Source organism: Pseudophryne corroboree, chromosome 8 (assembly GCF_028390025.1).
Source record: "Pseudophryne corroboree isolate aPseCor3 chromosome 8, aPseCor3.hap2, whole genome shotgun sequence".
NCBI classification, from domain to species: domain Eukaryota; kingdom Metazoa; phylum Chordata; class Amphibia; order Anura; family Myobatrachidae; genus Pseudophryne; species Pseudophryne corroboree.
The window spans coordinates 68,083,451-68,227,629 of record NC_086451.1 but is presented as its reverse complement, the minus strand read 5'-3'; the positions used below and the strand labels follow the sequence as shown (position 1 = coordinate 68,227,629).

The 144,179-nt window shown below is 48.8% G+C and overlaps 1 protein-coding gene across 1 annotated transcript; it reads right to left on the bottom strand.

The window, feature by feature from the left end:
- Positions 1 to 23,059: 23,059 nt before the first annotated feature.
- On the bottom strand, positions 23,060 to 141,275 carry HSD17B10 (hydroxysteroid 17-beta dehydrogenase 10). The gene is made up of 6 exons (XM_063936586.1): positions 141,167 to 141,275; positions 88,719 to 88,883; positions 86,461 to 86,625; positions 86,122 to 86,250; positions 37,270 to 37,378; positions 23,060 to 23,553 (listed from the first exon to the last, which is right to left on the bottom strand). Exons 1-6 carry the CDS (start codon positions 141,188 to 141,190, stop codon positions 23,363 to 23,365), a joined length of 783 nt encoding a protein of 260 aa, XP_063792656.1. The 5' UTR covers positions 141,191 to 141,275; the 3' UTR covers positions 23,060 to 23,362.
- Between the last annotated feature and the right edge of the window lie 2,904 nt (positions 141,276 to 144,179).

Here is a 144,179-nt window from a genome sequence, read left to right as displayed (position 1 = left end):
TACCCCTGCGATACTACCTGTAGAATCCAGGGGTCCACTTGCGAGTGAGCCCACTGCGCGTTGAAATTCTTGAGATGGGCCCCCACCATGTCTGAGTCTGCTTGTAAAGCCCCAGCGTCATGCTGAAGACTTGGCAGAAGCAGGGGAAGGCTTCTGCTCCTGGGAAGCGGCTGCATGGTGCAGTCTTTTTCCCCTTCCTCTGCCCCGGGGCAGTAAGGAATGGCCTTTAGCTCGCTTGTACTTATGGGAACGAAAGGACTGATTTTGAAAAGACGGTGTCTTTTTCTGCTGATGTGAAGTGACCTGGGGTAAAAAGGTGGATTTTCCAGCCGTTGCCGTGGCCACCAGGTCCGATAGACCAGCCCCAAATAACTCCTCCCCTTTATACGGCAATACTTCCATATGTCGTTTGGAATCCGCATCGCCTGACCACTGTCGCGTCCATAACGCTCTTCTGGCAGAAATGGACATAGCACTTACTCTTGATGCCAGGGTGCAGATATCCCTCTGTGCATCACGCATATATAGTAATGCATCCTTCAAATGCTCTATAGTTAGCAGTATATTGTCCCTATCCAGGGTATCAATATTTTCAGTCAGGGAATCCGACCACGCGACTCCAGCACTGCACATCCAGGCTGAAGCGATTGCTGGTCGCAGTATAACACCAGTATGTGTGTATATACTTTTAAGAATATTTTCCAGCCTTCTATCTGCTGGTTCCTTGAGGGTGGCCGTATCAGGAGATGGTAACGCTACTTGTTTAGATAAACGTGTGAGCGCCTTATCTACCCTAGGGGGTGTTTCCCAACGCGTCCTAACCTCTGACGGGAAAGGATATAGTGGCAGTAATTTTTTAGAAATTAGCAGTTTTTTTGTCGGGGGAAACCCACGCTTTATCACACACCTCATTTAACTCATCTGACTCAGGGAAAACTATTGGTAGTTTTTTCACACCCCACATAATACCCTTCTTTGTGGTACTTGTAGTGTCAGAAATGTTCAATGCCTCCTTCATTGCCGTGATCATGTAACGTGTGGCCCTACTGGACATTACGTTTGTCTCCTCACCGTCGACACTAGACTCAGTATCTGTGTCTGGGTCTGTGTCGACCCACTGAGGTAACGGGCGTTTTAGGGCCCCTGACGGTGTCTGAGACGCCTGGACAGGCACTAATTGATTTGCCGGCTGTCTCATGTCATCAACCGTTTTTTGCAAAGTGCTGACATTATCACTTAATTCTTTAAATACGATCATCCAGTCAGGTGTCGACACCCTAGGGGGTGACATCACTAACCCAGGCAATTGCTCCGCCTCCACATCATTTTCCTTCTCATACATGTCGACACACACGTACCGACACACAGCACACACACCGGGAATGCTCTGATAGAGGACAGGACCCCACAAGCCCTTTGGAGAGACAGAGGGAGAGTCTGCCAGCACACACCAAGCGCTATATATATATACAGGGACAACCTTATATAAGTGTTATTCCCTTATAGCTGCTGTTTATATAATTTTTAGCTGCCAATAGTGCCCCCCCTTCTCTTTTTTACCCTGATTCTGTAGCAAGTCTGCAGGGGAGAGTCAGGGAGCCGTCCTTCCAGCGGAGCTGTGAGGGAAAATGGCGCTTGTGTGCTGAGGAGATAGGCTCCGCCCCTTCACGACGTCCTTATCTCCCGCTCTTTTCTGTAATAATGGCAGGGGTTAAAATACATCCATATAGCCCAAGAGCTATATGTGATGTATTCTTTTGCCAACCTAAGGTATCATCTGTTATATTGCGTCTCAGGGCGCTCCCCCCCAGCGCCCTGCACCCTCAGTGACCGGAGTGTGAAGTGTGCTGAGAGCAATGGCGCACAGCTGCGGTGCTGTGCGCTACCTTAGTCTGAAGACAGGATCGTCTTCTGCCGCCGATTTCACCGGACCTCTTCGCTCTTCTGGCTCTGTAAGGGGGCCGGCGGCGCGGCTCCGGGACCCATCCAGGCTGAACCTGTGATCGTCCCTCTGGAGCTAATGTCCAGTAGCCTAAGAGACCCGATCCACTCTGCACGCAGGTGAGTCCGTTTCTTCTCCCCTTAGTCCCACGATGCAGTGAGCCTGTTGCCAGCAGGACTCACTGAAAATAAAAAACCTAAAATAAACTTTTATTCTAAGCAGCTCAGGAGAGCCACCTAGCCTGCACCCTTCTCGTTCGGGCACAAAAATCTAACTGAGGCTTGGAGGAGGGTCATAGGGGGAGGAGCCAAAGCACACCACCTGATCCTAAAGCTTTTATTCTTGTGCCCTGTCTCCAGCGGAGCCGCTATCCCCCATGGTCCTTACGGAGTCCCAGCATCCACTAGGACGTCAGAGAAATAGCTATTATTTACATAATCTGATCAAATAAATTTTTCAAAAATAAACATTTACTGGACATATTTGCAAAAAAAATTAGCCAAGTGCCTCATTAAAGTTTTTTTTTTAAATTTAAATAATTAGATTGTAGCATTGGCATCAATGGGTGGGTGGGGCAGAAATAAATATTTGGAACCATGATTGCAGAGGCAAAAAAAAAGTACAGGACTCACTACCTTAAACATGCAGCCCTTATGCACATCCTCCATTGTAATAAGTTAGACACTTATCTGTGTACTGGCGGTCCACCTGATATCTGTTTCAGACCAGTGAGGCTCCCTCTCCTCCTTCACTAGATGGTAATTTGAATTGTACAAAGTGGATATCAATTTACCATATAAAAATTAAAAATCAATTCTAAAAAAAAATATATTTACTACTTTAAAAATAAGAATTTACTTACCGATAATTCTATTTCTCGTAGTCCGTAGTGGATGCTGGGGACTCCGTAAGGACCATGGGGAATAGCGGCTCCGCAGGAGACTGGGCACATCTAAAGAAAGCTTTAGGACTATCTGGTGTGCACTGGCTCCTCCCCCTATGACCCTCCTCCAAACCTCAGTTAGGATACTGTGCCCGGACGAGCGTACACAATAAGGAAGGATCTTGAATCCCGGGTAAGACTCATACCAGCCACACCGTACAACTTGTGATCTGAACCCAGTTAACAGCATGATAACAGAGGAGCCTCTAGAAAAGATGGCTCACTACAGCAATAACCCGATTTTTTGGTAACAATAACTATGTACCAGTATTGCAGACAATCCGCACTTGGGATGGGCGCCCAGCATCCACTACGGACTACGAGAAATAGAATTATCGGTAAGTAAATTCTTATTTTCTCTAACGTCCTAAGTGGATGCTGGGGACTCCGTAAGGACCATGGGGATTATACCAAAGCTCCCAAACGGGCGGGAGAGTGCGGATTACTCTGCAGCACCGAATGAGAGAACTCCAGGTCCTCCTCAGCCAGGGTATCAATTTTGTAGAATTTTACAAACGTATTTGCTCCTGACCAAGTAGCTGCTCGGCAAAGTTGTAAAGCCGAGACCCCTCGGGCAGCCGCCCAAGATGAGCCCACCTTCCTTGTGGAGTGGGCATTTACAGATTTTTGGCTGTGGCAGGCCTGCCACAGAATGTGCAAGCTGAATTGTACTACAAATCCAACGAGCAATAGTCTGCTTAGAAGCAGGAGCACCCAGCTTGTTGGGTGCATACAGGATAAACAGAGAGTCAGTTTTCCTGACTCCAGCCGTCCTGGAAACATATATTTTCAGGGCCCTGACAACGTCTAGCAACTTGGAGTCCTCCAAGTCCCTAGTAGCCGCAGGCACCACAATAGGTTGGTTCAGGTGAAAACGCTGAAACCACCTTAGGGGGAAACTGAGGACGAGTCCTCAATTCCGCCCTGTCCGAATGGAAAATCAGATAAGGGCTTTTACAGGATAAAGCCGCCAATTCTGACGCGCGCCTGGCCCAGGCCAGGGCCAACAGCATGACCACTTTCCATGTGAGATATTTTAACTCCACAGATTTAAGTGGTTCAAACCAATGTGACTTTTGGAACCCAAAAACTACATTGAGATCCCAAAGTGCCACTGGAGGCACAAAAGGAGGCTGTATATGCAGTACCCCTTTTACAAACGTCTGAACTTCAGGGACTGAAGCTAGTTCTTTTTGGAAGAAAATTGACAGGGCCGAAATTTGAACCTTAATGGACCCCAATTTCAGGCCCATAGACACTCCTGTTTGCAGGAAATGTAGGAATCGACCCAGTTGAATTTCCTCCGTCGGGCCTTACTGGCCTCGCACCACGCAACATATTTTCGCCAAATGCGGTGATAATGTTTTGCGGTTACATCCTTCCTGGCTTTGATCAGGATAGGGATGACTTCATCCGGAATGCCTTTTTTCCTTCAGGATCCGGCGTTCAACCGCCATGCCGTCAAACGCAGCCGCGGTAAGTCTTGGAACAGACAGGGTCCTTGCTGGAGCAGGTCCCTTCTTAGAGGTAGAGGCCACGGATCCTCCGTGAGCATCTCTTGAAGTTCCGGTTACCAAGTCCTTCTTGGCCAATCCGGAGCCACGAATATAGTGCTTACTCCTCTCCATCTTATCAATCTCAGTACCTTGGGTATGAGAGGCAGAGGAGGGAACACATACACTGACTGGTACACCCACGGTGTTACCAGAGCGTCTACAGCTATTGCCTGAGGGTCCCTTGACCTGGCGCAATACCTGTCGAGTTTTTCCCAACGGTTTATAATCATGTGGAAGACTTCTGGGTGAAGTCCCCACTCTCCCGGGTGGAGGTCGTGCTGAGGAAGTCTGCTTCCCAGTTGTCCACTCCCGGAATGAATACTGCTGACAGTGCTATCACATGATTTTCCGCCCAGCGAAGAATCCTTGCAGCTTCTGCCATTGCCCTCCTGCTTCTTGTGCCACCCTGTCTGTTTACGTGGGTGACTGCCGTGATGTTGTCCGACTGGATCAACACCGGCTGACCTTGAAGCAGAGGTCTTGCTAAGCTTAGAGCATTGTAAATGGCCCTTAGCTTCAGGATATTTATGTGAAGTGATGTCTCCAGGCTTGACCATAAGCCCTGGATATTCCTTCCCTGTGTGACTGCTCCCCAGCCTCGCAGGCTGGCATCCGTGGTCACCAGGACCCAGTCCTGAATGCCGAATCTGCGGCCCTCTAGAAGATGAGCACTCTGCAACCACCACAGGAGGGACACCCTTGTCCTTGGTGACAGGGTTATCCGCTGATGCATCTGAAGATGCGACCCGGACCATTTGTCCAGCAGGTCCCACTGGAAAGTTCTTGCGTGGAATCTGCAGAATGGGATTGCTTCGTAGGAAGCCACCATTTTACCCAGAACCCTTGTGCATTGATGCACTGAGACTTGGCTCGGTTTTAGGAGGTTCCTGACTAGCTCGGATAACTCCCTGGCTTTCTCCTCCGGGAGAAACACCTTTTTCTGGACTGTGTCCAGGATCATCCCTAGGAACAGAAGACAAGTCGTCGGAACCAGCTGCGATTTTGGAATATTGAGAATCCAATCGTGCTGCCGCAACACTACCTGAGATAGTGCTACACCGACCTCCAACTGTTCCCTGGATCTTACCCTTATCAGGGAATCGTCCAAGTAAGGGATAACTAAAATTCCCTTCCTTCGAAGGAATATCATCATTTCGGCCATTACCTTGGTAAAGACCCGGGGTGCCGTGGACCATCCATACGGCAGCGTCTGAACTGATAGTGACAGTTCTGTACCATAAACCTGAGGTACCCTTGATGAGAAGGGTAAATTTTGACATGAAGGTAAGCATCCTTGATGTCCCGAGACATCATGTAGTCCCCTTCTTCCAGGTTCGCAATCACTGCTCTGAGTGACTCAATCTTGAATTTGAACCTCTGTATGTAAGTGTTCAAAGATTTTAGATTAAGAATCGGTCTCACCGAGCCGTCCGGCTTTGGTACCACAACAGTGTGGAATAATACCCCGTTCCCTGTTGCAGGAGGGGTACCTTGATTATCACCTGCTGGGAATACAGCTTGTGAATGGCTTCCAAAACTGTCTCCCTGTCAGAAGGAGACATCGGTAAAGCCGACTTTAGGAAACGGCGAGGGGGAGACGTCTCGAATTCTAATTTGTACCCCTGAGATATCACCTGAAGGATCCAGGGGTCTACTTGCGAGTGAGCCCACTGCGCGCTGAAATTCATTGAGACGGGCCCTCCACCGTGCCTGATTCTGCTTGTAAAGCCCCAGCGTCATACTGAGGGCTTGGCAGAGGCGGGAGAGGGTTTCTGTTCCTGGGAACTGGCTGATTTCTGCAGCCTTTTTCCTCTCCCTCTGTCACGGGGCAGAAATGAGGAACCTTTTGCCCGCTTGTCCACGAAAAGACTGCGCCTGATAATACGGCGTCTTCTCATGTTGAGGCGACCTGGGGTACAAACGTGGATTTCCCAGCTGTTGCCGTGGCCACCAGGTCTGAAAGACCGACCCCAAATAACTCCTCCCTTTAATAAGGCAATACTTCCAAATGCAGTTTGGAATACGCATCACCTGACCCTGACGTGTCCATAACCTTCTACTGGTAGAAATGGACAATGCACTTAGACTTGATGCCAGTCGGCAAATATTCCGCTGTGCATCACGCATATATAGAAATGCATCTTTTAAATGCTCTATAGGCAAAAATATACTGTCCCTATCTAGGGTATCAATATTTTCAGTCAGGGAATCCGACCACGCCAACCCAGCACTGCATATCCAGGCTGAGGCGATTGCTGGTCGCAGTATAACACCAGTATGTGTGTAAATACATTTTAGGATACCCTCCTGCTTTCTATCAGCAGGATCCTTAAGGACGGCCATCTCAGGAGAGGGTAGAGCCCTTCCAAGCGTGTGAGCGCTTTATCCACCCTAGGGGGTGTTTCCCAACGCACCCTAACCTCTGGCGGGAAAGGATATAATGCCAATAACATTTTAGAAATTATCAGTTGTTATCGGGGGAAAACCACGCATCATCACACACCTCATTTAATTTCTCAGATTCAGGAAAACTACAGGTAGTTTTACCTCACCGAACATAATACCCCTTTTTGGTGGTTCTCGTATTATCAGAAATGTGTAAAACATTTTTCATTGCCTCAATCATGTAACGTGTGGCCCTACTGGAAGTCACATTTGTCTCTTCACCGTCGACACTGGAGTCAGTATCCGTGTCGGCGTCTATATCTGCCATCTGAGGTAACGGGCGCTTTAGAGCCCCTGACGGCCTATGAGACGTCTGGACAGGCCCAAGCTGAGTAGCCGGCTGTCTCATGTCAACCACTGTCACGTAATTCCTTCCAACAGTTCATCCACTCAGGTGTCGACCCCCTAGGGGGTGACATCACTATTACAGGCAATCTGCTCCGTCTCCACATCAATTTTCTCCTCATACATGTCGACACAAACGTACCGACATACAGCACACACACAGGGAATGCTCTGATAGAGGACAGGACCCCACTAGCCCTTTGGGGAGACAGAGGGAGAGTTTGCCAGCACACACCAAAGCGCTATATATATACAGGGATAACCTTATATAAGTGTTTTTCCCCTTATAGCTGCTGTATCTTTAATACTGCGCGTAATTAGTGCCCCCCTCTCTTTTTTAACCCTTTCTGTAGTGTAGTGACTGCAGGGGAGAGACAGGGAGCTTCCCTCCAACGGAGCTGTGAGGGAAAATGGCGCCAGTGTGCTGAGGAGATAGGCTCCGCCCCCTTATCGGCAGCCTTATCTACCGTTTTTCTATGTATTCTGGCAGGGGTTAAATGCATCCATATAGCCCAGGAGCTATATGTGGTGCATTTTTTGCCATCCAAGGTGTTTTTTTTTATTGCGTCTCAGGGCGCCCCCCCCCCCAGCGCCCTGCACCCTCAGTGACCGGAGTGTGAAGTGTGCTGAGAGCAATGGCGCACAGCTGCAGTGCTGTGCGCTACCTTGTTGAAGACAGGACGTCTTCTGCCGCCGATTTTCCGGACATCTTCTGCCTTCTGGCTCTGTAAGGGGGCCGGCGGCGCGGCTCTGGGACCCATCCAGGCTGGGCCTGTGATCGTCCCTCTGGAGCTAATGTCCAGTAGCCTAAGAAGCCCAATCCACTCTGCACGCAGGTGAGTTCGCTTCTTCTCCCCTTAGTCCCTCGATGCAGTGAGCCTGTTGCCAGCAGGTCTCACTGAAAATAAAAAACCTAAACTAAAACTTTCACTAAGAAGCTCAGGAGAGCCCCTAGTGTGCACCCTTCTTGTTCGGGCACAGAGATCTAACTGAGGCTTGGAGGAGGGTCATAGGGGGAGGAGCCAGTGCACACCAGATAGTCCTAAAGCTTTCTTTAGATGTGCCCAGTCTCCTGCGGAGCCGCTATTCCCCATGGTCCTTACGGACTCCCCAGCATCCACTTAGGACGTTAGAGAAAATAAGATTTTACTCACCGGTAAATCTATTTCTCGTAGTCCGTAGTGGATGCTGGGAACTCCGTAAGGACCATGGGGAATAGCGGCTCCGCAGGAGACTGGGCACAACTAAAAGAAAGCTTTTAGACTACCTGGTGTGCACTGGCTCCTCCCACCATGACCCTCCTCCAAGCCTCAGTTAGGATACTGTGCCCGGAAGAGCTGACACAATAAGGAAGGATTTTGAATCCCGGGTAAGACTCATACCAGCCACACCAATCACACCGTACAACTCGTGATAATAAACCCAGTTAACAGTATGATAACGATGTAGCCTCTGAACAGATGGCTCTCAACAATAACCCGATTTGTTAACAATAACTATTTACAAGTATTGAAGACAATCCGCACTTGGGATTGGCGCCCAGCATCCACTACGGACTACGAGAAATAGATTTATCGGTGACTAAAATCCTATTTTCTCTGACGTCCTAGTGGATGCTGGGAACTCCGTAAGGACCATGGGGATTATACCAAAGCTCCCAAACGGGCGGGAGAGTGCGGATGACTCTGCAGCACCGAATGAGAGAACTCAAGGTCCTCCTCAGCCAGGGTATCAAATTTGTAGAATTTTGCAAACGTGTTTGACCCTGACCAAGTAGCAGCTCGGCAAAGTTGTAAAGCCGAGACCCCTCGGGCAGCCGCCCAAGAAGAGCCCACCTTCCTTGTGGAATGGGCTTTTACAGATTTAGGATGCGGCAGTCCCGCCGCAGAATGCGCAAACTGAATTGTGCTACAAATCCAGTGAGCAATAGTCTGCTTAGAAGCAGGAGCACCCAGCTTGTTGGGTGCATACAGGATAAATAGCGAATCAGTTTTCCTGACTCCAGCCGTCCTGGAAACATAAATTTTCAAGGCCCTGACTACGTCCAGTGACTTGGAATCTTCCAAGTCCCTAGTAGCCGCAGGCACTACAATAGGTTGGTTCAAGTGAAAAGCTGATACCACCTTAGGGAGAAACTGGGGACGAGTCCTCAATTCCGCCCTATCCATATGGAAAATCAGATAAGGGCTTTTACATGACAAAGCCGCCAATTCTGACACACGCCTGGCCGAAGCCAAGGCTAATAACATGACCACTTTCCACGTGAGATATTTCAGATCCACGGTTTTAAGTGGTTCAAACCAATGTGATTTTAGGAAACTCAACAACACGTTGAGATCCCAAGGTGCCACTGGAGGCACAAAAGGGGGCTGAATATGCAGCACTCCCTTTACAAAAGTCTGAACTTCAGGCAGAGAAGCCAGTTCTTTCTGAAAGAAAATCGACAGAGCCGAAATCTGGACCTTAATGGAACCCAATTTTAGGCTCATAGTCACTCCTGGCTGTAGGAAGTGCAGAAATCGACCCAGCTGAAATTCCTCTGTTGGGGCCTTCCTGGCCTCACACCACGCAACATATTTTCGCCAAATACGGTGATAATGGTTTGCGGTTACTTCTTTCCTAGCTTTAATCAGCGTAGGAATGACTTCCTCCGGAATTCCCTTTCCCTTTAGGATCCGGTGTTCAACCGCCATGCCGTCAAACGCAGCCGCGGTAAGTCTTGGAACAGACAGGGCCCCTGCTGCAGCAGGTCCTGTCTGAGCGGCAGAGGCCATGGGTCCTCTGATACCATTTCTTGAAGTTCTGGGTACCAAGCTCTTCTTGGCCAATTCGGAACCACGAGTATTGTCCTTACTCCTCGTCTTCTTATTATTCTCAGTACCTTTGGTACGAGAGGCAGAGGAGGGAACACATAAACCGACTGGTACACCCACGGTGTCACTAGAGCGTCCACAGCTATTGCCTGAGGGTCCCTTGACCTGGCGCAATATCTCTCTAGCTTTTTGTTTAAGCGGGATGCCATCATGTCCACCTGTGGCCTTTCCCAACGGTTTACGAGCAGTTGGAATACTTCTGGATGAAGTCCCCACTCTCCCGGGTGTAGGTCGTGTCTGCTGAGGAAGTCTGCTTCCCAGTTGTCCACTCCCGGAATGAACACTGCTGACAGTGCTAACACGTGATTTTCCACCCATCGGAGAATCCTTGTGGCTTCTGCCATCGCCATCCTGCTTCTTGTGCCGCCCTGTCGGTTTACATGGGCGACTGCCGTGATGTTGTCTGATTGGATCAGCACCGGCCGGTTTTGAAGCAGGGGCCTTGCCTGACTTAGGGCATTGTAAATGGCCCTCAGTTCCAGGATATTTATGTGTAGGGAAGTCTCTTGATTTGACCAAAGTCCTTGGAAGTTTCTTCCCTGTGTGATTGCCCCCCAGCCTCGAAGGCTGGCATCCGTGGTCACCAGGACCCAGTCCTGTATGCCGAACCTGCGGCCCTCTTGAAGATGAGCACTCTGCAGCCACCACAGCAGAGATACCCTGGTCCTTGGAGACAGGGTTATCAGCCGATGCATCTGAAGATGCGAGCCGGACCACTTGTCCAACAGGTCCCACTGAAAAGTTCTTGCATGGAACCTGCCGAATGGGATTGCTTCGTAGGAAGCCACCATTTTTCCCAGGACTCGCGTGCAGTGGTGCACCGATACCCGTTTTGGCTTCAGGAGGTCTCTGACTAGAGATGACAGCTCCTTGGCTTTCTCCTCCGGGAGAAACACTTTTTTCTGGTCTGTGTCCAGAACCATCCCCAGGAACAGTAGACGTGTGGTAGGAACCAGCTGTGACTTTGGAATGTTTAGAATCCATCCGTGCTGTTGTAGCACTTCCCGAGATAATGCTACCCCGACCGACAACTGCTCCTTGGACCTCGCCTTTATAAGGAGATCGTCCAAGTACGGGATAATTAAAACTCCCTTTTTTCGAAGGAGTATCATCATTTCTGCCATTACCTTCGTAAACACCCTTGGTGCGGTGGACAGTCCAAACGGCAGTGTCCGGAATTGGTAATGGCAATCCTGTACCACAAATCTGAGGTACTCCTGGTGAGGATGGTAAATGGGGACATGCAGGTAAGCATCCTTGATGTCCAGGGATACCATGTAATCCCCCTCGTCCAGGCTTGCAATAACCGCCCTGAGCGATTCCATCTTGAACTTGAATTTCTTTATGTATGTGTTCAAGGATTTCAAATTTAAAATGGGTCTGACCGAACCGTCCGGTTTCGGCACCACAAACAGTGTGGAATAGTAACCCCGTCCCTGTTGAAGTAGGGGCACCTTGACTATCACCTGCTGGGAATACAGCTTGTGAATTGCCTCTAGCACAGCCTCCCTGCCTGAGGGAGTTGTCGGCAAGGCAGATTTGAGGAAACGGCGTGGGGGAGACGTCTCGAATTCCAGCCTGTACCCCTGAGATACTACTTGAAGGATCCAGGGATCCACCTGTGAGCGAGCCCACTGATCGCTGACATTTTTGAGGCGGCCCCCCACTGTACCTGGCTCCGCCTGTGGAGCCCCACCGTCATGCGGTGGACTTGGAAGAAGCGGGGGAGGACTTTTGTTCCTGGGAACCTGCTGCTTGTGGCAGTCTTTTCCCTCTACCTCTGCCCTTGGGCAGAAAGGACCCGCCTTTCCCCCGCCTGCTTTTCTGGGGTCGAAAGGACTGTACCTGATAATACGGCGCTTTCTTAGGTTGTGAGGGAACATGGGGCAAAAAAGCTGACTTCCCAGCTGTTGCTGTGGAAACTAGGTCTGAGAGACCATCCCCGAACAACTCCTCACCCTTATAAGGCATAACTTCCATGTGCCTTTTAGAATCTGCATCCCCTGTCCACTGCCGAGTCCATAAGCCTCTCCTAGCAGAAATGGACATTGCACTTATTTTAGATGCCAGCCGGCAGATCTCCCTCTGTGCATCTCTCATGTATAAGACAGAGTCTTTTATATGCTCTATGGTTAGCAGAATAGTGTCCCTGTCTAGGGTGTCAATATTTTCCGACAGGGAGTCTGACCACGCAGCAGCAGCAGCACTGCACATCCATGCTGACGCAATAGCTGGTCTCAATATAATGCCTGAGTGTGTATATACAGACTTCAGGATGGCCTCCTGTTTCCTATCAGCAGGCTCCTTGAGGGCGGCCGTATCCGGGGACGGTAGTGCCACCTTCTTTGACAAACGTGTGAGCGCTTTATCCACCCTAGGTGGTGTTTCCCAACGTGACCTATCCTCTGGCGGGAAAGGGTACGCCATTAGTAACTTTTTAGAGATTACCAATTTCTTATCAGGAAAAGCCCACGCTTCTTCACACACTTCATTTAATTCTTCAGATGGGGGAAAAACTACTGGAAGTTTTTTCTCTCCAAACATAATACCCTTTTTTGTGGTACCTGGGGTAATATCAGAAATGTGTAATACCTCTTTCATAGCCTCAATCATGTAACGAATGGCCCTACTGGACATTAAATTAGTCTCTTCGTCGTCGACACTGGTATCTGAATCCGTGTCGACATCCGTGTCTGCCATCTGAGGTAGCGGGCGTTTTAGAGCCCCTGATGGCTTTTGAGGCGTCTGGGCAGGCACGAGCTGAGAAGCCGGCTGTCCCGCATTTGGCATGTCGTCAAATTTCTTATGTAAGGAGTCGACACTAGCTCGTAATTCCTTCCATAAATCCATCCATTCAGGTGTCTGCCCCGCAGGGGGTGACATCACATTTACAGGCATTTGCTCTGCCTCCACATAACTCTCCTCATCAAACATGTCGACACAGCCGTACCGACACACCGCACACACACAGGGAATGCTCTGATTGAGGACAGGACCCCACAAAAAGCCCTTTGGGGAGCCAGAGAGAGAGTATGCCAGCACACACCAGAGCGCTATATAACACAGGGACTAACCGAATTATATCCCCTTACAGCTGCTATAATATTATACTGCGCCTTAATTTAGTGCCCCCCCCTCTCTTTTTTACCCTTTTGTAGTGTCAGACTGCAGGGGAGAGCCAGGGAGCTTCCTTCCAGCGGAGCTGTGAGGGAGAAATGGCGCCAGTGTGCTGAGGGAGATAGCTCCGCCCCTTTTTCGGCAGACATTTCTCCCGCTTTTTTATGGAATCTGGCAGGGGTATTTATCACATATATAGCCCCTGGGGCTATATATTGTGATTGTATTGCCAGCCAAGGTGTTTATATTGCCCTCAGGGCGCCCCCCCCAGCGCCCTGCACCCATCAGTGACCGCAGTGTGAGGTGTACATGAGGAGCAATGGCGCACAGCTACAGTGCTGTGCGCTACCTTGGTGAAGACTGAAGTCTTCTGCCGCCGATTTTCCGGACCTCTTCTTGCTTCTGGCTCTGTAAGGGGGACGGCGACGCGGCTCCGGGAACGAACACCAAGGACGGGTCCTGTGGTCGATCCCTCTGGAGCTAATGGTGTCCAGTAGCCTAAGACGCCCAAGCTAGCTGCAAGGAGGTAGGTTTGCTTCTTCTCCCCTTAGTCCCTCGTTGCAGTGAGCCTGTTGCCAGCAGGTCTCACTGTAAAATAAAAAACATAAAATAAACTTTCTTTCTAGGAGCTCAGGAGAGCCCCTAGTGTGCATCCAGCTCGGCCGGGCACAAAAATCTAACTGAGGCTTGGAGGAGGGTCATAGTGGGAGGAGCCAGTGCACACCAGGTAGTCTAAAAGCTTTCTTTTAGTTGTGCCCAGTCTCCTGCGGAGCCACTATTCCCCATAGTCCTGACGGAGTTCCCAGCATCCACTAGGACGTCAGAGAAAACAACTATACATCCTATACTAAATACAGTATCTTCCTGTATCACGGTTTGTATTATCTCGTACTAATGCTACAGTACCTTTGTGAATTTAGCCACGTTTAATGCAAAGTGCTAGGCAATAGCGGCATCTAGTGGTCAACTGCAGACTTACAATTTATTAATACTTAAAAAGAACGTGTTTCTACACTAAAATGGCCATCATAGAGAAATAATTTTTGGTGTTATGCCTTATGCGCTCTAATGAGCTAGTTTCCTCATTAGTGCACAGCAGGAGAGCTTTGATGTATAGGGGAAGTCATCCCAGGAAAAAGTATCATCTATGCAGACAGTCCAGCTCAGCATTCAATTTCGATCAATTCTAGAGGATGGTCAACTACAGGGGTTCTCAACTCCATTCCTTAAGTACCACTAACAGTGCATGTTTTCAGGATTTCTGTCTGTGTAAACATCCCAACCACAGACTGCTGCCCAAGGCTATTACCACTCTTGGGTGTCCACAACATGGGAATAGAACCTGTGGAAAGTGCAGCGAGCCGAGCCCGCAACGGGCTTTCTAGTGCTCGACCCGCTGACGGCACTCTGGCGGCCAAGATCCCAGGGTCTGTATTCTAACCTCCGGGATCCCGACTGCCGGCATTCCACTCCCAACCCGTTGGAGGCATTGCAGGATTGGCTTTCAAACCCCTGGTCTAACACATCCAATGTGGAAGTTGGTGGAACCCTTTCTGTTAGCTTGCTTGCTACAAGTAGTGCAGCAAGTGGAATCAATCTATTCTGCATAAATAAAAAAAATAGGATTTTAAATACCTACCAGTAAATGCTTTTCTCTAGCATCCATAAGGAATATTGGGGACAGATTAGTACAATGCGGTATAGACGGGTCCAAAGGAGCCAATGTACTTTAAATTTCTTCAACTGGGTTTGTTGGCTCCTCTCCTCTATGCCTCCTCCTACAGGTCAGTTATAGGTAAAACAGTGCCCGAAGGAGAAATTACATATTTGAGAGAAGGAACATAACATCAATAAGTGTGGTGAGATTTACACACCAAAACATAACCGGGCCAGCAACAGCTGAACAGGTAACACTAACAGAAAACCTGCAGAAAGTCACCGCACAGAGGCGGGCGCCCAATATCCCTTATGGACTACGAGAAAAGGATTTACCGGTAGGTATTTAAAATCCTATTTTCTCTAGCATCCATAAGGGATATTGGGGACAGATGAGTACGATGGGGATGTCCACCCCTTCCAGAACGGGTGGGAACGTGCAGAGACGTCTGCATTACCGCCTGTCCAAACTGGCGAGGGTGTCAAATTTGTAGAACTTCATAAAGGTGTTCTTCCCCGACCAGGTAGCAGCTTGGCACAGTTGGAGAGCAGAGACTCCACGGGCAGCCGCTCAGGAAGATTCCACCGATCAGGTAACGTGGGCCTTCAGAGACTGTGGAACAGGTAAGGCTGTCGACACACAGGCCTGTTGGATAGTAAGCAGAATCCAATGAGCAATTGACTGCTTCGAAAGCAGGGCAACCCTTCTTCTGCGCATCATACTGCACAAACAAGGAACCCGTCTATCTGATCTGAGCCGTCCTCTTGACAGATTTTCAAGGCTCGCACAGCATCCAATGCCTCCGGAGGGGCAGAAGTGTCAGAAGTGGACGGGATCAAAATAGGTTGATTCAATCAAACGCGGAGATAACCTTCAGCAGGAACTGCTGTCTAGTCCTGAGCTCCGCTCTGTTCTCGTAAAAGACCAAGTAGGGACTTCTACACAAGAAGGCCCCTAATTCTGAGACAGGTCTAGCAGAAGCCAGGTCCAGTAACATCACCATGTTCCACGTGAGGTACTTGTCTTCTACCGCCATCAGAGGTTCAAACCAAGAGGACTGTAGAAAGCGTAACACCACATCCAAATCCCAAGGTGCCGTAGGCGCTACAAACTAATGTTGTATGCGAAGCACCCCTTGCAAGAAGGTCTGAACTTCTGGCAGGAGAGCCAACTTCTTCTGGAAGAAGACAGAAAGAGCTGAGATCTGGACCTTAATGGATCCAAGACCTAAACCTTTATCCACTCCCGTCTGCAGGAAACGAAGGAATCTCCCCAAGTGGAATTCCGCAGATGGATAGGTGCATTCCTCGCACCAAGAGACGTATCTCCGCCCGATATGATGATAGTGTTTTGACGTCACAGGTTTTCTGGCTTGCACCATAGTGGCAATGACCTTTTTGGAAAGCCCTTTGTGAGCTAGGATGTTCCGCTCAACTTCCATGCCGTCAAACGAAGCCGCCATAAGTCCGGGTAGATGAACGGCCCTTACTGAAGATCTCTTCTTAGCGGCAGAGGCCAAGGTTCCTCTACGGACATATCCAGAAGAGCCGCGCGCCATGCTCTTCGGGGCCAATCCTGGGCAATCAAGATTGCCTGGCTCCTTGATCCCCAGGGTACTCAAGAGGATCAGGCATCAACAGAATTGGAGGAAATAGGTAGACCAACTGGTAAGGCCAAGGCGTTGTCAGTGCATCCACTGCGCTCGCCTGAGAATCTCTGGTTCGCGAGCAATAGCAATGAAGCTTCTTGTTGAGGCGAGAGGCCATCATGTCAATCTGTGGGCAGCCCCATCTGTGGATGATCTATTGAAACACCTGAGGGTGTAGTCCCAACTCCCCTTGGTGGAGATTGCGGCGACTGAGGAAGTCCGCTTCCCAGTTGTCCACCCCCGGAATGAAGATTACGGACAGTGCTCTTGCATTTCTTTCTGTCCAGAAGAGTATTCTGGACACTTCTCGCATGCAGGCTCTACTTTTTGTCCCTCCTTGTCGATTGATGTACGCCACAGCCATGGCGTTGTTCGACTGTACCTGGATCGCCCGATCCCCGAGTAGAGGGGAGGCCTAAATTAGAGCATTGTAGATGGCCCGAAGTTCCAGGATGTTGATCGGAAGGGCATCTTGGGCAGACCACCTGCCCTGGAACTGCGCCACCTGGGTTACAGCTCCACCATCCTCTCAGACTCGCACCCATCGTGAGGAGGATCCAATCCTGAATCCCAAAGCATCAACCTTCCTGCAGATTGGAAGACTGTAGCCACCACAGGAGTGAAATCCTGGCCTGGGGTGACAGCCGAATCATCCGGTGCATCTGAAGATGGGAGCCGGACCACTTGTTCAGGATATCCAATTGGAACGGTCTGGCATGAAACTATCTGAATTGTACCGCCTCGTACGAGGCCACCATCTATCCCAACAATTTTACGCAAAGATGAATGGATACTCAAGCAGGTCACAGCACCATGCAAACAATTTTTTTTAACTGTTCTCACTTTTTCCTCTGGGAGGAACACTTTTTGTGCTACCGTATCCAAGAGCATCCCCAGAAATAGGAGCTGCTGAGACGGGGGACTTCTACAGATTGAGGATCCACCCGTGGTGAGACAGAAGTCGGATGGTGCGATCTTTATGGAGCAACAGAAGCTCCCTGGAACTCGCTTTTATCAGGAGATCGTCCAGGTATGGAAGTTGACCCCCTGGACCCCGAGTTGAAAATAGGATTTTGGTTACCTACCGGTAAAACCTTTTCTCATAGTCCGTAGAGGATGCTGGGGTCCATATTAATACCATGGGGTATAGACAGGTCCACCAGGAGGCATTGGCACTTTAAGAGTTTAATAGTGTGGGCTGGCTCCTCCCTCTATGCCTCTCCTACCAGACACAGTCTAGAAACTGTGCCCGAGGAGACGACATACTTTGAGAGAAGGAATTACACAGATAGTGGCAAGATTCATACCAGCTCACACAAACATGAGAATCCGACCAACATGCCGGAACAAATCAGCAACAGCTGAAACAGTAAAAAAACAAAAAAAAACAAAAAAAAACACAGAACTTACCTAGGAACCAGGTAACACTAAACCATAAAACCAATGCAGGAAATCGAAGCGCTGGGCGGGCGCCCAGCATCCTCTACGGACTACGAGAAAAGGATTCACCGGTAGGTAACCAAAATCCTATTTTCTCTTACGTCCTAGAGGATGCTGGGGCCCATATTAGTACCATGGGGATGTACCAAAGCTCCCAGTACGGGAGGGAGAGCGCGGAGGCTCCTGCAACACTGCTTGACCAAACTTGAGGTCATCAGAGGCCAAAGTATCGAACTTGTAAAACTTGGCAAACACCCAGCCGAGACACCCTAGGCAGCCGCCCACTTTACGAGTAGAGTGGGCCTTTACAGATTACGCACACGGCAATCCTGCCGTGGAATAAGCATGCTGGATAGTGAACCTGATCAGCGGGAAATCGACTACTTAGAAGCAGGACATCCAATTTTCTTTGGATCATAGAGGACAAACAGTCACTTTTCCTATGACGAGCCGTCCTCTTCACGTAAATTTTCAAAGTCCTCACTACATCCAAGGCCTTTGAAGTAATTGAGGAGTCAGTAGCCACTGGCACCATAATAGGTTGGTTGATGTGGAAAGCCGACACAACCTTAGGTAGGAACTATGGACGAGACCTAAGTTCCACCCTGTCTTCATGGAAGATCAGATAGGGGCTTTTACAAGATAAAGCCCACAATTCCGACACGCGTCGTGCAGAAGCCAAGGCCAACAAGGTGACCGCCTTCCACGTGAGAAACTTGAGATCAGCTTCCTGCAGCTGATCAAACTGCACCACCACATCAAGATCCCATGGAGCCATAGGCGCCGCAAAGGGAGGCTGGATGTGCAGAACCCCTTTCAAAATGGTCTGAACCTCAGGAAGAACAGCCAATTGTCTTTGGAAGAAGATGGACAAAGCAGAGATCTGGACCTTGATAGAGCCCAGTCTCAGACCCATATCCACCCCTGCTTGCAGGAAAAGGAGAAAATGTCCAATTTAAAACTCCACAGATGGAAACTTATTGGCCTCACACCAAGAAACATATTTCTTCCAAATGCGATGGTAATGCTTAGACGTTACCCCCTTCCTGGCCTGTATCAGGGTAGGAATGACCTCACTCGGGATACCTTTCAGAGCTAAGATCTGGCGTTCAACCGTCAAACGTAGCACGGTAAGTCCTGATAAGCGAACGGCCCCTGAAGAAGCAGATCCTCCCGAAGAGGTAAAGGCCGTGGATCTTCCAGCAGAAGATCCAGCAAATCCGCGTACCAAGCCTTCCTTGGCCAGTCCGGAGCAATGAGGATTGCCAGAACCTTTGTTCTTCTCACGAGCTGAAGAACCCTTGGTATCAGGAGGAAGTGGAGGGAACACATACACCGACTTGAACACCCACGGTGTTACCAGTGTGTCCACCGCCACTGCCTGTGGGTCTCTCGACCTGGAACAGTACCTCCGTAGCTTCTTGTTGAGGCGCGAGGCCATCATGTCTATGTGGGGAACCACCCACAAACCGGTTACCTCCTCGAACACCTCTGGATGGAGGCCCCACTCCCCTGGATGGAGATAGTGTCTGCTGAGGAAGTCTGCTTTCCAGTTGTCTACGCCCGGAATGAATACTGCCGACATCGCCACCACATGCCTTTCTACCCAGATGAGGATTTTTGACCCCCCTGCCATGGCAGCACTGCTCTTCGTTACGCCTTGTCGGTTTATGTAGGCCACTGTGGTCACATTGTCCGACTGCACCTAAACAGCCCGATCCTGTAGAAGGTGTGCTGCTTGCAGAAGGGCGTTGTAAACGGCCCTGAGTTCCAGAATGTTTATTGGGAGAAGTGACTCTTGATCCGACCATCGTCCCTGAAAGGTTTCCCCCAGAGCGACTGCTCCCCAACCTCTTAGACTTGCATCTGTGGTTAAAAGGATCCAGTCTTGAATTCCGAACCCTCTCCCTTCCAGAAGGTGTGGAAGTTGCAGCCACCAGAGGAGTGAAATCCTGGCTTTCGGAGACAGGCGTATCCTCTTGTGCATGTGTAGGTGAGAGCCCGACCACTGGTCCAATAGGTCCAGCTGAAAGGGCAGAGCATGAAACCTGCCGTACTGCAGAGCCTCGTAGGCAGCAAGCATCTTCCCCAGAAGGCGTATGCATTGATGAACCGATACCCGGGCAGGCTTTAAGACCTCCCGGACCATTGCTTGAATCACCAATGCTTTCTCCACCGGGTGAAATACACTCTGCACTTCTGTGTCGAGGATCATTCCCAGGAAAGACAGCCGCCTTGTCGGCTCCGGATGAGACTTTGGAAGGTTTAGGATCCAACCGTGCCGCCTGAGCAGCCGCGTCGTGAGTGCAATGGAATGCAACAACCTCTCCCTGGACAACGCCTTGATCAGGAGATCGTCCAGATATGGAATTATGTTCACCACCGTTTGCGGAGGAGAACCATTATCTCCGCCACCACCTTGGTGAAGAACCTCGGTGCTGTGGAGAGGCCAAACGGCACTGCCTGGAACGGATAGTGATCGTCCATCAGCGCAAACCTGAGATATGCTTGATGCGGCGACCAAATGGAAATGTGGAGGTAAGCATCTTTGATGTCCAGGGACACCAGGAACTCCCCCTCCAACAGTCCTGAGATCACAGCTCTCAGAGATTCCATCTTGAATTTGAACTCCCTGAGGTAAGGATTCAAAGACTTTAAATTTAGAATAGGCTGTACCGAACCATCCGGTTTCGGTACTGCGAAAAGGTTTGAATAATAACCCTTGTTCCGCTGCTGAAGTGGGACCGGAACAATGACCTCTGACACCACCAATTTTCTGATGGCCTCCAGAAAAATTGTCCTGTCCGCCAGCAGGGCAGGCAAGCCTGACTTGAAGAAACGGTGAGGCGGGGGATCTTGAAACTCCAGTCTGTACCCTCTGGATACTATATCCAGAACCCAGGGTCCAGACCCGACGACACCCAGACATGACTGAACTGCCGGAGTCTTGCCCCCACCTGACCCTCCTCCAGGCCTAGCTGTCCACCATCATGCGGAGGACTTAGGGATATCAGAAGCGTGCTTCTGGGTCTGTGAACCTGCAGGAGCAGGTTTCTTTCCTTTGGCACGACAACCTCTGAAGGAGGTGTTCGAAGGCTTATTCTTTCTAGGCCTCGCGGGCCGAAAGGACTGTGACGTGGCAGATGAAAAAGGTTTCTTCGTAGCCGGTACAGCTGAGGGGAGAAAAGGAGACTTACCCGCAGTAGCTGTGGAAATCCACGCATCCAGCGCCTCCCCAAAGAGAGCCTGACCCTGTATGGCAGACCAGTTGCGCAGCCAGAGACCCCTGCAAGCCGAGAGACATGGAAGAGATCCCCGCCGCCATGGAACCCAGGTCTTTCATGGAATCCACCAGGAACCCTGCAGAATCCTGAATATTCCGTAAAAATAAATCAACGTCACCTTTGTCCAATGTAGAGTAATTGACCACCTGGCAATAGCTTTAGCAATCCAAGCACAGGCTATAGTAGGCCGCAATATAGCCCCTGAAGCCGTATAAATGGATTTCAGCGTAGCATCCACTTTTGCGATCTGCCGGGTCCTTTAACGTTGTAGACCCCGGGACCGGTAATACCACTTGTTTGGACAGCCTGGAGACAGAGGCGTCTACGATCGGCGGGGACTCCCATCTTTTCCCATCTTCCTCTGGGAAGGGAAAAGCCACCAAGACTCTCTTGGGAATCTGGAATTTCTTTTCCGGAGTTTCTCATGCCTTTTCAAAAATAGCATTTCATTTTTTGGACGCTGGGAAAGTAAGGGGGCGCTTCTTATTATCTGTAAAGAAGGCCTCCTCCACCTGTTCCAGAGCTGTGTCCAAAATGTGTAAAACATCCCTAACAGCCTCAATCATCAACTGCACCCCCTTGGCAAGTGATGCCGTCCCCTTCAACACATCCCGTCACCGTCTGCAGCATCAGATTCGGTGTCATCCTGCATAATTACAAGTGCGCGTTTGTGAGAATGCACCGCAGGGAACCCCGAGGAGGCAGTATCAGACCATACAACCATAGAGGACTGGAGAACCTGAGTGGCATGCTCAGTCCTAGAAACTCCTATTAGAAATCTGAGAAATAGTCCCCCTCAGAGAGACTAACCATTCTGGCTCTCTAGCTGGGATCTGTGCTAAAACAGTGCAATTCTGATTACATGGAATGGAGTCTTCCTGGGAAGACAAATCCTCTGCAGCATATGAAAGTGTCCCTAGACACTAGAGGCTGCTGTTGCTTATGCAGAGGAAGTCGCCAAAATGCCGCTGAGCCTGCTCTAATGTAGCTCCGCCCCCCGTACTGGCGCCGGAGCTACTGTGTGATATGTATACATGTCTCCCTATGTGTTTGTAGAATCACATAAATGCTTGGTACAAGGTATTTAGCCAGTCTCTCGCTGGGGCTACAGGAGGGACCCGAATGACTCACTCGCACTTCTACCGCACAGTGAACCAGGGACCCTACTAGCGGGGTCCCCGGCGTGTACTCCCCACCGATGATCACCTTCAGGCAGTATTAGGGGTGTGCAGCATGCTGCGGCTTTAATAGCCAATGCACCATGCCCCGCTGAACAAACAGCCCCTCAGGACGGTGGTCCTGCAGCGGGGAAGCGGCTCTGCACCTCAAGAGGCCGGTGACTGCCCCCCCCCCCCCCCCCCAACTCCCACAGCGCAGGTATGGGGGTCGTGGGGGAGGGAAGAGGGGCGAGAGATGGGATGACGTCAAGGATGGTGAGTGCAGCAAGCCCCTTGTGGGCTTGCTGCACTCGCCACGTGTAGGCTCGGTGGCGACACTCTTTGGGTGTCACGGACACCCGTGAGTGGTAAAAGTCCCTGTTGGTCGGCATGCCGACCGTCGGGGAGGTTATGTGGCCATAGGTCTCCTTTCCGCCGGTCACATGACTACATCCTGCCTCCAACAGTACTATTGTGCCCACAGGCTGAAATCATTTGGGCAATTAATAGTTCACTTCCTTCTCTTTGCCGCGTAAAATATTATAGATAAAAAAAAGCCTGAAGACATGGCACAGGGGGCATTTCCTACCACATCAAATGAACGCTGTTTTGTTCAATGTAAAAGAATGAAATCAAGTAAAGACCAGAAGCATAAGATAATCAGATTTATTTCTTCACAGAAAAGCAAACTTATTTTATCCTACAAACCGCATAATCTAATAGATTTAGGTCACAATCACAGTTTATGATGTTCTCCCATAAATCCTGGCTGGCCTTCCACGCCTTCTATCACAATCTATTCATAGATTTCTGGGTACATTCCTGGCACGTGCAACATAACAATGCCATCACGGCCGTTACAAGCAAATAGGACACTCTAGCTCAGCTCACCCAGCAACGATGCCTTAAGACATGGACGGAAGGCTTGGTGGTTCCCCATAGGATGCTAACTTTATTAGGGCTGCATACGAAGGGCACCGTCCAGACGAATTACTTCTGCATTCAACATGGGGTTTTCTATAATGGTTTGTACCAGGTGGGCATACTCTTCAGGGTGGCCCAGTCTGCTGGGGAAAGGAACTTGCTTGGCCAGGAATTCTCTTGCCTTCTCAGGGAGCCCAAGGAGGAGAGGGGTTGCGAATAAGCCTGAAGAGAGAGAATATCTGGTTACATTTTGTAGTGTACAGTTCAGGAGCACAGAAAAGTCTTTCTTAAGAAAGTCCAGCAAAAAGGTAGAAGATGGCATTATCTAAAATACTAAAGTTTAACGAAGGAAAAAACAAACAAACCACCATATAGCACATTGGGGCAGATGTATTAACCTGGAGAAGGCATAAGGAAGTGATAAACCAGTGATATGTGCAAGGTGATAAACCCACCAGCCAATCAGATCATAACTGTTAATTTACATATTGGAGCTGATTGGCTGGTGCCTTTATTACCTTGCACATATCACTGGTTTATCACTTCCTTATGCCTTCTCCAGGTTAATACATCTGCCCCAGTGTTTCCCAATGTTGACCCTCAAGGCACCATAGATAGCAGTCCAGGTTTTAGTGATATTTATGCTTGAGAACAGATGATTAAAAGAGGATTTTGGTACTTACCTATAAATCCATTTCTCTGAATCCTCTAGGGGACACTGGAGTCCTATACAGTAGGGGTGTGAAGCCTTGAACCGGAGGTGTGGCACAATCTTAAATTAGCATTGTCTGCACAGCCGGCTCCTCCCCCTTCACATCACTCATCCCTCAGTTTGAAAAATTTGACTGAGAGAATAGGACATGACACTAGCCCATGGCGAGGAACCGAACCGTACAACATATCAACATATCAAACAGCGGCCAAGAACCGAATAACCAACGCTGTTTGCACGAACTGTTTAAAACAAGAACTTTGAATACAGCAGGTTGACACCACCGAGGCGGGCGTCCAGTGTCCCCTAGAAAATTCAGAGAAATGGATTTATTGGTAAGTACCAAAATCCTCTTTTCTCTTTCATCCACTAGGGGACACTGGAGTCCTATACAGTAGGGGACGTCCCAAAGTTTTCCCCCAGGGAGGGAGTGCTGTCGGTGGCCTGCAAAACTAAACGTCCGAACTTAGATTCTCCGGCCGCAAAAGTATCAAACTTGTAAAATTTTGCGAATGTGTGGGTTGAAGACCACGTTGCCGCTCTGCAAAGTTGAGTAGTGGAAGCACCCCTGGCAGCCGCCCACGAGGCACCCACTGATCGGGTAGTATGAGCACCCGTCTGAACCAGAACCTGTTTGCCACAGGAAATATAAGCTTGCCGAATGGCAAGTCTGATCCATCTGGACAAAGTCTGCTTAGATGCCGGCCAACCCTTCCTTGGCCCATCATACAGAACAAACAAATGGTCCGACTTTCTGAAAGACGACGTAACCTGTACGTATACTCTTAAAGCTCGGACAACATCCAATGACACGTCCTCATCTGTGAGACCCTGGAAAGATGGGACCATTATTGGCTGGTTTATGTGAAACCCCGAAACCACCTTCGGAAGGAAATCTGCTCTTGTACGGAGTTCCGCCCTATCCTCATGAAAAACTGAGAAAGGACTCTTACAGGATAAGGCTCCCAACTCAGAAACCCGCCTAGCCGAAGCCAAGGCAAGTAATAACGTGACCTTCCAAGAGAGATATTTCAGGTCTGTACTTGTCACCGGCTCAAAAGTCGGTGACTTCAAATATTCTAACACCAAACCTAAGTCCCATGGTGCCGTGGGAGGACGAAAAGGGGGTTGAATCCTCAGAACCACCTGTAAAAAGGTTTGAATCTCTGGCAAGGATGCTAGCCGCTGTTGAAAAAAGGATGGAGAGAGCCGAAATCTGAACCTTCAAAGAGCCCAATCTGAGTCCTCCCTCTAGACCGGCCTGAAGGAACAGTAGAAGTCGCGATAAATGGAAGTTTGATGAATTCCATCCCCGTTCCTGACACCAAGCCATGTACCGTCTCCAAATCCTGTAGTAGTGCCTGGCTGTGACCGGCTTCCTAGCGGCAATCATTGTAGGAATGGCCGTTCGTGGGATCCCTCTGTCTCTTAAGATCCGGGTTTCAATAGCCACGCCGTCAAACGCAGCCTGTTTAGGTCGGGGTGCAGGAACGGTCCCTGAGATAGCAGATCCTCTCTCTGAGGTAACCTCCAAGGATCCTCCGCCAGTAACCCTCGAAGGTCGGTGTACCAACTCCTGCGGGGCCAATCTGGTGCGATTAGAATAACCCACACTCGTTCCCGCTTTACTCTTTTCAGAACCCTGGGTATGAGTGGGAATGGTGGAAATATGTAAACCTTTCTGTAACACCATGGAAGTGTCAATGCGTCCACTCCTTCTGCTGCTGGATCTCGAGTTCTTGACACATATCTGGGCAGTTGATTGTTTTGTCGGGATGCCATTAGGTCCACCTGAGGTAGACCCCATCTTCTCACAATCATGTTGAAAATCCGTGGATGAAGGCACCACTCCCCCGGATGCATGTCCTGGCGACTGAGGTAATCTGCTTCCCAGTTCTCCACACCTGGAATGAACACTGCGGAGAGAATGATGTCTCGTCTTTCTGCCCACAACAAGATCTTTGTGGCCTCCTTTAACGCCATCCTGCTCTTTGTTCCTCCATGACGGTTTATGTAAGCCGTCGTCGTGACATTGTCTGACTGAATCCTGATGTTTTGATTCATGACTAGGTCTTCTGCTAAGAGAATGGCATTGTAGACTGCTCTTAGTTCGAGGATATTTATGGGTAATTTGCTTTCCTGTAGCGTCCATCGTCCCTGAAACTGATGGTCATCTAGGACGGCTCCCCAACCTCTGAGACTGGCGTCCGTCGTCAAGATCTTCCAATCCCAAATGCCGCATTTCTTGCCGGCTGTAAGGTTCTTGTGTAAAGACCACCATATCAAGGAGACCCTTACTTGTGGTTGAAGTCGAATTCTCCGATGGAGAAGCCAGTGTGAGCCTGCTCCCTGAGCAATGAGGTTCATTTGGAATGGTCATGAATGAAGTCTGCCGTACTGGAGAGCTTCGAACGACGCCACCATCTTCCCGAGAAGTTGCACACAGAGGTGCAGAGAAACGGTCTGCGTCCTCAGTACCTGAGCCACTAATCTCTGTAGGTCCTGTACCTTGGTCTCTGGTAGGAACACACTTAATAGGACCATGTCCAAGATGAGACCGAGGTATTGAATCCGTTGAGTCGGTATGAGGTTGGACTTTTTGAAATTGACAATCCATCCATGTTGAATTAGAAATTGATGGGATGTCTGAACATCCTTGAGCAGTCGATTCTGAGATGGAGCTTTGATCAGTAAATCGTGCAGATAAGGTATAAATTGTGACCCCCAACAGTCTTAGTCCTGCCACCATGATAGTCATGATCTTTGTGAAAATTCTTGGGGCTGACGCTAGACCGAACGGCAAGGCCCGGAATTGGTAGTGCTCCGCTACCAGTGCGAACCGTAAAGTAAGCCTGGTGAGGAGTCCAGATTGGGATATGCAGATATGCATTCTTTATGTCCATGGATACCATGAACTCGCTTGGTTCTAAGCCTGCAATAACTGATTGGATTGATTCCATCTTGAATCTGTAGACTCTTAAAAACTGGTTGAAAACTTTTAAATTGAGAATTGGTCTGACCGTCCCGTCTGGTTTTGGCACGACAAAAAGATTGGAATAGAACCCCGTTCCTCTCTTAGAAGCGGGAACCGGAATAATGACCTCTGCTTGTAGTAATTTTTGAATTGCTGCCCGTAGTGCCCTTGCTTTTTGAGGGCACTGAGGCAATCCTGTTGTAAAAAACTGACTGAGGCCTCTGTTGAAATTCCAGTTTGTATCCCTGAGAGATTAAGTTGTTCACCCAAAGCTCTGGTGAGGTTTTGGCCCAGATGTCCTGAAAACCTTCCAGTCGGCCGCCCACCAAGGGGGACCCCAGGTGAGCTGGGAGGCCGTCATGCCACGGTCTTGTCAGCAGGTTTATCCTGCTTTCTGGTTGCTGCTTGCGAGCGGCCTCTACCTCTGCCCCCGTGTGCTTGTGTACCGAAACCCCTACCTCGGGCTCGAAAGGACTGTGATCTAAATGAAGTAAACGATGGTCCCGAATAACCTCTCCTAGTTTGTGGAGCGGTTCTCGTATAAGGAGTAGGCAGAAAAGTGGACTTCCACGCTGTAGCCTGCGAATCCACTTGTCCAACTCTGGTCTGAACAGCACTTCACCCCCAAAGGGGATGGATTCTACCGCCTTCTTGGTGTCAGAGTCTCCTTGCCATTCTCTGAGCCATAAAATCCTCCTAGCCGATATGGCCGATGCAGATATGCGCGATGCTATTCTGCTAATATCCTTAAAAGCTTGACACAAGTATGTAGTAGATTCTCGAATGTGTTCCGCCAACTGTGTAATCTCTTCTAAGCTATTTTCCTCCTCAAAACCTTGTACTATACGGCCGGACCATGCACCCATGGCCTTGTTGACCCAAGCACAGACGATCGCAGGTCTCTGCGCTGCACCTGCTGCTACAAATATTGATTTTAACGCAGTCTCAACTTTACGGTCGGACGCATCCTTTAAAGTAGTTACGTTAGGAATTGGCAAGATTGTCTTTGACAACCTTCCTAGGGAAGCATCCACTACCGGCGGAGACTCCCACTTGTCCATTACACCCCTAGGCAGGGGGTAAGTTACCTGAAACCGTTTCGGAAATTGAAAACGTTTGTCAGGTTGTTTCCAAGCCTCTTCTATCTGAGATTGGAGGGATTTAGGAATGGGGAACTCTGCTGAACGCGGCTTCTGGGATTCGAACAAATCGAATTCTTCCGGCTCCCGGATTTCCGCTTCCTTAAAGCTTAGGATGTCCTTCACCGCATCAATTAAGGAATCCAGCCCCGAGATCGCTGAGTCTTCTTCGGGAAAATCGGCGTCTAGGTTAGGTTCAATTAACTCACCTTCTTCCGTATCCAGAAGAAACCCCTCTTCCTCCTCAGATTCTGGTATAAGAGGAAGAGTTCTTTTAACAGCCTTGCGCACACTTGTATCTGCGTGTGCGGGCGGCGTTAACTTGATGAGAAATTCCTCCATCGTCTTTGAAAATCCCGCAGCCCATTTCGACTGCTGTTTTCGGGATTCTGCCATCTCCTTGGAGATTCTATTAGCAAGGTTGTCTTCCCATGCCTTAGCCAGAGCACTGCTCCCAGGTGGAGCGTCCTTGTCTAAGCAGGAGTCGCACACCCCGGAGCTGCCAACCCGCGTGCTCTTCTTGTTACATTTTGTACAAACATAGCAGGTCTTTGAGGTCTTGGTAGCCTTAGACATGTTTTTAAAAAAAAAAACCTGTACTAGGGTATCCCGCAGCGCTTTCACCCTTTAAACTAGGAAGAGAAAGACTGGGAGATGACGGAAGCAAAGGTATTGGATTCGGCTGGAATTACCTGTCCCTTTTTCTCTATAAAAGGACCAGGCCAAAAAATAAAAAATAAAACACCAGCCGATTCGCAACTCTACACCCCAACTGTAAATCAGCTACGATGTTAGAGTTGGCTTGCTTCCGTGTATTTTCTTCGGGATCTTTGAAACAGACGTCCCTTGAAAACATAAATTGTAAATTTTGATTACTTTTCAGGAGATCCTCATATGTTGTATATATACACACACATTACACCAGCAGAGGGAGCTGTTACCTAACGATCCCTCTACTATATTATTGCCTGCACTATCCAGGCAATGCAGCAGGGGGAGCTAATTTTTTTATAAAAAAAACCTTCCCCTATGTACACTACTGGGGGAGGGGGGAGGACCCATCCTCTACACAGCCTGGCGCCAAAATGAAGAAAACATGGCCACCACTAAATGTAAGTTTATATTAGTGGGATCCCTTCATCGTGTGGGCTTTGCGCATACCTTCTCTATGCGCTGATTTTGTCCTGATTGCTTGTACTGACCCCCACACGCTGGTCGCTGGTGCGCGCCGAGTCCTCTATTCGTCGCGCTCCGGACCCGCTGGCCGGCACGCGCCGGGACGTCTCCCATAGCACTACCTGTGCTCGGCTCCGTCTGTGGGTCTCCTCGTTCGCTGTGCAGCGCGCCGCTCTGCCGTCCCTCCCTGCTCACAGGGAAGACAGGCCGAGTCCCGCGCCGCACTAAGGCTCCCACACGCCGGGCACCGTCGCTCTGCCGTCCCTCCCTGTTAGCTACTTCCCCGCTGTTTATATCAAGGAAGCTTTTGACTGCAATAGATGGACTGACTCTATAAAGATAGAGAGATTTATAGAGAGAGAGAGAGAGAGAGAGAGAGAGAGAAAAACAACAACAACCTTTTACTAACTGGAACACCCTAGCCTAAGCTTGTACCAGTACTCACTATTAGTTGAGTCTTTGAGGATCTCCTGTGGAGAGATGCAGGTCCCTTCAATAGGGATCTTTGTCTCTCTGATATCAGGCAGCCTTGTCCCCTTAGGGTTACGCAGCCCATTTTAGATTTTTTTGTCAGGAGCTCAGTTGCTCCACGTGTTGTGCCTCCAGCACAATTTTTCAAACTGAGGGATGAGGGATGTGAAGGGGGAGGAGCCGGCTGTGCAGACAATGCTAATTTAAGATTGTGCCACACCTCCGGTTCAAGGCTTCACACCCCTACTGTATAGGACTCCAGTGTCCCCTAGTGGATGAAAGAGAAATCAAAATAACTGAGGTACTAATTAAGTATGGCTATCCTTAAAACCTGGACTATTGGTGTACATTGAAGACCGTGGTTGGAAACCTCTGCAGCGGGACTCGGAAAATGTAAAATACATGTTTACTGCAGGAGTAATGGGGCATAGTCCTAATATATCTTCCACAGTTAATATTTAACTGTTGACCTCAACTTCTACAGTATATCCATTTCCTACTGCAGTCTATAGACCTATTAATGAAGCAATGCCTGGCTGCATTTATAGAACAAGGGTTTCTACAGACTTAGCGGGGGACCAGACTCCATAATGTCCAGCTGCCTACCTCACTGGGAACACTACAACCAAAAAGGGATATCATTAATCATGTACAGCTTTCACACAGTAAGAATAGCACAACAACAAAAATACTTCAGCAATCAGAAAAGTTGTACTTATATCTACAGTAGTATTTACTAAGAGGAACAATTTTATAAGTGTAAGCCCATGAGATTTTTCAAACCAGCAAAGAACGCCCAGTCCTCTGGAAAAAATGTTCTCTGCAGTACTGTTCTTAGGAGACATCCATGGGCTTGATTCAACTTTAATGGTGTCGCAACTGAGCAATTATCGGCAGACCGCGCACGTGCCAAGGTACCTTTTGTGATGCTGCGCGCAGTGAGTAATCAGTTGGAGGGTGATTGACAGGAGGAGAACGCATAGGGGAGGTAGCGGGGAGCGTCTGAAAAAAATGCAGGCGCCATGACCATTTTTTTGGGGGGGGGGGGTGTGACTGCTATCTCGTACATATAAAACATGGCACTGTCGTAACTACCGCAGGTATTCTGCGCAGCCGTGGAGGCAGCAGGGAGTCGATGTTCCCCGCATCTGAGTCTCAGTTGCTGTACATGTTGTGATGGCTTATGTGGATGTCTCTGTTCACTTGTGGTCAGCTGCTATACATGCGAAGCCTTGTAGTTCCATCACTAAAAAAAGATCGCTGCTGCGTTGGCACTGCAACCGGAAAGGCCCCCTGAGCTAGAACAGTCTCTCAGACAGCATCAGTCGCTTCTACACAGCGGAGGCAGCCATTTTGCGTTATGATCCATTCGGTCATTAACTCTAATCAGATTTTTCTGGAAAATAAGAATTTACTTACCGATAATTCTATTTCTCGGAGTCCGTAGTGGATGCTGGGGTTCCTGAAAGGACCATGGGGAATAGCGGCTCCGCAGGAGACAGGGCACAAAAAGTAAAGCTTTACGATCAGGTGGTGTGTACTGGCTCCTCCCCCTATGACCCTCCTCCAAGCCTCAGTTAGGTACTGTGCCCGGACGAGCGTACGCAATAAGGAAGGATTTTGAATCCCGGGTAAGACTCATACCAGCCACACCAATCACACTGTACAACCTGTGATCTGAACCCAGTTAACAGTATGATAACAGCGGAGCCTCTGAAAAGATGGCTCACAACAATAATAACCCGATTTTTGTAACTATGTACAAGTATTGCAGACAATCCGCACTTGGGATGGGCGCCCAGCATCCACTACGGACTCCGAGAAATAGAATTATCGGTAAGTAAATTCTTATTTTCTCTATCGTCCTAGTGGATGCTGGGGTTCCTGAAAGGACCATGGGGATAATACCAAAGCTCCCAAACGGGCGGGAGAGTGCGGATGACTCTGCAGCACCGAATGAGAGAACTCCAGGTCCTCCTTAGCCAGGGTATCAAATTTGTAGGATTTTACAAACGTGTTTGCCCCTGACTAAATAACCGCTCGGCAAAGTTGTAAAGCCGAGACCCCTCGGGCAGCCGCCCAAGATGAGCCCACCTTCCTTGTGGAATGGGCATTTACATATTTTGGCTGTGGCAGGCCTGCCACAGAATGTGCAAGCTGAATTGTATTACACATCCAACTAGCAATAGTCTGCTTAGAAGCAAGAGCACCCAGTTTGTTGGGTGCATACAGGATAACAGCAAGTCAGTTTTCCTGACTCCAGCCGTCCTGGAACATATTTTCAGGGCCCTGACAACATCTAGCAACTTGGAGTCCTCCAAGTCCCTAGTAGGTGCAAGGCACCACAATAAGCTGGTTCAGGTGAAACACTGACACCACCTTAGGGAGAGAACTGGGGACGAGTCCGCAGCTCTGCCCTGTCCGAATGGACAAACAGATATGGGCTCTTTTGAGAAAAAACCACCAATTTGACACTCGCCTGGTCCAGGCCAGGGCCAAGAGCATGGTCACTTTTCATGTGAGATGCTTCAAATCCACAGATTTGACTGGTTTTAGACCAATGTGATTTGAGGAATCCCAGAACTACGTTGAGATCCCACAGTGCCACTGGAGGCACAAAAGGGGGTTGTATATGCAATACTCCCTTGACAAACTTCTGGACTTCAGGAACTGAAGCCAATTCTTTCTGGAAGAAAATCGACAGGGCCGAAATTTGAACCTTAATGGACCCCAATTTGAGGCCCATAGACACTCCTGTTTGCAGGAAATGCAGGAAACGACCGAGTTGAAATTTCTTTGTGGGGCCTTCCTGGCCTCACACCACGCAACATATTTTCGCCACATGTGGTGATAATGTTGTGCGGTCACCTCCTTTCTGGCTTTGACCAGGGTAGGAATGACCTCTTCCGGAATGCCTTTTTCCCTTAGGATCCGGCGTTCCACCGCCATGCCGACAAACGCAGCTGCGGTAAGTCTTGGAACAGACATGGTACTTGCTGAAGCAAGTCCCTTCTTAGCGGCAGAGGCCATAAGACCTCTGTAAGCATCTCTTGAAGTTCCGGGTACCAAGTCCTTCTTGGCCAATCCGGAGCCATGAGTATAGTTCTTACTCCTCTACGTCTTATAATTCTCAGCACCTTAGGTATGAGAAGCAGAGGAGGGAACACATACACCGACTGGTACACCCACGGTGTTACCAGAACGTCCACAGCTATTGCCTGAGGGTCTCTTGACCTGGCGCAATACCTGTCCCGTTTTTTGTTCAGACGGGACGCCATCATGTCCACCTTTGGTATTTCCCAACGGTTTACAATCATGTGGAAAAAACTTCCCGATGAAGTTTCCACTCTCCCGGGTGGAGGTCGTGCCTGCTGAGGAAGTCTGCTTCCCAGTTTCCATTCCCGGGATGAAACACTGCTGACAGTGCTATCACATGATTTTCCGCCCAGCGAAAAGTCCTTGCAGTTTTTGCCATTGCCCTCCTGCTTCTTGTGTCGCCCTGTCTGTTTACGTGGGCGACTGCCGTGATGTTTTTCCCACTGGATCAATACCGGCTGACCTTGAAGCAGAGGTCTTGCTAAGCTTAGAGCATTATAAATTTACCCTTAGCTCCAGTATATTTATGTGGAGAAAAGTCTCCAGACTTGATCACACTCCCTGGAAATTTTTTCCTTGTGTGACTGCTCCCCAGCCTCTCGGGCTGGGCTCCGTGGTCACCAGCATCCAATCCTGAATGCCGAATCTGCGGCCCTCTAGAAGATGAGCACTCTATAACCACCACAGGAGAGACACCCTTGTCCTTGGATATAGGGTTATCCGCTGATGCATCTGAAGATGCGATCCGGACCATTTGTCCAGCAGATCCCACTGAAAAGTTCTTGCGTGAAATCTGCCGAATGGAATTGCTTCGTAGGAAGCCACCATTTTTACCAGGACCCTTGTGCAATGATGCACTGTTTTTAGGAGGTTCCTGACTAGCTCGGATAACTCCCTGGCTTTCTCTTCCGGGAGAAACACCTTTTTCTGGACTGTGTCCAGAATCATCCCTAGGCACAGCAGACGTGTCGTCGGGATCAGCTGCGATTTTGGAATATTTAGAATCCACCCGTGCTGTTGTAGCAGTATCCGAGATAGTGCTACTCCGACCTCCAACTGTTCCCTGGACTATGCCCTTATCAGGAGATCGTCCAAGTAAGGGATAATTAAGACGCCTTTTCTTCGAAGAAGAATCATCATTTCGGCCATTACCTTGGTAAAGACCCGGGGTGCCGTGGACAATCCAAACGGCAGCGTCTGAAACTGATAGTGACAGTTCTGCACCACGAACCTGAGGTACCCTTAGTGAGAAGGGCAAATTTGGGACATAGAGGTAAGCATCCCTGATGTCCCGGGACACTATATAGTCCCCTTCTTCCTGGTTCGTTATCACTGCTCTGAGTGACTCCATCTTGATTTGAACCTTTGTAAGTGTTCAAAAATTTTTTTAGAATAAGTCTCACCTAGCCTTCTGGCTTCAGTACCACAATATAGTGTGGAATAATACCCCTTTTCTTGTAGTAGGAGGGGTAATTTAATTATCACCTGCTGGGAATACAGCTTGTGAATTTTTTCCCATACTGCCTCCTTGTCGGAGGGAGACCTTGGTAAAGCAGACTTCAGGAGCCTGCGAAGGGGAAACGTCTCGACATTCCAATCTGTACCCCTGGGATACTACTTGTAGGATCCAGGGGTCCTGTACAGTCTCAGCGCCATGCTGAGAACTTGTCAGAAGCGGTGGAACGCTTCTGTTCCTGGGAATGGGCTGCCTGCTGCAGTCTTCTTCCCTTTCCTCTATCCCTGGGCAGATATGATCTTATAGGGACGAAAGGACTGAGGCTGAAAAGACGGTGTCTTTTTCTGCAGAGATGTGACTTAGGGTAAAAACGGTGGATTTTCCAGCAGTTGCCGTGGCCACCAGGTCCGATGGACCGACCCCAAATAACTCCTCTTCCTTTATACGGCAATACACCTTTGTGCCGTTTGGAATCTGCATCACCTGACCACTGTCGTGTCCATAACATCTTCTGGCAGATATGGACATCGCATTTACTCTTGATGCCAGAGTGCAAATATCCCTCTGTGCATCTCGCATATATAGAAATGCATCCTTTAAATGCTCTATAGTCAATAAAATACTGTCCCTGTCAAGGGTATCAATATTTTTAGTCAGGGAATCCGACCAAGCCACCCCAGCTCTGCACATCCAGGCTGAGGTGATCGCTGGTCGCAGTATAACACCAGTATGTGTGTATATACTTTTTATGATATTTTCCAGCCTCCTGTCAGCTGGTCCTTGAGGACGGCCCTATCTATAGACGGTACCGCCACTTGTTTTGATAAGCGTGTGAGCGCCTTATCCACCCTAAGGGGTGTTTCCCAACGCGCCCTAACTTCTGGCGGGAAAGGGTATACCGCCCATAATTTTCTATCGGGGGGAACCCACGCATCATCACACACTTTATTTAATTTATCTGATTCAGGAAAAACTACGGTAGTTTTTTCACATCCCACATAATGCCCTCTTTTGTGGTACTTGTAGTATCAGAAATATGTAACACCTCCTTCATTGCCTTTAACGTGTGGCCCTAATAAGGAATACATTTGTTTATTCACCGTCGACACTGGATTCAGTGTCCCTGTCTGTGTCTGTGTCGACCGACTAAAGTAAACGGGCGTTTTAAAACCCCTGACGGTGTTTTTGAGACGTCTGGACCGGTACTAATTGTTTGTCGGCCGTCTCATGTCGTCAACCGACCTTGCAGCGTGTTGACATTATCACGTAATTCCCTAAATAAGCAATCCATTCCGGTGTCGACTCCCTAGAGAGTGACATCACCATTACAGGCAATTGCTCCGCCTCCTCACCAACATCGTCCTCATACATGTCGACACACACGTACCGACACACAGCACACACACAGGGAATGCTCTGATAGAGGACAGGACCCACTAGCCCTTTGGAGAGACAGAGGGAGAGTTTGCCAGCACACACCAAAAACGCTATAATTATATAGGGACAACCTTATATAAGTGTTTTCCCTTATAGCATCTTTTTTATATATTTCTAACGCCAAATTAGTGCCCCCCCTCTCTGTTTTTAACCCTGTTTCTGTAGTGCAGTGCAGGGGAGAGCCTGGGAGCCTTCCCTCCAGCCTTTCTGTGAGGGAAAATGGCGCTGTGTGCTGAGGAGATAGGCCCCGCCCCTTTTTCGGCGGCCTCGTCTCCCGCTCTTAACGGATTCTGGCAGGGGTTAAATATCTCCATATAGCCTCCGGAGGCTATATGTGAGGTATTTTTAGCCAAAATAGGTTTTCATTTTGCCTCCCAGGGCGCCCCCCTCCCAGCGCCCTGCACCCTCAGTGACTGCCGTGTGAAGTGTGCTGAGAGGAAAATGGCGCACAGCTGCAGTGCTGTGCGCTACCTTTAGAAGACTGAGGAGTCTTCTGCCGCCGATTCTGGACCTCTTCTTACTTCAGCATCTGCAAGGGGGCCGGCGGCAAGGCTCCGGTGACCATCCAGGCTGTACCTGTGATCGTCCCTCTGGAGCTGATGTCCAGTAGCCAAGAAGCCAATCCATCCTGCACGCAGGTGAGTTCACTTCTTCTCCCCTAAGTCCCTCGTTGCAGTGATCCTGTTGCCAGCAGGACTCACTGTAAAATAAAAAACCTAAGCTAAACTTTTCTAAGCAGCTCTTTAGGAGAGCCACCTAGATTGCACCCTTCTCGGCCGGGCACAAAAATCTAACTGAGGCTTGGAGGAGGGTCATAGGGGGAGGAGCCAGTACACACCACCTGATCGTAAAGCTTTACTTTTTGTGCCCTGTCTCCTGCGGAGCCGCTATTCCCCATGGTCCTTTCAGGAACCCCAGCATCCACTAGGACGATAGAGAAATCAGTGACATCACATGGTTTGCTAATAGTCACTATCGTCAATCAGGCAGTCATGGGTCACTGGTTCATAATAAATTTCCTGGCTGCATTTGCATGGATAGAGGCTGAGGGCATAAAATGGCTGCCTACACTATATGTACACTGGTGATATAAGATAGATAATTGGGACACTTTCTTTAATACAGGTTTTCCATATGAATAAGTCGGGTGGATCCTATATAAAAGAGCTCACAGGGACGCCTGGCAAACAACTTTATTATTGTGCACAAACTCACGGCAGCCATTTTGTGGATGGACCCTCAGCGCAGCCTATCAATTTGCTAACAATCAGTTACCTCACTAAAAAATTCCCTAACTACTATCCATACAGCACTGGTCCCAGATGTATTGATAGGCAGCATTCTCAAGAACATTAGTGCTGCATACAAAATGGCTGCCTCCACTATGTGTAGGCGTCAGGTTCACTTTAAGTATAAACAAATACGATTCCTAGCGGATCAGTTTTATACAAGTAAAACAGATATAAAAGGAAAGTACCAGGAGCTATTGTCACGACTCTGATCCCAAGTGGAGCCAGATCCCGAGCGATAGGAAGAGTCATTCCTACAATTCCCCCTTTGGAGGCAGAGTAGGCCGCCTGCCCAACCTGCAACAGAACAGAGACATTAAGTGAACCAATACAAGGCTCATGTGTCACACTATAAATAACCAAACTCGCTTCAGTAGCATAAATTATTAATTGAAATAATTTTTATTTTTGAGGGGTTTTGTTAATATTATACACTTTAGTGTTTCGGAAGAAAGAGAAACATACTAACTTGCAGACAGGGGGGATAAAATAATAATAAAAAAATAAAAAATAAGATTTTACTCACCGGTAAATCTATTTCTCATAGTCCGTAGTGGATGCTGGGACTCCGTAAGGACCATGGGGAATAGCAGCTCCGCAGGAGACTGGGCACAACTAAAGAAAGCTTTAGGACTACCTGGTGTGCACTGGCTCCTCCCTCTATGACCCTCCTCCAGACCTCAGTTAGGATACTGTGCCCGGAAGAGCCGACACAATAAGGAAGGATTTTGAATCCCTGTTAAGACTCATACCAGCCACACCAATCACACCGTATAACTCGTGATACTATACCCAGTTAACAGTATGAAATATAACTGAGCCTCTCAACAGATGGCTCAACAATAACCCTTTAGTTAACAATAACTATATACAAGTATTGCAGACAATCCGCACTTGGGATGGGCGCCCAGCATCCACTACGGACTACGAGAAATAGATTTACCGGTGAGTAAAATCTTATTTTCTCTGACGTCCTAAGTGGATGCTGGGACTCCGTAAGGACCATGGGGATTATACCAAAGCTCCCAAACGGGCGGGAGAGTGCGGATGACTCTGCAGCACCGAATGAGCAAACTCAAGGTCCTCCTCAGCCAGGGTATCAAATTTGTAGAATTTTGCAAAAGTGTTAGACCCTGACCAAGTAGCAGCTCGGCAAAGTTGTAAGGCCGAGACCCCTCGGGCAGCCGCCCAAGAAGAGCCCACCTTCCTCGTGGAATGGGCTTTTACAGATTTAGGATGCGGCAGTCCAGCCGCAGAATGCGCAAGCTGAATTGTGCTATAGATCCAGCGAGCAATAGTCTGCTTCGAAGCAGGAGCACCCAGCTTGTTGGGTGCATACAGGATAAATAGCGAGTCAGTTTTCCTGACTCCACCCGTCCTGGAAACATATATTTTCAAGGCCCTGACTACATCCAGTAACTTGGAATCCTCCAAGTCCCTAGTAGCCGCAGGCACCACAATAGGTTGGTTCAAATGAAAAGCTGATTCCACCTTAGGGAGAAACTGGGGACGAGTCCTCAATTCTGCCCTATCCATATGGAAAATCAGATAAGGGCTTTTACATGACAAAGCCGCCAATTCTGACACACGCCTGGCCGAAGCCAAAGCCAACAGCATGACCACTTTCCACGTGAGATATTTCAAATCCACGGTTTTAAGTGGCTCAAACCAATGTGACTTTAGGAAACCCAACACCACGTTGAGATCCAAAGGTGCCACTGGAGGCACAAAAGGGGGCTGAATATGCAGCACTCCCTTAACAAATGTCTGAACTTCAGGCAGTGAAGCCAGTTCTTTCTGGAATAAAATCGACAGAGCCGAAATCTGGACCTTAATGGAACCCAATTTTAGGCCCATAGTCACCCCTGACTGTAGAAAGTGCAGAAATCGACCCAGCTGAAATTCCTCCGTTGGGGCCTTCCTGGCCTCACACCACGCAACATATTTCCGCCATATGCGGTGATAATGTTTTGCGGTTACATCTTTCCTGGCTTTAATCAGCGTAGGAATGACATCCTCCGGAATGCCCTTTTCTTTTAGGATCCGGTGTTCAACCGCCATGCCGTCAAACGCAGCCGCGGTAAGTCTTGGAACAGACAGGGCCCCTGCTGTAGCAGATCCTGTCTGAGCGGTAGAGGCCATGGGTCCTCTGATAGCATTTCTTGAAGTTCTGGGTACCAAGCTCTTCTTGGCCAATCCGGAACCACGAGTACCGTTCGTACTCCTCGTCTTCTTCTTATTCTCAGTACCTTTGGTATGAGAGGCAGAGGAGGGAGCACATAAACCGACTGGTACACCCACGGTGTCACTAGAGCATCCACAGCTATCGCCCGAGGGTCCCTTGACCTGGCGCAATACCTCTCTAGTTTTTTGTTTAGGCGGGACGCCATCATGTCCACCTGTGGCCTTTCCCAACGGTTTACAATCATTTGGAAGACTTCTGGATGAAGTCCCCACCAGGGTCGGATCTAGACTTTTCTTTTAGGGGGGGCGGTTTACGGTCTAATCTTGACCCCTCCCTTCTCTAGTCCCAACTCCTCCCCTCTCTAGTCTTGACTCCTCCCCTCTCCCATCTTGACCCCTCTCCAGTCCAAATTCCTCCATCACACAAATAGGTATAATTGCAGGTAAAGGATTTGTTAGTGGATGTTTGGTATAATAATCACTTCTACAACACATCAAAGCAAAGTTCCCCAATATGACATCTATCCAAATCCCTCCTTATGTTCACCATACGTACAGTTGATACCTACAGTATAAAAAGTTATAATCCCCTAATATTGGGGTATAGCAAAAGAAATAAAATTAAAATAATTAAATAAAAACAAAATGTCTGGAGTAATTATTTGCATCTATTTCTCATCTTGGGTGGTCTTCAGTATGCCGGCTGTCGGGATCCCGGCGCCGGAATCCCGACAGCTGGCATACCGACACTTATTCTCCCAATAAAAGAGAGTGGCGAGCGTAGCCTGCCACCGTGCCCGCAGCACGGCGAACGTAGCGAGCCCGCAAGGGGCTCATTTGCACTCGCCACACTGTCGGTATGCCGGCGGTCGGGCTCCCGTCACCAGTATGCTGGTCGTCGGGAGCCCGACCGCCGGCATACCATACTACACCCCTCATCTTAATATGAGGTACTGATATAGACAGTCAATCATCAAGGTTTATATGTCAACGTCGTTATGAAATACAGTATTATCATAAACCTTGATGATTGACTGACTCTATATAAGCGCATTATATTAAAATGAGAAACAGTAACAATGTGATAATACCTATAATTCCTTTTTTTGGGATACTAGCAACTTTTATGGATACAAATGGTAACAACTGGCATACTATATGTGTTACTGAACCAGGAAGGGAAGACATATTATAATACCCTGTTATATTATTATAATAAAGGGAACTGCTGAATAGTACCAAGGGGATTTTAGGCACAGAGTCTTGGGGGGTTAGACCAATTATTTGATAATCCCACACAGTACTCAACACTTGCCATCCCTAACAGATGAATTCCACATTTGTAATTGTCCAATAATGGAGTTTGAGACTAACCAGGATTAAGTGAGAGTACGTAATACTCGCAGGAGTTCACCCGTCGATTAAAATCCCTTTTGCATCTATGTGCCACATAGGTTTGGGAAGTCCCCCCCACCACCCTTTTTTTCCCCCAGAAAATTGTTGCTAGTATACCAAAGATCTCTGATTGATACAATTAATTTAAGGAATTATAGGTATTATCACATTGTTGAATAGAATTTAGCCAGTGCTACTGCATATGTAGGTTGTTCATAAATATACCACTTCAGATACAGCAGATGACATACTTATTAGGCTCATTCAGCTATGCCCAAAATGAAAGGGATAAGCAAATATAGTGAAGTACTGTTTAATAATTGTCAATTTCAGCCAAACCTGAGCCTGCACCAGTGGGAGAACCCAGGACTTGCACTGTTTTAAGTGCATTCTGAACTGCTTAAAAACAGTTCATGTCTAGCTGGTAATTGTCAAAATTTGGCCACTTGGAAATACCTGTAATCTGTGTGGAGTTTATATGTTTTTGTTTTTCTCATATTAAATCTTACAATTATTAAAACAGTATTTCACAATAATTGCTTATCTCTTACATTTTGGGTATATCTAAATGAGCCTGATAAGAAGTATACTGTGAGGTATGACATCTGCTGTATCTGAAGTGGTATATTTATGAATGACCTACATACTGTATGCAGTAGCGCTGGATAACTTCTATTCAACCTTTTTTGGCACATATTTGGTGAAGATGTGAGGATACCTTTAAGTAAAATATTGAGCTCACCGAGAAGCTTTTTTCTGCTTGTGCGCACTGCTAGGATTGTCTATTTTATATATCTATTATTAGATTGTTATTGTTTCTCATGTTAATATGAGGTGCTGATATAGAATAAGTCAATCATAATTAATCCAGGCATTCTGCTTTAATTTTATATTTTTTTGCTATACCCCAATATTAGGGAATTACAACTTTGTATACTGTAGGTATCACAACTGTACATGACGTGTCATAAATAATGATGAACATATGGATGGTATAATAGAGGGCCATCAAAATAGGCATTTGTGGCAACAACAGCGACAAGACATTGGGCATAATTCAAACTTGATTGTAGCCGTGCAAAATTTTGCACGGCTACGATCAGTTACTCAGACATGCGGGGGGGGGGGGGGGGGGGGGGACGGGACCCAGCACAGGGCTAGTCCGCCCCGTATGTCTGGCTTTGCCCCACCGTACAAGTTCAAAAGCATCGCATAGCGGCAATGCTTTTGTACTTGATGAGTAGCTCCATACCAGCGCAGCTCCTGCGCACAGGCAGGGAGCTACTAGTCACTGACCGGGTCACAGCCGCTGTGACGTCACGCAGCAGCCTGCCCCCCGCACCTTCCGGGCACACCTGTGTTGCCCGGGCCGCACACCTAAAAAGGCGGCCAAAAGCCACCGGCCCGCACCCTCCTGCCCAGCGACAGCCTCTGCCTGTCAATCAGACAGAGGCGATCGCAGGACTGAGATGGCCGTCGGCTGTCTGGCATGTGCCAGCGCATGCGCAGTTCAGACCTTATCAGCTGCTGTGTGAAAATGCACAACAGTGATCAGGTCTGAATTAGGCCCCTTGTCTGTAATGACATCAGTTATAAGAGAGTGAGGTTCCCGAGGACGCACCATATCAAGGAATTTAAATATTTTTAGGGATTTGGATAGATGTCATATTGGGGGACTTTGATTTGATGTGTTGTAGAAGTGATTATTATACCAAACACCCACTAACAAATCCTTCATCTGTTTATCTTGCAATATATCCCTACAAGCTATTAGGGTGCCATTTATAATCAAGGGATCTCTCCCACTGATATATAAACTGATGCACATTATAGGACCAATGCTATACAGGAACATGAAGACAGTTGTAACTAATACTCATTTGTGAGGCTACTGTGAGGCCACCTCGTAGGTGAATTATACGGTGAGGACAATTCCAAGTTGATACCTCATAGAAGGAGTATGGTGTTATTTATGAGAAATTAACCAAATAGAGGACAGATTAGCATACACCGTATTATTTGTGTAGCATTTTTATGCACACTTTCCTTCTGTAGTTTTACACGCATCTCTCTATAATTTTAGTATTTCACCGACAGGACGTGCTATGTAATGTTTAATATTATGAAATACAAGAATGTTTTAAAACCTATACACTACTACAGACATCCTCTGTTCTACTGTGTTGCACATATGGGAGATTCAACCTGTAATACCCTGCCTAGGGAATATAGCAAGAAGATCTCTTACTGGCTGGTTCCTCTGCAACAGGCTGGTAAGATGGTCCCTTTTCCACAGGCTGGTCAATGGTACAGGTTGGCAGGAAAGTCCCTCTGGCAGCTGGCTGGTCTCTGGGTGCAGGAATCCAGCATGCTCTCAGAAAAGTCAACACACTATACTGTTTCTATTAGCCCACTAGCCTGTCATGTAATTGAAGCCACGCCCCCAACACACAGCCACTTCCTGGATCTGTTATCAGCACAGAGACGCTGGGGAGATCTCAAACAACAAACTATGTTGATTGATTAACTGCCGTGCAGGCCAAAAGGGTGAGTGGGGAGGAAGGGGCACCTGCTGTGAGCTGCTGCAACTCACACCACTGACTATAGAGGACAGCCAGCTGAGATAGGAAGGGGTTAAGGAGCAGGACTTCATAGACAGTTTGTCCGTAGGCAGGATTGTGCTAGGGGGGGCGACAGCCCCCACCGACCCCCCTCTGTATCCGTGCCTGGTCCCCACTCTCCCGGGTGGAGGTCGTGCCTGCTGAGGAAGTCTGCTTCCCAGTTGTCCACTCCCGGAATGAACACTGCTGACAGTGCTAACACGTGATTTTCCGCACAACGGAGAATCCTTGTGGCTTCTGCCATCGCCATCCTGCTTCTTGTGGCGCCCTGTCGGTTTACATGGGCGACCGCCGTGATGTTGTCTGACTGAATCAGTACCGGCTGGTTTTGAAGCAGGGGCCTTGCCTGACTTAGGGCATTGTAAATGGCCCTCAGTTCCAGAATATTTATGTGTAGGGAAGTCTCCTGGCTTGACCATAGTCCTTGGAAGTTTCTTCCCTGTTTGACTGCCCCCCAGCCTCGAAGGCTGGCGTCCGTGGTCACCAGGACCCAGTCCTGTATGCCGAATCTGCGGCCCTCTTGAAGATGAGCACTCTGCAGCCACCACAGCAGAGACCTCCTGGTCCTTGTAGACAGGGTTATCAGCCGATGCATCTGAAGATGCGATCCGGACCAATTTCTCCAACAGGTCCCACTGAAAAGTTCTTGCATGGAACCTGCCGAATGGAATTGCTTCGTAGGAAGCTACCATCTTTCCCAGGACTCGCGTGCAGTGATGCACCGACACCTGTTTTGGTTTCAGGAGGCCTCTGACTAGAGATGACAGCTCCTTGGCTTCCTCCTCCGGGAGAAACACTTTTTTCTGGTCTGTGTCCAGAAACATCCCCAGGAACAGTAGACGTGTCGTAGGGACCAGCTGTGACTTTGGAATATTTAGAATCCAACCGTGCTGTTGTAGCACCTCCTGAGATAGTGCTACCCCGACCAACAACTGCTCCCTGGACCTCGCCTTTATCAGGAGATCGTCCAAGTACGGGATAATTAAAACTCCCTTTTTTCGAAGGAGTATCATCATTTTGGCCATTACCTTGGTAAATACCCTCGGTGCCGTGGACAGACCGAACGGCAACGTCTGGAATTGGTAATAACAATCCTGTACCAAGAATCTGAGGTACTCCTGGTGAGGATGGTAAATGGGGACATGCAGGTAAGCATCCTTGATGTCCAGTGATACCATGTAATCCCCCTCGTCCAGGCTTGCAATAACCGCCCTGAGCGATTCCATCTTGAACTTGAATTTTTTTATATATGTGTTCAAGGATTTCAAATTTAAAATGGGTCTCACCGAACCGTCCGGTTTCGGTACCACAAACATTGTGGAATAGTAACCCCATCCTTGTTGAAGGAGGGGCACCTTGACTATCACCTGCTGGGAATACAGCTTGTGTATTCACTCTAGCACTGCCTCCCTGCCTGAGGGAGTTGTTGGCAAGGCAGATTTGAGGAAACAGCGGGGGGGAGACGTCTCGAATTCCAGCTTGTACCCCTGAGATACTACTTGAAGGATCCAGGGATCCACCCGTGAGCGAGCCCACTGATTGCTGAAGTTTTTGAGACGGGCCCCCACCGTACCTGGCTCCGCCTGTGGAGCCCCAGCGTCATGCGGCGGACTTGGAGGAAGCGGGGAAGGACTTTTGCTCCTGGGAACTGGCTGTATGCTGCAGCTTTTTCCCTCTACCTCTGGGCAGAAAGGACGCGCCTTTAACTCGCTTGCCCTTATGGGGCCGAAAGAACTGTACCTGATAATACGGTGCTTTCTTTGGCTGTGAGGGAACATGGGGTAAAAATGCTGACTTCCCAGCTGTTGCTGTGGAAACGAGGTCCGAGACACCATCCCCGAACAACTCCTCACCCTTATAAGGCAAAACTTCCATGTGCCTTTTAGAATCTGCATCACCTGTCCACTGCTGAGTCCATAACCCTCTCCTGGCAGAAATGGACATTGCACTTATTTTAGATGCCAGCCGGCAAATATCCCTCTGTGCATCTCTCATGTATAAGACTACGTCTTTTATATGCTCTATGGTTAGCAATATAGTGTCCCTGTCTAGGGTATCAATATTTTCCGACAGGGAATCTGACCACGCAGCTGCAGCACTGCACATCCATGCTGAAGCAACAGCCGGTTCAGTATAATGCCTGAGTGTGTATAAACAGACTTCAGGATTGCCTCCTGCTTTCTATCAGCAGGCTCCTTTAGGGCGGCCGTATCCGGAGACGGTAGTGCCACCTTCTTTGACAAGCGTGTGAGCGCTTTATCCACCCTAGGGGATGTTTCCCAACGTATCCTGTCCTCTGGCGGGAAGGGGTACGTCATTAGTAACCTTTTAGAAATTACCAGTTTCTTATCGGGGGAAGCCCACGCTTCTTCACACACTTCATTTAATTCCTCAGATGGGGGAAAAACCACTGGTAGTTTTTTCTCCCCAAACATAATACCCTTTTTTGTGGTACCTCGGGTAAGATCAGAAATGTGCAACACATTTTTCATGGCCTCAATCATGTAACGTGTGGCCCTATTGGAAGTTACATTAGTCTCATCGTCGTCGACACTGGAGTCAGTATCCGTGTCGACATCTGTGTCTGCCATCTGAGGTAGCGGGCGTTTTAGAGCCCCTGATGGCTTTTGAGACGCCTGGGCAGGCACGGTCTGAGAAGCCGGCTGTCCCATGTCGTCAAACCTTTTATGTAAGGAGTTGACACTTTCACGTAATTCCTTCCACAAGTCCATCCACTCAGGTGTCTGCCCCGCAGGGGGTGACATCACATTTATCGGCATCTGCTCCGCCTCCACATAAGCCTCCTCATCAAACATGTCGACACAGCCGTACCGACACACCGCACACACACAGGGAATGCTCTGACAGAGGACAGGACCCCACAAAGCCCTTTGGGGAGACAGAGAGAGAGTGTGCCAGCACACACCAGAGCGCTATATAACACAGGGATGAACACTATAACTGAGTGATTTTCCCTTATAGCTGCTTATATATATATATATACTACTGTGCCTAAATTTAGTGCCCCCCCACTCTCTTTTTTACCCTTTGTAGTCTTCAAACTGCAGGGGAGAGCCTGGGAGCGATCCTTCCAGCGGAGCTGTGAGGGAAAAATGGCGCCAGTGTGCTGAGGGAGATAGCCCCGCCCCTTTTTCGGCGGACTTCTCCCGCTTTTTTATGGATCTCTGGCAGGGGTTATTTTTCACATATATAGCCTCTAGGACTATATATTGTGATTTTTATGCCAGCCAAGGTGTTAATATTGCTGCTCAGGGCGCGCCCCCCCCCCCCCCCCCCCCCCCCCCAGCACCCATCAGTGACCGGAGTGTGGGGTGTGCATGAGGAGCAATGGCGCACAGCTGCAGTGCTGTGTGCTGCCTTGTTGCAGACCGAAGTCTTCTGCCGCCGATTTCCAGGACAGTCTTCTTGCTTCTGGCTCTGTAAGGGGGACGGTGGCGCGGCTCCGGGACCGGACGATCGAGGTCGGGCCCTGTGTTCGATCCCTCTGGAGCTAATGGTGTCCAGTAGCCTAAGAAGCCCAAGCTAGCTGCAAGCAGGTAGGTTCGCTTCTTCTCCCCTTAGTCCCTCGTAGCAGTGAGTCTGTTGCCAGCAGATCTCACTGAAAATAAAAAACCTAAAATTATACTTTCTTTTCTAGGAGCTCAGGAGAGCCCCTAGTGTGCATCCAGCTCAGCAGGGCACAAGATTCTAACTGAGGTCTGGAGGAGGGTCATAGAGGGAGGAGCCAGTGCACACCAGGTAGTCCTAAAGCTTTCTTTAGTTGTGCCCAGTCTCCTGCGGAGCCGCTATTCCCCATGGTCCTTACGGAGTCCCAGCATCCACTTAGGACGTCAGAGAAAAAACTAACATGGGCCCTTATTATAAAAAAACAGTACTCACTGAGGATTAGAGGATCTCCTGCAGAGAGATGCAGTTCCCTTCAAAAGGGATCTCTGTCTCTCCAATGTTGTTCAGCCTTGTCCCCCTTTTCATTAGGTTGACGCAGCCATTAATATATATCTCCTAACTAGGTGATTCATCGCGCCCTACAGGCGCTCTTCACACCGTCGTAAGGGGCTATGCCCCCTTAACCCTTGCACACCCTTGTGGCGTGCAATATTTTTATTATATGGAGTATTACATCCAATCATAATTGTGTGAGTGGTTCAATATTGCACAGACAAAGGGTATGCAATGGTTAAGGGGTCGAAGCCCTTTGCAATGGCGTGAACAGCGCATGCAGGGCCTGGTGAATCACCTAGTAGGTGCTGTGGTTGGGGGAGTGGCAGGTGCGGGGAAGATGTGGATGGGACCGGAAGGTGGCATGGCTGTGTGTTGTATGTTTTTGGAACTTTGTATATGGTATTGTAGTGTGTGGAAGTTGGGGGGGGGGGGGTGGACATGAGTTGGCATGTTATTGCATGTGTGGGGGGGGGGGGCTCAATTGTGGGCATATGGTTGTGTTATTGTGTTGTCAGAATGCATTGGCTGTATAAAGAGGGTGGCGGGTGTGTAGTAGGGGTTGTGTGGTGGTGTGCAGAATTGTGGAGGGTCTGGAAGGTTATGTAGGTGTTGCAGTATAATTGCAGAGGGGTAAGTGGTTGTGTGTGTGTGTGTGTGTGTGTGTGTAAGTAAAATGTGTTGGGTAGTGATGTATGTTGTTAGCGTAGTACACCCAGCTTCCCCATCACGTCGGCGCAGACAGGGGCAACATAGAGGTCTGCAAAGCCCCCCAACATGTGTTGGTTTACAGGTGTGCTGGGGTCACACAGTGATGGAAACAGGGGGGCTACAAAGAAGGTTCCAGGCCTCCCCACTACCCCAGCAGAAAGTGTATAATACAGGGGATTCCGTCCCACACTCTTTCAGGAGTGGGCATCACCACAACGTCCGGACCCTGCGCACGTCCACAGTAGCATCAGCAGCAGCTGCCTGGGTGGGGATGACAGGGCTGATGGCCTCTCCCATCATAGCACCTCCACCATGGCAAGAGGGAAAAAGGCACACAAGAATAGATGGGCACCCCCCCCCCCCCCATAACATGAGCCATCCCCCTCCCCCAATATCAGTCATCTTCTCCCCTTTATAAGGCATGCCCCTCCCTCCCTTTGCCCATAATATCAGGCATTCCGTTATGTCGTCGTCGTCCCCATAACAGCCTTCCTTCCCAGGTGGGGAAGGGGGGAGGGGTGCGCTGCTGCTGCCTTGTATATAAACCACATAGATTATTGTGTGGATGATGGTGTTGGGGGCTGCGGGTGGATGGGGAGGGTGTTGGGTGAAGGTTGCAGTGGGTGTTGCTGGAGTGGCAACAGGAGTGTCTTGCACAGGCAGACAGGTGCGGGTGACGGGCCTGGTGAAGGGCAGAGGGAGCTGGCGTGTTAGTGAGGGAGGCTGGTGAGAGAGTGTGTGCAGCGGTAGTGGGGAGGGGGGGAGCGGTGTGTGCAGGCCTGTCGGGCGGTGGAAAACCGGTGCAGGTGAGGGGGCTGGTGAAGGGCAGAGGTAGCTGGGCTGGTAGTGAGGGAGGATGGCGGCCAGGTGTCGGGCAGCTCCGTGCGAGAGTGTGTGCAGCGGTAGTGGGGAGGGGGGAAGCGGTGCGTGCGGCCCTATTGCGCACAGGAAGACAGGTGCGGGTGACGTGGCTGGGAGTGAGGGAGGCTGGCGGTGTGTTGTCGGGCGCCTCCGTGAGAGTGTGTGCAGCGGTAGTGGGGAGCGGTGTGTGATTAGCCGTAAGTGTGTGGCTCCTATATACAGCAGATAGGCTGATGGTGAATTGAACTCTCTCCCCCCCCCCCCCCCCCCCCAACAATATAAGCCTTACTCCCAAGGTGTGGTAAGGGGGTCCGCTACAGGTGGTTGGGGGTGGGGGTGCAGGGGTGGATTAGTGCTGGGTGATGGTGGAGTGTCAGATGGTGGGCGCAGGCACAGCGATGCGGGAGGCGCAGGTAGCAGGCAGAGCGCTGCGGGTGACGGAGGTGCCGCTGGCTTGGTAGTGAGGGAGGGTTACGCTGCGGCGTGTGGCGCCTCCGTCAGGCAGTGTGAGCGTTCTGTGCGGTGTTGTACGGCACCTCCATGAGCGTGGGTGAGGGGGCTGCTGAAGGGCGGTGGAAGTGAGGGAGCCTGGCTGTCACTGTGCGGAGTGCTCGGGCTCCCTAAGTGCAGTGTGTGCAGTTGTGCGGCCGTGAGTGTATTTTGCGGTGGCGGGTCCTGTACGGCACCTCCGTGAGGTGTGGGTTACGGGGCTGCTGAAGGGAGGTGGAAGTGAAGGAGGCTGGCTGTGCGGTGTGGTCCGTAAGTCCAGTGTGTGCAGCCGTGACTGTATATCAACGGCGCGGCTGCAGTGTAACAGATGGTAGGGGGGGGGGCTAGCACCGGACTTGTTAGCGGGTGTGTGTGTTGCCGTGGTGGGTGTTTGCAGGGGAGGGGTAGAGTGGGGTGAGGGTGTGTGGGTCTCCTTGCTTACCTGGCAGTGTGGGCCATCAGTGAGAATGGTGTGTCTGCCTGGTGGTCCCTTCTGCTATGGTGTGTCATGTGGTGTGCTGACACAGACAGGGCAGGGTCTGTGACTCCGCCCAGCGTTAGAAGTGCAGCCACAGAGTCACAGGGCTAATATATAGGAGATGCTTTTAGTCAGGAGCTCAGTGCTCCCAAGTGCTGTACCTCCAGCACAATTTTTCAAACTGAGGGCTGAGGGGCATGAAGAGGGAGGAGCCAGCTGTGCAGACAATGCTAATTTTTAGATTGTGCCACACCTCCGGTTGCAAGCTTCACACCTCTGCTGTATATGATGTTCCAGTGTCCCCTAGTGGATGAAATAGAAATAACAAGACCGTGCATTTTCGACACCTATTATGAGCATGGACCCCTCACCACCAAAACGGACGTGGGCCAGAATGTTTGTGCAGTGTGTGGTATTACTTTAGTGATGAGCAACAAGCGGCCCTCCAGCCTTCATCCCTGGCTCATCTTTGTGTTATACACGGTCGCCTCCAGCTGCTGTTCTCTGCTCCCCTAAACATGAAGCCTCAGCTATTATAAAGTAAGACGAGCAGATGTGGAAGAAGCTCAGCATATCATAAAATAGAGAAATTAACGGCTTATTAATCTTTGCCTGTAGTAAACAACTTTCATATATAAATGCTGGGAGATCACACTGCACCAGGTTAGAGCAAGAGGGACGGTGTCGTTTGCGCCTCATGATCTCAATACTCTTTCGCCTGATTCCAGATTACATATTTATCTTTCATGAAAAGGCCTGAGGATGTGTTATTACATATTTGTGTCTTTCTTTAAGTCAAAGGGGTAAATTTACTAAGGTGGGATTATTATTTTTAGAACTGGTGATGTTGCCCATAGCAACCATTCAGATTCTACTTAACATTAAATCTAGCTGCTTCTAGAAGTTAATAGATGCAACCAATCGGATTGTAACATCACCAGCTCTAAAAAAAACCCCTCCCTCCTAAGTAAGTTTACCCCAATGCGTCCCTGAGAGCTGCACCACACCAATTATGTAATACTGTACACTGGAGTTAATGATTGTATTTCTTCTCGCTTATTACCGATAGTGAGGGGATTGTGCAGCTCTTTTGAAGACTTGAGGGATGCACGTGTGACCCATAGAAGCGAATCAGCTTGCCCTTCACCACCTTATATAAACCAGGATCCAATTAAAAAAAAAAAAAGACTAACCATACAGTATGTTATCTCTCGCGGTTTCTGTAGCGTTAATATTACGGAATAAGAAGGTACATTATTCTTTGTATAGGACTTCGTTTCTGTGATTGGTGCACCATCCGGTACAGTTCCATGATTATTATTTTTTTTTTAGTTCTCAGCTAAACACAAGAATGATAGGAGGGAGGGGGACATACAGACTACTGTGCTACCTGGTGGTGTAGGAATAAGTAACGTGTGAAGGTGCAGAACAAGTGCGGGAAAGTAATTATGATCGTGCAGAATTGCAGCCCTGAAGGACAAGTGACGTCCTGCGAGGTCATGCACGTGTTCGGGTTCCCATTTGTATGCACAGTACACAGGGCCTCTTTCATGTTGATATGGAATTGTACAACCACAAGGAAGAGTCTGTGAAAGTCTGTAATTAAAATTCAAATGCAGCAGGAGGCGCCTGTAGGATAGAGACACTACCTGCAAACATTTGCGAAATCAGAATGCTGCGTCTAAGAACGCAGCCTCGGATCACCATCACGACCAACGGTCCCAGTTTGCGCTGTTTTTAAGCACCGGTCAGACTTTGTAAACTGAGGCTTACTCAGGCTGGCTATCAGATCCGGACACCCAGGTCTGGTAAGCCTGCATCTGACGACACAGACCCTAGACTCGTCTCTCCTTCAAAACTGGGATGACACCTTCCTGTTCTGAAGAACAGTACCGCCCTCGCTCCGACCCCCCAAACAACAGAGCATGTCCTCGTCAGCTGCCAACGTTATCACAGGACATGCTCTGCACATATGCAGTATGGGCCTTTCGCCTGCTCAGACCCCACACTATTGGATTTGCATGTAAACCATCGGGTTTGGGTACAAATCTGAATTAGGCTTAGTTTGGCGAGCCAAGATAGAGGCGGTATTCAGCGGAAAACAAAATGTAACAACTTGTGAGGGGAAGAGGTCATCAATAAGGACGTACCTTTCTGAATATGGGATCATCACACTGGTGTGCCTTGCATTATGCCCAAATTCAAACCATTATTTTTTTCTGCAGGATGAGACATTTAATCGAGATCCCACGAGTGGAAGGGGGAAATTACAGAGGATCTCCCTGTAAGCAGGTGGATTTTCCTTTTGCAAATGGTCTGGATTTTAATAGATGCCCTGGAGAAGCCAGAAATCAGAAGTTGTCCTATACTTTATATAGATCACCTCTGCAGGACTCAGCTCTGGCTAGAAAACAGGAATAGTTTCATTCCAGCCAATGCTCCTTAATAGCGCTCTTTTGTAGGATTTGGGAGGATTTAGTCCTCTGCCCAAACGTCCAACTCATGGCTGCAGATATCAGCTCCAAGGGCACCCCCCAGAACCCTGTGTACACATTTGCAACATCAACTTTTCGAGTAAGTCTCTGGTCACAACTGAGACACCAGAGACGTGATTCCTGTATGCAGGATTGCAGCTGGTTGCTGATACACGCCCAAAAACAGTCCCAACACGTTTTTACCGCGACTCCCCATTTCCTCTCACAAAACGTCCGCTTCCTGTCAATCATGTGCAACTGAATCTTCATCGCTAGCATAATCGCAATTCAATCTGAGAGTACGCATTGCAGCATCGTCATAGCAACAGCGGCATAGTATACAACTTATGAGTCAAGAAGGAGGGATCACAGCACATATCTCAAATACCTGTTGCAATCCTTCCCTTATCGCCAGCAGCCGCATTCCCAATAGGTTTCTATAGGGGTGCGATACTGCTGGATGTATCAATATCGGGAATGCAAAGCATTCCTGATATTGGCCCCCGCATCTATCACAATCTTCTGATTGCGGTAGCCCATTGTAGCCTACGGGCTCCACTTTGCGGGACGTAGTTCCGTCAGGGTTCCCCAGGAACCCTCCTCTGGAAAGGCCTCCTGTGCGTGGTGGTCACAATGACTGCGCATGCGCTGCGGCCCCGAGAGCAGGCTCAGCGCATCGCAGGGACTGTCTGTGTCAGGTGATACATGCACCCGATATGACCGCATTACATAATGCGATCTGGGCGCGATAATAGCGCCCAGGATTGAATTGCATATGCGATCATTGGTAAATGGGCCCCTACATGTGCTGCAAGTACATTTGTGTTTAAACCTGGTTTAGTGAGCGAGTTGTTTCCTTAAGAGTGCAAGGAGGAAGAAAAAAAAAAAAAAAGGCTGTACACACAGTACTCACATTTGTACGCAACGCAGATGAGGACACAGTTGAGCAGTTAACAGCAGACAGCGCATGCGCCAAGGTACCTTCGCGATGCTGCTCCTACAGAGAATTTAACCGCAGAGTGATTGACTGGAAGGTGCCGTTTGCGGGAAGGGGGGGTCGCCATTGCCACCCTGCTTCTTGTGCCTCCCTGGCGGTTTACATGGGCGACTGCCGTGATGTTGTCTAACTGAATCAGCACTGGTTGGTCTCGAAGCAGAGGTTCCGCTTGACTCAGGGCGTTGTATATGGCCCGTAGCTCCAAGATATTTATGTGTAGACAAGTCTCCTGACTTGACCACAGCCCTTGGAAGTTTCTTCCTTGAGTGACTGCCCCCAACCCTTGGAGGCTTGCATCCGTGGTCACCAGGACCCAGTCCTGTATGCCGAACCTGCGGCCCTCGAGGAGGCGAGCACGTTGCAGCCACCACAGAAGAGACACCCTGGCCCTGGGGGACAGGGTGATCAGCCGATGCATCTGAAGATGCGATCCGGCCCACATGTCCAACAGATCCCACTGAAAGATCCTCGCATGGAACCTGCCGAAGGGAATGGCTTCGTATAACACCACCATCTTTCCCAGGACTCGCGTGCAGTGATGCACCGACACCTGTTTTGGTTTTAGGAGATCTCTGACCAGAGTCACGAGCTCCTGAGCCTTCTCCTCCGGGAGAAACACCTTCTTCTGGTCTGTGTCCAGAATCATGCCCAGGAAGGGCAGACGCGTCGCAGGGATCAGCTGCGACTTTGGAATATTCAGAATCCAGCCGTGCTGCTGCAACACTTCCTGAGAGTGTGCTACGCTGATCACCAACTGCTCTCTGGTCCTCGCCTTTATGAGGAGATCGTCCAAGTATGGGATAATTGTAACCCCTTGCTTCCGAATGAGCACCATCATTTCCGCCATTACCTTGGTAAATATTCTCGGTGCCGTGGACAGGCCAAACGGCAACGTCTGGAATTGGTAATGACAGTCCTATACCACAAACCTGAGGTACTCCTGATGAGGCGGATAAATGGGGACATGCAAGTAAGCATCCTTGATGTCCAGAGACACCATAAAATCCCCCTCTTCCAGGCTTGCAATGACCGCTCTGAGCGATTCCATTTTTAACTTGAATTTCTTCAGTTAAATGTTCAGGGATTTTAAATTCAAAATGGGTCTGACCGAACCATCCGGTTTCGGTACCACAAACATAGTGGAATAGTAGCCCCTTCCCTGTTGAAGGGGGGGGAACCTCTACCACCACCTGCTGGAGAACAAATTTGTGAATTGCCGCCAACACTACCTCCCTTTCCACGGGGGAAGCTGGCAAGGCCGATTTTAGGTAACGGTGAGGGGGCGTCACCTCGAATTCCAGCTTGTATCCCTGAGACACAATTTGTATAGCCCAAGGATCCACCTGTGAGCGAACCCACTGGTGGCTGAAATGTCTGAGACGCGCCCCCACGGCTCCTGGCTCCGCCTGTGGAGCCCCAGAGTCATGCGGTGGATTTAGTGGAAGCCGGGGAGGACTTTTGTTCCTGGGAACTAGCTGCATGGTGCAGCCTTCTTCCTTTACCCCTGCCTCTGGCAAGAAAGGATGCACCTCTGACTTTCTTGCTCTTCTGAGAACGAAAGGACTGCATTTGGTAATACGGTGCTTTCTTAGGCTGTGGGGGGACATAAGGCAAGAAATTTGACTTCCCAGCCGTAGCTGTGGGAACTAGGTCTGAGAGACCGTCCCCAAACAATTCCTCACCCTTATAAGGTAAAACCTCCATGTGTTTTTTAGAGTCGGTATCCCCTGTCCATTGCAGAGTCCATAAGACCCTTCTGGAAGAAATGGACATTGCGTTTACTCTAGAGCCCAGCAGGCAAATGTCCCTCTGGGCATCCCGCATATGTAGGTCCGCGTCCTTGATATGTGCCAGGGTCAGTAGAACAGTGTCCCTGTCTAGGGTATCTATCTCCTCAGACAGAGTATCCGTCCATGCTGCTACCGCACTACACATCCAGGCCGAAGCAATTGCTGGCCTCAGCAAACAGACTTCAGGATAGCTTCCTGCTTTCTATCCGCAGGATCCTTTAGGGCGGCCGTATCCTGAGACGGCAGGGCCACCTTCTTAGACAAGCGTTTCAACGCCTTGTCTACCCTAGGGGAGGATTCCCAGCGTAACCTGTCCGTTGGCGGGAAAGGATACGCCATAAGTAATCTCTTGGAAATGATCACCTTCCTATCAGGGGAATACCACGCTTTTTCACATAATTTATTCAATTCATGTGACGGGGGAAAAGTCACTTCTTGCTTTTTCTCCCCAAACATAGAAATCCTCTTGTCAGGGAGAGGATTTTCCTCAGAAATGTGTAATACATCCTTCATTGCTATAATCATGTAGCGGATGGCTTTAGTCATTTTAGGCTGCAACTTTGCCTCATCGTCACTGGAGTCAGATTCCGTGTCGACATCTGTGTCAACTAACTGGGATAGTGGGCGCTTTTGAGACCCTGATGACCTCTGTGCTGTAGGGTCAGGCATGGGTTGAGACCCTGACTGTCCCAAGGCTACAGCTTTATCCAATCTGTTATGCAATGAGCTTACATTATCATTTAACACCTTCCACATATCCATCCAATCAGGTGTCGGCACCGTTGGCGGAGACACCACATTTATCTGCACTTGATCTGCCTTCACGTATCCTTCCTCAAATATGTCGACACAGGCATACCGACACACCGCACACACACAGGGAACGCTCTGAGGACAGGACCCCACAAAGGATTTTGGGGAGACAGAGAGAGTATGCCAGCACACACCCCAGCGCTATATAACCCCGGGATTACACTGTACCTTAGTGTTTACCCAGTAGCTGCTGTTTTATATACCTCTGCGCCTACATTTATGTGCCCCCCCCTCTCTTTTTCACCCTCTAGTGCACCTGTATACTGCAGGGGAGAGTCTGGGGAGCGTCCTTGCAGTGGAGCTATGAAGAGAAAATGGCGCTGGTGTGCTGAGGAAGAAGGCCCCGCCCCCTCAGCGGCGGGCTTCTGTACCGCTTCTTATGTGTAAAAATGGCGGGGGCTCGTACATATATACAGTGCCTGACTGTATATTAGAGATGTGCACTTGAAATTTTTCGGGTTTTGTGTTTTGGTTTTGGGTTCGGTTCCGCGGCCGTGTTTTGGGTTCGAACGCGTTTTGGCAAAACCTCACCGAATTTTTTTTGTCGGATTCGGGTCTGTTTTGGATTCGGGTGTTTTTTTCAAAAAACACTAAAAAACAGCTTAAATCATAGAATTTGGGGGTCATTTTGATCCCAAAGTATTATTAACCTCAAAAACCATAATTTCCACTCATTTTCAGTCTATTCTGAACACCTCACAATATTATTTTTAGTCCTAAAATTTGCACCGAGGTCGCTGGATGACTAAGCTAAGCGACCCTAGTGGCCGACACAAACACCTGGCCCATCTAGGAGTGGCACTGCAGTGTCACGCAGGATGGCCCTTCCAAAAAACACTCCCCAAACAGCACATGACGCAAAGAAAAATTAAAGAAAAAAGAGGTGCAAGATGGAATTGTCCTTGGGCCCTCCCACCCACCCTTATGTTGTATAAACAGGACATGCACACTTTAACCAACCCATCATTTCAGTGACAGGGTCTGCCACACGACTGTGACTGAAATGACGGGTTGGTTTGGACCCCCACCAAAAAAGAAGCAATTAATCTCTCCTTGCACAAACTGGCTCTACAGAGGCAAGATGTCCACCTCATCATCATCCTCCGATATATCACCGTGTACATCCTCCTCCTCACAGATTATCAATTCGTCCCCACTGGAATCCACCATCTCAGCTCCCTGTGTACTTTGTGGAGGCAATTGCTGCTGGTCAATGTCTCCACGGAGGAATTGATCATTAAAATGAATTATAAACATCATCTTCTCCACATTTTCTGGAAGTAACCTCGTACGCCGATTGCTGACAAGGTGAGCGGCGGCACTAAACACTCTTTCGGAGTACACACTTGTGGGAGGGCAACTTAGGTAGAATAAAGCCAGTTTGTGCAAGGGCCTCCAAATTGCCTCTTTTTCCTGCCAGTATAAGTACGGACTGTGTGACGTGCCTACTTGGATGCGGTCACTCATATAATCCTCCACCATTCTTTCAATGGGGAGAGAATCATATGCAGTGACAATAGACGACATGTCCGTAATCGTTGGCAGGTCCTTCAGTCCGGACCAGATGTCAGCATCAGCAGTCGCTCCAGACTGCCCTGCATCACCGCCAGCAGGTGGGCTCGGAATTCTGAGCCTTTTCCTCGCACCCCCAGTTGCGGGAGAATGTGAAGGAGGAGATGTTGACAGGTCGCGTTCCGCTTGACTTGACAATTTTCTCACCAGCAGGTCTTTGAACCCCAGCAGACTTGTGTCTGCCGGAAAGAGAGATACAAGGTAGGTTTTAAATCTAGGATCGAGCACGGTGGCCAAAATGTAGTGATCTGATTTCAACAGATTGACCACCCGTGAATCCTTGTTAAGCGAATTAAGGGCTCCATCCACAAGTCCCACATGCCTAGCGGAATCGCTCCGTGTTAGCTCCTCCTTCAATGTCTCCAGCTTCTTCTGCAAAAGCCTGATGAGGGGAATGACCTGACTCAGGCTGGCAGTGTCTGAACTGACTTCACGTGTGGCAAGTTCAAAGGGCAGCAGAACCTTGCACAACGTTGAAATCATTCTCCACTGCGCTTGAGACAGGTGCATTCCACCTCCTATATCGTGCTCAATTGTATAGGCTTGAATGGCCTTTTGCTGCTCCTCCAACCTCTGAAGCATATAGAGGGTTGAATTCCACCTCGTTACCACTTCTTGCTTCAGATGATGGCAGGGCAGGTTCAGGCGTTTTTGGTGGTGCTCCAGTCTTCTGTACGTGATGCCTGTACGCCGAAAGTGTCCCGCAATTCTTCTGGCCACCGACAGCATCTCTTGCACGCCCCTCTCGTTTTTAAAAAAATTCTGCACCACCAAATTCAAGGTATGTGCAAAACATGGGACGTGCTGGAATTTGCCCATATTTAATGCACACACAATATTGCTGGCGTTGTCCGATGCCACAAATCCACAGGAGAGTCCAACTGGGGTAAGTCATTCCGCAATGATCTTCCTCAGTTGCCGTAAGAGGTTTTCAGCTGTGTGCGTATTCTGGAAACCGGTGATACAAAGCGTAGCCTGCCTAGGAAAGAGTTGGCGTTTGCAAGATGCTGCTACTGGTGCCGCCGCTGCTGTTCTTGCGGCTGGAGTCCATACATCTACCCAGTGGGCTGTCACAGTCATATAGTCCTGACCCTGCCCTGCTCCACTTGTCCACATGTCCGTGGTTAAGTGGACATTGGGTACAACTGCATTTTTAGGACACTGGTGTGAGTCTTTTTCTGACGTCCGTGTACATTCTCGGTATCGCCTGCCTCGAGAAGTGGAACCTAGATGGTATTTGGTAACGGGGGCACACTACCTCAAGAAATTGTCTAGTTCCCTGTGAACTAACGGCGGATACCGGACGCACGTCTAACACTAACATAGTTGTCAAGGCCTCAGTTATCCGCTTTGCAACAGGATGACTGCTGTGATATTTCATCTTCCTCGCAAAGGACTGTTGGACAGTCAATTGCTTACTGGAAGTAGTACAAGTGGGCTTACGACTTCCCCTCTGGGATGACCATCGACTCCCAGCAGCAACAACAGCAGCGCCAGCAGCAGTAGGCGTTACACGCAAGGATGCATCGGAGGAATCCCAGGCAGGAGAGGACTCGTCAGAATTGCCAGTGACATGGCCTGCAGGACTATTGGCATTCCTGGGGAAGGAGGAAATTGACACTGAGGGAGTTGGTGGGGTGGTTTGCGTGAGCTTGGTTACAAGAGGAAGGGATTTACTGGTCAGTGGACTGCTTCCGCTGTCGCCCAAAGTTTTTGAACTTGTCACTGACTTATTATGAATGCGCTGCAGGTGACGTATAAGGGAGGATGTTCCGAGGTGGTTAACGTCCTTACCCCTACTTATTACAGCTTGACAAAGGCAACACACGGCTTGACAAATGTTGTCCGCATTTCTGTTGAAATACTTCCACACCGAAGAGCTGATTTTTTTGGTATTTTGACCAGGCATGTCAACGGCCATATTCCTCCCACGGACAACAGGTGTCTCCCCGGGTGCCTGACTTAAACAAACCACCTCACCATCAGAATCCTCCTGGTCAATTTCCTCCCCAGCGCCAGCAACACCCATATCCTCCTCATCCTGGTGTACTTCAACACTGACATCTTCAATCTGACTATCAGGAACTGGACTGCGGGTGCTCCTTCCAGCACTTGCAGGGGGCGTGCAAATGGTGGAAGGCGCATGCTCTTCACGTCCAGTGTTGGGAAGGTCAGGCATCGCAACCGACACAATTGGACTCTCCTTGTGGATTTGGGATTTCGAAGAACGCACAGTTCTTTGCTGTGCTTTTGCCAGCTTGAGTCTTTTCATTTTTCTAGCGAGAGGCTGAGTGCTTCCATCCTCATGTGAAGCTGAACCACTAGCCATGAACATAGGCCAGGGCCTCAGCCGTTCCTTGCCACTCCGTGTGGTAAATGGCATACTGGCAAGTTTACGCTTCTCCTCCGACGATTTTATTTTAGATTTTTGAGTCCTTTTTTTACTGATATTTGGTGTTTTGGATTTTACATGCTCTGTACTATGACATTGGGTATCGGCCTTGGCAGACGACGTTGCTGGCATTTCATCGTCTCGGCCATGACTAGTGGCAGCAGCTTCAGCACGAGGTGGAAGTGGATCTTGATCTTTCCCTATTTTTGGAACCTAAACATTTTTGTTCTCCATATTTTAATAGGCACAACTAAAAGGCACCTCAGGTAAACAATGGAGATGGATGGATACTAGAGATGAGCGCCGGAAATTTTTCGGGTTTTGTGTTTTGGTTTTGGGTTCGGTTCCGCGGCCGTGTTTTGGGTTCGACCGCGTTTTGGCAAAACCTCACCGAATTTTTTTTGTCGGATTCGGGTGTGTTTTGGATTCGGGTGTTTTTTTCAAAAAACCCTAAAAAACAGCTTAAATCATAGAATTTGGGGGTCATTTTGATCCCAAAGTATTATTAACCTCAAAAACCATAATTTACACTCATTTTCAGTCTATTCTGAATACCTCACACCTCACAATATTATTTTTAGTCCTAAAATTTGCACCGAGGTCGCTGTGTGAGTAAGATAAGCGACCCTAGTGGCCGACACAAACACCGGGCCCATCTAGGAGTGGCACTGCAGTGTCACGCAGGATGGCCCTTCCAAAAAACCCTCCCCAAACAGCACATGACGCAAAGAAAAAAAGAGGCGCAATGAGGTAGCTGACTGTGTGAGTAAGATAAGCGACCCTAGTGGCCGACACAAACACCGGGCCCATCTAGGAGTGGCACTGCAGTGTCACGCAGGATGGCCCTTCCAAAAAACCCTCCCCAAACAGCACATGACGCAAAGAAAAAAAGAGGCGCAATGAGGTAGCTGACTGTGTGAGTAAGATAAGCGACCCTAGTGGCCGACAAACACCGGGCCCATCTAGGAGTGGCACTGCAGTGTCACGCAGGATGTCCCTTCCAAAAAACCCTCCCCAAACAGCACATGACGCAAAGAAAAAAAAGAGGCGCAATGAGGTAGCTGACTGTGTGAGTAAGATAAGCGACCCTAGTGGCCGACACAAACACCGGGCCCATCTAGGAGTGGCACTGCAGTGTCACGCAGGATGTCCCTTCCAAAAAACCCTCCCCAAACAGCACATGACGCAAAGAAAAAAAGAGGCGCAATGAGGTAGCTGACTGTGTGAGTAAGATAAGCGACCCTAGTGGCCGACACAAACACCGGGCCCATCTAGGAGTGGCACTGCAGTGTCACGCAGGATGGCCCTTCCAAAAAACCCTCCCCAAACAGCACATGACGCAAAGAAAAATAAAAGAAAAAAGAGGTGCAAGATGGAATTGTCCTTGGGCCCTCCCACCCACCCTTATGTTGTATAAACAAGACATGCACACTTTAACCAACCCATCATTTCAGTGACAGGGTCTGCCACACGACTGTGACTGATATGACGGGTTGGTTTGGACCCCCCCCCCAAAAAAGAAGCAATTAATCTCTCCTTGCACAAACTGGCTCTACAGAGGCAAGATGTCCACCTCATCATCATCCTCCGATATATCACCGTGTACATCCCCCTCCTCACAGATTATCAATTCGTCCCCACTGGAATCCACCATCTCAGCTCCCTGTGTACTTTGTGGAGGCAATTGCTGCTGGTCAATGTCTCCGCGGAGGAATTGATTATAATTCATTTTAATGAACATCATCTTCTCCACATTTTCTGGATGTAACCTCGTACGCCGATTGCTGACAAGGTGAGCGGCGGCACTAAACACTCTTTCGGAGTACACACTTGTGAGAGGGCAACTTAGGTAGAATAAAGCCAGTTTGTGCAAGGGCCTCCAAATTGCCTCTTTTTCCTGCCAGTATAAGTACGGACTGTGTGACGTGCCTACTTGGATGCGGTCACTCATATAATCCTCCACCATTCTTTCAATGTTGAGAGAATCATATGCAGTGACAGTAGACGACATGTCCGTAATCGTTGTCAGGTCCTTCAGTCCGGACCAGATGTCAGCATCAGCAGTCGCTCCAGACTGCCCTGCATCACCGCCAGCGGGTGGGCTCGGAATTCTGAGCCTTTTCCTCGCACCCCCAGTTGCGGGAGAATGTGAAGGAGGAGATGTTGACAGGTCGCGTTCCGCTTGACTTGACAATTTTCTCACCAGCAGGTCTTTCAACCCCAGCAGACTTGTGTCTGCCGGAAAGAGAGATCCAAGGTAGGTTTTAAATCTAGGATCGAGCACGGTGGCCAAAATGTAGTGCTCTGATTTCAACAGATTGACCACCCGTGAATCCTTGTTAAGCGAATTAAGGGCTCCATCCACAAGTCCCACATGCCTAGCGGAATCGCTCCGTGTTAGCTCCTCCTTCAATGTCTCCAGCTTCTTCTGCAAAAGCCTGATGAGGGGAATGACCTGACTCAGGCTGGCAGTGTCTGAACTGACTTCACGTGTGGCAAGTTCAAAGGGCATCAGAACCTTGCACAACGTTGAAATCATTCTCCACTGCACTTGAGACAGGTGCATTCCACCTCCTATATCGTGCTAAATTGTATAGGCTTGAATGGCCTTTTGCTGCTCCTCCAACCTCTGAAGCATATAGAGGGTTGAATTCCACCTCGTTACCACTTCTTGCTTCAGATAATGGCAGGGCAGGTTCAGTAGTTTTTGGTGGTGCTCCAGTCTTCTGTACGTGGTGCCTGTACGCCGAAAGTGTCCCGCAATTCTTCTGGCCACCGACAGCATCTCTTGCACGCCCCTGTCGTTTTTAAAAAAATTCTGCACCACCAAATTCAAGGTATGTGCAAAACATGGGACGTGCTGGAATTTGCCCATATTTAATGCACACACAATATTGCTGGCGTTGTCCGATGCCACAAATCCACAGGAGAGTCCAATTGGGGTAAGCCATTCCGCGATGATCTTCCTCAGTTGCCGTAAGAGGTTTTCAGCTGTGTGCGTATTCTGGAAAGCGGTGATACAAAGCGTAGCCTGCCTAGGAAAGAGTTGGCGTTTGCGAGATGCTGCTACTGGTGCCGCCGCTGCTGTTCTTGCGGCGGGAGTCCATACATCTACCCAGTGGGCTGTCACAGTCATATAGTCCTGACCCTGCCCTGCTCCACTTGTCCACATGTCCGTGGTTAAGTGGACATTGGGTACAACTGCATTTTTTAGGACACTGGTGAGTCTTTTTCTGACGTCCGTGTACATTCTCGGTATCGCCTGCCTAGAGAAGTGGAACCTAGATGGTATTTGGTAACGGGGGCACACTGCCTCAATAAATTGTCTAGTTCCCTGTGAACTAACGGCGGATACCGGACGCACGTCTAACACCAACATAGTTGTCAAGGCCTCAGTTATCCGCTTTGCAGCAGGATGACTGCTGTGATATTTCATCTTCCTCGCAAAGGACTGTTGGACAGTCAATTGCTTACTGGAAGTAGTACAAGTGGGCTTACGACTTCCCCTCTGGGATGACCATCGACTCCCAGCAGCAACAACAGCAGCGCCAGCAGCAGTAGGCGTTACACGCAAGGATGCATCGGAGGAATCCCAGGCAGGAGAGGACTCGTCAGAATTGCCAGTGACATGGCCTGCAGGACTATTGGCATTCCTGGGGAAGGAGGAAATTGACACTGAGGGAGTTGGTGGGGTGGTTTGCGTGAGCTTGGTTACAAGAGGAAGGGATTTACTGGTCAGTGGACTGCTTCCGCTGTCGGCCAAAGTTTTTGAACTTGTCACTGACTTATTATGAATGCGCTGCAGGTGACGTATAAGGGAGGATGTTCCGAGGTGGTTAACGTCCTTACCCCTACTTATTACAGCTTGACAAAGGGAACACACGGCTTGACAAATGTTGTCCGCATTTCTGGTGAAATACCTCCACACCGAAGAGCTGATTTTTTTGGTATTTTGACCAGGCATGTCAACGGCCATATTCCTCCCACGGACAACAGGTGTCTCCCCGGGTGCCTGACTTAAACAAACCACCTCACCATCAGAATCCTCCTGGTCAATTTCCTCCCCAGCAACACCCATATCCTCCTCATCCTGGTGTACTTCAACACTGACATCTTCAATCTGACTATCAGGAACTGGACTGCGGGTGCTCCTTCCAGCACTTGCAGGGGGCGTGCAAATGGTGGAAGGCGCACGCTCTTCACGTCCAGTGTTGGGAAGGTCAGGCATCGCAACCGACACAATTGGACTCTCCTTGTGGATTTGGGATTTCGAAGAACGCACAGTTCTTTGCGGTGCTACTGCTTTTGCCAGCTTGAGTCTTTTCATTTTTCTAGCGAGAGGCTGAGTGCCTCCATCCTCATGTGAAGCTGAACCACTAGCCATGAACATAGGCCAGGGCCTCAGCCGTTCCTTGCCACTCCGTGTGGTAAATGGCATATTGGCAAGTTTACGCTTCTCCTCCGACAATTTTATTTTAGGTTTTGGAGTCCTTTTTTTACTGATATTTGGTGTTTTGGATTTGACATGCTCTGTACTATGCCATTGGGCATCGGCCTTGGCAGACGACGTTGCTGGCATTTCATCGTCTCGGCCATGACTAGTGGCAGCAGCTTCAGCACGAGGTGGAAGTGGATCTTGATCTTTCCCTAATTTTGGAACCTCAACATTTTTGTTCTCCATATTTTAATAGGCACAACTAAAAGACACCTCAGGTAAACAATGGAGATGGATGGATACTAGTATACAATTATGGATGGACTGCCGAGTGCCGACACAGAGGTAGCTACAGCCGTGGACTACCGTACTGTACTGTGTCTGCTGCTAATATAGACTGGATGATAATGAGATGTAGTATGTATAAAGAAGAAAGAAAAAAAAACCACGGGTAGGTGGTATACAATTATGGACGGACTGCCGAGTGCCGACACAGAGGTAGCTACAGCCGTGGACTACCGTACTGTGTCTGCTGCTAATATAGACTGGTTGATAAAGAGATGTAGTATGTATGTATAAAGAAGAAAGAAAAAAAAACCACGGGTAGGTGGTATACAATTATGGATGGACTGCCGAGTGCCGACACAGAGGTAGCTACAGCCGTGGACTACCGTACTGTGTCTGCTGCTAATATAGACTGGTTGATAATGAGATGTAGTATGTATAAAGAAGAAAGAAAAAAAAAAACACGGGTAGGTGGTATACAATTATGGACGGACTGCCGAGTGCCGACACAGAGGTAGCTACAGCCGTGGACTACCGTACTGTACGGTGTCTGCTGCTAATTTAGACTGGATGATAATGAGATGTAGTATGTATAAAGAAGAAAGAAAAAAAAACCACGGGTAGGTGGTATACAATTATGGATGGACTGCCGAGTGCCGACACAGAGGTAGCTACAGCCGTGAACTACCGTACTGTGTCTGCTGCGACTGGATGATAAATAATGATATAAAAAATATATATATATCACTACTGCAGCCGGACAGGTATATATTATATAATGACGGACCTGCTGGACACTGTCTGTCAGCAGAATGAGTTTTTTATTTTATAGAATAAAAAAACACCACACAAGTCACACGACGTGTGTTTAACTTTTACAGGCAGACATTCACAATACAATATAGTATACTATATACTGGTGGTCAGGTCACTGGTCAGTCACACTGGCAGTGGCACTCCTGCAGAAAAAAAGTGTGCACTGTTTAATTTTAATATGTACTCCTGGCTCCTGCTATAACCTAACTGCTCCCCAGTCTCCCCCACAATTAAGCTGTGTGAGCACAGTCAGATATTATACATAGATGATGCAGCAGCACACTGGGCTGAGCACAGATATGGTATGTGACTGAGTCACTGTGTATCGTTTTTTCAGGCAGAGAACGGATTATATTAAATAATATAAAACTGCACTGGTGGTCACTGGTCAGTCACTAGTATAACTAACTAATACTATCAGCAAAATTCTGCACTCTCTGTCTGAGTACTCCTCCTAAGCTCCAGTAAATGAAGTGTCACTGTCTCACTCTGTCACTAGTATAACTAACTAATACTATCAGCAAAATTCTGCACTCTCTGTCTGAGTACTCCTCCTAAGCTCCAGTAAATGAAGTGTCACTGTCTCACTCTCACTCTCCTATCTATTTCTTCTCTAAACTGAGAGGACGCCAGCCACGTCCTCTCACTATCAATCTCAATGCACGTGTAAAATGGCGGCGACGCGCGGCTCCTTATATAGAATCCGAGTCTCGCGATAGAATCCGAGCCTCGCGAGAATCCGACAGCGTCATGATGACGTTCGGGCGCGCTCGGGTTAACCGAGCAAGGCGGGAAGATCCGAGTCGCTCGGATCCGTGTAAAAAAAGCTGAAGTTCGGGCGGGTTCGGATTCCGAGGAACCGAACCCGCTCATCTCTAATGGATACTAGTATACTTATGGATGACGAGCGACTGCCGACACAGAGGTAGCTACAGCCGTGGACTACTGTACTGTGTCTGCTGCTAATATAGACTGGATGATAATGAGATAAAATTAAAATATATATATATATATATCACACTAGTACTGCAGCCGGACAGGTATATATTATGTAATGACGGACCTGCTGGACACAGTCTGTCAGCACTGCAGACTCCTAAAGTAAGCTACTAGTATCAAGAAGATAGAAAAAAAAAAAAAAAAACCACGGGTAGGTGGTATACAATTATGGATGGACGAGCGACTGCCGACACAGAGGTAGCTACAGCCGTGGACTACCGTACTGTGTCTGCTGCTAATATAGACTGGATGATAATGAGATAAAATTAAAATATATATATATATATCACACTAGTACTGCAGCCGGACAGGTATATATTATGTAATGACGGACCTGCTGGACACTGTCTGCAGAATGCGTTTATAAAAACACCACACGACGAGTGTTTAACTTTTTCAGGCAGACAATCACAATATACTGGTGGTCAGCAGACAATCACAATACTGGTGGTCAGTGGTCACTGGTCAGTCACACTGGCAGTGGCACTCTGGCAGCAAAAGTGTGCACTGTGCTTAAATGTACTCCTGCTATAACTGCTCCCCAGTCTCCCCCACAATTAAGCTGTGTGAGCAGTGAGCACTCAGCAGTCAGATAATGATATACAGTATATGATGCAGCACACTGGGCTGAGCACAGATATGGTATGTGTGACTGTGTCACACTGTGTATCGTTTTTTTTCAGGCAGAGAACGGATTAATTAAACTGGTGGCACTGGTCACTGGTCACACTATCAGCAGCAAGTAGTACTCCTCCTATATGCTCCCCAAAATTTGTGTCTCTCTCTAGTACTCTAGTCACTCTAAACGGAGAGGACGCCAGCCACGTCCTCTCCCTATCAATCTCAATGCACGTGTGAAAATGGCGGCGACGCGCGGCTCCTTATATAGAATCCGAGTCTCGCGATAGAATCCGAGCCTCGCGAGAATCCGACAGCGGGATGATGACGTTCGGGCGCGCTCGGGTTAACCGATCAAGGCGGGAAGATCCGAGTCGCTCGGACCCGTGTAAAAAAACCTGAAGTTCGGGCGGGTTCGGATTCCGAGGAACCGAACCCGCTCATCTCTACTGTATATATGCATCTTTTTGCCATCAGGTATCTTAATTGCTGCCCAGGGCGCCCCCCCCTGCGCCCTACAGTGACCGGAGGGAGGAGCCAGTGCACACCAGATAGTACTACATCTTTCTTTTAGAGTGCCCAGTCTCCTGCGGAGCCTGTCTATTCCCCATGGTCCTTACGGAGTCCCCAGCATCCACTAGGAGGTTAGAGAAATTAGATTTTAAATCCTACCGGTAAATCTTTTTCTCCTAGTCCGTAGAGGATGCTGGGGACTCCGTAAGGACCATGGGGTATAGATGGGCTCCGCAGGAGACATGGGCACTATAAAGAACTATAGAATGGGTGTGCACTGGCTCCTCCCTCTATGCCCCTCCTCCAGACCTCAGTTATAGAACTGTGCCCAGAGGAGACGGACAGTACGAGGAAAGGATTTTGTTAACCTAAGGGCAAGATTCATACCAGCCCACACCGTATAACCTGGAATATATGAACCAGTCAACAGTATGAACTAAACAGCATCAGTCAAAGACCGATCCAAATTGTAACATAACCCTTATGCAAGCAATAACTATATACAAGTCTTGCAGAATGTTGTCCGCACTGGGACGGGCGCCCAGCATCCTCTACCGACTAGGAGAAATTGATTTACCGGTAGGTTTAAAATCTTATTTTCTCTTACGTCCTAGAGGATGCTGGGGACTTCTGTAAGAACCATGGGGATTATACCAAAGCTCCAAAACGGGCGGGAGAGTGCAGATGACTCTGCAGCACTGACTGAGCAAACATGAGGTCCTCATCAGCCAGGGTATCAAACTTGTAGAATTTTGCAAAAGTGTTTGAACCCGACCAAGTCGCCGCTCAACAAAGTTGTAATGCGAGACGTCTCGGGCAGCCGCCCAAGAAGAGCACACCTTTGTAGTAGAATGAGCCTTTACCGAATAAGGTAACGGCAATCCAGCCGTAGAATGAGCCTGCTGAATTGTGTTACAGATCCAGCGAGCAATAGTCTGCTTAGAAGCAGGAGCGCCAACCTTGTTGGCCGCATACAGGACAAACAGTGCTTCTGTTTTCCTAACCCGAGCTGTCCTGGCTACATAGATTTTTAAGGCCCCGACTACATCCAGGGACTTGGAATCCTCCAGGTCATCTGTAGCCACAGGCACCACAATAGGTTGGTTCATATGAAATGAAGAAACCACTTTAGGCAAAAATTGAGGACGAGTCCTCAACTCTGCTCTATCCACATGGAAAATCAAATAGAGGCTCTTGTGAGACAAGGCCGCCAATTCAGACACCCGCCTTGCAGATGCCATGGCCAAAAGCATGACCACCTTCCAAGTGAGAAATTTTAATTCAACCGGTTGAAGAGGTTCAAACCAGTGAGACTTCAGGAACCGTAACACCACGTTAAGGTCCCATGGTGCCACTGGGGGCACAAACGGAGGCTGGATATGCAGCACTCCCTTCACAAAAGTCTGGACTTCTGGGAGAAAAGCCAATTCCCTCTGAAAGAAAATGGACAGGGTCGAAATCTGTACTTTAATGGAGCCTAATTTTAGGCCCAAATTCACTCCAGACTGTAGGAAGTGGAGAAAACGGCCCAGATGGAAATCTTCCGGAGGAGCATTCTTGGTTTCACACCAAGAGACATACTTCCTCCAGATACGGTGATAATGTTTTGCTGCCACCTCCTTCCTAGCCTTTATGAGAGTAGGGATGACCTCGTCCGGAATGCCCTTCCCAGCTAGGATCTGGCGTTCAACCGCCATGCCGTCAAACGCAGCCGCGGTAAGTCTTGGAACAGACAGGGCCCCTGTTGCAACAGGTCCTCTCTGAGAGGAAGCGGCCACGGATCTTCTGTGAGCATTTCCTGCAGATCCGGATACCAGGCCTTTCGAGGCCAATCTGGAACAATGAGAATTGTCTGTACTCCATTTCGTCTTATAATTCTCAAGATTTTTGAGATGAGAGGAAGAGGAGGGAACACACAGACCGACTGAAACACCCACGGTATCACCAGGACGTCCAGTGCTACTGCCTGGGGTCCCTTGACCTGGTACAATACATCGGAAGCTTATTGTTGAGGCGTGACGCCATCATGTCTATTTGAGGAAGTCCCCAAAGACTTGCAATTTCTGCAAAGACTTCTTGATGAAGACCCCACTCTCCTGGATGGAGATCGTGTCTGCTGAGGAAGTCTGCTTCCCAGTTGTCCACTCCCGGAATGAATACCGCTGACAGAGCGCTTACGTGATTTTCCGCCCAGCGCAGAATCCTGGTGGCTTCCGCCATTGCCACTCTGCTCCTTGTCCCGCCTTGGCGGTTTACATGAGCCACGGCTGTGACGTTGTCTGATTAAATCAGAACCGGTAGGTCGCGAAGAAGATTCTCTGCTTGACGGAGGCCGTTGTATATGGCCCTCAATTCCAGTACGTTGATGTGTAGACAAGCCTCCTGGCTTGACCACAGTCCCTGGAAGTTTCTTCCCAGTGTGACTGCTCCCCATCCTCGGAGGTTCGCGTCCGTGGTCACCAGAACCCAGTCTTGAATGCCGAACCTGCGACCCTTTAGAAGGTGAGTACTCTGCCGCCACCACAAGAGATACCCTGGCCATGGGGGACAGGCTGATCTTCTGATGAATAAGTAGATGGGACCCGGACCACTTGTCCAGAAGGTCCCACTGAAAAGTCCTCGCATGGAACCTGCCGAAGGGAATGGCCTCGTAAGAAGCCACCATCTTTCCCAGAATTTGAGAGAGTGCATTGATGGACAGACACCCTTTTCGGCTTCAACAGGTCCCTGACCAAGCTCTGGAGTTCCTGGGCCTTTTCCATCGGGAGTTAAACCCTTTTTTGTTCCGTGTCCAGAATCATGCCTAAGAAAGGCAATCGGGTCGTTGGAACAAACTGCGACTTTGGTAGATTGAGAATCCAGCCGTGCTGCTGCAACACCCTCAGGGAGAGTGACACGTTGTTCAGCAACTGTTCTCTCGATCTTGCTTTTAATCAGGAGATCGTCCAAGTACGGGATAATTGTGACTCCCTTGCCGTGGAAAGTCCAAACGGCAACGTCTGAAATTGGTAATGACAATCCTGTATAGCAAACCTCAGGAACGCCTGATGAGGAGGATATATGGGGACATGAAGGTATGCATCCTTTATGTCCAGAGACACCATATAATCCCCCCCTTCCAGGCTGGCGATGACCGCTCTGAGCAATTCCATCTTGAATTTGAACCTGTTCAAGTATAGGTTTAAGGATTTTAAATTCAGAATAGGTCTGACCGAACCGTCCGGTTTCGGGACCACAAACAGGGTTGAGTAGTACCCCGTCCCCTGTTGAAGCAGGGGAACTTTGACCACCACTCGTTGAAGACAGTTTTTGAATTGCACTTAAAACTACCTCCCTCTCCGGGGAAGAAGCTGGTAGGGGCGATTTGAAAAAAACGGCGAGGAGGCACCTCTTCGAATTCCAGCTTGTAACCCTGGGAAACAATTTCTATTGCCCAGGGATCCACCTGTGATTGAACCCAGACGTGGCTGAAAAGTCGAAGACGTGCCCCCACTGGGGCGGACTCCCTCAGCGGAGCCCCAGCGTCATTCGGTGGATTTAGTAGAAGCCGGGGAGGACTTCTGCTCCTGGAAACTAGTTGTAGCTGGCAGCTTTTTCCCTCTGCCCTTGCCTCTGGCGAGAAAGGAAGATCCCCGCCCTCTTTTGGATTTATGCAACCGAAAGGACTGCATCTGATAATGTGGCGTTTTCTTTGGCTGTGAGGAAACATAAGGTAAAAAAGCAGATTTACCTGCGGTAGCTGTGGAAACCAGGTCCGTGAGACCTTCCCCAAATAAGTCCTCACCTTTGTAAGGCAAAACCTCCATATGCCTCTGAGTCGGCATCACCCGTCCATTGGCAGGTCCACAGGGCTCGCCTAGCAGAAATCGCCATTGCGTTGGCTCTGGAACCCAGTAGGCCAACGTCTCTCCGAGCACCTCTCATATATAGGACAGCATCCTTTATATGACCCAAAGTCAGTAAAATGGTATCCTTATCCAGGGTATCAATGTCAGCAGACAAGGTATCTGTCCACGCTGCTACTGCGCTACAAACCCAAGCTGACGCTATCGCCGGTTTGAGCAAGGTACCAGTAGGAGTATAAACTGACCTCAAGGTAGTCTCCTGCCTGCGATCAGCAGGATCCTTGAGGGCTGCGGTATCTTGCGACGGCAGCGCCACCTTTTTTGGATAAGCGCGTTAACACCTTGTCCACCCTGGGGGAGGATTCCCACCATATCCTGTCCTTAGCCAGGAAAGGATACGCCATAAGAATCCTTTTGGGAATCTGCAGTTTCTTGTCTGGAGTTTGCCAAGCCCTTTCAAACAACTCATTTAACTCATGGGAAGGGGGGAAAGTAACCTCCGGTTTCTTTTCTTTAAACATGTGGAGTGGACCCTCGTGTCAGGTACAGAGGGGTCATCCGTGATATGCAACACATCTTTTATTGCAATAATCATATAATTAATACTTTTGGCCAACTTTGGCTGCAACCTCGCATCATCGTAGTCGACACTGTAGTCAGAATCCGTGTCGGTATCAGTGTCTGCTATTTGGGATAGTGGGCGCTTGTGAGACCCAGAAGGGCTCTGTGACATAGTAAAAGGCAAGGATGAACTCCCTGCATTTTCCCTGGACTCCGCTTTGTCCAACCTTTTATGTAATATATTCACATTTGCATTTAAAACATTCCACATATCCAACCAATCAGGTGTCGGCGTTGCCGACGGAGACACCACACTCATTTGCTCCACCTCCTCCCTAGAAGAGCCTTCCGCTTCAGACAAGCCGACACACGCGTACCGACACCCCCACACACTCAGGGAAATATCCAATCTGGAGGCAGTCCCCCAATAAGGCCCTTTGAAGAGACAGAGAGAGAGTATGCCAGCACACACCCAGCGCCAATGACCCTGGAAAACAATTTCCCAGACACACAGCGCTTTATTATTATTCAACATACATTCACTGCCACATTAAGTGCCCCCCCCCCTCCCCCTCTTTTTAAGCCCTCTGTCACCGTGTTCAGCAGGGGAGAGTCCGGGGAGCCAGCTCTGCAGTGTGCTGTGGAGAAAATTGCGCAGGTCAGTGCTGTGGAATCAAGCTCCGCCCCCTAAGTGGCTGGCTTCGGTCCCGCTTAAAAAATACAATACTGGCAGGGGATTTGTATATATATTGCCTCTGCAGCCCATATATACTAAAATGCCAGCCTAGAGGTTTTATATTGCTGCCCAGGGCGCCCCCCCCTGCGCCCTGTACCCACCCGTGCCTCAGTGTGTGTTGTGTGTGGGAGCAATGGCGCTGCACGTTACCGCTGCGCGTTACCTCAGTGAAGATCAGAAGTCTTCTGCCGCCTGTGATGTCTTCTTTCTTCTAATACTCATCCGGCTTCTATCTTCCGACTCTGCAAGGAGGACGGCGGCGCGGCTCTGGGACGAACGGCTAGGGTGAGACCTGCGTTCCGAACCCTCTGGAGCTAATGGTGTCCAGTAGCCTAAGAAGCAGAGCCTATCACTTAAGTAGGTCTGCTTCTCTCTCCTCAGTCCCACGATGCATGGAGCCTGTTGCCAGCAGTGCTACCTGAAAATAAAAAACCTAACTAAATTCTTTTAAAACAGAGAAACTCAGGAGAGCTTCCCTGTAATGCACCCAGTCTCCTCTGGGCACAGGATCTGAGGTCTGGAGGAGGGGCATAGAGGGAGGAGCCAGTGCACACCCATTCTAAAGTTCTTTATAGTGCCCATGTCTCCTGCGGAGCCCGTCTATACCCCATGGTCCTTACTGAGTCCCCAGCATCCTCTAGGACGTAAGAGAAACAGGTGTGTTCAGGCTGTATTTGTGGAGTGTATCTGCATTCAGCTGCGACCATGTACATAAAGAGACATGGCGCCAGCGTCGCTACTGACACAGCCAGTCTCCGTGACTAGAGACATTCATTCAGGGAGCCAATGTCTCTGCGCTGATGCGGTGTATATGTATGCTGTGGCTCAGGAGGATGTCTCTGTTCTTCTCTGGTTGGCTGCTTCACTCGCCATGATTAGCAAGTGCTGTGTAGGCATGTGCACACAAATCTGAATTAAGCCTGCAGTACTCACTAATTAAACGCTGTTTCCCCGATTACAGGGAAATCTGGTTCCCAACAGGACGATATTTACCTTGAAATCGGGTACATTTAGCTTTTCAGCTCGTTTTTTTTCCTTTCTGCACTTTGTTTTGTTATCCTTCAAGTTGTGCATTTATGTCAGTAGATTTGGAAAGACAGAGACCAGCAAATTTGAGAATTCAAAAGTGAAAACACTGGGGCGCCTGTCAGCATCCACAATCTGCTCATGGGATAAGGCTAGATACTTGTAGAGTCAGCGCCTGCGTACGCAACCTAAAGCACTTCCAAGTAACTAATCAAAAGCATCCCGGTTGCTTCTCATTTAACCCCTTCAATGAGAAGTTTGGAATTGAAAAACAAATCCTGGTTGTGTGTTTTTAAAAATAAGAATTTACTTACCGATAATTCTATTTCTCGGAGTCCGTAGTGGATGCTGGGGTTCCTGAAAGGACCATGGGGAATAGCGGCTCCGCAGGAGACTGGGCACAAAGTAAAAGCTTTAGGACTAGCTGGTGTGCACTGGCTCCTCCCCCTATGACCCTCCTCCAAGCCTCAGTTAGGATACTGTGCCCGGACGAGCGTACACAATAAGGAAGGATTTATGAATCCCGGGTAAGACTCATACCAGCCACACCAATCACACCGTACAACCTGTGATCTAAACCCAGTTAACAGTATGATAACAGAGGAGCCTCTGAAAGATGGCTCCCTACAACAATAACCCGATTTAGGTAACAATAACTATGTACAATTATTGCAGATAATCCGCACTTGGGATGGGCGCCCAGCATCCACTACGGACTCCGAGAAATAGAATTATCGGTAAGTAAATTCTTATTTTCTCTATCGTCCTAGTGGATGCTGGGGTTCCTGAAAGGACCATGGGGATTATACCAAAGCTCCCAAACGGGCGGGAGAGTGCGGATGACTCTGCAGCACCGAATGAGAGAACTCCAGGTCCTCCTTAGCCAGGGTATCAAATTTGTAGAATTTTACAAACGTGTTCTCCCCCGACCACGTAGCCGCTCGGCAGAGTTGTAATGCCGAGACCCCTCGGGCAGCCGCCCAAGAAGAACCCACCTTCCTTGTGGAGTGGGCATTTACCGATTTTGGCTGTGGCAGGCCTGCCACAGAATGTGCAAGCTGAATCGTACTACAAATTCAGCGCGCAATAGTCTGCTTAGACGCAGGAGCGCCCAACTTGTTGGGAGCATATAGTATAAACAGTGAGTCAGATTTCCTGACTCCAGCTGTCCTTGAAATGTATATTTTTAAAGCTCTGACAACGTCCAACAACTTGGAGTCCTCCAAGTCGCTTGTAGCCGCAGGCACTACAATAGGCTGGTTCAGATGAAATGCTGACACCACCTTAGGGAGAAAATGCGGACGAGTCCGCAGTTCTGCCCTGTCCGAATGGAAAATCAGATATGGGCTTTTGTAAGATAAAGCTGCCAGTTCTGACACTCTCCTGGCCGAAGCCAGGGCTAGTAGCATGGTCACTTTCCATGTGAGATATTTCTTCTGGAAGAAAATCGACAGGGCCGAAATTTGAACCTTAATAGATCCCAATTTGAGACCCATAGACAATCCTGATTGCAGGAAATGTAGGAATCGACCCAGTTGAAATTCCTCCGTCGGAGCACGCCGATCCTCGCACCACGCAACATATTTTCGCCAAATGCGGTGATAATGTTGCGCGGTTACTTCCTTCCTTGCTTTAATCAAGGTAGGAATGACTTCTTCCGGAATGCCTTTTCCCTTTAGGATCCGGCGTTCAACCGCCATGCCGTCAAACGCAGCCGCGGTAAGTCTTGAAACAGACAGGGACCCTGCTGAAGCAGGTCCCTTCTCAGAGGTAGAGGCCACGGATCCTCCGTGATCATCTCTTGAAGTTCCGGGTACCAAGTCCTTCTTGGCCAATCCGGAGCCACTAGTATCGTTCTTACGCCTCTTTGCCGTATAATTCTCAATACTTTTGGTATGAGAGGCAGAGGAGGAAACACATACACCGACTGGTACACCCAAGGCGTTACCAGCGCGTCCACAGCTATTGCCTGCGGATCTCTTGACCTGGCGCAATACCTGTCCAGTTTTTTGTTGAGGCGAGACGCCATCATGTCCACCATTGGTCTTTCCCAACGGGTTACAAGCATGTGGAAAACTTCTGGTTGAAGTCCCCACTCTCCCGGGTGAAGGTCGTGTCTGCTGAGGAAGTCTGCTTCCCAGTTGTCCACTCCCGGGATGAACACTGCTGACAGTGCTATCACATGATTCTCCGCCCAGCGAAGAATCCTTGCAGCTTCTGCCATTGCACTCCTGCTTCTTGTGCCGCCCTGTCTGTTTACATGGGCGACTGCCGTGATGTTGTCCGACTGGATCAACACCGGTTTTCCTTGAAGCAGAGGTTCTGCCTGGCTTAGAGCATTGTAGATTGCTCTTAGTTCCAGAATGTTTATGTGAAGAGACGTTTCCAGGCTCGACCACACGCCCTGGAAGTTTCTTCCTTGTGTGACTGCTCCCCAGCCTCTCAGGCTGGCGTCCGTGGTCACCAGGATCCAATCCTGTATGCCGAATCTGCGGCCCTCCAATAGATGAGCACTCTGCTACCACCACAGAAGAGATACCCTTGTCCTTGGAGACAGGGTTATCCGCTGGTGCATCTGAAGATGCGACCCTGACCATTTGTCCAGCAGATCCCTCTGGAAAACTCTTGCGTGGAATCTGCCGAATGGAATTGCTTCGTAAGAAGCCACCATTTTTCCCAGGACTCTTGTGCATTGATGTACAGACACCTTTCCTGGTTTTAGGAGGTTCCTGACAAGTTCGGATAACTCCTTGGCTTTTTCCTCCGGGAGAAAAACCTTTTTCTGAACCGTGTCCAGAATCATCCCCAAGAACAGCAGACGTGTTGTCGGAATTAACTGGGATTTTGGAATATTCAGAATCCACCCGTGCTGCTTTAGCACTTCTGAGACAGTGCTAGTCCCATCTCTAGCTGTTCTCTGGACCTTGCCCTTATTAGGAGATCGTCCAAGTATGGGATAATTAATACGCCTTTTCTTCGAAGAAGAATCATCATCTCGGCCATTACCTTGGTAAAGACCCGAGGTGCCGTGGACAATCCAAACGGCAGCGTCTGAAACTGATAGTGACAGTTCTGTACGACGAACCTGAGGTACCCCTGGTGTGAGGGGTAAATTGGAACGTGGAGATACGCATCCTTGATGTCCAAGGATACCATAAAGTCCCCTTCTTCCAGGTTCGCTATCACCGCTCTGAGTGACTCCATCTTGAACTTGAACTTTTTTATGTACAGGTTCAAGGATTTCAGATTTAGAATAGGTCTTACCGAGCCATCCGGCTTCGGTACCACAAATAGAGTGGAATAATACCCCTTTCCTTGTTGTAAAAGGGGTACCTTGACTATCACCTGCTGAGAGTACAGCTTGTGAATGGCTTCCAAGACCGTCACCCTGTCGGAGGGGGACGTTGGTAAAGCAGACTTCAGGAAACGGCGAGGTGGAGACGTCTCTAGTTCCAACCTGTAACCCTGAGATATTATCTGCAGGATCCAGGGATCCACCTGCGAGTGAGCCCACTGCGCGCTGAAATTCTTGAGACGACCCCCCACCGCCCCCGAGTCCGCTTGAGAAGCCCCAGCGTCATGCTGAGGCTTTTGTAGAAGCGGGGGAGGGCTTCTGTTCCTGGGAAGGAGCTGCCTGTTGCAGTCTCTTCCCCTTTCCTCTGCCTCGTGGCAGATATGAATATCCCTTTGCTCTCTTGTTTTTAAAGGAACGAAAGGGCTGCGGCTGAAAAGTCGGTGTCTTTTTCTGTTGGGGAGTGACTTGAGGTAAAAAGGTGGATTTCCCGGCTGTAGCCGTGGCCACCAAATCCGATAGACCAACACCAAATAACTCCTCCCCTTTATACGGCAAAACTTCCATATGCCGTTTTGAGTCCGCATCACCTGACCACTGTCTCGTCCATAAACTTCTTCTGGCCGAAATGGACATAGCACTTACCCGTGATGCCAGTGTGCAAATATCCCTCTGTGCATCACGCATATAAAGAAACGCATCCTTTATTTGCTCTAAAGACAGTAAAACATTGTCCCTATCCAGGGTATCAATATTTTCAATCAGGGACTCTGACCAAGCTACCCCAGCACTGCACATCCAGGCTGTCGCTATAGCTGGTCGTAGTATAACACCTGTATGTGTGTATATACTTTTTTGGATATTTTCCATCCTCCTATCTGCTGGATCTTTAAGTGCGGCCGTCTCAGGAGAGGGTAACGCCACTTGTTTTGATAAGCGTGTGAGCGCCTTGTCCACCCTAGGAGGTGTTTCCCAGCGCGCCCTAACCTCTGGCGGGAAAGGGTATAAAGCCAATAACTTCTTTGAAATTAGCAGTTTTTTTATCGGGGGCAACCCACGCTTCATCACACACCTCATTTAATTCATCTGATTCAGGAAAAACTATAGGTAGTTTTTTCACACCCCACATAATACCCTGTTTTGTGGTACCTGTAGTATCAGCAAAATGTAACGCCTCCTTCATTGCCAAAATCATATAACGTGTGGCCCTACTGGAAAATACGGTTGATTCGTCACCGTCGCCACTGGAATCAGTGCCTGTGTCTGGGTCCGTGTCGACCGACTGAGGTAACGGGCGTTTTACAGCCCCTGACGGTGTTTGAGGCGCCTGGACAGGTGCTGATTGATTGTCCGGCCGTCTCATGTCGTCAAACGACTGCTTTAGCGTGTTGACACTATCCCGTAATTCCATAAATAAAGCCATCCATTCTGGTGTCGACTCCCTAGGGGGTGACATCCCCATATTTGGCAATTGCTCCGCCTCCACACCAATATCGTCCTCATACATGTCGACACACACGTACCGACACACAGCAGACACACAGGGAATGCTCTTAAAGAAGACAGGACCCCACTAGCCCTTTGGGGAGACAGAGGGAGAGTTTGCCAGCACACACCAAAAGCGCTATATATGACAGGGATAGCCTTATAATAAGTGCTCCCTATATAGCTGCTTTAATATATATAATTTTGCCACAATTTTGCCCCCCTCTCTTGTTTTACCCTGTTTCTGTAGTGCAGTGCAGGGGAGAGCCTGGGAGCCTTCCTGACCAGCGGAGCTGTGTGAGGAAAATGGCGCTGTGTGCTGAGGAGATAGGCCCCGCCCCTTTTTCGGCGGGCTCGTCTCCCGCTCTTTAACGGATTCTGGCAGGGGTTAAATATCTCCATATAGCCCCCAGAGGCTATATGCGAGGTATTTTATGCCAAAAAATAGGTTTACATTGCTTCCCAGGGCGCCCCCCCCCAGCGCCCTGCACCCTCAGTGACTGCCGTGTGAAGTGTGCTGAGAGCAATGGCGCACAGCTGCAGTGCTGTGCGCTACCTTAAGAAGACTGAGGAGTCTTCTGCCGCCGATTCTGGACCTTCTTCTCTTTTCAGCATCTGCAAGGGGGCCGGCGGCGAGGCTCCGGTGACCATCCAGGCTGTACCTGTGATCGTCCCTCTGGAGCTAATGTCCAGTAGCCAAAGAAGCCAATCCATCCTGCACGCAGGTGAGTTCACTTCTTCTCCCCTAAGTCCCTCGTTGCAGTGATCCTGTTGCCAGCAGGACTCACTGTAAAAATAAGATTTTACTTACCGATAAATCTATTTCTCGGAGTCCGTAGTGGATGCTGGGGTTCCTGAAAGGACCATGGGGAATAGCGGCTCCGCAGGAGACAGGGCACAAAAAGTAAAGCTTTTTCCGATCAGGTGGTGTGCACTGGCTCCTCCCCCTATGACCCTCCTCCAGACTCCAGTTAGGTACTGTGCCCGGACGAGCGTACACAATAAGGGAGGATTTTGAATCCCGGGTAAGACTCATACCAGCCACACCAATCACACCGTACAACTTGTGATCTAAACCCAGTTAACAGTATGATAACAGCGGAGCCTCTGAAAGATGGCTTCCTTCAACAATAACCCGAATTAGTTAACAATAACTATGTACAATTTATGCAGATAATCCGCACTTGGGATGGGCGCCCAGCATCCACTACGGACTCCGAGAAATAGATTTATCGGTAAGTAAATTCTTATTTTCTCTATCGTCCTAGTGGATGCTGGGGTTCCTGAAAGGACCATGGGGATTATACCAAAGCTCCCAAACGGGCGGGAGAGTGCGGATGACTCTGCAGCACCGAATGAGAGAACTCCAGGTCCTCCTTAGCCAGAGTATCAAATTTGTAAAATTTTACAAACGTGTTCTCCCCTGACCACGTAGCTGCTCGGCAAAGTTGTAATGCCGAGACCCCTCGGGCAGCCGCCCAAGATGAGCCCACCTTCCTTGTGGAGTGGGCCTTTACAGATTTAGGCTGTGGCAGGCCTGCCACAGAATGTGCAAGTTGGATTGTGCTACAGATCCAACGAGCAATCGTCTGCTTAGACGCAGGAGCACCCATCTTGTTGGGTGCATACAATATAAACAACGAGTCAGATTTTCTGACTCCAGCTGTCCTTGCAATATATATTTTTAATGCTCTGACAACGTCCAGTAACTTGGAGTCCTCCAAGTCACTTGTAGCCGCAGGCACTACAATAGGCTGGTTCAGATGAAATGCTGACACCACCTTAGGGAGAAAATGCGGACGAGTCCGCAGTTCTGCCCTGTCCGAATGGAAAATCAGATATGGGCTTTTGTAAGATAAAGCTGCCAATTCTGACACTCTCCTGGCAGAAGCCAGGGCTAGAAGCATGGTCACTTTCCATGTGAGATATTTCAAATCCACCTTTTTTAGTGGTTCAAACCAATGAGATTTTAGGAAGTCCAAAACCACATTGAGATCCCACGGTGCCACTGGAGGCACCACAGGAGGCTGTATATGCAGCACTCCCTTAACAAAAGTCTGGACTTCAGGGACTGAAGCCAATTCTTTTTGAAAGAAAATCGACAGGGCCGAAATTTGAACCTTAATAGATCCCAATTTGAGACCCATAGACAATCCTGATTGCAGGAAATGTAGGAATCGACCCAGTTGAAATTCCTCCGTCGGAGCACTCCGATCTTCGCACCACGCAACATATTTTCGCCAAATTCGGTGATAATGTTGCACGGTTACTTCCTTCCTTGCTTTAATCAAAGTAGGAATGACTTCTTCCGGCATGCCTTTTTCCTTTAGGATCCAGCGTTCAACCGCCATGCCGTCAAACGCAGCCGCGGTAAGTCTTGAAACAGACAGGGACCCTGCTGAAGCAAGTCCCTCCTTAGAGGTAGAGGCCACGGATCTTCCGTGATCATCTCTTGAAGTTCCGGGTACCAAGTCCTTCTTGGCCAATCCGGAACCACTAGTATCGTTCTTACGCCTCTTTGCCGTATAATTCTCAATACTTTTGGTATGAGAGGCAGAGGAGGAAACACATACACCGACTGGTACACCCAAGGCGTTACCAGCGCGTCCACAGCTATTGCCTGCGGATCTCTTGACCTGGCGCAATACCTGTCCAGTTTTTTGTTGAGGCGAGACGCCATCATGTCCACCATTGGTCTTTCCCAACGGGTTACCAGCATGTGGAAGACTTCTGGATGAAGTCCCCACTCTCCCGGGTGAAGATCGTGTCTGCTGAGGAAGTCTGCTTCCCAGTTGTCCACTCCCGGGATGAACACTGCTGACAGTGCTATCACACGATTCTCTGCCCAGCGAAGAATCCTTGCAGCTTCTGCCATTGCACTCCTGCTTCTTGTGCCGCCCTGTCTGTTCACATGGGCGACTGCCGTGATGTTGTCCGACTGGATCAACACCGGTTTTCCCTGAAGCAGAGGTTCTGCCTGGCTTAGAGCATTGTATATTGCTCTTAGTTCCAGAATGTTTATGTGAAGAGACGTTTCCAGGCTCGTCCATACTCCCTGGAAGTTTCTTCCTTGTGTGACTGCTCCCCAGCCTCTCAGGCTGGCGTCCGTGGTCACCAGGATCCAATCCTGTATGCCGAATCTGCGGCCCTCCAATAGATGAGCACTCTGCAACCACCACAGAAGAGACACCCTTGTCCTTGGAGACAGGGTTATCCGCAGGTGCATCTGAAGATGCGACCCTGACCATTTGTCCAACAGATCCCTTTGGAAAATTCTTGCGTGGAATCTGCCGAATGGAATTGCTTCGTAAGAAGCCACCATTTTTCCCAGGACTCTTGTGCATTGAAGTACAGACACCTTTCCTGGTTTTAGGAGGTTCCTGACAAGCTCGGATAACTCCTTGGCTTTTTCCTCCGGGAGAAAAACCTTTTTCTGAACCGTGTCCAGAATCATCCCTAGGAACAGCAGACGAGTTGTCGGCATTAACTGGGATTTTGGAATATTCAGAATCCACCCGTGCTGTTTTAGCACTTCTTGAGACAGTGCTAATCCCATCTCTAGCTGTTCTCTGGACCTCGCCCTTATTAGGAGATCGTCCAAGTATGGGATAATTAATACGCCTTTTCTTCGAAGAAGAATCATCATCTCAGCCATTACCTTTGTAAAGATCCGAGGTGCCGTGGACAATCCGAACGGCAGCGTCTGAAACTGATAGTGACAGTTTTGTACAACGAACCTGAGGTACCCCTGGTGTGAGGGGTAAATTGGAACGTGGAGATACGCATCCTTGATGTCCAAGGATACCATAAAGTCCCCCTCTTCCAGGTTCGCTATCACTGCTCTGAGTGACTCCATTTTGAACTTGAACTTCTTTATGTACAGGTTCAAGGACTTCAGATTTAGAATAGGTCTTACCGAGCCATCCGGCTTCGGTACCACAAAAAGAGTGGAATAATACCCCTTCCCTTGTTGCAGAAGAGGGACCTTGACTATCACCTGCTGAGAGTACAGCTTGTGAATGGCTTCCAAAACCGTCTCCCTTTCGGAGGGGGACGTTGGTAAAGCAGACTTCAGGAAACGGCGAGGTGGATCTGTCTCTAATTCCAACCTGTATCCCTGAGATATTATCTGCAGGATCCAGGGATCTACTTGCGAGTGAGCCCACTGCGCGCTGTAATTTTTGAGACGACCCCCCACCGTCCCCGAGTCTGCTTGAGAAGCCCCAGCGTCATGCTGAGGCTTTTGTAGAAGCCGGGGAGGGCTTCTGATCCTGGGAAGGAGCTGCGTGTTGCTGTCTCTTCCCTCGACCTTTGCCTCGTGGCAGATATGAATAGCCCTTTGCTCTCTTATTTTTAAAGGAACGAAAGGGCTGCGGTTGAAAAGTCGGTGCCTTTTTCTGTTGGGGAGTGACTTGAGGTAGAAAGGTGGATTTCCCGGCTGTAGCCGTGGCCACCAAATCTGATAGACCGACTCCAAATAACTCCTCCCCTTTATACGGCAAAACTTCCATATGCCGTTTTGAATCCGCATCGCCTGTCCACTGTCGCGTCCATAAAGCTCTTCTGGCCGAAATGGACATAGCACTTACCCGTGATGCCAGTGTGCATATATCCCTCTGTGCATCACGCATATAAAGAAATGCATCCTTTATTTGTTCTAACGACAGTAAAATATTGTCCCTGTCCAGGGTATCAATATTTTCAATCAGGGACTCTGACCAAACTACCCCCGCACTGCCCATCCAGGCAGTCGCTACAGCTGGTCGTAGTATAACACCTGCATGTGTGTATATACTTTTTTGGATATTTTCCATCCTCCTATCTGATGGATCTTTAAGTGCGGCCGTCTCAGGAGAGGGTAACGCCACTTGTTTAGATAAGCGTGTTAGCGCCTTGTCCACCCTAGGAGGTGTTTCCCAGCGCTCCCTAACCTCTGGCGGGAAAGGGTATAATGCCAATAATTTCTTTGAAATTATCAGCTTTTTATCAGGGGCAACCCACGCTTCATTACACACGTCATTTAGTTCTTCTGATTCAGGAAAAACTATAGGTAGTTTTTTTATACCCCACATAATACCCTGTTTAGTGGTACCTGTAGTATCAGCTAAATGTAACGCCTCCTTCATTGCCAAAATCATATAACGTGTGGCCCTACTGGAAAATACGGTTGCTTCGTCACCGTCACCACTGGAGTCATCGCCTGTGTCTGGGTCTGTGTCGACCGACTGAGGCAAAGGGCGTTTCACAGCCCCTGACGGTGTTTGAGTCGCCTGGACAGGCACTAATTGATTGTCCGGCCGTCTCATGTCGTCAAACGACTGCTTTAGCGTGTTGACACTATCCCGTAGTTCCATAAATAAAGGCATCCATTCTGGTGTCGACTCCCTAGGGGGTGACATCCTCATATTTGGCAATTGCTCCGCCTCCACACCAATATCGTCCTCATACATGTCGACACACACGTACCGACACACAGCAGACACACCGGGAATGCTCCTAACGAAGACAGGACCCACTAGCCCTTTGGGGAGACAGAGGGAGAGTTTGCCAGCACACACCAAAAGCGCTATATATATATCAGGGATAGCCTTATAATAAGTGCTCCCTTATAGCTGCTTTGTTATATCAAAATATCGCCATAAATGTGCCCCCCCCTCTCTGTTTTACCCTGTTTCTGTAGTGCAGTGCAGGGGAGAGACTTGGGAGCCGTCCTGACCAGCGGAGCTGTGAGAGGAAATGGCGCCGTGTGCTGAGGAGATAGGCCCCGCCCCTTTTCCGGCGGGCTCGTCTCCCGCTATTTAGAAAAATTAGGCAGGGGTTAAATATCTCCATATAGCCTCTAGGGCTATATGTGAGGTATTTTTAGCCTTTATAGGTACTCATTTTGCCTCCCAGGGCGCCCCCCTCCCAGCGCCCTGCACCCTCAGTGACTGCCGTGTGAAGTGTGCTGAGAGGAAAATGGCGCACAGCTGCAGTGCTGTGCGCTACCTTTAGAAGACTGCAGGAGTCTTCAGCCGCCGATTCTGGACCTCTTCTGATTTCAGCATCTGCAAGGGGGCCGGCGGTGTGGCTCCGGTGACCATCCAGGCTGTACCTGTGATCGTCCCTCTGGAGCTTGATGTCCAGTAGCCAAGAAACCAATCCATCCTGCACGCAGGTGAGTTGATTCCTTCTCCCCTCAGTCCCTCGCTGCAGTGATCCTGTTGCCAGCAGGAATCACTGTAAAATAAAAAACCTAGCTAAACTTTTTCTAAGCAGCTCTTTAGGAGAGCCACCTAGATTGCACCCTTCTCGGCCGGGCACAAAAATCTAACTGGAGTCTGGAGGAGGGTCATAGGGGGAGGAGCCAGTGCACACCACCTGATCGGAAAAAGCTTTACTTTTTGTGCCCTGTCTCCTGCGGAGCCGCTATTCCCCATGGTCCTTTCAGGAACCCCAGCATCCACTAGGACGATAGAGAAATAAAAAACCTAAGCTAAACTTTTCTAAGCAGCTCTTTAGGAGAGCCACCTAGATTGCACCCTTCTCGGACGGGCACAAAAACCTAACTGAGGCTTGGAGGAGGGTCATAGGGGGAGGAGCCAGTACACACCACCTGATCATAAAGATTTACTTTTTGTGCCCTGTCTCCTGCGGAGCCGCTATTCCCCATGGTCCTTTCAGGAACCCCAGCATCCACTAGGACGATAGAGAAATTACAGTGGGAGAGGAGGGGTGGTCTTCAGGTTGCCGAATGTCTGGATCCCGGCGCACAGTATACCGGCGCCGGAATCCCGACACCCGGCATACCGACAGATATTCTCCCTTGTGGGGGTCCACGACCCCCCTGGAGGGAGAATGAACACCGTGGTGCGCATAGCATGCCACCAGCGTGGCGAGCCCGCAAGGGGCTCATTTGCACTCGCCATGCTGTCGGTATGCCGGCGGTCGGGCTCCCAGCGCCGGTATGCTGGTCGCCGGGAGCCTGGCCGCCGGCATACCATACTACACCCGGAGAGGAATTTGGGGACGGTACAGTGGGAGAGACTGATGGGGAAGGGCAAGATAATCGCCTGACGATCGCCCACGGGTATTGCCAGCCCTAGCGTTGATTCCCAGCCGCCAATCAGCATAAGCATTTTACTGCTAAGCCCGCCCCCCTGTCAATAGGAGTCCGGGGGGGGGCTAAACTCCATAACGGAGTATACCAATTCCCAGGTGTTGTGCACGCTGCACGGCTGTCCCTTGGATATCAGTAGTATGCCTGGAAATCTCTGCCGAGGTTGCCAGCGCCGTCAAGCCCGGAAGATTTCTGGGCATGCACTGAAGAGGTTAAGACTGAATGGGCATCACTGGGTGGGAGTGGGGCTGTTGCATGTAGGATAAGCTGCAAGCTATTTAGAGGGGAGCGTACACATAGTGTGGCCTGATTTCAGTCGGATCTCCCGTAACAAGGATAGGTTTGGGGCAAATGCAGAGGAGCATTATGACAGCTGCTGTCACAGGCAGAGTTGTAGCTGCCTCTGAATACAGGTGGATAGTCGCATGGATTTCCAATCACTGGAATTGCCACTGCTTCACGTCAACTCAATCAGACCCTCAATTTACTGCATGTGGAATGTATCCAAAGCACAGTGTAAATAATAAGCGCAGATTGCACAATATATCTTTTCCATGCTACACAAGTTTAGGTCATTCCATGAAAAACCTGACCTGTCCGTCATAGGCAGCGATGCTGGCCGTGTTTATTATAACTCCTTTCTGTCCATCAACGTCTGGCTCATTCTTCACCATCTCTGCTGAAGCTAGACGAATAACATTAAACGTACCGGCAATGTTCACCTAAGAGACAAGCAAAATAGTATAATCAAATTTATCCGACCTTCAAAAACAAGAAGTTTTTTGGCAACTTATATAATCTGTGCACCACTCACATGATTGAAAACTGTATAAATTCTTCAAAAATATAGATTTTAATACTAGCATTTATAACAACCAAGAGAAAAAAATAAAATAATCAAGTTCCCGTTCTATGTGATCATCTAAACCTACATTTATGACCCTCTGGAAATCCTCCAAACTGTGCGGCCTCTGTTTGCTTTTGTTGTAGGTTTTTATAGCCACGGCAATGCCAGCGCAGTTGACCACAATATTCACTCCTCCAAACTTGGAACGGGCCACTTCCAACGCATTTGTCACATCAGACTCTGAGGTCACCTAGGTTCAATCACAAGCAGAAAGCAAAGTACACAACAGATTAACATTTATGCAAGAATAAAAAAAATTAAAAAAACAATTTTTTTTTACATTTATTTAAAAGTGGAAGCATGCAAACTTTTTTGGTTAAGGTCAAAGGTGGCCCTTCAATGATTTAATATGGCCACCAGCTTCACAAGTACACCTCAGGGAGCTATATTTATATTAGAGGTGAGTGGGTTCAGTTTTCTGGAAACGGAACCCACCCAAACTTAGGGGTTCTGAGCAGATCTGAGTCCAGGCTCAGGTTTTCCTACTGGGCTCGTATCCGAAAAGGAGGCAAAATTTCCTCTTAACGGCATCGGATCTCTGTGTTTTGGTCCATAAATCAGTCTCCTGTCGGATCCAATCAGCAGCCGCTACCATGGTAAGGTCGCTGATTGTCTGAGTGTGGCTGTCTCACAGGCAACCGGTGGATCAGACAGAGAGGAGTGCAGAGCCAAATAATGTGCAGTACAGCATATGGGAAGCAGGGTAATCACTGCTAACACAATGAAAGGTAGAGGCCATAAAGCTCTTTATGGTATTATGGGCGGGATCTATTAAGATACATCGCCGCCCCTCGCAGCGATGTTGATCGCATATGTACTAACATATGCGGTCAATATCGCAATGCGGTGACGGAGGCCCCCCGCGATACCTGTAAGGTGGTCTGCCGGGAGTCTCCATCATCTTCCAGGGATCTTCACACTGCCCGCACGCCGGGAAGCAGCAGCAGGCTGTCCCCGGCGCCTCCTACTCCCCCCTGCAGCCAGAAAGACTGCCGGCTGCATTGCTAGGGGGAGGAGGAGATTACCTTCCGATACCAGGGCTGCCTGGAGGAAGGTATGCCTGGGGGGGGGGTGACATCTGCGGTGGGGGCGGCGTTCGGCGATAAGAAGCCCATAGGCTTCTATAAGGTATCGCCATACCCTGGACTGCGAAAAACCGGCGGTAGGGTCTTAGTACATTTGAAAATGCAGTAAAACCCCCGTTTTCGGGGGGTTTACCGCATTTTTCCTTTAGTACATCCCGCCTTATATGGGTCTTTTCCTTTACATTATTATTATTAATCTGTTAAAGCTAATCAAATTTGAATTCTCTCCTATGCACCAACACATCCGCTCAATTACTGGTGCTATGTAACTTGTCAGATTTTACCAGGTGGATTATATAGGATTTATATTATACAGGGATGTTTTAGGCAGATACAGAGGGCTCAGATTTGCCCCTTTCAAACTCACTGGTACAATTGTTTAGCTATAGTAATATGCTTCAGGGTCTGGGATGCAATACATTCCGGAGATTGGACCTGGTATGCAACGCCATCTGTAAGTGGTGTTTCCCAATAGATCTGCCCTGAGAAGGATCCAATCCAACACATGCACAGAAGGACTCCGGGATCATAAACCCGGAAGTCCTTGTATCGCACATGACCGCTCTTACAGAGACAGTTGTCCTTTTTAAGATTTTTTTGAAGCATATGTCTTTACTAAACGCCTCCATGCAAAATGCGATGATTAATAGCATCCAGCCTTTATGGAGCCAATCATCATTCATTGCATTCGTAATGCGATCTTGGCACAAAGATCGCATTGCAGGATGGCTTTTTCTTTGGGAAGATGTTTGAAGCTGTGGATGCAGGGACAGGGGCTACAAAAGGAGCCGGTCCCTGCGATGTGCTCGCTGCAGTGCCGGTACCGCGTGCAGGATCTGATAACCACACATATGCGGCAGCCATTGCTATATCCTTTTAAACTGTTGTGTGTCTGTGCCGCTGCTCTGTCACTTCGTTCAATCAGATAGCTGGCTGCAGCCTTTGGCCAATATTACTGAAAACAATATTGTGAGCCGTGAGTGGTCAAAATTCACTGACAATGACTGGAAATCAATGTTACTGAGGTTAATAATACTGTAGGAACAAATAACAGGACCAAATTACATGATTTTAGCTGTTTTTCGCATTTTTCTTGTGAGGGTGGTTTTAGAAAACCAGAACCAAAACACAAAAATTAATCCAGATCCAAAACCAAAACACGGAGCTCAGTGCACGTCTCTAATTTATATATACCTACATCAGTCGGAGCAAATGCACACTTCTCTCCAAGAGACTGCGCTACACTGTTCCCGTCAGTGCTCGGTAAATCTAGGATGACGGCGCTGGCTCCCTGTCGCACTAACCGTTCCGCTGTGGCCCGACCAAGACCAGAGGCTCCCCCAGTGACAATCCCAACCAGGCCCTGGAACAGAAGGACTTTAATTGTAGAAAGAAATACATGAACACGATAGAAACATTAAAACAAAGAAAATAAGATTTTAAACCTACCGGTAAATCTTTTTCTCCTAGTCCGTAGAGGATGCTGGGGACTCCGTAAGGACCATTGGGTATAGACGGCTCCGCAGGAGACATGGGTACTGTAAAGACTTTAGAATGGGTGTGCACTGGCTCCTCCCTCTATGCCCCTCCTCCAGACCTCAGTTAGGACTGTGCCCAGAGGAGACTGACAGTACGAGGAAAGGATTTTTGTTAATCGAAGGGCGAGATACATACCAGCCCACACCATACACACCGTACAACATGGTATATACTAAACCAGTTAACAGCATGAACAAAACAGCATCAGCCAGAGACTGATCTCAACTGTAACATAACCCTTATGTAAGCAACAACTATATACAAGCCTTGCAGAATTTGTCCGCACTGGGACGGGCGCCCAGCATCCTCTATGGACTAGGAGAAAAAGATTTACCGGTAGGTTTAAAATCTTATTTTCTCTTACGTCCTAGAGGATGCTGGGGACTCCGTAAGGACCATGGGGTTTATACCAAAGCTCCAGACCGGGCGGGAGAGTGCGGATGACTCTGCAGCACCGATTGAGCAAACATGAGGTCCTCATCAGCCAGGGTATCAAACTTGTAGAATTTTGCAAAAGTGTTTGAACCCGACCAAGTCGCCGCTCGGCAAAGCTGTAATGCCAAGACGCCTCGGGCAGCCGCCCAAGAAGAGCCCACCTTCCTAGTGGAATGGGCCTTTACCGAATTTTGGAACTGGCAATCCAGCCGTAGAATGAGCCTGCTGAATCGTGTTACAGATCCAGCGAGCAATAGTCTGCTTAGACGCAGGAGCGCAAACCTTGTTGGCTGCATACAGGACAAACAGTGCTTCTGTTTTCCTAACCCTAGCCGTTCTGGCTATATAAATCTTTAAGGCCCTGACTATATCAAGGGACTTGGAATCCTCCAAAGCACCCGTCGCCACAGGCACCACAATAGGTTGGTTCATATGAAATGACGAAACCACCTTAGGCAGAAAATGAGAACGAGTCCTCAACTCTGCACGATCCGCATGGAAAATCAGATAGGGGCTCTTGTAAGACAAAGCCGCCAATTCGGACACCCGCCTTGCAGATGCCAAGGCCAATACCATGACCACTTTCCAAGTGAGAAACTTCAATTCAACTGTTTGAAGAGGCTCAAATCAGTGTGATTTAAGGAACTGTAACACCACGTTAAGGTCCCACGGTGCCACTGGGGGCACAAAGGGGGGCTGGATGTGCAACACTCCCTTTACAAAAGTCTGGACTTCTGGGAGAGAAGCCAATTCCTTCTGAAAGAATATAGATAAGGCCGAAATCTGCACCTTAATGGAGCCTAACTTCAGGTTCATATCCACACCTGACTGCAGAAAATGGAGAAAACTACCCAGTTGAAAATCATCCGTAGGGCATTCTTGGCTTCACACCAAGACACATATTTTCTCCAGATACCGTGATAGTGTTTTGCCGTTACCTCCTTCCTAGCTGTAATAAGAGTAGGGACGACTTCATCCGGAATACCTTTCCTAGCTAGGATTTGGTGTTCAACCGCCATGCCGTCAAACGTAACCACGGTAAGTCTTGGAACACACAGGGCCCCTGTATTAACAGGTCCTCCCTGAGAGACGAGGCCACGGATCTTCTGAGAGCATTTCCTGAAGATCTGAATACCAGGCCCTTCGAGGCCAATCTGGAACAACGAGAATTGTCTGCACGCTTGCTCGTCTTATGATCCTCAATATCCTTGAGATGAGAGGAAGTGGAGGGAACACAGAGACCGACTTAAACATCCACGGTGTCACCAGGGCGTCCACTGCCACTGCCTGAGGGTCACTTGACCTGGAACAATACGTCTGAAGCTTTCTGTTGAGGCGTGACGCCATCATGTCTATTTGAGGAAGTCCCCAACGACTTGTCACCTCTGCAAAGACTTCTTGATGAAGTCCCCACTCTCCTGGATGGAGATCGTGTCTGCTGAGGAAGTCTGCTTCCCAGTTATCTACTCCCGGAATGAAGACCACTGACAGAGCGATTACGTGATTTTCCGTCCAGCGAAGAATCCTGGTGGCTTCTGCCATTGCTGCTCTGCTCCTTGTCCCGCCTTGGCGGTTTACATGCGCCCCGGCTGTGACGTTGTCTGACTGTATCAGAACAGGTAGGTTGCGAAGAAGTTCTCCGCCTGTCGGAGGCCGTTGTATATGGCCCTTAATTCCAGCCCATTGATGTGTAGACAAGCCTCCTGGCTTGACCATATTCCCTGAAAATTGTTTCCCTGTGTGACTGCTCCCCATCCTCGGAGGCTCGCGTCCGTGGCCACAAAAACCCAATCTTGAATGCCGAACCTGCGACCCTCTAGAAGGGGAGTACTCTGGAGCCACCACAGGAGAGAGACCCTGGCCCTCGGGGACAGGGTATCTTCCGATGTATCTGCAGATGGGACCCTAACCATTTGTCCAGAAGGTCCCACTAAAAAGTCCTTGCATGGAACCTGCCGAATGGAATGGCCTCGTAGGCCGCCACCATCTTTCCCAATACTCGAGTGCATTGATGAACTGACACTCTTTTTGGCTTTAACAGGTCTTTGATCATGTTCTGGAGTTCCAGGGCTTTTTCCACTAGGAGGAAAACCCCTTTGCTTTTCCGCATCCAGAATCATGCCTCCCCCCAAAAAAAAGACAGCCGAGTTGTCGGAACCAACTGCGACTTTGGTAGATTTAGAATCCAGCTGTGCTGTTGTAGTACTCTCAGGGAGAGACACACGCTTTTTAATAACAGTTCCCTTGAACTCGCTTTTATCACGAGATCGTCCAAGTATGTGATACTTGTGAACCCTTGCTTGCGCAGGAGCACCATCATTTCCGCCATTACCTTGGTGAAAATTCTCGGGCCGTGGAAAGCCCAAACGGCAACGTCTGAAACTGGTAATGACAATCCTGTACAGCGAATCTTAGGTACGCCCGATAAGGAGGATATATGGGGACATGAAGGTATGCATCCTTTATGTCTAGTGACACCATAAAATCCCCCCCTTTCCAGGCTGGATATCCTTGCCTTGAGAGATTCCATCTTGAATTTGAACCTCTCTAAATATAGGTTTAGGGATTTTAGATTCAGAGTTGGTCTGACCGAGCCATCCGGCTTTGGGACCACATATAGGGTTGAATAAAATAAGAATTTACTTACCGATAATTCTATTTCTCATAGTCCGTAGTGGATGCTGGGGACTCCGAAAGGACCATGGGGAATAGCGGCTCCGCAGGAGACTGGGCACAAAGTAAAAGCTTTAGGACTAGCTGGTGTGCACTGGCTCCTCCCCCTATGACCCTCCTCCAAGCCTCAGTTAGGATACTGTGCCCGGACGAGCGTACACAATAAGGAAGGATTTTGAATCCCGGGTAAGACTCATTACCAGCCACACCAATCACACCGTACAACTTGTGATCTGAACCCAGTTAACAGCATGATAACAGAAGGAGCCTCTGAAAAGATGGCTCACAACAACAATAACCCGATTTTTGTAACAATAACTATGTACAAGTAATGCAGACAATCCGCACTTGGGATGGGCGCCCAGCATCCACTACGGACTATGAGAAATAGAATTATCGGTAAGTAAATTCTTATTTTCTCTAACGTCCTAGTGGATGCTGGGGACTCCGAAAGGACCATGGGGATTATACCAAAGCTCCCAAACGGGCGGGAGAGTGCGGATGACTCTGCAGCACCGAATGAGAGAACTCCAGGTCCTCCTCAGCCAGGGTATCAAATTTGTAGAATTTAGCAAACGTGTTTGCCCCTGACCAAGTAGCTGCTCGGCAAAGTTGTAAAGCCGAGACCCCTCGGGCAGCCGCCCAAGATGAGCCCCTTTCCGTGTGGAATGGGCTTTTATAGATTTTGGCTGTGGCAGGCCTGCCACAGAATGTGCAAGCTGAATTGTACTACAAATCCAACGAGTAATCGTCTGCTTAGAAGCAGGAGCACCCAGCTTGTTGGGTGCATACAGGATAAACAGCGAGTCAGATTTTCTGACTCCAGCCGTCCTGGAAACATATTTTCAGGGCCCTGACTACGTCCAGCAACTTGGAATCCTCCAAGTCCCTAGTAGCCGCAGGCACCACGATAGGTTGGTTTAAGTGAAATGCTGAAACCACCTTAGGGAGAAATTGAGGACGAGTCCTCAATTCTGCCCTGTCCGTATGAAAAATTAGGTAAGGGCTTTTATAGGATAAAGCCGCCAATTCTGATACACGCCTGGCTGAAGCCAGGGCTAACAGCATTACCACTTTCCAAGTGAGATACTTCAAGTCCACAGTGGTGAGTGGTTCAAACCAATGTGATTTTAGGAATCCCAACACTACATTGAGATCCCAAGGTGCCACTGGAGGCACAAAAGGAGGCTGTATATGCAGTACTCCCTTGACAAACGTCTGAACTTCAGGTACAGAAGCTAGTTCTTTTTGGAAGAATATCGACAGGGCCGAAATTTGAACCTTAATGGACCCTAATTTGAGGCCCATAGACAGTCCTGTTTGCAGGAAATGCAGGAATCGACCCAGTTGAAATTCCTCCGTAGGGGCCTTCCTGGCCTCGCACCACGCAACATATTTACGCCAAATACGGTGATAATGTTGTACGGTTACATCCTTCCTGGCTTTGATCAGGGTAGGGATGACTTCATCCGGAATGCCTTTTTCCTTCAGGATCCGGCGTTCAACCGCCATGCCGTCAAACGCAGCCGCGGTAAGTCTTGGAACAGACATGGTCCCTGCTGGAGCAGGTCCTGTCTTAGAGGTAGAGGCCACGGGTCTTCCGTGAGCATCTCTTGAATTTCCGGGTACCAAGTCCTTCTTGGCCAATCCGGAGCCACGAGTATAGTCTTTACTCCTCTCCTTCTTATGATTCTCAGTACTTTTGGTATGAGAGGAAGAGGAGGGAACACATACACTGACCGGTACACCCACGGTGTTAGCAGAGCGTCCACAGCTATTGCCTGAGGGTCCCTTGACCTGGAACAATATCTGTCCAGTTTTTTGTTGAGGCGAGACGCCATCATGTCCACCTTTGGTTTTTCCCAACGGTTTACAATCATGTGGAAGACTTCCGGGTGAAGTCCCCACTCCCCCGGGTGAAGATCGTGTCTGCTGAGGAAGTCTGCTTCCCAGTTGTCCACTCCCGGAATGAACACTGCTGACAGTGCTATCACATGATTTTCCGCCCAGCGAAGAATCCTTGCCACTTCCGTCATTGCCCTCCTGCTTCCTGCTTCTTGTGCCGCCCTGTCTGTTTACGTGGGCGACTGCCGTGATGTTGTCCGACTGGATCAATACTGGCTGACCCTGAAGCAGAGGCCTTGCCTGACTTAGGGCATTGTAAATGGCCCTTAGTTCCAGGATATTTATGTGAAGTGACGTTTCCATGCTTGACCACAAGCCCTGGAAATTTTTTCCCTGTGTGACTGCTCCCCAGCCTCTCAGGCTGGCATCCGTGGTCACCAGGGCCCAATCCTGAATGCCGAATCTGCGGCCCTCTAGGAGATGAGCACTCTGTAACCACCACAGGAGAGACACCCTTGTCCTTGGAGACAGGGTTATCCGCTGATGCATTTGAAGATGCGATCCGGACCATTTGTCTAGCAGATCCAACTGAAAAGTTCTTGCGTGGAATCTGCCGAATGGAATCGCTTCGTAAGAAGCCACCAGCTTTCCCAGGACCCTTGTGCACTGATGCACTGACACCTGGCCTGGTCTTAGGAGTTTCCTGACTAGGTCGGATAACTCCCTGGCTTTCTCTTCCGGGAGAAACACCTTTTTCTGTACGGTGTCCAGAATCATCCCTAGGAACAGCAGACGTGTCGTCGGAATCAGCTGCGATTTTGGAATATTTAGAATCCATCCGTGCTGTCGTAGTACTATTTACGATAGTGCTACTCCGACCTCCAACTGTTCTCTGGACCGTGCCCTTATCAGGAGATCGTCCAAGTAAGGGATAATTAAGACGCCTTTTCTTCGAAGAAGAATCATCATTTCGGCCATTACCTTGGTAAAGACCCGGGGTGCCGTGGACAATCCAAACGGCAGCGTCTGAAACTGATAGTGACAGTTCTGTACCACAAACCTGAGGTACCCTTGGTGAGAAGGGCAAATTGGGACATGGAGGTAAGCATCCTTGATGTCCAGAGACACCATGTAGTCCCCTTCTTCCAGGTTCGCTATCACAGCTCTGAGTGACTCCATCTTGAACTTGAACCTTTTTATGTAAGTGTTCAAGGTTTTCAGATTTAAAATGGGTCTCACCGAGCCGTCCGGCTTCGGTACCACAAACAGCGTGGAGTAATACCCCTTTCCCTGTTGTAGGAGGGGTACCTTGATTATCACTTGCTGGGAATACAGCTTGTGAATGGCTTCCAATACCGCCTCCCTGTCGGGGGTAGACGTTGGTAAAGCAGACTTCAAGAACCGGCGAGGGGGAGACGTCTCGAATTCCAATTTGTACCCCTGAGATACTACCTGCAGGATCCAGGGGTCCACTTGCGAGTGAGCCCACTGCGCGCTGAAATTCTTGAGACGGGCCCCCACCGTGCCTGAGTCCGCTTGTAAGGCCCCAGCGTCATGCTGAGGACTTGGCAGAAGCGGGGGAGGGCTTCTGGTCGTGGGAAGAAGCTGTCTGTTGTAGTCTTTTTCCCCTTCCTCTGCCCCGGGGCAGATATGAGTGGCCTTTTGCCCGCTTGCCCTTATGGGGACGAAAGGACTGAGCCTGAAAAGGCGGTATCTTTTTCTGCTGCGAGGTGACTTGGGGTAAAAAGGTGGATTTCCCAGCCGTTGCCGTGGCCACCAGGTCCGATAGACCGCCCCCAAATAACTCCTCCCCTTTATACGGCAATACTTCCATATGCCGTTTGGAATCCGCATCCCCTGACCACTGTCGCGTCCATAATCCTCTTCTGGCAGAAATGGACATCGCACTTACTCTTGATGCCAGAGTGCAAATGTCTCTCTGTGCATCTCGCATATATAGGAATGCATCCTTTAAATGCTCTATAGTCAGTAATATATTGTCCCTGTCCAGGGTATCAATATTTTCAGTCAGGGAATCCGACCAAGCCACCCCAGCACTTTACATCCAGGCTGAGGCGATTGCTGGTCGCAGTATAACACCAGTATGTGTGTATATACTTTTAAGGATATTTTCCAGCCTCCTATCTGCTGGCTCCTTAAGGGCGGCCGTTTCTGGAGACGGTAACGCCACTTGTTTTGATAAGCGTGTGAGCGCCTTATCCACCCTAGGGGGTGTTTCCCAACGAGCCCTAACCTCTGGTGGGAAGGGATATAGTGCCAATAATTTTTTAGAAATTAGCAGTTTTCTGTCGGGGGTAACCCACGCTTCATCACACACTTCATTCAATTCATCTGATTCAGGAAAAACTACGAGTAGTTTTTTCACACCCCACATAATACCCCTTTTTGTGGTACTTGCAGTATCAGAGATGTGCAAAACCTCCTTCATTGCCGTGATCATGTAACGTGTGGCCCTACTGGAAAATACGTTTGTTTCTTCACCGTCGACACTGGAGTCAGTGTTTGTGTCTGGGTCCGTGTCGACCCACTGAGGTAATGGGCGTTTAGTAGCCCCTGACGGTGTTTGAGACGCCTGGACAGGCACTAACTGAGCTGCCGGCTGTCTCATGTCGTCAACAGTTTTCTGTAACGTGCCGACACTGTCACGTAATTCCTTAATTACGGCCATCCATTCAGGTGTCGACTCCCTAGGGGGTGACATCACCATTATAGGCAATTGCTCCGCCTCCACATCATTTTCCTCCTCATACATGTCGACACACACGTACCGACACCCAGCACACACACACGGAATGCTCTGATAGAGGACAGGACCCACTTAGCCCTTTGGGGAGACAGAGGGAGAGTTTGCCAGCACACACCAGAGCGCTATATATGTACAGGGACAACCTTACAATAAGTGTCTATCCCTTATAGCTGCTTATATCTGTTATTTTGCCAAATAAGTGCCCCCCTCTCTTTTTTACCCTGTTTCTGTAGTTGCAGGATGCAGGGGAGATTCTGGGAGCCTTCCTACCAGCGGAGCTGTGTGGGAAAAATGGCGCTGTGTGCTGAGGAGATAGGCCCCGCCCCCTTCACGGCAGGCTCTTCTCCCGCTTTTTTCTGGAAAACTGGCAGGGGTTAAATACATCCATATAGCCCAGGAGCTATATGTGATGTATTTTTCGCCAACTAAGGTAAATTCATTGCTTCCCAGGACGCCCCCCCCCAGCGTCCTGCACCCTCAGTGACCGGAGTGTGAAGTGTGCTGAGAGCAATGGCGCACAGCTGCAGTGCTGTGCGCTACCTTATGAAGACAGGAAAGTCTTCTGCCGCCGATTTATGGACCTCTTCTTGCTTCAGCATCTGTAAGGGGGCCGGCGGCGCGGCTCCGGGACCCATCCATGGCTGGGCCTGTGATCGTCCCTCTGGAGCTAATGTCCAGTAGCCTAAGAAACCCAATCCACTCTGCACGCAGGTGAGTTCGTTTCTCTCCCCTAAGTCCCTCGATGCAGTGAGCCTGTTGCCAGCAGGTCTCACTGAAAATAAAAAACCTATTTAAACTTTTACTCTAAGCAGCTCAGGAGAGCCACCTAGATTGCACCCTTCTCGTTCGGGCACAAAATCTAACTGAGGCTTGGAGGAGGGTCATAGGGGGAGGAGCCAGTGCACACCAGCTAGTCCTAAAGCTTTTACTTTGTGCCCAGTCTCCTGCGGAGCCGCTATTCCCCATGGTCCTTTCGGAGTCCCCAGCATCCACTAGGACGTTAGAGAAAACCCTTTTCCCTGTTGCACTAAGGGAACCATGATAATCACTTGCTGTTGACACAGCTTTAGTATGGCAGCCAAAACTATTTTCCTCTCCGGGGAAGTAGCTGGCAAGGACGATTTGAAAAATCAGTGTGGAAGCACCTCTTTGATTGATTTGGTAGAGGCCGGGGAGGACATTTTTCCTGTGAACTAGCCGTAGCCGGTGTTCTTTTCCCTCTACCTCTGGCGGGGAAAGAAAGCCACGCCCCTCTCTGAACTTACGCGACCGAAAGGACTGCATCAGTTATTGGGGTGTTTCCTGTTGCTGTGGGGGAACGTAAGGCAAAAAAGACGACTTACCCGCGGTAGCTGTGGAAACCAGGTCTGCAAGGCCCTCCCCAAATAAAACTTCACCCTTGTAAGGTAAAGCCTCCATATGTCTCTTTGAGTCAGCATAACCTGTCCATTGACGGGTCAGCAGGGACCTACTAGCAGAACCTGCCATGGCATTAGCTCTTGAACCCAAAAGCCCAATATCTCTCGCAACCTCTCTCATATATAGTGCAGCGTCCTTGACGTGACCTAAGGTCAACACCATACTATCTTTATCTAGGGTGTCAATGTCAGATGACAAGTTATCAGCCCAAGCTGTAATTGCGCTACCTACCCATGCCGACGCTACTTACAATCCGCAGGATCCTATAGGGCCGCCGTATCAGGGGACGGTAGTGCTACCTTTTTGGACCAGCGCGTTAAGGCCTTGCCCAGCGCGGGCGAGGATTCCCACCGTAACCTGTCCTTTGAGGGGAAAGGATACGCCATAATAATTCTCTTGGGAACCTGCAGTCTAATGTCAGGAGTCTCCCAAGCTTTTTTAAATAAAACGGTCAGCTCATGAGATGAGTTCGGTTACTTTTCTTTAAACATGCAGACCCTCGTGTCCACTTCAATTTTGAATTGTTTAGTTGGATCAGCGGTCAGTGCTTCATAGACTGACGTATCGCCCAGCTGCCGGTATGTTTCATGCTTATAGTCGCTCACATTCATAATGACTATTCCGCCCCCCTTATCGGCGGGGCGGATCACGATATCCTTATAAGTAGCCATTTGTTTTAAAGCTTTAAATTCAGAGCGTGACATGTTACGATGATGGCTCTGGTTGGCATACGTATATTTCGTCAAGGATTCGTCCAATAGTCGTGTGAAAGTCTTTATTGATGGGTTGAACGACGGTGGGTCAAATTTGGAACATCGGACGGAATTGATAAAAGTTTGGTGCGGTTCGCAACTGATGGCTGGTGCTTGATCTTGAAAATGCTCTTGTAAACGGAGTTTGCGAGTAAATTTATGTAGATCGATTTGCCAAGTTAATTCATCAAATTCATTTGTGGGGACGAATGAGAGTCCATGATTTAATACTTTGGTTTCTAATGTGGTAAATTCATGATCGGAAAGATTGTAAATAGTATTCACTTCTTGTTTCTGGAGCCTTTTGTTTTGTTGTCCCCTGCGGGTGGGCGCCCTCTGGTTTTTGTGCCTGCCCCTGTGGCAGGCTTTGCCCCTAAAGGGGGCTCCTGGGCTTCAGGGGGACCTTCTGAATCGGCTAGGACGAAATCGCTGTCACTGTTAGAAGTGACATTGTCTTTCTGTATCGCTTCCCTTCGTCTTCGCCAACTGAATCTTGATCTATAATTATATGGCTTGTGTTCGCCGAGTTCTCCCCCGGAGAGCCATCGGTAGACTCGGTTGGTTTCATAATCTTCCTGGACTGTCAATAATTTGACCCGTTTGAATTTGATCAACTCTTTTTTATGATTATCACAGACCTGCAAAACAATGACCACAGGCTCAAAGTTTACATCTACCTCCACTGGCACTTCCTACAACATCAAGCATGTACTCACTTGCACCACGACACACGTTGTCTACTTAATTACCTGTCCATGCAAACAGCAGTATGTAGGCAAGACTATACGCAATGCCAGGGAACGCTTTGCCTTGCATAGATCCGCATTAAAAGCAGCACTTCTAACCAAGAAGTCGGAACAACCTGTGGCCAGACACTATGTCGACAAACAACACACACTGAAAGACCTGCAATTCCAAATCATCGATCACATTCCTACCAACTTAAGAGGCGGAGATAGAGCAGCCACCCTACTTAAACGAGAGGCAACGTGGATATATAGATTGGACACTGTGAGACCGAAAGGTCTCAATGACAGAATACAATGGAGCGTCTTCTGATCTTTCAACACAAGTCTCCATCACGGATCAAACGGACATTTGCACTTCTGATGTTGATGGCTGTACATCAGTCTTACAAGCTCCTATTCCAGTGACTTATGCCTGCCATACAGCATTTATTTTGAACGTTTGCATTTCATTGTACAGAGTGGGTGTTTAGTATATTAGCGCACTGCTGATGGGTCGTGTATAGAGCGATCTTGATAATTTTAGTGTCAGCCAATAATGATGCCATCTATTCAGGTCGGTATTTATATTTATTTATTCGCTTGGTGCTGCGACAGCATATTGCAATGTTTCTTCCTGGGTTCGTAATATTCGATTGCACTATTGAACACTGTCTACCACAGTCATGCCTCCTCCGGGATCACGGCACCCGCATTTGCCTTACACATCCATGACAACCATTGAGCGTCGGGATGTCATGGCAACGCGGCGGCCGGAGACACGCTGGAGGTCACATGACTATGGCACTAACACGTCATCACATCCGGGACGGAAGCTCCAGGCTCCCCCGGACGCTGCAGCCTTTCCCACACGTGGGTCTTCTTCACCATAAAGGTAAACGTTTTTCACTGTTTTTTTCACTTTGTATTTGGCTCACCTTGAAAAAGGGGCTTGCGTGCCCCGAAACGTTGGATTTACCAGCCATGAATTAAAAGCACTAGCACTTTACTTTTGCTTTGTCAGTCTCTGAGTGCCGCTGTCTGCTATACAGCCTGTGTGTGTGTGTATATATATATATATATATATATATATATATATATATATATATATATACATACATACACACACACACACACACACACACACACACACACACACATATATATATATATATATATATATATAATTTTACTCACCGGTAAATCTATTTCTCGTAGTCCGTAGTGGATGCTGGGACTCCGTAAGGACCATGGGGAATAGCGGCTCCGCAGGAGACTGGGCACAACTAAAGAAAGCTTTAGGACTACCTGGTGTGCACTGGCTCCTCCCTCTATGACCCTCCTCCAGACCTCAGTTAGGATACTGTGCCCGGAAGAGCCGACACAACAAGGAAGGATTTTGAATCCCGGGTAAGACTCATACCAGCCACACCAATCACACCGTATAACTCGTGATACTATACCCAGTTAACAGTATGAACAATAACTGAGCCTCTCAACAGATGGCTCAACAATAACCCTTTAGTTAAACAATAACTAGGGCCCTCATTCCGAGTTGTTCGCTCGGTATTTTTCATCGCATCGCAGTGAAAATCCGCTTAGTACGCATGCGCAATGTTCGCACTGCGACTGCGCCAAGTAACTTTACTATGAAGAAAGTATTTTTACTCACGGCTTTTTCTTCGCTCCGGCGATCGTAATGTGATTGACAGGAAATGGGTGTTACTGGGCGGATACACGGCGTTTCAGGGGCGTGTGGCTGAAAACGCTACCGTTTCCGGAAAAAACGCAGGAGTGGCCGGGGAAACGGTGGGAGTGCCTGGGCGAACGCTGGGTGTGTTTGTGACGTCAACCAGGAACGACAAGCACTGAAATGATCGCACAGGCAGAGTAAGTCTGGAGCTACTCTGAAACTGCTAACTCGTTTGTAATCGCAATATTGCGCGTACGTCGGTCGCAATTTTAAGAAGCTAAGATTCACTCCCAGTAGGCGGCGGCTTAGCGTGTGTAACTCTGCTACATTCGCCTTGCGAGCGAACAACTCGGAATGAGGGCCTATATACAAGTATTGCAGACAATCCGCACTTGGGATGGGCGCCCAGCATCCACTACGGACTACGAGAAATAGATTTACCGGTGAGTAAAATCTTATTTTCTCTGACGTCCTAAGTGGATGCTGGGACTCCGTAAGGACCATGGGGATTATACCAAAGCTCCCAAACGGGCGGGAGAGTGCGGATGACTCTGCAGCACCGAATGGGCAAACTCTAGGTCCTCCTCAGCCAGGGTGTCAAACTTGTAGAATTTAGCAAATGTGTTTGACCCCGACCAAGTAGCTGCTCGGCAAAGTTGTAGAGCCGAGACCCCTAGGGCAGCCGCCCAAGAAGAGCCCACCTTCCTCGTGGAATGGGCTTTCACTGATTTAGGATGCGGCAGTCCAGCCGCAGAATGTGCAAGCTGAATCGTACTACAGATCCAGCGAGCAATAGTCTGCTTTGAAGCAGGAGCACCCAGCTTGTTGGGTGCATACAGGATAAACAACGAGTCAGTTTTCCTGACACTAGCTGTCCTGGAAACATAAATGCTCAAGGCCCTGACTACGTCCAACAACTTGGAAGCCTCCAAGTCTTTAGTAGCCGCAGGCACCATGATAGGTTGGTTCAGATGAAAGGCTGATACCACCTTAGGGAGAAACTGGGGATGAGTCCTCAATTCTTCCCTATCCATATGGAAAATCAGATAAGGGCTTTTACATGACAAAGCCGCCAATTCTGACACACGCCTGGCCGGAGCCAAGGCCAACAGCATGACCACTTTCCACGTGAGATATTTTAATTCCACGGATTTAAGTGGCTCAAACCAATGTGACTTTAGGAAATCCAACACCACGTTGAGATCCCAAGGTGCCACTGGAGGCACAAAAGGGGGCTGAATATGCAGCCTTCCTGGCCTCACACCACGCAACATATTATCGCAAAATGCGGTGATAATGGTTTGCGGTCACTTCTTTCCTAGCTTTAATCAGCGTAGGAATGACTTCCTCCGGAATGCCCTTTTCCTTCAGGATCCGGCGTTCAATCGCCATGCTGTCAAACGCAGACGCGGTAAGTCTTGGAACAGACAGGGCCCCTGCTGCAGCAGGTCCTGTCTGAGCGGCAGAGGCCATGGGTCCTCTCTTGAAGTTCCGGGTACCAAGCTCTTCTTGGCCAATCCGGAACAATGAGTATAGTTCTTACTCTTCTTCTCCTTATTATCCTCAGTACCTTGGGTATGAGAGGAAGAGGAGGGAACACATAAACCGACCGGTACACCCACGGTGTCACTAGAGCGTCCACAGCTATTGCCTGAGGGTCTCTCGACCTGGCGCAATATCTTTCTAGCTTTTTGTTTAGGCGGGACGCCATCATGTCCACCTGTGGCCTTTCCCAACGGTTTACAATCATTTGGAAGACTTCTGGATGAAGTCCCCACTCTCCCGGGTGAAGGTCGTGCCTGCTGAGGAAGTCTGCTTCCCAGTTGTCCACTCCCGGAATGAACACTGCTGACAGTGCTAACACGTGATTTTCCGCCTATCAGAGAATCCTTGTGGCTTCTGCCATCGCCGTCCTGCTTCTTGTGCCGCCCTGTCGGTTTACATGGGCGACTGCCGTGATGTTGTCTGACTGGATCAGTACCGGCTGGTTTTGAAGCAGGGGTTTTGCCTGACTTAGGGCATTGTAAATGGCCCTCAGTTCCAGAATATTTATGTGTAGGGAAGTCACCTGACTTGACCATAGTCCTTGGAAGTTTCTTCCCTGTGTGACTGCCCCCCAGCCTCGAAGGCTGGCATCCATGGTCACCAGGACCCAGTCCTGTATGCCGAATCTGCGGCCCTCTTGAAGATGAGCACTTTGCAGCCACCACAGCAGAGACACCCTGGTCCTTGGAGACAGGGTTATCAGCCGATGCATCTGAAGATGCCATCCGGACCACTTGTCCAACAGGTCCCACTGAAAAGTCCTTGCATGGAACCTGCCGAATGGAATTGCTTCGTAGGAAGCTACCATTTTTCCCAGGACTCGCGTGCAGTGATGCACCGACACCTGTTTTGGTTTTAGGAGGCCTCTGACTAGAGATGACAGCTCCTTGGCCTTCTCCTCCGGGAGAAACACTTTTTTCTGTTCCGTGTCCAGAACCATCCCCAGGAACAGTAGACGTTTCGTAGGGACCAGCTGTGACTTTGGAATATTTAGAATCCAACCGTGCTGTTGTAGCACCTCCCGAGATAGTGCTACCCCGACCAACAACTGCTCCCTGGACCTCGCCTTTATCAGGAGATCGTCCAAGTACGGGATAATTAAAACTCTCTTTTTTCGAAGGAGTATCATCATTTCGGCCATTACCTTGGTAAATACCCTCGGTGCCGTGGACAGACCAAACGGCAACGTCTGGAATTGGTAATGACAATCCTGTACCACAAATCTGAGGTACTCTTGGTGAGGATGGTAAATGGGGACATGCAGGTAAGCATCCTTGATGTCCAGTGATACCATGTAATCCCCCTCGTCCAGGCTTGCAATAACCGCCCTAAGCGATTCCATCTTGAACTTGAATTTTTTTATATATGTGTTCAAGGATTTCAAATTTTAAATGGGTCTCACCGAACCGTCCGGTTTCGGTACCACAAACATTGTGGAATAGTAACCCCGTCCTTGTTGAAGGAGGGGCACCTTGACTATCTCCAGCTGGGAATACAGCTTGTGTATTGCCTCTAACACTGCCTCCCTGCCTGAGGGAGTTGTAGGCAAGGCAGATTTGAGGAAACGGCGGGGGGGGAGACGTCTCAAATTCCAGCTTGTACCCTTGAGATACTACTTGAAGGATCCAGGGATCCACCCGTGAGCGAGCCCACTGATTGCTGAAGTTTTTGAGACGGGCCCCCACCGTACCTGGCTCCGCCTGTGGAGCCCCAGCGTCATGCGGCGGACTTGGAGGAAGCGGGGGAGGACTTTTGCTCCTGGGAACTGGCTGTATGCTGCAGCTTTTTCCCTCTACCTCTGCGCAGAAAGGACGCGCCTTTAACCCGCTTGCCCTTATGGGGCCGAAAGGACTGTACCTGATAATACGGTGCTTTCTTTGGCTGTGAGGGAAAATGGGGTAAAAATGCTGACTTCCCAGTGGAAACGACGTCTGAGAGACCATCCCCGAACAACTCCTCACCCTTATAAGGCAAAACTTCCATGTGCCTTTTAGAATCTGCACCACCTGTCCACTGCCGAGTCCATTACCCTCTCCTGGCAGAAATGGACATTGCACTTATTTTAGATGCCAGCCGGCAAATATCCCTCTGTGCATCTCTCATGTATAAGACTGCGTCTTTAATATGCTCTACGGTTAGCAATATAGTGTCCCTGTCTAGGGTATCAATATTTTCCGACAGGGAATCTGACCGCGCAGCTGCAGCACTGCACATCCACACTGAAGCAATAGCTGGTCTCAGTATAATACCTGTGTGTGTATATACAGACTTCAGGATAGCCTCCTGCTTCCTATCAGCAGGCTCCTTTAGGGCGACCGTATCCGGAGACGGTAGTGCCACCTTCTTTGACAAGCGTGAGCGCTTTATCCACCCTAGGGGATGTTTCCCAACGTGACCTATCCTCTGGCGGGAAAGGGTACGCCATTAGTAACCTTTTAGAAATTACCAGTTTCTTATCGGGGGAAGCCCACGCTTCTTCACACACTTCATTTAATTCCTCAGATGGGGGAAAAACTACTGGTAGTTTTTTCTCTCCAAACATAATACCCTTTTTTGTGGTTCCTGGGGTAACATCAGAAATGTGCCACACATTTTTCATTGCCTCAATCATGTAACGTGTGGCCCTATTGGAAGTTACATTAGTCTCATCGTCGTCGACACTGGAGTCAGTATCCGTGTCGACATCTGAGGTAGCGGGCGTTTTAGAGCCCCTGATGGCTTTTGAGACGCCTGGGCAGGCACAGGCTGAGAAGCCGGCTGTCCCATATTTGGTATGTCGTCAAACCTTTAATGTAAGGAGTTGACACGTTCACGTAATTCCTTCCACAAGTCCATCCACTCAGGTGTCGGCCCCGCAGGGGGTGACATCACATTTATCGGCATCTGCTCCGCCTCCACATAAGCCTCCTCATCAAACATGTCGACACAGCCGTACCGACACACCGCACACACACAGGGAATGCTCTGACAGAGGACAGGACCCCACAAAGCCCTTTGGGGAGACAGAGAGAGAGTATGCCAGCACACACCAGAGCGCTATATAACACAGGGATGAACACTATAACTGAGTGATTTTCCCTTATAGCTGCTTATATATATATACTGCTGCGCCTAAATTTAGTGCCCCCCCCTCTCTTTTTTACCCTTTTTAGTCTTGAAAACTGCAGGGGAGAGCCTGGGAGCGATCCTTCCAGCGGAGCTGTGTGGGAAAAATGGCGCCAGTGTGCTGAGGGAGATAGCCCCGCCCCTTTTTCGGCAGACTTTCTCCCGCTTTTTTATGGAATCTGGCAGGGGTGTGTGTGTGTGTGTGTGTGTGTGTGTGTGTGTGTGTGTGTGTGTGTGTGTGTGTGTGTGTGTGTGTATATATATATATATATATATATATATATATTTTTTTTTTTTTTTTTCTCTGACGTCCTAAGTGGATGCTGGGAACTCCGAAAGGACCATGGGGAATAGCGGCTCCGCAGGAGACTGGGCACAACTAAAGAAAGCTTTTAGGTCACTTGGTGTGCACTGGATCCTCCCACTATGACCCTCCTCCAAGCCTCAGTTAGGACACTGTGCCCGGACGAGCTGACACAATAAGGAAGGATTTTGAATCCCGGGTAAGACTCATACCAGCCACACCAATCACACCGTATAACTCGTGATACTATACCCAGTTTAACAGTATGAAAACAACTGAGCCTCTCAACAGATGGCTCAACAATAACCCTTTAGTTAACAATAACTATGTACAAGTATTGCAGACAATCCGCACTTGGGATGGGCGCCCAGCATCCACTACGGACTACGAGAAATAGATTTACCGGTGAGTAAAATCTTATTTTCTCTGACGTCCTAGTGGATGCTGGGAACTCCGAAAGGACCATGGGGATTATACCAAAGCTCCCAAACGGGCGGGAGTGCGCGGATGACTCTGCAGCACCGAATGAGAGAACTCAAGGTCCTCCTCAGCCAGGGTATCAAATTTGTAGAATTTTGCAAACGTGTTTGCCCCTGACCAAGTAGCAGCTCGGCAAAGTTGTAAAGCCGAGACCCCTCGGGCAGCCGCCCAAGATGAGCCCACCTTCCTTGTGGAATGGGCTTTAACTGATTTAGGATGCGGCAGTCCAGCCGCAGAATGCGCCAGATGAATTGTGCTACAAATCCAGCGAGCTATAGTCTGCTTAGAAGCAGGAGCACCCAGTTTGTTGGGTGCATACAGAATAAATAGCGAGTCAGTTTTCCTGACTCTAGCCATCCTGGAAACATACATTTTTAAGGCCCTGACTACGTCGAGTAACTTGGAATCCTCCAAGTCCCTAGTAGCCGCAGGCACCACAATAGGTTGGTTCAAGTGAAAAGCTGATACCACCTTAGGGAGAAACTGGGGACGAGTCCTCAATTCCGCCCTATCCATATGGAAAATCAGATAAGGGCTTTTACATGACAAAGCTGCCAATTCTGACACACGCCTGGTTGAAGCCAAGGCCAATAACATGACCACTTTCCAGGTGAGATATTTTAGATCCACGGTTTTAAGTGGCTCAAACCAATGTGATTTTAAAGAAACTCAACACCACGTTGAGATCCCAAGGTGCCACTGGAGGCACAAACGGGGGCTGAATATGCAGAACTCCTTTCACAAACGTCTGAACTTCAGGTAGTGAAGCTAGTTCTTTCTGGAAGAAAAAAAAATCGACAGAGCCGAGATCTGTACCTTAATGGAGCCTAATTTCAGGCCCATAGTCACTCCTGCTTGTAGGAAATGCAGAAAATCGACCCAGTTTAAATTCCTCTGTTGGGGCCTTTTTGGCCTCACACCAAGCAACATATTTCCGCCATATGCGGTGATAATGCTTTGCAGTTACATCTTTCCTGGCTTTAATCAGCGTAGGAATGACTTCCTCCGGAATGCCCTTTTCCTTCAGGATCCGGCGTTCAACCGCCATGCCGTCAAACACAGCCACAGTAAGTCTTGGAACAGACAGGGCCCCTGCTGCAGCAGGTCCTGTCTGAGCGGCAGAGGCCATGGGTCCTCTGAGATCATCTCTTGAAGTTCCGGGTACCACGCTCGTCTTGGCCAATCCGGAACCACGAGTATTGTTCTTACTCCTCGTTTTCTTATTATTCTCAGTACCCTTGGTATGAGAGGCAGAGGAGGGAACACAAACTGACTGGTACACCCACGGTGTCACTAGAGCGTCCACAGCTATCGCCTGAGGGTCCCTTGACCTGGCGCAATATCTCTCTAGTTTTTTGTTTAGGCGGGACGCCATCATGTCCACCTGTGGCCGTTCCCATCGATTTACAATCAGCGTGAAGACTTCTGGATGAAGTCCCCACTCTCCCGGGTGGAGGTCGTGCCTGCTGAGGAAGTCTGCTTCCCAGTTGTCCACTCCCGGAATGAACACTGCTGACAGTGCTAGTACGTGAATTTCCGCCCATCGGAGAATCCTTGTGGCTTCTGCCATTGCCATCCTGCTTCTTGTGCCGCCCTGTCGATTTACATGGGCGACTGCCGTGATGTTGTCTGACTGGATCAGTATCGGCTGGTGTAGAAGCAGGGATTTTGCCTGACTTAGGGCATTGTAAATGGCCCTTAGTTCCAGAATATTTATGTGTAGGGAAGTCTCTTGACTCGACCATAGTCCTTGGAAGTTTCTTCCCTGTGTGACTGCCCCCCAGCCTCGAAGGCTGGCATCCGTGGTCACCAGGACCCAGTCCTGTATGCCGAATCTGCGGCCCTCTAGAAGATGAGCACTCTGCAGCCACCACAGCAGAGACACCCTGGTTCTTGGAGACAGGGTTATTAGACGATGCATCTGAAGATGCGATCCGGACCATTGGTCCAACAGGTCCCACTGAAAGATTCTGGCATGGAACCTGCCGAAAGGAATTGCTTCGTAAGAAGCCACCATCTTTCCCAGGACCCGCGTGCAGTGATGTACCGATACCTGTTTTGGTTTCAGGAGGTCTCTGACTAGAGATGACAGCTCCTTGGCTTTCTCCTCCGGGAGAAACACTTTTTTCTGGACTGTATCCAGAATCATACCCAGGAATAGTAGACGTGTCGTCGGAACCAGCTGTGATTTTGGAATATTCAGAATCCAACCGTGCTGGTGTAGCACCTCCTGAGATAGTGCTACTCCCACCAACAACTGCTCCTTGGACCTCGCCTTTATTAGGAGATCGTCCAAGTATGGGATAATTAAAACTCCCTTTTTTCGAAGGAGTATCATCATTTCCGCCATTACCTTGGTAAACACACTCGGTGCCGTGGACAGTCCAAACGGCAGCGACTGGAATTGGTAATGGCAATCCTGTACCAAGAATCTGAGGTACTCCTGGTGAGGATAGTAAATGGGGACATGCAGGTAAGCATCCTTGATGTCCAGGGATACCATGTAATCCCCCTCGTCCAGGCTTGCAATAACCGCCCTGAGCGATTCCATCTTGAACTTGAATTTTTTTATGTATGTGTTCAAGGATTTCAAATTTAAAATGGGTCTCACCGAACCGTCCGGTTTTGGTACCACAAACAGTGTGGAATAATAACCCCGTCCTTGTTGAAGTAGGGGCACCATGATTATCACCTGCTGGGAATACAGCTTGTGAATTGCCGCTATCACAGCCTCCCTGTCTGAAGGAGTAAACGGCAAGGCAGATTTTAGGAACCGGTGGGGTGGAGACGCCTCGAATTCCAGTTTGTACCCTTGAGATACTATTTGCAGGATCCAGGGATCCACCTGTGAGCGAGCCCACTGATCGCTGAAATTTTTGAGGCGGCCCCCCACCGTACCTGGCTCCGCCTGTGGAGCCCCACCGTCATGCGGCGGACTTGGAAGAAGCGGGGGAGGACTTTTGCTCCTGGGAACCTGCTGTTTGTTGCAGCCTTTTTCCCCTACCTCTGGACAGAAAGGACCCGCCTTTTCCACGCCTGTTTTTCTGAGTCCGAAAGGACTGTACCTGATAAAACGGCGCCTTTTTAGGCTGTGAGGGAACATGGGGTAAAAATGCTGACTTCCCAGCAGTTGCTGTGGAAACTAGGTCCGAGAGACCATCCCCAAATAACTCCTCACCCTTATAAGGCAAAACTTCCATGTGCCTTTTTGAATCTGCATCCCCTGTCCACTGGCGAGTCCATAAACCTCTCCTAGCAGAAATGGACAATGCACTTATTTTAGATGCCAGCCGGCAGATCTCCCTCTGTGCATCTCTCATGTATAAGACTGAGTCTTTTATATGCTCTATGGTTAGCAGAATAGTGTCCCTGTCTGGGGTGTCAATATTTTCTGACAGGGAATCTGACCACGCAGCGGCAGCACTGCACATCCATGCTGACGCAATAGCTGGTCTAAGTATAATGCCTGAGTGTGTATATACAGACTTCAGGATCGCCTCCTGCTTTCTATCAGCAGGTTCCTTGAGGGCGGCCGTATCCGGAGACGGTAGTGCCACCTTTTTAGACAAACGTGTGAGCGCTTTATCCACCCTAGGGGGTGTCTCCCAACGTGACCTATCCTCTGGCGGGAAAGGGAACGCCATTAGTAACTTCTTAGAGATTACCAATCTTTTATCAGGGAAAGCCCACGCTTCTTCACACACTTCATTTAATTCTTCTGATGGGGGAAAAACTACGGGTAGTTTTTTCTCCCCAAACATAATACCCTTTTTAGTGGTACCTGGGTTTATATCAGAAATTTGTAACACCTCTTTCATTGCTTCAATCATGCAACGAATGGCCTTAGTGGACATTAGACTAGACTCATCGTCGTCGACACTGGTGTCAGTATCCGTGTCGACATCCGCGTCTGCCATCTGAGGTAGCGGGCGTTTTAGAGCCCCCGATGGCCTTTGAGACGCCTGGACAGGCACGAGCTGAGAAGCCGGCTGTCCCGCATTTGGCATGTCGTCAAATTTTTTGTGTACGGAGTGCACGCAATTCCTTCCATAAGTTTTTTTTTTCTTAGCAGGAGCTGGAAGCTGAGTGAAAAGGAGGAGCAGTGAGCTGGAACAACTGCAACTGCTAAGTGGAGTATAGGTGCCATAGGAGAGAGTACTACGGCTGCATAAAAGTGAAGGAACAAGAACCGCTCAAAGATAGATAAGTGTAAGCCAGCTTAATTATTGTATAAGTGATATTGCTGGTCTTCTATTTTTTATTTTTGCTGCTTTTTCTTTGAGTGTAACAGGGAGTTAGACCTTGCAAACAATATGGGAGGGGCTGTGATTGAGGACCTCACTCAGTGCATGTCGTGCAAGATGTATGCACACCTGGAGCTACCGGCCCAGTGTGAATACATCTGCACGAGGTGTGTGCGAACGGTTGCCCTGGAAGCCCAGGTAACTGATCTAGAGCAAACCGTTACGCGACTGAGGGAGATTCACAATCTCGAGCGTAGTTTAGACAGAACGGTGGAGGAGTTGCGGGAGGGGTCACTGGTAGAAGAGGATGATGATCAGGTAGCCAGTTGGGTCACAGTTAGAAGGAAGAAAAAGAGGGGGAGGCACGACATCTCCGAACTATCAAACCCGAACAAATTTGCCCGATTGGACGAAGAATCGGAGGATGATAGTGAAGAAATGACGGTGCCGGAGGAGACTGCTCCCTCTAGCATCCAGAGGTGCGGTCCCTCTGGCGCGGTTGGGATAAAAGATAGAGAGGTACCTAGTCAAATGGTGGTGGTAGGGGATTCTATCATCAGGAAGGCAGATAGGGCAATCTGCTACCGGGACCGTGATCGCCGTACAGTCTGTTGTCTCCCGGGTGCTCGGGTACGGCACATCGCGGACCGGGTAGATAGATTGTTGGGAGGGGCTGGCAAAGACCCGGCGGTCTTGGTGCACGTTGGCACCAATGACAAAGTTAGCGGAAGGTGGGATGTCCTTAAGAAAGACTATAGGGACTTAGGAAAGAAACTGAAGGCAAGGACATCTAAGGTAATATTCTCGGAATTATTACCCGTGCCACGCGCTAGTCCAGGGAGGCAGAGGGAGATTAGGGAGGTAAATGTGTGGCTTAGGGATTGGTGCAGGAAAGAGGGGTTTGTGTTCCTGGAACACTGGGCGGACTTCTCAGTCAGGCGCCATCTCTTTTGTCGTGACGGATTGCACCTGACTGAGGAGGGGGCAGCGGTGCTGGGGGGAAGGATGGTTAGAAGGTTGGAGGAGATTTTAAACTAGGAGCCTGGGGGGAGGGTTTAGCTAGAAACTACGGGTCATGCAGTGAGAATAGTGGGGATGGCGGTAGTAAACGAAATGGGGGAGAAGTTGGGGGGAGGGTAAGAGCAGGCAGTAAGGTTACTAACATGGGTACTAAAAGGGATTTTACCAAAGCACTAACCAATGACGATTACAGGTCATCCTTGCCACATAAGGTGAAAGATGTCCCTAACGCAAGGGAAAATACTTATCTTAGTTGTATGTATGTAAACGCCAGAAGCATTACTGGTAAAAAGGGTGAACTAGAAATACTTGCAGCAAGCAAACAGTATGATATTATAGGCATTACTGAAACTTGGTGGGATGAATCTCATGATTGGACAGTCAATCTAGAAGGCTATACACTGTTTAGGAGAGACAGACTAAATAAAAAGGGTGGAGGGGTGCGTCTGTACGTAAAGCCGTTTTTAAAACCTAATATATGGGAAGATCTTCAGGAGGGGACTGTAGACACTGTTGAGACATTATGGGTAGAAATTGCATGCGGGGAAAAAGGAACAAAAAAGTTAGTATTAGGTGTATGCTATAGGCCGCCTGGTATCAACGCATCTGATGATGAATTGTTACTAAAGCAAATTGAAAAAGCAGCAGGAGTAGGAGACATAGTAGTGATGGGAGATTTTAACTATCCAGAGATAAACTGGAAAAACGATTCATGTGATACTGCTAGGGGCAGTATGTTTTTAAACACACTTAATGATAACTACCTAGTCCAACTAATTGAGGAACCAACTAGGTACAATGCAATCTTAGACCTGGTATTAACAAACAATCAGGATTTGGTATCGGGTATTATAGTAGGGGAACCCATAGGAAACAGCGACCACAATATGGTCACATTCAATATCAGTTTCTACAAACAGCCCTATACTGGCTCAACTAGGACTTTAGACTTTAGCAAAGCCAACTTTGAAATGATGAGGGTATTTTTCAGGGATATTGAATGGGAAGGTTTGTTTTTAGGAAAAAATACTACGGAGAAATGGGAGGTACTAAAATTCCTGCTAGCTAAATATACACTCAAATATATTCATATGAGTAGCAAAAAAGGGAATAAAAATCATAAACCGATGTGGCTTAACAAAAAGATTAAGGAACTTATGGGCAAGAAAAGGCGAGCATTTAAAAAATACAAATCTGACGGGGATGCAGAGTCATTTCAGCACTATAAGGAATGTAACAAAAATTGCAAAAAGGAAATAAGAGCGGCTAAAGTAGAAACTGAAAAACTAGTAGCAAAGGAAAGCAAAGCGAATCCCAAAAAATTCTTTAAATACATTAATAGCAAGAGATTAAAAAAAGGAGAGTATAGGCCCTTTGAAAGACAAGTTGGGAGTCTTAAGCAAAAATGATAATGACATAGCGGACACACTAAATGAGTTTTTTTCAACAGTATTCACTAGAGAGGACCCAATTCAGGGACTGACACACAATCTCAATAATGACAATATCACACTGATAGGTACTTATTTAAGCGAGGAAGTAGTCTGTGACCGATTAAAACATTTAAAGATTAATAAATCAGCCGGGGCCCGATGGTATTCATCCAAGGGTTCTAATGGAGCTTCACTCTGAACTGGCAAAACCGCTATCTTTGATCTTTGAGGATTCAGTTATATCAGGTATGGTTCCCAAAGACTGGCGTATAGCGGAAGTAGTGCCTATATTCAAAAAGGGAAGTAAAGCTGAACCAGGTAATTATAGACCAGTTAGTCTTACAGCTATAGTGGGGAAAGTATTGGAAGGTATTCTAAGAGATAGTATTCAGAAGTTCCTTGAAACCAATAAGGTCATTAAAAGGAATCAACATGGGTTTATGAAGGACAGATCCTGTCAAACCAACTTACTTGGCTTTTATGAAACAGTAAGCGCAAACCTAGATCAGGATAAAGACGTGGATGTAATCTTTTTAGACTTTGCCAAAGCGTTCGATACTGTACCACACATGAGACTTATATACAAGCTACAAGAATCAGGGCTAGGAAGCACAATATGCACTTGGGTCAAAAACTGGTTAGATAATAGGAAGCAGCGCGTTGTGGTTAATGGATCTTTTTCAACTTGGACTGAAGTGCTAAGTGGTGTGCCGCAAGGCTCAGTATTAGGACCGCTATTGTTCAATATTTTCATTAACGACCTAACAGAAGATGATACCAAATTATGTAAGGCTATAAATACAGAGGAGGATGCAGAGTCTCTTCAGAACGACTTAGTTAAATTAGAAGCATGGGCAGCCAAATGGAGAATGCGCTTCAACACAGACAAGTGTAAGGTAATGCACTGTGGTAACAAGAACAAAAATTACACCTACCTACTAAATGGGGTAAAATTAGGGGATTCTGTACTGGAAAAGGACTTAGGTGTCCTCATAGATAGCAAGCTAAGAAGTAGTATCCAAAGTAGGACTGCAGCAAAGAAGGCTAATAAGATATTAGCATGCATAAAACGGGGTATTGATGCTAGGGACGAGAGTATTATACTCCCGTTATATAAATCACTAGTGAGGCCACACCTAGAATACTGTGTACAGTTCTGGGCACCGTACTACAAAAAGGATATCCTGGAGCTTGAAAAGGTACAGAGGAGGGCGACCAAACTAATTAAGGGCATGGAGACGATGGAATACAAGGAAAGGCTTGAAAGACTAGGCATGTTTACATTGCAAAAGCGGAGACTAAGAGGGGATATGATCAACATCTACAAATATATAAGGGGACAATACACAGAGCTTGCGCCGGACCTGTTTTTGGTTAGATCAACACAGAGGACTCGTGGACACTCGCTCAGGTTAGAGGAGAGGAGATTCCGCACAATACGGCGTAAAGGCTTTTTCACGGTAAGGACAATACGTGTTTGGAATTCCCTGCCCGAGGGAGTTGTAATGGCGGAATCTGTCAACACCTTTAAGAATGGGTTAGATAAATTCCTATTGGAAAAGGATATCCAGGGGTATGGTGCATAGTCATGCATTATAGTTACTATAAATAGGGATAAAATGCAATGGCTGACAGCAGCATCAGTCAGAAATTTTAGTCAAATCATCATGCATAGGACACCACAAATAGGTTGAACTCGATGGACAATTGTCTTTTTTCAACCTCAGATACTATGTTACCATGTAAGTCCATCCACTCAGGTGTCTGCCCCGCAGGGGGTGACATCCCTTCTATAGGCATCTGCTCCGCCTCCACATCATTATCCTCATCAAACATGTCGACACAGCCGTACCGACACACCGCACACACACAGGGAATGCTCTAACAGAGGACAGGACCCACAAAAGCCCTTTGGGGAGACAGAGTGAGAGTATGCCAGCACACACCAGAGCGCTATATAATGCAGGGACTAACTGAATTATGTCCCCTATAGCTGCTGTTATATATACTGCGCCTAAATTTAGTGCCCCCCCCCCTCTCTTTTTTACCCTTTTCTGTAGTGTAGACTGCAGGGGAAAGCCAGGGAGCTTCCTTCCAGCAGAGCTGTGAGGGAGAAATGGCGCCAGTGTGTTGAGGGAGATAGCTCCGCCCCTTTTTCGCGGACTTTTCTCCCGCTTTTTTATGGATTCTGGCAGGGGTAATTATCACATATATAGCCTCTGGGGCTATATATTGTGGTATTTTTGCCAGCCAAGGTGTTTTTATTGCTGCTCAGGGCGCCCCCCCCCCCCCCCCCCTAGCGTCCTGCACCCTCAGTGACCGGAGTGTGAAGTGTGTATGAGAAGCAATGGCACACAGCTGCAGTGCTGTGCGCTACCTTGGTGAAGACTGATGTCTTCTGCCGCCGATTTTCCGGACCTCTTCTTGCTTCTGGCTCTGTAAGGGGGACGGCGGCGCGGCTCCGGGACCGAACACCAAGGCCAGTTCCATGCGGTCGATCCCTCTGGAGCTAATGATGTCCAGTAGCCTAAGAAGCCCAAGCTAGCTGCAAGCAGGTAGGTTCGCTTCTTCTCCCCTTAGTCCCTCACTGCAGTGAGCCTGTTGCCAGCAGGTCTCACTGTAAAATAAAAAACCTAATTATATACTTTCTTTTTAGAAGCTCAGGAGAGCCCCTAGTGTGCATCCAACCTCGGCCGGGCACAAAATCTAACTGAGGCTTGGAGGAGGGTCATAGTGGGAGGAGCCAGTGCACACCAGGTGACCTAAAAGCTTTCTTTAGTTGTGCCCAGTCTCCTGCGGAGCCGCTATTCCCCATGGTCCTTTCGGAGTTCCCAGCATCCACTAGGACGTCAGAGAAACATGTGTGTGAATATACAAGATCATACCATAATCAGATATGAATAGATGGCTCCAAACCTTTCTGTCGCCATCTAGTGACTATAATTAAAATATCACATCCTAATTTAAAAAAGTGCCTTATACAATAAGTGTTAGTGTATAAAATCATCATCATGTACAAATCTGTCAGACTTATTTAGACTGTATTCTCTCAATCGAATCTAGGTCATACCTCGTTAGACCATATCTCTCATCTATATGGAATCTATGTATACCAACATTAAACTCAATGGGGTCAATTCTATTCGGCAACTAAAGAATAGCGCCGGGAATTAGCTCCCGACGCTATTCAATTCAGCTAAAGTTAAGTCGGTGATGTCCCGTTCTCGCCAAATTAACAGGTAGTTTTGTCGGGAGAACGGGCATTCTCCGACTTAACTACCCGGCGCGAGGCTGATTCCCGACAGAATCAGCCTCGCGCCGGCCGCGAGGCAGCACTTTTGTCGGGTTTCTTCTCTCATCCCCCGGGGATGAGAGAAGAATTCCCGACAATTGCGGGCAACTAGTAGCAGAATTGAATAGCGTCGGGAGCTAATTCCCGGCGCTATTCTTTCGTTGCCGAATAGAATTGACCCCAATGAGTCAAGTTAAATCTATGAGACATGCATCATCCTATTTTTGCCTAATCAGAACTCCCACTTATAAAAAACAACTCAGGTTAAGGGCTTCATTAAGCCCATGTGGGCTGACCGTATTCAAACTGTCTATCCATTTGCATTCCAGTTGTAGCAACTGCCTATCTCTATCCCCTCCTCTCAAGTTAGGGGGGATCTTATCTATTATTCTGTATCTTAGGTTTGCCATGGAATGTTTGGCCCTAAGGAAGTGGCGTGCTACTGTCTGGTCACTCCTCACTTCGTTGATAGCTGCTCTTAATTGCGCCTCTATGTTGGGCCATTCTTTCTTTGAACTGCCTTTTTGTTTTCCCAACATAATGGAGCCCACAGGGGCAGGTGAGTAAATAAATTACATATTTCGAGGTACATGTCACCGGATGCCTAATCAGTAATGTTTTTCCCGTATGAGGGTGCGTGAACCTGCGGCCAGCAATCATATAGCTGCAGGTCACTTAGATCTTTTAAATTGGGGCCTCTCGTGTAGCTCGGCATGAGTATATGAGTAAATATATATATATATATATATATATATATATATATATAGAGTTTACTTACCGATAATTCTATTTCCCATAGTCCGTAGTGGATGCTGGGGACTCCGTAAGGACCATGGGGAATAGCGGCTCCGCAGGAGACTGGGCACATCTAAAGAAAGCTTTAGGACTAACTGGTGTGCACTGGCTCCTCCCCCTATGCCCCTCCTCCAAGCCTCAGTTAGGATACTGTGCCCGGACGAGCGTACACAATAAGGAAGGATTTTGAATCCCGGGTAAGACTCATACCAGCCACACCAATCACACCGTATAACCTGTGATCTGAACCCAGTTAACAGCATGATAACAGAGGAGCCTCTGAAAGATGGCTCACAACAATAATAACCCGATTTTTGTAACAATAACTATGTACAAGTATTGCAGACAATCCGCACTTGGGATGGGCGCCCAGCATCCACTACGGACTATGAGAAATAGAATTATCGGTAAGTAAATTCTTATTTTCTCTAACGTCCTAAGTGGATGCTGGGGACTCCGTAAGGACCATGGGGATTATATCAAAGCTCCCAAACGGGCGGGAGAGTGCGGATGACTCTGCAGCACCGAATGAGAGAACTCCAGGTCCTCCTCAGCCAGGATATCAATTTTGTAGAATTTTACAAACGTATTTGCTCCTGACCAAGTAGCTGCTCGGCAAAGTTGTAAAGCCGAGACCCCTCGGGCAGCCGCCCAAGATGAGCCCACCTTCCTTGTGGAGTGGGCATTTACAGATTTTTTGGCTGTGGCATGCCTGCCACAGAATGTGCAAGCTGAATTGTACTACAAATCCAACGAGCAATAGTCTGCTTAAAAGCAGGAGCACCCAGCTTGTTGGGTGCACACAGGATAAACAGCGAGTCAGATTTCCTGACTCCAGCCGTCCCGGAAACATATTTTCAGGGCACTGACAACGTCTAGCAACTTGGAGGCCTCCAAGTCCCTAGTAGCCGCAGGCACCACCAATAGGTTGGTTCAGGTGAGACGCTGAAACCACCTTGGGGAGAAACTGAGGACGAGTCCTCAATTCCGCCCTGTCCGAATGGAAAATCAGATAAGGGCTTTTTCAGGATAAAGCCGCCAATTCTGACACGCGCCTGGCCCAGGCCAGGGCCAACAGCATGACCACTTTCCATGTGAGATATTTTAACTCCACAGATTTAAGTGGTTCAAACCAATGTGACTTTTGGAACCCAAAACTACATTGAGATTCCAAAGTGCCACTGGAGGCACAAAAGGAGGCTGTATATGCAGTACCCCTTTTACAAACGTCTGAACTTCAGGGACTGAAGCTAGTTCTTTTTGGAAGAAAATTGACAGGGCCGAAATTTTAACCTTAATGGACCCCAATTTCAGGCCCATAGACACTCCTGTTTGCAGGAAATGTAGGAATCGACCCAGTTGAATTTCCTCCGTCGGGCCTTACTGGCCTCGCACCACGCAACATATTTTCGCCAATTGCGGTGATAATGTTTTTGCGGTTACATCCTTCCTGGCTTTGATCGGGATATGGATGACTTCATCCGGAATGCCTTTTTTCCCTTCAGGATCCGGCGTTCAACCGCCATGCCGTCAAACGCAGCCGCGGTAAGTCTTGGAACAGACAGGGTCCTTGCTGGAGCAGGTCCCTTCTTAGAGGTAGAGGCCACGGATCCTCCGTGAGCATCTCTTGAAGTTCCGGTTACCAAGTCCTTCTTGGCCAATCCGGAGCCACGAATATAGTGCTTTCTCCTCTCCATCTTATCAATCTCAGTACCTTGGGTATGAGAGGCAGAGGAGGGAACACATACACTGACTGGTACACCCACGGTGTTACCAGAGCGTCTACAACTATTGCCTGAGGGTCTCTTGACCTGGCGCAATACCTGTCGAGTTTTTTAATCATGTGGACGACTTCTGGGTGAAGTCCCCACTCTCCCGAGTGGAGGTCGTGCTGAGGAAGTTTGCTTCCCAGTTGTCCACTCCCGGAATGAATACTGTTGACAGTGCTATCACATGATTTTCCGCCCCGCGAAGAATCCCTGCAGCTTCTGCCATTGCCCTCCTGCTTCTTGTGCCACCCTGTCTGTTTACGTGGGTGACTGCCATGATGTTGTCCGACTGGATCAACACCGGCTGACCTTGAAGCAGAGGTCTTGCTAAGCTTAGAGCATTGTAAATGGCCCTTAGCTTCAGGATATTTATGTGAAGTGATGTATCCAGGCTTGACCCTAAGCCCTGAATATTCCTTCCCTGTGTGACTGCTCCCCAGCCTCGCAGGCTGGCATCCGTGGTCACCAGGACCCAGTCCTGAATGCCGAATCTGCGGCCCTCTAGAAGATGAGCACTCTGCAACCACCACAGGATGGATACCCTTGTCCTTGGTGACAGGGTTATCCGCTGATGCATCTGAAAATGCGACCCGGACCATTTGTCCAGTAAGTTCCACTGGAAAGTTCTTGCGTGGAATCTAACGAATGGGATTGCTTCGTAGGAAGCCACCATTTTTACCCAGAACCCTTGTGCATTGATGCACTGAGACTTGGTTCGGTTTTAGGAGGTTCCTGACTAGCTCGGATAACTCCCTGGCTTTCTCTTCCGGGAGAAACACCTTTTTTCTGGACTGTGTCCAGGAACATCCCTAGGAAACAGAAGACAAGTCGTCGGAACCAGCTGCGATTTTGGAATATTGAGAATCCAATCGTGCTGCCGCAACACTACCTGAGATAGTGCTACACCGACTTCCAACTGTTCCCTGGATCTTACCCTTATCAGGGAATCGTCCAAGTAAGGGATAACTAAAATTCCCTTCCTTCGAAGGGATATCATTTCGGCCATTACCTTGGTAAAGACCCGGGGTGTCGTGGACCATCCCTACGGCAGCATCTGAACTGATAGTGACAGTTCTGTACCATAACCTGAGGTACCCTTGGTGAGAAGGGTAAATTTTGACATGAAGGTAAGCATCCTTGATGTCCCGAGACATCATGTAGTCCCCTTCTTCCAGGTTCGCAATTACTGCTCTGAGTGACTCAATCTTGAATTTGAACCTCTGTATGTAAGTGTTCAAAGATTTTAGATTTTAGAATCGGTCTCACCGAGCCGTCTGGCTTCGGTACCACAATAGTGTGGAATAATACCCCGTTCCCTGTTGCAGGAGGGGTACCTTGATTATCACCTGCTGGGAATACAGCTTGTGAATGGCTTCCAAAACTGCCTCCCTGTCAGAGGGAGACGTCGGTAAAGCCGACTTTTTGAAACGGCGAGGGGGAGACGTCTCGAATTTCAATATGTACCCTTGAGATATTACCTGAAGGATCCAGGGGTCTACTTGCGAGTGAGCCCACTGCGCACTGAAATTCATTGAGAACGGGCCCCCACCGTGCCTGAGCTTGTAAGGCCCTAGCGTCATACTGAGGGCTTTGCAGAGGCGGGAAAGGATTTCTGTTCCTGGGAACTGGGTAATCTCTTCAGCCTTTTTCCTCTCCCTCTGTTACGAGCAGAAAAGAGGAACCTTTTGTCCGCTTGCCAACAAAGGACTGCGCCTGATAATACGGCGTCTTATTTTGAGAGGCGACCTGGAGTACAAACGTGGATTTCCCAGTTGTTGCCGTGGCCACCAGGTCTAAAAGACCGACCCCAAATGTCCCCTTTCAAAGGCAATACTTCCAAATGCCGTTTGGAATCCGCATCACCTGACCATTTTACTGGTAGAATTGGACAACGCACTTATACTTGATGCCAGTCGGCAAATATTCCGCTGTGCATCCTGCATATATAGAAATGCATCTTTTAAATGCTCTATAGGCAATAATATACTATCCTTATCTAGGATATCAATATTTCCAGTCAGGGAATCCGACTATGCCAACCCAGCACTGCACCTCCAGGCTGAGGCGATTGCTGGTCGCAGTATAACACCAGTATGTGTGTGAATAAATTTTTGGATACCCTCCTGCTTTCTATCAGCAGGATCCTTAAGGGCGGCCATCTCATGAGAGGGTAGAGCCCTTGTTCTTACAAGCGTGTGAGCGCCTTATCCCCCCTAGGGGGTGTTTCCCAACGCACCCTAACCTCTGACGGGAAAGGGTATACAGCCAATACTTTTTAAGAAATTATCAATTGTTATCGGGGGGAAACCCACGCATCATCACACACCTCATTTTATTTCTCAGATTCAGGAAAACTACAGGTAGTTTTTCCCTCACCGAACATACTACCCCTTTTTGGTGGTACTCGTATTATCAGAAATGTATAAAACATTTTCCATTGTCTCAATCATGTAACGTGTGGCCCTACTGGAAATCACGGTTGTCTCTTCACCGTCGACACAGGAGTCAGTATCCGTGTCGGCGTCTGTATCTGCCATCTGAGGTAACGGGCGCTTTAGAGCCCCTGACGGCCTATGAGACGTCTGGACAGGCACAAGCTGAGTAGCCGGCTGTCTCATGTCAACCACTGTTTTGTTTTTTTTATACAGAGCTGACACTGTCACGTAATTTTCAACAGTACATCCACTCAGGTGTCGACCCCCTAGGTGGTGACATCACTGTTACAGACACTCTGCTCCGTCTCCACATCATTTTTATCCTCATACATGTCGACACAAACGTACCGACACACAGCACACACACAGGGAATGCTCTGATAGAGGACAGGACCCCACTAGCCCTTTGGGGAGACAGAGGGAGAGTATGCCAGCACACACCAGAGCGCTATATATATATATATATACACAGGGATAACCTTATATAAGTGTTTTTCCCCTTATAGCTGCTGTATGTTTTAATACTGCGCCTAATTAGTGCCCCCCTCTCTTTTTTTAACCCTTTCTGTAGTGTAGTGACTGCAGGGAAGAGCCAGGGAGCTTCCCTCCAACTGAGCTGTGAGGGAAAATGGCGCCAGTGTGCTGAGGAGATAGGCTCCGCCCCCTTTTCGGCAGCCTTATCACCCGTTTTTCTGTATATTCTGGCAGGGGTTAAATGCATCCATATAGCCCAGGAGCTATGTGTGATGCATTTTTTGCCATCCAAGGTGTTTTTTTTTATTGCGTCTCAGGGCGCCCCCCCCCCCAGCGCCCTGCACCCTCAGTGACCGGCGTATGAAGTGTGCTGAGAGCAATGGCGCACAGCTGCAGTGCTGTGCGCTACCTTATTGAAGACAGGAACGTCTTCTGCCGCCGATTTTTCCGGACCTCTTCGCTCTTCTGGCTCTGTAAGGGGGCCGGCGGCGCGGCTCCGGGACCCATCCAGGCTGGGACTGTGATCGTCCCTCTGGAGCTAATGTCCAGTAGCCAAGAAGCCCAATCCACTCTGCACGCAGGTGAGTTCGCTTCTTCTCCCCTTAGTCCCTCGATGCAGTGAGCCTGTTGCCAGCAGGTCTCACTGAAAATAACAAACCTAAACTAAAACTTTCACTAAGAAGCTCAGGAGAGCCCCTAGTGTGCACCCTTCTCGTCGGGCACAGAAATCTAACTGAGGCTTGGAGGAGGGTCATAGGGGGAGGAGCCAGTGCACACCAGTTAGTCCTAAAGCTTTCTTTAGATGTGCCCAGTCTCCTGCGGAGCCGCTATTCCCCATGGTCCTTACGGAGTCCCCAGCATCCACTTAGGACGTTAGAGAAATATATATATATATATATCAGTCCCGGCACTCTTCTGTGTGAATGATGTTACTGCGGTGCCCTCCCGGAGGAATTACCTCGTATGTATGTAGAAGAAATGAAGGTGGCACTCACGCAGGTTTTTGCAAAGGTAAAAAGGTCAGTTTTAATTTACCGACATGTTTCGGGGACTAGCCCCGTCCTAAGGCCCTGAGGACGGGGCTAGTCCCCGAAACATGTCGGTAAATTAAAACTGACCTTTTTACCTTTGCAAAAACCTGCGTGAGTGCCACCTTCATTTCTTCTACATTATATATATATATATGTTTTCAGTGGAGGAAACCTTGTTTTTCACATGTCCACAAACTCGTAGCAAGATCGTACTGTATTTACGGTTTATTGATGATCTATTAGTCCTCTGGAAGGGCTCACGGGCTGAACTGGAGTCCCTGATTATTGTACACAATGCGTCAGATTCCCCTGTGAAACTCACACATACCATTGATCAGAGGAGCGTTAATTTTTTGGACGTATGCATTACTGTTAACGATGGAAAGGTTAGCACTGGGCTCTTTGTGAAGCCCACTGACAGAAATAACATGTTGGAAGAGTGTGCATCTGCATCTCTCTTCCCCCAGCATAGTATTAGAAGCCTCAGCATGATAGCACCTCTTGATATCTTTAGTAATAGGATGTGCAATCCAGGTTCCCCCCTTTTTTCCACTATATTTGTGTATATATTGTACACTGGAAGGCAAGGCTTCCTTCCTCTGGATTGGCACTCCTCCCATTCACCCTCAGGTGTTTTAATTAGCTGGGTTCCTGCATTTCAGATCACACATTGATAAGGCCCTATTTAGAGGTAAGTCCTGTATAAATTTATTGAATGTGATAGTATTAGGGATGTTAGGGACCCATGTGATGAAGTCACCTGGCCGCGGTACATGGGCCCGCATATTTGCGCAAATGTGTGCTAAGAACTTCAATTATACTCCATGTTAATTGTGAGGGTTTATTTAAATTATTTTTATTATCAGTGTTCTTAGTGCTAAGAGTGTGCATCTGCATCTCTCTTCCCCCAGCATAGTATTAGAAGCCTCAGCATGATAGCACCTCTTGATATCTTTAGTAATAGAATGTGCAATCCAGGTTCCCCCTTTTTTCCACTATATTTGTGTATATATTGTACACTGGAAGGCAAGGCTTCCTTCCTCTGGATTGGCACTCCTCCCATTCACCCTCAGGTGTTTTAATTAGCTGGGTTCCTGCATTTCAGATCACACATTGATAAGGCCCTATTTAGAGGTAAGTCCTGTATAAATTTATTGAATGTGATAGTATTAGGGATGTTAGGGACCCATGTGATGGTCACCTGGCCGCGGTACATGGGCCCGCATATTTGCGCAAATGTGTGCTAAGAACTTCAATTATACTCCATGTTAATTGTGAGGGTTTATTTAAATTATTTTTATTATCAGTGTTCTTAGTGCTAAGAGTGTGCATCTGCATCTCTCTTCCCCCAGCATAGAAATAACATGTTGTTGGCATCTAGCCATCATCCGTTACCTCTCAAAAAGGGTCTCCCTTATTCACAGATGTTACGGGTACGTAGAATCATCAATGATGATAGTAGAGTTGAGGCAACATTAGATTCCATGGTGACCAAATTCCATCAGAGAGGTTACCCTCTGAATGACCTCTTAGCGACCAAGTCAAAGGTACTTGCTACTCCAAGATCTGTTGCACTTACGCCCACTACGAAAAGTACTGAGGATCGCTTGATTTGGGTGAATAAATTTCACTGTCAGAGTAATCAGGTTAATAAATTCTGTAAATCCCTATGGCCTGCAGTTAGATCTGACAAACAATTGAAGAGTCTCAACAATGCCAGAATTATGCCAGCCTATAGGAGGGGTAAGAATATCAGGGATCATGTAATGAAAACGGACATACAATTTCCTTCAGTAAGTAGTGGAAGGGAGACGGGTTTTCTCAATCCCGCTCGGTTAGGTTGTTTTAAGTGCTTGGGCTGCACTACGTGCAGTCACATGATTGCGGGAGATATTTTCCATCACCCATATACTGGGAAAAAGTTTAGGATCCTTCACCGGGTAACTTGCACCACGAAATTTGTGGTGTATGTATTGAGCTGTCCGTGTGGCCTACATTATGTAGGCAAGACGGAGTGTGCCTTTAAAGAAAGGATGGCGGCACATAGGTCGTCAATTAGGGCAGCTCTTAATTCAGGTAAAAGTGATCAGCCGATAGCGCGCCACTTTCTTGAGGCTCGCCATTCTCTAGCCCAGCTACGACATCGTATTATAGACCACATTCCTCCACTCAAACGGGGGGGGGGATCGGGGTCTATTACTGTTAAAAAGAGAAGCGAAGTGGATCTTTCTTTTAGATACCTTGTCTCCCCGAGGCCTTAATGAACATCAAGGGCTGTCATGTTTTATCTAATTTACTTTGTGGCCTAGTGACCAATTACATCTTGAATATATGTACATTGTAGCTTAATATATGTTGGTGGGGAGTTTGTATGTTCTCCCCCCCAAAAAAAATTATTTTTCTTTTAATTTGTTTCTTTTTATGATTCTTTTGTGGAGTATGGTCATTAAGTAGCTCTATTTACCTTGCTCATTACTCTGGCTGCTAGGATCACTGTATATTATCCACATTGTGGACTATTGTCCATAATGCGGCATTGATGCCACTAATGTATAGCTGCTTTTTTCTTAAATGAAACTGTTTAGTAGATGTTCGCAGCTGGCATCTTGATCCAATATGTGTTACATGATGTATTTGGTTTAAGATTCTTTTTTTTTTTTACTTTTTTTTCACTTAGGTGTCTGTTTTTTCATTTACCGTAATGCGGTCTCTGTGTGTGTTTAGGTTTTTAGTGAACTTCGTCTGGTCGTCATGACGCCGGACGCCGACGCCTGCGGATGACATCACTGGACACGGAGCGGGACGCGGCGGGCGGACGGCGCCATGCTCAGATGGAGAGGGCTATATAGGTATGTATGTTTTATTGTCTTGTTGTCCTGATGAAAATGTATTTTTATATGCATTGAAACGTTGATAAGCTCTGCAAGCCATCTGCTTCCTTTTTTTCGCCGTGAGTGCCGCCTGACTGGTGTTGTGCATTTGGGAAGGGCTCTGTCCTTATTCCTCTTGGAGGGCACCGGCTGTATCAAGCAATTACGTTATAAACGGAGTGCCGCCTGACATGCTGGAATAATAAGAATTTACTTACCGATAATTCTATTTCTCGTAGTCCGTAGTGGATGCTGGGGACTCCGTCAGGACCATGGGGATAGCGGGCTCCGCAGGAGACAGGGCACATCTAAAAAGCTTTTTAGGTCACATGGTGTGTACTGGCTCCTCCCCCTATGACCCTCCTCCAAGCCTCAGTTAGGTACTGTGCCCGGACGAGCGTACACAATAAGGAAGGATCTTGAATCCCGGGTAAGACTCATACCAGCCACACCAATCACACCGTACAACTTGTGATCTGAACCCAGTTAACAGTATGATAACAAAACGAAGCAGCCTCCGAAAAGATGGCTCACAACAATAGTAATAACCCGATTTTTGTAACAATAACTATGTACAAGCATTGCAGACAATCCGCACTTGGGATGGGCGCCCAGCATCCACTACGGACTACGAGAAATAGAATTATCGGTAAGTAAATTCTTATTTTCTCTAACGTCCTAGTGGATGCTGGGGACTCCGTCAGGACCATGGGGATTATACCAAAGCTCCCAAACGGGCGGGAGAGTGCGGATGACTCTGCAGCACCGAATGAGAGAACTCCAGGTCCTCCTTAGCCAGAGTATCAAAATTTGTAAAATTTTACAAACGTGTTCTCCCCTGACCACGTAGCTGCTCGGCAAAGTTGTAATGCCGAGACTCCTCGGGCAGCCGCCCAGGATGAGCCCACCTTCCTTGTGGAATGGGCATCTACATATTTCGTCTGTGGCAGGCCTGCCACAGAATGTGCAAGCTGAATTGTACTACAAATCCAGCGTGCAATAGACTGCTTAGAAGCATGAGCACCCAGCTTGTTGGGTGTATACAGTATAAACAGCAAGTCAGACTTTCTGACTCCAGCCGTCCTAACTATATATATATATATATATATATATATATATATATATATATATATATATATATATATATATATATATATATATATATATATATATATATATATATATATATATATATATTTTTAGGGCCCTGACCACGTCTAGTAACTTGGAGTCCTCCAAGTCCCTAGTAGCCGCAGGCACCACAAGAGGTTGTTTCAGGTGAAAACGCTGACACCCCTTCATGAAGAAACTGGAGACGAGTCCCAGTTCTGTCCTGTTCAAATGGAAAATTTTAATATGGGCTTTTGTAAGACAAAGCCGCCCATTCTGACAATCGCCTGGCCGAGGCTAGGGCTAACAACATGGTCACTTCCCATGTGAGATATTTGTCAACAGCATGGTCACTTTCCATGTGAGATATTTCAAATCCACAGATTTGAGCGGTTCAAACCAATATGATTTTAAGAAAACCCAACACTATGTTGAGATCTCACGGTGCCCCTAGGGGCACAAAAAAGCTGTATATGCAATACATCCTTTACAATCTGGACTTCAGGAACTGAAGTCAATTCTTTCTGGAAGAAAATCTACAGGGCCGAAATTTAAATGTTAATGAACCCCAATTTGAGGTCCAAAACACTCCTGTTTTCAGGAAGTGTAGAAATCGACCTAGTTGAATTTCCGTCGTGGAGCCTTCCTGGCCTCACCCACGCAACATATTTTCACCACATGTGGTGATGACGTTGTGCGGTCACCTCCTTCCTGGCTTTGACCAGGGTAGGTATGACCTCTTATGGAATGCCTTTTCCCCTCAGGATCCGGCATTCAACCGCCATGCCGTCAAACGCAGCCGCGGTAAGTCTTGGAATAGACATGGTACTTGCTGAATCAAGTCCCTTCTTAGCTCCCCAGGCCCTTAGTCCTCTGTGAGCATTTCTTGAAGTTCCGGGTACCAAGTCCCTCTTGTCCAATCCGGAGCCACTAGTATAGTTCATACTCCTCTATGTCTTATAATTCTCAATACCCTGGTTATGAGAAACAGAGGAGGGAACACATACACAGACTGGTACACCCACGGTGTTACCAGAACATCCACAGCTATCGCCTGAAGGTCTCATGACCTGGCGGAATACCTGTCCCGTTTTTTGTTCGGGCGGGACGCCATCATGTCCACCTTTGGTCTTTGCCAACGGTCCACAATCATGTTGAAAAACTTCCCTATGAAGTTTCCACTCTCCCGGGTGGAGGTCATGCCTGCTGAGGAAGTCTGCTTCCCAGTCGTCCACTCCCGGAAAGAACACTGCTGACAGTGCTATCACATGATTTTCCGCCTAGCGAAAAATCCTTGCAGTTTTCACTGCCCTCCTGCTTCTTGTGCCGCCCTTCTGTTTACGTGGGCGACTGCCGTGATGTTATCCCACTGGATCAATACCGGCTGACCTTGAAGCAGAGGTCTAGCTAAGTTTAGAGCATTATAAATTTGCTCTAAGCTTATTTATGCGGAGAGAATTCTCCAGACTTAATCACACTTCCCTGGAAATTTTTTCCCTGTGTGACTGTTCCCCAGCCTCTCAGGCTGGCCTCCGTGGTCACCGGCATCCAATCCTGAATGCCGAATCTGCGGCCCTCTAGAAGATGAGCACTCTGTAATCACCACAGGAGAGACACCCTTTTCCTTGGATATAGGGTTATCCGCTGATGCATCTGAGGATGCGATCCGGACCATTTGTCCAGCAGATCCCACTGAAGAGTTCTTGCGGGAAATCTGCCGAATGGAATTGCTTCGTAATAAGCCACCATTTTTACCAGGACTCTTGTGCAATGATGCACTGACACTTTTCCTGGTTTTAGGAGGATCCCGATTAGCTCGGATAACTCCCTGGTTTTCTCCACTGGGAGAAACACGTTTTTCTGGACTGTGTCCAGAATCTTCCCTAGGAACAGTAGACGTGTCGTCGGAAAAAGCTGCGATTTTGGAATATTTAGAATCCACTCGTGCTGTCGTAGAACTACTTAAGATAGTGCTACTCCGACCTCCAACTGTTCTCTGGACCTTGCCCTTATCAGGAAAGCGTCCATGTTTCTTTTAAGAAAAATCATCATTCCGGCCATTACCTTGGTAAAGACCCGGGGCGCCGTGGACCATCCAAACGGCAGCGTCTGAACTGATAGTGACAGTTCTGTACCAGGAACCTGAAGTACCCTTGGTGAGAAGGGCAAATTTGGACCTGTAGGTAAACGTCCCTGATATCCAGTGACATCATATCGTCCCCTTCTTCCTGGTTCGCTATCACTGCTCCGAGTGACTCCATCTTGATTTGAACGCTTGTATGTAAGTGTTCAAATATTTCAGATCTCACCGAGCCGGTTGGCTTCAGTACCACAATATAGTGTGGAATACTACCCCCTTCCTTGTTGTAAGAAGGGTACTTTGATTATCACCTGCTGGGAATACAGCCTGTGAATTGTGTGAGGGGGAGACGTCTCGAATTTCCAATGTACACCTGGGATATTACATGTAGGATCCCGAAGTTCCCTTGCGAGTGTTGCTGAAACTCTTGAGATGACCCCCTACCGCACCTGAGTCCGCTTGTACGGCCCCAGCGTTATGCTGCGGACTTGGCAGAAGCCGTGAGGAGCTTCTGTTCCTGGGAATGAGCTGCTTGCTGCAGTCTTCTTCCCTTTCCTCTCCCCCTGGGCAGATATGACTGGCCTTCGCCCGCCTGCCCGTATGGGGTGTCAAGGGTATCAAAATTTTCAGTCAGGAAATCCGACCAAGCCCCCTCAGCGCTGCACATCCAGGCTGAGGCGATTGCTGGTCGTAGTACAACACCAGTATGTGTGTATATACTGTTATGATATTTTTCAGCTTCCTATCAGCTGGCTCCTTGAGGGCGGCCGTATCTGGAAACGGTAACACCATGTTTTTTATATGCGTGTGAGCGCCTTGTCCACCCTAAGGTGTGTTTTCCAACTCGCCCTTACTACTGGCGGGAAAAAGGGTATACCGCCCATAACTTTCTGTCGGAGGAACCCCACGTATCATCACACACTTCATTTAATTTATCTGATTCAGGCAAAACTACAAGTAGTTTATTCCCACCCTACAAAATACCCTTATTTGTGGTACTTGTGGTATCAGAAATACGTAACACCTCCTTCATTGCCCTTAACATGTAACTTGTGGCCCTAAAGGAAAAATACGTTTGTTTCTTCACCGTCGACACTGGGGTCAGTGTCCGTGTCAGTGTCTGTCGACCGACTGAGGTAAATGGGCGTTTTTACAAGCCCCTGACGGTGTCCGAGACGCCTGGACCGATACTAATTTGTCCGCCGGCTGTCTCATGTCGTCAACCGGCTTGCAGCGTGTTGACATTATCACGTAATTCCATAAGTAAGCCATCCATTCTGGTGTCGACTCCCTAGAGAGTGACATCACCATTACAGGCAATTTTCTCCGTCTCCTCACCAACATTTTCCTCATACATGTCGACACACACGTACCGACCTACAGCACACACATACAGGGAATGCTCTGATAGAGGACAGGACCCACTAGCCCTTTGGGGAGACAGAGGGAGAGTTTGCCAGCACACACCAAAAGCGCCATAATGTATATAACAACCCTAGAAGGTGTTGTTTCTATATATGGGCTCTTAATATATAATTATATCGCTAATTTATGCCCCCCTTCTCTTTAACCCTGTTTCTGTAGTGCAGGGGAGAGTGGGAGCCTTCCTCACCAGCGGAGCTGGTCAGGAAAATGGCGCTGAGTGCTGAGGAGAATAAGCTCCGCCCCTTTCACGGCGGGCTTTTCTCCCGGTTATTAGGAAAACTGGCCTGGGTTAAATACATACATATAGCCTTAATGGCTATATGTGATGTATTTATTTGCCAAATAGGTATTTATATTGCTGCCCAGGGCGCCCCCAGCAGCGCCCTGCACCCTCCGTGACCGTGTCAGTGAGACGTGTAGCAACAATGGCGCACAGCTGCAGTGCTGTGCGCTACCTCTCTGAAGACTGTGAAGTCTTCTGCCGCCTGTTTCCGGACCTCCGTTCCGCCGTCTTTCTTCAGCGTCTGTAAGGGGGATCGGCGGCGCGGCTCCGGGACGAACCCCAGGCTGACCTGTGTTCCGACTCCCTCTGGAGCTCAGTGTCCAGTAGCCTAAAACTTCAATCCTCCTGCACGCAGGTGAGTTGCAAGTCTCTCCCCTAAGTCCCTCGTTGCAGTGATCCTGTCGCCAGCAGGAATCACTGATTAGAAACCTAAAAAAAAACTTTACTAAACAGCTCCTTAAGAGAGCCATCCAGTTTGCACCCTTCTCGGACGGGCACAAAAACCTAACTGAGGCTTGGAGGAGGGTCATAGGGGGAGGAGCCAGTACACACCATGTGACCTAAAAAGCTTTTTAGATGTGCCCTGTCTCCTGCGGAGCCCGCTATCCCCATGGTCCTGACGGAGTCCCCAGCATCCACTAGGACGTTAGAGAAATTATATATATATATATATATATATATATATATATAATTTGCACCAAATAAATGTGCCCCCCCCCCCCCCCCTCGTTTTTGCCCCGTTATTGTTCAGCAGGGGAGAGTCCAGGAGCACTTCTCTGCAGCATGCTGTGGAGAAAATGGCGCTGGTTAGTGCTGGAGGATCAAGACCCGCCCCCTCGACGGCTGGTTTCGGTCCCGCTCAATTTCTTTATAATGGCGGGGGTTTTATACTATACTGCCTCCGCAGTATCTGAGACCTGTGCCAGTGCGGTTTTTGAGGTAATAATTGCTGCCCAGGGCACCCCCCCTGCGCCCTGCACAATTACAGTGGTGTGTGTGTGTGTGTGTGTGTGTGTGTGTGTGTGTGTGTGTGTGTGTGTGTTGCGCGTTACCTCATTGAAGACCTGAAGTCTTCTGCCGCCTTTTGAAGTCTTCTTTCTTCTCATACTCACCCGGCTTCTATCTTCCGGCTCTGTGAGGAGGACGGCGGCGCAGCACCGGGACGAACGGCGAGGGTGAGACCTGCGTTCCAACCCTCTGGAGCTAATGGTGTCCAGTAGCCTAAGAAGCAGAGCTTATCATTTAAGTAGGTCTGCTTCTCTCCCCTCAGTCCCACGATGCAGGGAGCCTGTTGCCAGCAGTGCTCCCTGAAAATAAAAAACCTAACAAAAGTCTTTTCAGAGAAACTCAGGAGAGCTCCCCTGCAGTGCATCCAGTCTCCACTGGGCACAGGATCCAACTGAGGTCTGGAGGAGGGACATAGAGGGAGGAACCAGTGCACACCCATTCTAAAGTCTTAGAGTGCCCATGTCTCCTGCGGAGCAGTCTATACCCCATGGTCCTTACGGAGTCCCCAGCATCCTCTAGGACGTAAGAGAAACAATATATACATGTCATTTTACGGCCTAAAGCAACACTTATAAGAATGCAGCCTACCTACAGTATTAACAAGGCCTTCACTGGTTCCTAGAGAACGGATTAGAGCATCATACAAAATTGTAGCCTACTGCACTGTGAGGTTCGCGGCCGCGCAACCACACACATTGCGGTCGTATCACTGATGGATGCAACCGCATTATGAGCGACAGCGGAGGGCGCTCTTGGGGGGCGGCAATGCAGCGTTTGTGGGGAGGCGGGCCAAACGGCATCAAACCATTACGGGGCGACTGCGTGATATCATATGCAGATGCCAAGACTAAAAAAATGGAGGCCGACCGCCTGACAGCGCAGCTAGAGGTCAACCTTAGTTCTGATGCGTATGCATCTAATTGCGGACGCATCGGGAGATGGCCTCACACATGGTGGGCGGTCTCCAGCATGTGAGATGGATGCAGATCTGGCTACATATATCTCTGAATAAGGCCATGTGCAGAACATAGCTCTCTAGGAGACTATACAGACTGCAAAGAGGTCACTGATAAATCTCATTTATATAATTGGGCAAAGTCTAGCAAGATAATTATCCTGCCTCAGGTAAACAGGAATTTCTGTTATACCCCTTTTACACTCGCGGCTCTGGTCATTCCCGGGAATGACCCTTTTACATTCAGCGGCCCAACCTGACATATTGCCGGGTCGGTGACATCACCGCGGAGTCTCCCGGAGGCGGTTCTTGGAGATAATCTTCTCCGAGCACCGCCTCCTCCTATGCAGAGAACGGGTGCCGGGTCACCTTGACCCGGTATACCCGTTTACACTGCACAGCTTCCCGGGACGGTCCCGGATTCAACCCAGGTCGAGACCTGGGTTGAAATCCCGGGATGCTCGTCCCAGGAAATTGTCCCTGTATCCTTTCACACTGAGAAAAATCCCGGGATGATGCGCGTTCACGTGCAATATCCCGGGATTTTTCTGAGAGTGTAAAAGGGGTATTATTAGTCTGACCTGGAACCATAATTCGATATAAAAAAATAAATAAAAACTTTTAATGCTCAAAGGTGGGCCATATTTTTTTATATTAAAAAGTACAGTGAAGATGTCAGACAGTAGCGAGATTTCTCTGTAAATTCCCAATTTATTGTGTGTGGTTGGAATTGAAGCTCTGCTTCACCATCCCTCACCAATACAGTGTCAGGCTACTAACGCTGTGAGCAAAGTCTCAGTATTAGTACATGGGTGAAGGTGCGGTTTAGAAATTGGAAACCAGACATAGGGGAAGATGTATCAAAGCGTGGAGAGAGAAAAGTACCAACCAATCAACTCCTGACTTTTTTCAAACACCTGTAACATGACAGTTAGGAGCTGATTGGTTGATACGCTAAAGTATTTAATTTTATATCTAGAAACCAGAATGATAGATTGTTTTGTCATGCAAAGGATTGAAAAAATTACCAACTAGAACAAATGTGTAAATTCTGGACTTTAATTAGACCTCAATATTTTATAAATAGATGAGCAAATTGTTTACTCAGTCACAGATAGAAAAACAATAACTACAAGGCCAAACCAACCAACTTACCAATAAGCTTGGTCAGCGTGTTGGTCTGGCTGACTGCCACTAAGTGTTTGATCCTACCGCTCTCTCTACTTCCCCCACTCGTGTCTGTTCTATTACCAGTGCGTTACGGTAGCAGTCCGTGAGTCTGTCTGTATTCACTGATAACATTCTGCAAATGTTTCTTTGCTCTTTTAAAACTCATTGGGCCAGGTTTAGTTAGTCACAAATCAGTCCCATTGTGTGCAATGCTTGATATGTGATACGTATATATGGGCCGGATGTACTAAGCAGAAAATGCGGTAAACTCCCTGTTTACCGCATTTTCCTGATGTACTAACCCCCGGCCGGCAGGTCAGCGCCGCGGCGGGGTATGCCAGCTTTAGCTGGCGATAGTCCATAGAAGCCTATGGGCTTCTCTCCGCGGCGCTGTGTGAGGGATCCAATCGGATCCCTCCCAGCATGCCCTGCGGCCGCCCCCGTCACCCCGCGCATACGCAGACTGACTCCTGGGCCGAATCCCGGAAGTCAGGCTGCCGCTGTGCATCACGGAGGACAGCTCTTATCGGAAGAGCTGTCCTCCGCAATGCTGATCGCATATGTTAGTACATATGCGATCAGCATCGTGGCGCAGGGCGGCGATGGACATTAGTACATCCCGCCCATATGTGTTTAAATAAGAATTTACTTACCGATAATTCTATTTCTCGGAGTCCGTAGTGGATGCTGGGGTTCCTGAAAGGACCATGGGGAATAGCGGCTCCGCAGGAGACAGGGCACAAAAAAGTAAAGCTTTACTAGGTCAGGTGGTGTGCACTGGCTCCTCCCCCTATGACCCTCCTCCAGACTCCAGTTAGGTACTGTGCCCGGACGAGCATACACAATAAGGGAGGCATTTTGAATCCCGGGTAAGACTCATACCAGCCACACCAATCACACCGTACAACTTGTGATCTAAACCCAGTTAACAGTATGACAACAGAAAGGGCCTCTTAAAGATGGCTCCTTAACAATAACCCGAATTAGTTAACAATAACTATGTACAAGTATTGCAGATAATCCGCACTTGGGATGGGCGCCCAGCATCCACTACGGACTCCGAGAAATAGAATTATCGGTAAGTAAATTCTTCTTTTCTCTATCGTCCTAAGTGGATGCTGGGGTTCCTGAAAGGACCATGGGGATTATACCAAAGCTCCCAAACGGGCGGGAGAGTGCGGATGACTCTGCAGCACCGAATGAGAGAACTCCAGGTCCTCCTTTGCCAGGGTATCAAATTTGTAAAATTTTACAAACGTGTTCTCCCCCGACCACGTAGCTGCTCGGCAGAGTTGTAATGCCGAGACCCCTCGGGCAGCCGCCCAAGATGAGCCCACCTTCCTTGTGGAGTGGGCTTTTACAGTTTTAGGCTGTGGCAGGCCTGCCACAGAATGTGCAAGTTGAATTGTGTTACAAATCCAACGAGCAATCGACTGCTTAGAAGCAGGTGCGCCCAACTTGTTGGGTGCATACAATATAAACAGCGAGTCAGATTTTCTGACTCCAGCCGTCCTTGCAATGTATTTTTAAGGCTCTGACAACGTCCAACAACTTGGAGTCCTCCAAGTCGCTAGTGGCCGCAGGCACCACAATAGGTTGGTTCAGATGAAATGCTGATACCACTTTAGGGAGAAAATGCGGACGAGTCCGCAGTTCTGCCCTATCCGAATGGAAGATTAGATAAGGACTTTTATAAGATAAAGCCGCCAATTCAGATACTCTCCTGGCAGAGGCCAGGGCTAGTAACATAGTCACTTTCAATGTGAGATATTTCAAATCCACCTTTTTCAATGGTTCAAACCAATGGGATTTGAGGAAATCTAAAACTACATTTAGATCCCACGGTGCCACCGGAGGCACCACAGGAGGCTGTATATGCAGTACTCCCTTGACAAAAGTCTGGACCTCAGGGACAGAGGCCAATTCTTTTTGGAAGAATATTGACAGGGCCGAAATTTGAACCTTAATGGATCCCAATTTGAGACCCATAGATAATCCTGATTGCAGGAAATGTAGGAAACGACCCAGTTGGAATTCCTCCGTCGGAACCCTCCGATCCTCGCACCACGCTACATATTTTCGCCAAATGCGGTGATAATGTTTCACGGTGACTTCCTTCCGTGCCTTAATCAAGGTAGGAATGACTTCTTCTGGAATGCCTTTCCCTTTTAGGATCTGGCGTTCAACCGCCATGCCGTCAAACGCAGCCGCGGTAAGTCTTGAAAAAGACAGGGACCCTGCTGTAGCAGGTCCCTTCTCAGAGGTAGAGGCCACGGTTCGTCCGTGAGCATCTCTTGAAGTTCCGGATACCAAGTCCTTCTCGGCCAATCCGGAACCACTAGTATTGTTCTTACTCTTCTTTGCCGTATGATCTTCAATACCTTTGGTATGAGCGGCAGAGGAGGAAACACATACACTGACTGGTACACCCAAGGAGTTACCAGTGCGTCCACAGCTATTGCCTGTGGATCTCTTGACCTGGCGCAATATTTGTCCAGTTTCTTGTTGAGGCGAGACGCCATCATGTCTACAATTGGTCTTTCCCAACGGTCTATTAACATGTTGAAGACTTCTGGATGTAGACCCCACTCTCCCGGATGAAGATCGTGTCTGCTGAGGAAGTCTGCTTCCCAGTTGTCCACGCCCGGGATGAACACTGCTGACAGTGCTATCACGTGATTCTCCGCCCAGCGAAGAATCTTGGCAGCTTCTGCCATTGCACTCCTGCTTCTTGTGCCGCCCTGCCTGTTTACATGGGCGACCGCCGTGATGTTGTCCGACTGAATCAACACCGGCTTTCCTTGCAGGAGAAGTTCCGCCTGGCTTAGAGCATTGTAGATTGCTCTTAGTTCCAGAATGTTTATGTGAAGAGACTTTTCCAGACTCGTCCATACTCCCTGGAAGTTTCTTCCTTGTGTGACTGCTCCCCAGCCTCTCAGGCTGGCGTCCGTGGTCACCAGGATCCAATCCTGAATGCCGAATCTGCGGCCTTCTAATAGGTGAGCCTTCTGCAACCACCACAGAAGTGACACCCTTGTCTTTGGTGACAGGGTTATTCGCAGGTGCATCTGCAGATGCGACCCTGACCATTTGTCCAACAGATCCCTTTGGAATATTCTTGCATGGAATCTGCCGAATGGAATTGCTTCGTAAGAAGCCACCATTTTTCCCAGGACTCTTGTGCATTGATGTACTGACACTTTTCCTGGTTTTAGGAGGTTCCTGACCAGATCGGATAACTCCTTGGCTTTTTCCTCTGGAAGGAAAACCTTTTTCTGAACCGTGTCCAGAATCATTCCTAGGAACAGCAGACGAGTTGTCGGGATTAAATGGGATTTTGGAATATTCAGAATCCACCCGTGTTGTCTTAGCACCTCTTGAGATAGTGCTAAAGCTGTCTCCCGCTGTTCTCTGGACCTTGCCCTTATTAGGAGATCGTCCAAGTATGGGATAACTAATACGCCTTTTCTTCGAAGAAGAATCATCATCTCGGCCATTACCTTGGTAAAGACCCGAGGCGCCGTGGACAATCCGAACGGCAGCGTCTGAAACTGATAGTGACAGTTTTGAACAATGAACCTGAGGTACCCCTGGTGTGCGGGGTAAATCGGAACGTGTAGATACGCATCCTTGATGTCCAAGGATACCATAAAGTCCCCTTCTTCCAGGTTCGCTATCACTGCTCTGAGTGACTCCATCTTGAACTTGAACTTTTTTATGTAGAGGTTCAAGGACTTCAGATTTAGAATAGGCCTTACCGAGCCATCCGGCTTCGGTACCACAAATAGAGTGGAATAATACCCCTTTCCTTGTTGTAATAGGGGTACTTTGACTATCACCTGCTGAGCGTACAGCTTGTGAATGGCTTCCAACACCCTCTCCCTTTCGGAAGAGACGGTTGGTAAGGCAGACTTCAGGAAACGATGAGGAGGATCCGTCTCTAATTCCAACCTGTACCCCTGAGATATTATCTGCAGGATCCAGGGGTCTACCTGCGAGTGAGCCCACTGCGCGCTGTAATTTTTGAGACGGCCCCCCACTGTCCCCGAGTCCGCTTGAGAGGCCCCAGCGTCATGCTGAGGTTTTTGCAGGAGCCGGGGAGGGCTTCTGTTCCTGGGAAGGAGCTGCCTGTTGGTGTCTCTTCCCTCTTCCTCTGCCTCGTGGCAGGTACGACAAGCCCTTTGCTCTCTTTTTTTGTAGGAGCGAAAAGGCTGCGGTTGAAAGGTCGGTGCCTTTCTCTGTTGGGGAGTGACTTGAGGTAAAAAAGTGGATTTCCCGGCAGTAGCCGTGGCCACCAAGTCTGATAGACCAACTCCAAATAACTCCTCCCCTTTATACGGCAAAACCTCCATGTGACGTTTTGAATCCGCATCGCCTGTCCACTGTCGTGTCCATAAGGCTCTTCTGGCTGAAATGGACATAGCACTCACCCGAGATGCCAGTGTGCAAATATCCCTCTGTCACGCATATAGATAAATGCATCCTTTATTTGTTCTAACGACAGTAAAACATTGTCCCTATCTAGGGTATCAATATTTTCAATCAGGGATTCTGACCAAACTACTCCAGCACTGCACATCCAGGCAGTTGCTATAGCTGGTCGTAGTATAACACCTGCATGTGTGTATATATTCTTTTGAATAACTTCCATCTTTCTATCTGATGGATCCTTAAGTGCGGCCGTCTCAGGAGAGGGTAACGCCACTTGTTTGGATAAGCGTGTGAGCGCCTTGTCCACCTTAGGGGGTGTTTCCCAGCGCGCCCTAACCTCTGGCGGGAAAGGGTATAATGCCAATAACTTTTTTGAAATTATCAACTTTTTATCAGGAGCAACCCACGCTTCATCACACACGTCATTTAATTCTTCTGATTCAGGAAAAACTGTTTGTAGTTTTTTCACACCATACATAATACCCTGTTTTACGGTATCTGTAGTATCAGCTAAATGTAACGTCTCCTTCATTGCCAAAATCATATAACGTGTGGCCCTACTGGAAAATACGTTTGAATTTCTACCGTCGTCACTGGAATCAGTGCCCGTGTCTGGGTCTGTGTCGACCGACTGAGGCAAAGGGCGTTTTACAGCCCCTGACGGTGTTTGAGGCGCCTGGACAGGCATTAATTGATTGTCCGGCCGCCTCATGTCCTCAACTGACTGTTTAAGGGAAGATAAACCATCACGTAATTCCACAAATAAAGGCATCCATTCTGGTGTCGACCCCCTGGGGGGTGACATCTGCATATTTGGCAATTGCTCCGCCTCCACACCAATATCGTCCTCATACATGTCGACACCACGTACCGACACACACCGCAAACTCACAGGGAATGCTCTAATGAAGACAGGACCCACTAGCCCTTTTGGGGAGACAGAGGGAGAGTCTGCCAGCACACACCACAAAGCGCTATATATACAAGGGATATCCTTATATTAAGTGCTCCCTTATAGCTGCTTTAATATATATATATATATATATAGCCATTAATGTGCCCCCCCTCTCTGTTTTACCCTGTTTCTGTAGTGCAGTGCAGGGGAGAGACCTGGGAGCCGTTCTGACCAGCGGAGCTGTGACAGAAAATGGCGCCGTGTGCTGAGGAGATAGGCCCCGCCCCTTTTTCGGCGGGTTCTTCTCCCGCTATTTTTCCAGTCAGGCAGGGGTTAAATATCTCCATATAGCCCCTATGGGCTATATGTGAGGTATTTTTAGCCTTGTATAAGGTTTATATTTGCCTCTCAGAGCGCCCCCCCCCAGCGCTCTGCACCCTCAGTGACTGCCCAGTGAAGTGTGCTGAGAGGAAAATGGCGCACAGCTGCAGTGCTGTGCGCTACCTTATGAAGACTGAGGAGTCTTCAGCCGCCGGTTTCCGGACCTCTTCACGCTTCAGCATCTGCAAGGGGGTCGGCGGCGCGGCTCCGGGACCGGACTCCACGGCTGGGCCTGTGTTCGATCCCTCTGGAGCTAATGGTGTCCAGTAGCCAAGCAGCAAATCCACTCTGCATGCAGGTGAGTTTACTACTTTCCCCCTAAGTCCCACGTTGCAGTGATCCTGTTGCCAGCAGGACTCACTGTAAAGAAAAAAACCTAAACTAAACTTTCTCTAAGCAGCTCTTTAGGAGAGCCACCTAGATTGCACCCTTCTCGTTCGGGCACAAAATCTAACTGGAGTCTGGAGGAGGGTCATAGGGGGAGGAGCCAGTGCACACCACCTGACCTAGTAAAGCTTTACTTTTTTGTGCCCTGTCTCCTGCGGAGCCGCTATTCCCCATGGTCCTTTCAGGAACCCCAGCATCCACTTAGGACGATAGAGAAAAACTGTTTAATTAAGTGTGCATTGATTTATACAATGTATGAAAAGGAAAAGTTGTATTAGTGCACATTATCTGCACTCCAGCATCCTAGATGGTAATGCATCTTGTCGGTGCAGCCTCCTGCTTCACCGCGGTAAAGAGGCAAGGCAGGAAGCGCTATAACGGCACAATATATGTGCTATAATGCCTCTCCGCTTATGGGGTCTTTATGAAGCAGTGATAAGTGCGGAGAAGTTGCCCATAGCAACCAATCAGCTAATATGTATAACTTTATAGAATGCACCTGATAAACATTACTTCAAAGCTGCTTAGTTGCCAGAGGCAACTCCTCCACTCTGGTTCATGAATAGACCCCATATGATGTTGTATGACCAGAGAACATGATCACCCATGTAAGTGTGGACACGTCAGATAACACGCATGCAGGGCGCCTGCACAGTAACATGTGACTGCAGGGCATGGTGTGTGCGACATTACATGCTGCAGATAGGTGACCCTGTCTGTGTGAGGTGGACATGGTGCAAGACCGCCCGCGGAAAGTTACCAGGCATACACGCACCCGATACCCGCTGCAGCAGCCCCCCCCCCCCAGGTCACACGGCGGCCCTGGCCTCACTGCCCGCTGCATCCTCCTCTTCCCGCGCCCGCTCACTAACTCACCTTCAAGCTTCTCAGGTTCGCCATGTTTCCCCCAAGATCCCTGGTGGATGAACCGGCCAATCGCCTACCTACATGCTAACCGTCTGGCCAATCAAAGTAAAGCAGACGTCATCAGATGAAATAACTTTTAAGCCAATGATAAGGACGATAGGAAATGCAGCCAGCCAATAGCAAATCGCGCTTAAAAAAATAAATAAAAGAAGCAACATAGGGCTGTCTTAAAGGGATAGTCACTGCTGCAGCCGACTTTTAAATGTTGCTTTGCCAGCAGTATTAAAGGCATCGTGCGCCTAAGTGTCATTGCCCGGAGGCTGCTGCTGTTGCTGGCCTCTCTCCAGGGTCCTGAACTCCGCTCTCTACTACTTGCACAGTCTGTCACACTTATGTAATAAGAGCCTGTAGTGTATTCATATCCATCTTCTATTCATAATCATTTACAGACAATAATGGGGGCTATGTACTAATCAGGGCGGTGGTGCCACAATTTCCCAGTGTATTAAATCTATTCTAACTATATGTCATCCTTAGGGTCAGTTATGTGGTGAGGGACAGGATATGCTTGTGTTTGTCCACATCTTCTATGATTAACAGCCACCAGCACTGGTTTTGCCTATTACATAAATTATAAATAACTTTAATTGGTCCAAGGCACCCCTGCAAGTGTCCCAAGGCACAGTTTGGGAACCCCTGGTATATGGCCTTCTATAGGCAGTGGTGATATGTTACTGCTGCAATCTCATTGTTATGTAAATATTCTATTAAAGATTGTTAATTGGTCCTTGGTGTTTGTGTTTTCATTAGTTATATTGACATAATTTCAAATCGGTGATAGTAGTGCCCATCATACATGTAAGTTATGTTACCACAGCCTGCAGACTATGGGCCTAATTCAGGGGAGGCATTCGATATGCCGGCTGTTGGGATCCAGGCGCTCACCATACTGGGGCCGGGATCCAGACAACAGGCATACCGACACCTATTCTCCCTCTTGGGTGGTCCATGACACACCTGGAGGGAGAATAAATAGCATGGCGTGCACAGCCGGCGTTCGGAAAAACGGGGGAGTGTCAACCCCGTTTTCCGGGAGTGGCGAGGCCAAGGACTATGGGGGTAATTCCAAGTTGATCGCAGCAGGACATTTTTTTAGCAGTTGGGCAAAACCATGTGCACTGCAGGGGAGGCAGATATAACATGTGCAGAGAGAGTTAGATTTGGGTGGGTTATTTTGTTTCTGTGCAGGGTAAATACTGGCTGCTTTATTTTTACATTGCAAATTAGATTGCAGTTTAAACTCACCACACCCAAATCTAACTCTCTCTGCACATGTTATATCTGCCCCACCTGCAGTGCACATGGTTTTACCCAACTGCTAAAAAAATTCCAGCTGCGATCAACTTGGAATTACCCCCTATGTCTCCAGTTTTCTTGGTCCCGCAAGCTACACTGCGCCAGCAAGGCTGAGTAAGCTGAAGCTCACTCAGCCTGCCGTCGCAGATGAACATCACGACCATCAAGATGCAATCGCATTGCAAATGCAGGGAGGAGGTGGTATGCAGGGAGGAGGTGGTATGCAGGGTGGCATGCAGGGAGGAGGTGGTATGCAGGGTGGTATGCAAGGAGGATGTGTTATGCAGGGAGGAGGTGGTATGCAGGGAGGAGGTGGTATGCAGGGGGAGGACGTGGTATGCAGGGAGGAGGTGGTGGTTTGCAGGGAGGAGGTGGTATGCAGGGGGAGGACGTGGTATGCAGGGAGGAGGTGGTATTCAGGGTGGTATTCAGGGAGGAGGTGGTATGCAGGGAGGAGGTGGTATGCAGGGTGGCATGCAGGGAGGAGGTGGTATGCAGGGTGGTATGCAAGGAGGATGTGTTATGCAGGGAGGAGGTGGTATGCAGGGAGGAGGTGGTATGCAGGGAGGAGGTGGTATGCAGGGTGGCATGCAGGGAGGAGGTGGTATGCAGGGTGGTATGCAAGGAGGATGTGTTATGCAGGGAGGAGGTGGTATGCAGGGGGAGGAGGTGGTATGCAGGGGGAGGAGGTGGTATGCAGGGAGGAGGTGGTATGCAGGGAGGAGGTGGTGGTTTGCAGGGAGGACGTGGTATGCAGGGGGAGGACGTGGTATGCAGGGAGGAGGTGGTATTCAGGGTGGTATTCAGGGAGGAGGTGGCATGCAGGGAGGAGGTGGTATGCAGGGAGGAGGTGGTATGCAGGGTGGCATGCAGGGAGGAGGTGGTATGCAGGGTGGTATGCAAGGAGGATGTGTTATGCAGGGAGGAGGTGGTATGCAAGGAGGAGGTGGTATGCAGGGAGGAGGTGGTATGCAGGGGGAGGATGTGGTATGCAGAGGGCGGAGGTGGCATGCAGGGAGGAGGTGGTATGCAGGGAGGAGGTGGTATGCAGGGTGGCATGCAGGGAGGAGGTGGTATGCAGGGTGGTATGCAAGGAGGATGTGTTATGCAGGGAGGAGGTGGTATGCAAGGAGGAGGTGGTATGCAAGGAGGAGGTGGTATGCAGGGAGGAGGTGGTATGCAGGGAGGAGGTGGTATGCAGGGGGAGGATGTGGTATGCAGAGGGAGGAGGTGGTATGCAGGGAGGAGGTGGTATGCAGGGAGGAGGTGGTATGCAGGGTGGCATGCAGGGAGGAGGTGGTATGCAGGGTGGTATGCAAGGAGGATGTGTTATGCAGGGAGGAGGTGGTATGCAGGGAGGAGGTGGTTTGCAGGGAGGAGGTGGTATGCAGGGGGAGGACGTGGTATGCAGGGAGGAGGTGGTATTCAGGGTGGTATTCAGGGAGGAGGTGGTATGCAGGGAGGAGGTGGTATGCAGGGTGGCATGCAGGGAGGAGGTGGTATGCAGGGTGGTATGCAAGGAGGATGTGTTATGCAGGGAGGAGGTGGTATGCAGGGAGGAGGTGGTATGCAGGGAGGAGGTGGTATGCAGGGTGGCATGCAGGGAGGAGGTGGTATGCAGGGTGGTATGCAAGGAGGATGTGTTATGCAGGGAGGAGGTGGTATG

Excerpts from the sequence above, each read along its gene's own strand:
- HSD17B10 (XM_063936586.1), bottom strand. The coding sequence starts at position 141,190 with ATGGCGAACCTGAGAAGCTTGAAG. Across the intron at positions 86,251-86,460 it reads ATTTCCAGAGGGTCATAAAT|GTGAACATTGCCGGTACGTT; the intron begins GTAGGTTTAGAT and ends CTTGTCTCTTAG. Across the intron at positions 37,379-86,121 it reads TCGCTGCCTATGACGGACAG|GTTGGGCAGGCGGCCTACTC; the intron begins GTCAGGTTTTTC and ends GTTCTGTTGCAG.